At 45.6% G+C, this 124,658-nt stretch overlaps 5 protein-coding genes across 8 annotated transcripts in view; 3 read left to right on the top strand and 2 right to left on the bottom strand.

The window, feature by feature from the left end:
* Window positions 1–4,255: 4,255 nt before the first annotated feature.
* On the top strand, window positions 4,256–31,615 carry CD244 (CD244 molecule). Its single transcript, XM_045784617.2, has 9 exons — window positions 4,256–4,565; window positions 20,128–20,457; window positions 20,546–20,815; window positions 22,368–22,475; window positions 22,910–22,977; window positions 25,394–25,453; window positions 27,595–27,657; window positions 28,904–28,960; window positions 30,311–31,615. Exons 1-9 carry the CDS (start codon window positions 4,448–4,450, stop codon window positions 30,389–30,391), a joined length of 1,155 nt encoding a protein of 384 aa, XP_045640573.1. The 5' UTR covers window positions 4,256–4,447; the 3' UTR covers window positions 30,392–31,615.
* A 1,562-nt stretch (window positions 31,616–33,177) lies between these two features.
* LOC123783680 (T-lymphocyte surface antigen Ly-9-like) lies at window positions 33,178–60,703 on the bottom strand. 2 transcript variants are annotated; one of them, XM_045784589.2, is made up of 10 exons: window positions 60,175–60,702; window positions 56,151–56,480; window positions 45,797–46,072; window positions 44,965–45,294; window positions 43,464–43,733; window positions 41,957–42,058; window positions 40,960–41,013; window positions 37,413–37,693; window positions 36,990–37,061; window positions 33,179–33,919 (listed from the first exon to the last, which is right to left on the bottom strand). In XM_045784589.2, exons 1-10 carry the CDS (start codon window positions 60,293–60,295, stop codon window positions 33,851–33,853), a joined length of 1,905 nt encoding a protein of 634 aa, XP_045640545.2. In that variant the 5' UTR covers window positions 60,296–60,702; the 3' UTR covers window positions 33,179–33,850. The 2 variants fall into 2 exon arrangements, with proteins under 2 accessions (XP_045640546.2, XP_045640545.2); XM_045784590.2 differs by lacking the exon at window positions 45,797–46,072 and having other exon boundaries at window positions 33,178–33,919; window positions 60,175–60,703.
* A 6,081-nt stretch (window positions 60,704–66,784) lies between these two features.
* Window positions 66,785–78,605, top strand: LOC123783719 (SLAM family member 9-like). Of its 2 annotated transcripts, XM_045784647.2 has the most exons (6): window positions 66,785–66,873; window positions 70,657–71,010; window positions 73,489–73,761; window positions 74,039–74,380; window positions 74,486–74,752; window positions 77,029–78,605. In XM_045784647.2, exons 1-6 carry the CDS (start codon window positions 66,825–66,827, stop codon window positions 77,100–77,102), a joined length of 1,359 nt encoding a protein of 452 aa, XP_045640603.1. In that variant the 5' UTR covers window positions 66,785–66,824; the 3' UTR covers window positions 77,103–78,605. The 2 variants fall into 2 exon arrangements, with proteins under 2 accessions (XP_045640603.1, XP_087711815.1); XM_087855689.1 differs by lacking the exon at window positions 77,029–78,605 and having other exon boundaries at window positions 74,491–74,678.
* On the bottom strand, window positions 74,746–100,201 carry SLAMF7 (SLAM family member 7). 2 transcript variants are annotated; one of them, XM_087855695.1, is made up of 7 exons: window positions 100,126–100,201; window positions 90,411–90,743; window positions 88,861–89,133; window positions 88,533–88,649; window positions 87,512–87,612; window positions 86,034–86,096; window positions 74,746–75,585 (listed from the first exon to the last, which is right to left on the bottom strand). In XM_087855695.1, exons 1-7 carry the CDS (start codon window positions 100,178–100,180, stop codon window positions 75,475–75,477), a joined length of 1,053 nt encoding a protein of 350 aa, XP_087711821.1. In that variant the 5' UTR covers window positions 100,181–100,201; the 3' UTR covers window positions 74,746–75,474. The 2 variants fall into 2 exon arrangements, with proteins under 2 accessions (XP_087711821.1, XP_045640590.2); XM_045784634.2 differs by lacking the exon at window positions 74,746–75,585 and adding an exon at window positions 84,264–85,246.
* A 21,040-nt stretch (window positions 100,202–121,241) lies between these two features.
* Window positions 121,242–124,658, top strand: part of CD48 (CD48 molecule) — a 16,767-nt gene continuing 13,350 nt past the window's right edge. The window contains exon 1 of the mRNA XM_045784482.2: window positions 121,242–121,426. Within this exon, the coding sequence (XP_045640438.1) occupies window positions 121,351–121,426 (76 nt within the window). The 5' untranslated portion in view covers window positions 121,242–121,350. The remainder of the gene's footprint in view (window positions 121,427–124,658) is intronic.

The following is a 124,658-nucleotide window of genomic DNA, read 5'->3' as shown; positions in this document are numbered from 1 at the left end:
TTCCTCAGCGACGCTCTCCCTCTGCCTGCTGCTCCCCCTGCTTGTGCTCTCATTCCTTCTCTGTCAAATAAATAAATAAAATCTTAAAAAAAAAAAGTCAGATGCTTAACTGACTGAGCCACCCAGACACCACGAGAGTTTAACATTTATATTGGTAGACTGAGTAGAGCAGATTGCCCTCCCCAATGTAGGTGGGCCCTATCTAATCAGCTGAAGACTTGCATAGAACAAAAGTCATACCCTCCCTTGGGTAAGAGAGAATTCTCCTGCCTAATGGCCTTTGAACTGGGACACTGGCCCTGCAGATTTTGGACTTCCCAGCTTCCATAACTGCATGAACCAATTCTGTATAATAAATCTCTACCTTCGTCTTTATCTCTATCTCTCCATCTATGTCTACATGTCTCCTAGTGGCTCTGTGTTGCTGGAAAACCCTAACGCACTGATCTTATGTTACGTAGTTGAAAACCTGGGAACTTGGAGAACTGATATTTTCAATCATCATACACATAATATAGCCATTGTAAAATATCTAAGAATAAAAAGTCAGTCACCCTCTCACTCAACCCTCCTTAAAATTCTGCTCTTTAGCTAAAGGATACCGTCATAATTATTTTCCCTCAGGCACATTTCTCTGCATTTACAACCATTCAGAGAACATAAAGGCACACCCTTAGTTCTGTCCACCTCAACGGAATTATATTATGCACATTGTTTTGAGAATGTCTTCGAGCTCTTTTAATGTGAATATATATACATTTGTCTTATTCTTTTTATTTTATTTTTTTAAAAAGAGAAATCTTTATTTATTTATTTGAGAGAGAGCAGTGCAAGCGGGGGTGGGGTGAGGGAGAGAATCTCTAGCAGACTCCCTGCTGAGCATGGAACCCAACGTGGGGCTCGATCTCACGACCCTGAGATCAAGACCTGAACCTATATCAAGAGCTGGATGCTTAACTGACTGAGCCATCCAGGCACACCCCGTCTTACTTTTTTTTTAAAGTACACCGTTTTTTCCCCAACTATTCCCCACTGATTAACATTTTGGCTATTTCCAGTTTTTTACTTAACAGTGCTGTAAGGAAGAATCTTACCTATCTGAGCATTTGTGAAAGTATTTTTGGTGCACTAGAGTATTTCTGTTGGATAATTCAAAGAGGGGGTATTGCTAGGTCAAAGGGCATGAGTATTTCACATGTTCATAATTGTTGGGCTGCCTGGGTGGCTCAGCCGGCTAAGCGTCTGCCTTTGGCTCGGGTCATGATCCTGGGGTCCTGTCATGGGGTCCTGCACTGGGCTCCCCGCTCAGCAGGGAGCCTGCTTCTCCCTCTGCCTATCCGGCTCCGCTCCTCGTGCTCTCTCCCCCTCTCTCTCTTTCTTATATAAATAAATAAAATCTCAAAAAAAAAAAAAAAGAATCATTTAAAAAAATTGTTGTGAAAGCGCTTTCTAGTGAATTATCAGAAATGAAGGTGGTCATAGGGACTCTAAACTTATAACTGGTCTTACAAGGGGGTGGTCTTGGGGACTCGTGAACTTTGCGGTTGGGCATACTAGAATAACCTTGACTCAGTGAAAGATGATGCAAGTATGATTCGAGAAAAGGAAGGATGAGAGGGTGGGGGTTGATGTACCTTCAATTCCTGGATGGTCACTGACTTTTCGATGTCCCAGACCTGTAGAGACCTGGAGACTCTGCATGGGAAATGGAGCTAGGGGAGCCTCTGAGTTCATGTGGATTTTGTAGGGTCTTGGGTGTTCTTGCTCAAGTGGCTGAATTGCACAGAACGGCCCTCTGTACAAGGACCCTGCAGGGCAAGATATCCACCCCGTGAAGGCAGGACCACCACGGCTTAGCTCACCAGCACATCTCAGGAGGAAGAGAAATGCTTTCTTTAGGGAAGTCATTCATTCTTCTAGCACTCGACACTCTGTAACCAACTCTTAAGCACCAGATACCAGGCCAGGCTCTGGAAACACTAAGTAGGGAGAGCATGGACTTCATGATAAAGCCCTCAGGGTCAGGCAGGGCAGTGTGCAGACAAATCGTTCTCATGTGGGAGAGCATGTTAAAGACTGTAACTGAACTCAAGAGGTCCACTGCTTGGGGTGCATGAAATTGAATACACCCCAAGGAAGTGTTGAAAGTAAAGAACTTTTCATTACTTATTTTGAGTAAGGAGACAGGGAGATAGCTCTCAAAGGGCTGTCTCCCATGGGTCGGTACAGGAAGCTTTCATCCAGCGGATTAGGAGACAGGAGTGGGGACCTTACAAAAGCACTCTGTTCAATTGCACAAGCCTTGATGTCAACATTCTAGTGCGTACGCCATATGTTCAAAAAGTGGCAGAAAACTGCCTGTAGGAGGGGTCTTAGTATTATAATGAGCTACAGGTAACTTCAGGACAACTCAGGGGGCTTCTGCAAAGGTCCTCAGCTGCAATCCAAGTCACACCGGCTCACATAAGGGGCTGTCAGGCGAGACACACCTAGCAAGGGGCTAGCAGATGAAATGCCTAGTCAGGCATCTTTTTGGCTAAAACTGTTGGTTCTGCAAAATAACACACATTCCTTCCCTGCTTTTGTCCCTTCCCCTCCTGCCTTTTGCTGATAACTTTCAGCTCTCTTATTTGAGTAACTTCCCGTTGTATTCTAGCTAACAAGACCACAAGGCATAATGATACGTCTGCTCCCAGTTCAGTTTCCAGGGAATGGTAGGTATCCATGTGACTGGTGGAGAAGGGGTGCAGCTGGGGTTGGGGTCAGGATCAGTGAAGCAGGTCAGCAAATGCTGTGCATTGGTTGCTTTGAACAGTCGGACTTCGTCCTCCATCTCTCGTGGCAGGAAATGTGCTCTTACTTGTTGCATCATGTCTCAGCACTACTTCTCGAAGTCAAGGGCATGGCCAGATTGGCTCTGAGGAAGCGCCGTAGGGGTGAGGGGCTGCCCCTTGGCAGAGCTGATAACCACTGAACCAGCGGAACAAGTCATGCAAAGCTACATTAAGAAAAATAAAATGAAAAAAAGAAAAAGAAAAAGAGGGGCGCCTGGGTGGCTCCGTTGGTCAAGCATCAGACTCTTGATTTTGGCTCAGGTCATGTTTTCGGGGTCCTGAGAGCTGGGTTCCCTGCTCAGCAGGGAGTCTGTTGGAGATTCTCCTTCTCCCTCTGCCCCACCCCCCCACTTGCTGTCTCTCTCAACAAATAAATATATAAATCTTAAAAAAAAAAAAAGGACTCATCTCTGTGTAGAGTTCTTTTTCATGCATAGTCTCAGCGACAGCTATTGATTTGATCCTAAAAACCACCTTGTGAAGAACAGGAGCCAAGGACCAACCCCACAGGCTCGGAAGGTAACCGGGCCAGGATCACGCCGGTTGTGAAGTTACTGAACTGTCCCTCAAGTCTCCAAATCTGTGTTCGGTCCAGAACGCCCTGCTTCCTGCACTGGTAGCTGAGGCTCTCATCTGCCTCCCCCAAGCCCAGCTTTGGACCGGGTGATTGGAAATGGATCAAGGGATGGGAAAACAGAGGGGCTGACCGGAAGGGAACTGAAAGTATTTGCTGCTAAAGGGAAAGCAGAAGGAAAAAGAAAGTCATGGAGCCTCGGGGTCTGGCCTCAAAGCAAATGCTTTCTGGGGAAGGAGGGGCGCCACCACGTCTCCCCCTCTCTGGGGGCCTCAGAAGGATCAAAGCTGCCTGGGCTTAGTGGAGGGTGGAATTGAAGTGTGGGCAGGGGAGGACAGCAAAAATGAGTTTGGTTGCTGTCTGGGTGAGAGAAAGCAAGAGAAGGAAGAGAGAACTTCCATGGGAAAGTAGGAAAAGAGGAAAGGAGAGGGTATTAGAAGCACAGATGGGAAATGAGCAAAAGCAAATTTATGTAAAGACATTGCAGTTTGCATGTGCTTAAATCTGGCTGTCTGCCTGCAGAGCAACCCCGGGGTCTTAGATCTTCCTGGCGTCCCTGCTCCTTTCCTTCAGCATTTCATCAGAGTATCTGGGGCTCCGCTTCTCAGCCCGCACGCCCCCAACCCCCTTCTCCCACGCTCGCTGTGCCTGTGGAAGGGGGCCGTCTGTGATAATGGCTGTTTGGTCCCCCTGCCTACTGGTGGCTTTCTCCATATTGCCAGTAGGATGGAGAGAACTGGAACATTTCTTGGTCTCTGCCCCTTGAAGGAGGCAGCCTAACTGGGGCAGAGCGATGGACAGGATTTGGAAGCTGGTTTTGTGAGTCACTGCGAATTTAGCACCCGCCCACTTGAGGCCAAATTTGAAAGTTCAGCTTGTGTGAGCTGCAGGACCACGTCCAGGTACCGGGGCTTTCTCGGTGGCCTTGTTAGCTCTCAGCCGCTGAGCACAGCCTTGAGTTGAGGAAATTGTGGCCGGACAAACAGCGAGGCAGTTCTGCTCCCCGTCGCCCTCCAGCTGGCTGCCTGCGGCGGAGCCCATGCGCGAGCAGAGCGTCTGGTGGCCGAGGAGCCGGCGACCCCTCTGTCGTCTAGGGATGTTGGGGCAAGCTCTCGTCCTAACGCTTCTCCTGCTCCTCAGGGGGCATCAGGGCCAAGGTAAGGAGGCCCAGCCTGGCATGGGGTGGGGGATGGCACGGACGTGGGGCCTTGGCCCCCGGGGAGATCAGAACCCAGAGCCCCTGGATTATGCTGTTTACAAGGTTGCCTGGAACTGTGACACTGAGCAGCTCCTGAGAGCTCTGGACAGGCTAGGTGAGACAGAACAGGCGGCCAGCGGGCTGGGAGGTCTTTGAGAAGCGCGTCTGGCCCTGCCGTCAGCAATCCAGCAAACTCCTTGGCCTGGGACAAGGAGACTCCTTTCCGCTGGCTTCAATTTACCCTTCTGTGTAGTGGGGAGAAAGCGTCCTGTCTGCGGGCTGTGAGAAGGACAAAAGAAATATTCTCTAATGTGGTGTGATTACCAGCAGAGAGAAGTGGCCCCCGGGCTTGGGTTTCTCTAAGGAAGTTGGGTGGTTCTGGAAATCAGAGACTGATAGATTGCTCCCCGAGGCAGGGAAGCTGAGCAAGGAGGTGGGAAGCCTGTGGCCAACAGCCACTCAGCCTGAATGGGCGGGGCCCCTCATCCCTCAGCAGCCTCCCCCAGCCCAGAGGCTACAGGAGCCAGAAAATTCTTAGGGAAATGCTGGCTTGGAGCAGGAGGTGGGGAAGGGGAAGGAGACAATGTCAGGAAGCTTCAGAGCACATGGAAAACTCAGCTGGGGGAGATCCCAGATGCGGGCTGCTCCCCCTTCCCCTAACCCTGGAGCCCGGGGTGCTGTGATGGGAGTCTGTGTTCTAGGACATCGCTCTTCCAGCGGCATCAAGGGTGAGGGAGTGAGCGGAGGACACACTCTGGTGCAGGGGGAAGGAAGTGGGGTACAGGGTCATGTTTGTCCAAGGCCTGTTAAAGAGACCCGTCGTGGGCACTCTTGTGTCCTCCAAGACACAAGCTAGGCTCCAGAGGACTGGGGGAGACCGGTGGTTGTGACACATGCATTTGTATTTACAAATCTACGGGGAGGGACGGGCAGAGAGCGCTGAGGACAGGGAGCAGTCAGGAAGGTCTGGATGCCGGAGTTGAGGCGGTCTGAGGTGATGAGCCTGCGGGACAGGAAAACGGGGCTGCCCCTTGTCTGCGGGGGGGGGGGCACAGCTGAGCGCACCCACTGCAGGGGGAACTGGGGGGAGCGGCCCCGCCCAGGCGTGGGCACAGCCTGATGGCCTTTGGCCTCAGGGAACTTCTCTCTCTTCTTGCTGGGCTCTGTGTTTGTGGGGCTGGCCTGCTGTAAGCCGAGGGACCTGCTGCTCCGTTCGTTTCAATTTTTAAGTTTTTATTTTATTTTCTTAATTTTTAAACTTTTAAAATAAAAAGTTTAAAATAATAATTTCAGAGTTCCAGAGAAGTTGCAAATACAGTACAAAGAATTCTTGTATTTCCTTTACCCAGACTCACCGGTTACTAACACTTTATCGCACCTGCTTTCTTTCTTTTTGTCCCTGTACAGGTATGTGCGTATAAATGTGTAATAAGCATGTTAACTAACAAAATTTAAATTAAAAAAGTATAGAAAAAGAATAATAAAATAATTTTTGCTGAACCATTTGAGAGCGAGTTGCAGACATCATGTCCCTTTACTCTTAAATTTTGTAGCATGAATCTTCTAAGAACATGGGCATTCCCGTATCCTATTATATCATGTCAGCACAATTATCAAATTTAGTAAATTTAACATTGAGACAATCAAATACACAGTCCATATTTAAATATTACCAGTTGTTCCAGTAACGTGCTTTATGGCATTCTCCCTCCTCAGTGCAGAATCCAGTCAGGATCATGTATCACATGCAGTTGTTATGTCCTTTTTTGGTATGTCTTTTATTTTTTTATTAAAAAAAATTTTTTTTAAAGTTGGCTTCCGCACCCAACGTGGGGCTCGAACTCACAACCCCAAGATCAAGAATTCCGTCTCTACTGACTGAACCAGCCAGGCACCCTGGTGTTTTGTTTTGTTTTGTTTGTTATGTCTTTTGATCTGCAACTATCCCCAGCCTTTCTTCGTCTTTCATGACTGACATTTTTGGAGAACAAGCCGGTTGTTTGTGGAAGGCTCCCGAGTCCCGAGTCCCGTTTGTGTGAGGTGTTCTCATGTGAGCTGGGCTCCGCGTTTTGGGTAGGGATACGACGACACAAGTGACGCGGGTCTCTTTCAGAGATCCCATCAGGACCCATGACGGCAGTGAAGCCTTGTTTTTTTTTAAACTTGGCTTACTGAAGAATGTAATATGCATAATATATATGTAAGAAGCTCCTATCACTCTCAAGGTTTGCAGAGCGTTTTCAGAAGGCCTCTGAAAAGTAGGCCTTCTGAGAGTAAAAGCCACACATTTCACAGTGGCCGACGTGATCTGGCCTTCCTGGCCTCCCTGGCCCCCTGACCCCCTTTCCCCTTCCTCTCTCCTTTCTTGCACGCCCTGCGTTCAGTGTCCCTGCCCCGTTGCTCCTGGAGCACACTGCACTCCAGGGCCTTGCACTCATTCCACCTGGAATGCCGCTTTCCCGCTGGCCACCTGGCCTGCTCTCTCAGCCCCTCAGGATTCTGCTCAAATACCACCTTCTCAGTGATGGCTTCCACTAAAAATGTCAACCCCGCCATCCTGTAACGCCTTAAGTCCTTGTCCGCTTACACTTCTCTGTGGTCCTCATCTCCATCGGACATGCTCTACCGTTTACCCCTTTGTTTTCTTTTCTGTCTCCCGGGCTTCTCTGTACCTCACCAGAATGTAAGTCCTTGAGGCCAGGGCTTTTGCCTGTTTTGTTCACTGCTGTATCTTCAGCCTCTAGAACAGTATCTGGCACCATTAGAGTCTCAATAAAGACTTACTGAACGAATGGATGCATGAATATTTTAAATAATCCATAGAATAAAATGAGAGTTTATCCGTCTATTGGCGAGTTTCGGGAGAAGTCGTTCTAGATTTTAAACCACTTACTCCCTCTGTGGCATTGAAGAACTAACCTCTGGTTTCTCAGTGTTCCGTTCATAAGGTGAGGTCAACAGTGGCGTCTGCTCCATAGGGATGCGTGAGCGTTAGGGGAGGTGTGGTACTATGACATGCTTAGAAGGTTCTTATACCAACTCCCCCCAAATAATCACTCATATTACTCGATTCTTTGGAGGTAGGCTCTATGTTTCACTTAGTTTTGTGATCAGAGTCAAGAAGAGAGACTAATTTGTTGGCTAGTACTTTGAGTCATAAATGAGTTAGAAAATCCTGGGTGAGGGACACCTGGATGGCTCAGTAGGTTAAGCGTCTGTCTTCGGCTCAGGTCATGATCTCTGGGTCCTGGCATTGAGCCCCGCATCAGGCTCCCTGCTCATTGGGGAGTCTGCTTCTCCCTCTGCCTCCCCCACCGCCACCTCCCCACATCTGGCTTGTGCTCTTTCTCTTGCTCATTCTTTCTCTTAATAAATAAATAAATAAATAAATAAATAAATAAATAAATAAAATCATTTAAAAAAAGAAAATCCTGGATGAGATGATACGTTTTATTTATTTTTAAAGATTTTATTTATTTATGACAGAGAGAGAGATAGTGAGAGAGAGTATGAGCATGGGGTGGGGAGAGAGAGACGTAGGCTCCCTGCGGTCCCAGGACCCCAGGATCATGACCTGAGCCAAAAGCAGACGCTTAACCAACTGAGCCACCCTGGTGCCTGAGATGATAAGTTTTAATGGGTGACTCTTTTCTGAGGGTTTTCTCATGGTCATAACTGGGATCTTTGGGAGAATGCAACATTTTTAACTTAAAAGAACAGATATTTAATACACTTAATCCTATTATTACATTGTACAATATGAAATATTCTAATTGTTTTCACAAGGACATCTCCCTCTCGACTCCCACTCCTTCCCTGATGTGTTTGAACACCTTTGGGCCAGGCCCTGGGCTAGGTATTGAGCATTCGATGGTGAATCAGTACGTGTGCCCCTCGGTCACAGAACTCAATGTATGATTACAGCTGTGATCAGTGCAGTACAAAGTGCTCACACAACAGGTACTCAGAATGTTAACTGAGTGAATAAATAAATTATTTTTAAGCATTTTAGAAGCACATTGGGATGATTTTGGGGTCGCATGTGTTGGGGAGCAGGGATCTTCAAATCGCTACCCACAGGAGTGGGTCTGGGCCCCAAATTCAGGTTTGGCTGTGCATTCTGTGGGAACCCACACAGGAGACTGTGAACACTCAGGGGCTGTGGACAAAACAAAAGGGCAGGGCAGCCTTTCATGGATTAGCTCTAAGCCATGCTTGCCAGCTGTTCTTACAGACCGTGTTGAAATTTTCACTTCTCAGGAAGGAGTCCCTGACTCTGACTACCCTGGCAGGGATCCAGGCAAGTTCTAAGAAGACTGTAGCTGTTTTTGTTTATCTCTTCCTCATTGCACCTCTCCCGATACGAAGTGAATGGTGAAGTCGTTGGTCACTGGGGACAGACTGGGACTCTGAGAACTCAGGGCTGCAGCACCATCCTAGAGGGATCTGGTTCCATAGAAATCACTCCAGGGATTGCTGGGCCATTGTCTTCATAAATAGACATTTAAAAATTTGATTTAATTTAATTTTTGTTATTTTAAGAGAGAGAGAGCACGAGCAGGGAGAGGCAGAGGGAGACAGAGAGAGAATCTTAAGCAGGCTGCACACTCAGCACATAGCCCATCGTGGGGCTCCATCTTACCACCCTGAGATCATGACCTGAGCCAAAATCAAGAGTTGGACACTTCACCCACTGAGCCACCTAGGTGCCCCAACAGACATTTCTATTAAAGTGTGACACATGTACAGAAAAGTATACACAATTAGAAGTATACACCTCTACGTGTTACTGTTAAATGAACATGCTTGTGTATCTACCACACATTCTCTCCATTCATTAGCGCTTCCCTCTTTCACGAAGACAATCACTATTCTGACTTTTGACACCACAGGTTAGTTTGGCCTGTATGTAAGGGTATGCATATGGTCTGTACCCTATGTTTGACTTCTTTTGCTGAACATCTGATGAAATCTATCTATGTTATTACTTGCACCGGGACATTTCATGGCTTTTCAGTGTATGACTGTATGGAAGTTTATTCTTCCATTCTGCTATTGATGATTCTTGGGTTGTTTCCCCCCCCATCATAATAATGGTGCTAGTAGCCTATTGTACATACTTTCCATTTATGCATGTCTGTTGGTATATCTCTAGGTGTAGAGTCATGGGGTATATGTACAGTCTTGCAGCAGATGCCGGCCAACTGTTTGCCAGAGCGGTTGAACCAAGCAGTATAGGGGAGTCCCATGATGCTTCAGGGCTGCTGGGTTTTTTTGAGGCCCTGCAAATGGGAAGTGCAGGTGTGTGGAGCCTGGAAGGCAAATGCTAAAACCAAGGGAGTCACATCTCCGTGGCCTCCGGTATTCTGCACAGCATTCCTACGGCATAATTGTTTCTGGGAGTTAGCTGAGACACATTCTTGACTTTAATTAATTAACTAATTAAATAACTTCATTATGTCTTTACTATGTTCCAAGAACTATGCAAGATTCTGTCGACAAAACAAAGATGAAACATGCCGATTGTATCCTTAAGAATCTTTCAGACGGCGGCGCCTGGGTGACTCAGTTGGTTAAGCGTCTGCCTTTGGCTCAGGTCATGATCCCAGGGTCCTGGGATCGAGTCCCGCATCGGGCTCTCTGCTCAGTGGGGAGTCTTCTTCTTCCTCTGCCACTCCCCCTGCTTATCCTCTTTCTCAAAGAAATAGAATCTTTAAAAAAAAAAGAGGGGGCGCCTGGGTGGCACAGCGGTTGGGCGTCTGCCTTCGGCTCAGGGCGTGATCCCGGCGATCTGGGATCGAGCCCCACGTCAGGCTCTTCTGCTGTGAGCCTGCTTCTTCCTCTCCCGCTCCCCCTGCTTGTGTTCCCTCTCTTGCTGGCTGTCTCTATCTCTGTCGAATAAATAAATAAAATCTTTAAAAAAAAAAAATAAAAAAAATAAAAAAAAATAAAAAAAAAAAGAGAATCTTTCAGGCAGAGGAAAACGAGCGTGTGCAGCAACAATTTTAAGGGAAGAGTCGCTGACAGGCAAGATCCATTTAGAGCACAAAGGGAGCTGAGAAAATGGAGATTCCTTCTTGGGGGGGGGGTTGGTGGTGTGGAAGGTAGCCTCGAAGGATACAGAATTGCTCAGGGGAGAGGGATAAGGTAGAAAGATAATGTGAGTAGAGGGAACAGCTGAATAGAAGTAGGGAAAACACAGGGTTTGGACAGGAAATGAAAAGCAAATGCACCTGTTAGCTTGGAGCAAGATAGCATAAATGAGCTGATTCAGTTAACTGATGCAAGGATTTGGGGGGCATGGGCTGAGTAAGGTCGAAAGAGGTCAGGGGGTTGCATTGTCTGAGGAGAGGAGTCAATATGGCCAATGAAGCCCCCAAGTGGGGAGTTAAGTTGAGAAAGAGGAGAGAGAGAGTGGGATGGGGGCCCTGGAGGGTGCTTTATCTACTTTATGATTTTGCCTTGACTGGGGCTGGCCCTGCCCCAGCACTTTGGGGATCTCACTGGGCTCTATTCACTCGGTCCCCAGTGGGTGGCTCCGCTTTTGCCTTCACCCCGAGCCTAGTGGCACAACCCCAAGCTGAGAAAACCTCAACATCCTTTTGTTGGCTGGTGGGAGTGTACGGCTCTGAGACGGTCCCCCCAGGCGCAGCGCCCCCGCAGGCGCAGCGGTGCTCAGGCCCCACCCCCGCCACCAGCAGTCCGGGGCAGGGTTAGCTGAGCTGACTGTGGACACCACGTAGTCTGGACGCCGCAGCTTCTGCACCCGAGCTCCGAGCTCCGGGCTGAGCGGGACTCCCTGCTGGCTGGACCGTCTCCTGGACCGTCTCCGTGCTGGCTGCCCATTTCTTCCCGAGGAGGCAGTGGAATCGATCACCTACCCTCTGCTCTCCGTCTGCAGAGTCACTGTTCTATTTCATTTGTTGTAACCACCGGAAGAGGGGCCCCAAAGCTGCTGAGCGGTAGCAGTAGCAGTGGTGGCAGCCCCAGGGCCTCCCCTGACCACCGGAATCTGCTGTGGCCTCTCTCCGCCCAACAAGCCAGTATCTTTGTCAGAGCCTCCTCCATCTCTCACTCAGCCTGGGCTAACTTGTGTGAAGTTATGTTTTCTTTTTTTTAATTATTTGTTTCAGGGGTACAGGTCTGTGATTCATTGGTCTTATACCCCGTGCTCATTACAACCCATACCCCCCCAGCGTCAATCACCCAGTTACCCCATCCTCCCACCCTCCTCCCCTACGGCAACCCTCCGTTTGTTTCCTATGATTAAGAGTCTCTTATGGTTTGTCTCCCTCTCTGGTTTCCTCTTGTTTCATTCTTTCCCCCTCTTCCTCTGTGATCCTCTGCCTTGTTTCTTAAATTCCACGTATCAGTGAGATCATGTGATAATCGTCTTTCTCCGACTGACTTACTTCACTCGGCATAATACCCTCTTGTTCCATCTACATCATTGCAACTGGCAAGATGTCTTTTTTTTTTTTTTTTTTTGATGTCTGAGTAGTATTCCACTGTGTATGTACAGACCACATCTTTATCCAGTCATCTGTCGATGGACATCTGGGCTCTTTCCATAGTTTGGCTATTGTGGACATTGCTGCTATAAACATTGGGGTGCAGGTGCCCCTTCGGATCACTACATTTGTATCTTTGGGGTAAACACCCAGTAGTGCAATTGCTGGGTCATAGGGTAGCTCTATTTTCAACTTTTTGAGGAACCTCCTTACTGTTTCCCAGAGTGGCTGTACCAGCTTGCATTCCCACCGACAGTGCACGAGGGTTCCCATTTTTCCGCAACCTCACCAACATCCGTTGTTTCCTGACTTGTTAATTTTAGCCATTCTGACTGGTGTGAGGTGGTATCTCATTGCGGTTTTGATTGTATTTCCCTGATGCCGAGTGATGTTGAGCACTTTTTCATGTGTCTGCCGGCCATTTGTATGTCTTCTTTGCAGAAATATCTGTTCATGTCTTCTGTCCATTTCTTGATTGGATTATTTGTTCTTTAGGTGTTAAGTTTGATAAGTTCTTTATAGATTTTGGATACTAGCCCTTTAGCTGATATATCATCTGCAAATATTTTCTCCCATTCTGTTGGTTGTCTTTTGGTTTTGTTGACTGTTTCCTTGCTGTGCAAAAGCTTTTTATCTTGATGAAGTCCCAATAGTTCATTTTTGCCTTTGTTTCCCCTGCCTTTGGAGATATGTCTAGCAAGAAGTTGCTATGGCCAAGGTCGAAGAGGTTGCTGCCTGTGTTCTCCTCTAGGATTTGGATGGGTTCTTGTCTCACATGTAGGTCTTTCATCCATATTGAGTCTATTTTTGTGTGTGGTGTACGGAAATGGCCCAGTTTCATTCTTCTGCATGTGGCTGTCCAATTTTCCCAACACCATTTGTTGAAGAGACTGTCTTTTTTCCATCAGATATTCTTTCCTGTTTTGTCAAAGATTAGTTGACCATAGAGTTGAGGGTCCATTTCTGGGTTCTCTCTCCTGTTCCATTGATCTATGTGTCTGTTTTTGTGCCAGTACCATACTGTCTTGATGATTACAGCTTTGTAACACAGCTTGAACTCAGGCATTGTGATGCCCCCAGCTTTGGTTTTCTTTTTCAACATTCCTGTGGCTATTCAGGGTCTTTTCTGGTTCCATACGAATTTTAGGATTATTTGTTCCAGCTCTGTGAAAAAAGTTGATGGTAGTTTGATAGGGATTGCATTGAATGTGTAGATTGCTCTAAGTAGCATTGACATTTTAGCAATACTTGTTCTTCCAATCCATGAGCATGGAACGTTTTTCCATTTCTTTGTGTCTTCCTCAATTTCTTTCATGAGTATTCTATAGTTTTCTGAATATGGATCCTTTGCCTCTTTGGTTAGGTTTATTCCTAGGTGTCTTATGGTTTTGGGTGCAATTGTAAATGGGATCAACTCCTTAATTTCTTTTTTTTTTTTTTTTTTGGTTGGTGTATAGAAATGCAACCGATTTCATATCCTGCCACTTTACTGAATTCCTGTATGAGTTCTAGCAATTTTGAGGTAGTTTTTTGGGTTTTCCACATAGAGTATTAGAAGTTATATTTTCATACTGGTGTTTCTTGTCTCTCCATTTGGTGTATAAGCCCTCTAGGACAAGGAATGAGTCATAGCCCCCAGTATATAGTACCTTGCCCATTCGCTTCTCCATCGTTCCTTCCCCACAACATCCTGCCCCACCCCCTACCAGCCCTGCCCCACTCTGACCTTTTGCCTCCTCCCCACACCAAGCTGGTGAGGGCTGAAGAAGAAAATCCAACACCAAAGAGCAACTACTGATTCAGAGCCCCCAATCTCAGCCAGACCCTGGGTGTCCTGGGAACCCTGTTTCTGTCCCTCAGTCCCTCCCATTCCCCAGATAGATAATTCTGCCTTACCATCTTGTTGAGGGCCGGTTCCATGGTCACAGGGTCCATCAACCTACACCCTCCTTCTGCAAGAAAGCAAATGCCAGTGAGGGATTCCAGCAAACCGCCAACCATTCCTCAATGTCAGAGACACCAGCGAGGGATTCCCCGATGTCAACCACCTCGTTTACTCCCATAAGCAGCCCCATTCACCTCTGCTTGGCTCGTCCTTTCCCAAGTGCTCTGGACATCACCACTTCATCCACGAGGCCGGCCAGGACCTCCTTGTCCCTGATGACATCTCTGACTTTTCTTCAACCTGCTCCTTTTCTGCTGGCTTTCCACTCCTAGTTCATTTCCTTTGCGTTTTAAAAACCGTATTGCGATGCCACCCAGTTTTTCCTCTTGTCTTCCTGTCCTGTGTGGCTCCGTTACTACTCACACTTCACTACTTCACTTCTGACGCTTCTGGCCACCAACTCTTTGGGGGTTTTCACAAGCAGTTGTCTGTGACACTAGCTGAGTGCCCTATAATTCGACTCAATTCTGACACTGTCTGAATCTGATAGCATCAGATCCCACAAGTTCAGGGCTCAGTCCCACAAGACTGTATGCCTCCTCACTTTGGATGCCAGTCTGGTTGTCAAGCCCTGGTTGTCAGCTGTGCTTCTGACCAACTGGTTGTAGATCGAATGGTTTGATTAATTTGCTGGAGCAGCTCACAGAACTCAGGGAAACACCTATGTTTACCAGCTTATTAAGGAATATGATAAAGGATACAGATGAAGAGATACATAAGGCAAGGCCTGGGGGCAGGGGTCCCAAGTGCTGGAGCTTCTGTCCCCATGGAGTTGGAGTGTGTCATCCTCCCAGTGGGATGTGTTCATCTACCTGGAAATTCTCAAAACCTGTGCTATTGAGATATTATGGAGGCTTCCTCACATAGGCATGATTGCTTATTAACTCTGTCACCAGCCCCCGTCTCCTCTCTGGAGGATAGGGAGTGGGGCTAGTTTGAATTACTATCAACTCTTCCCCATATTATGTTGTCACAAATGACATCTTTATGCATTGTGTGCCTATTAACATAGATTTATAATTGTGGTTTTAAGCACTTGTTTTTTTCACATCATAAAAACCAGTTACAAATAAAAAATGCAATAATACTGGCTGTGATAGTTACCTATGTAACCCCCTTTAACCCCATTCTTTATTTCTTCACATGGCTTTGAATTACAGCCCAGTGTTTTCATCTCTTTAGGCATGCCTAAAGATCTGTTAGCAACAACACCCAGCTTTTGTTTGTCTGGGAATGTTTTCATTGGTCCTTCTTTTTGCAAGATAATGTTGTTGGCTATAGAATTCTTAGTTGATAGTCTTAACAAGCTTTCAATACTTTACATGTATCATCTCACCACTCTTTAGCCTCATGGTTTCCTAAGAGAAATTGGTTGTTACTCTTACTGGGGATCCCTTGTGCTTGACAAATTGCTTCTCTCTTGTGCTTTCAAGATTCTCTGTCTTTGGCTTTTGACATTTTAGGATATATCTTGGTATGAATCTCTTGTGTTTAACTTACTTGGACTTCATTGGGTTTCTTGTGTATATTCATGCCTTTTATTGAATTTGGGAAGTTTGGGGCCATTATTTCTACAGATATTCTTTCTGCCCCTTAGTCTCTTCCCTCTCTTTTTGGGACTCCCATTATGCACATGTTGGTATATTTGCTGGCATCCCACAGGTCTCTTAGGCTCTGTTCATTTTCTTCATTCTTTTCTCTTTCTGTTCCCCAACCTGAAGAATTTCAGTTGACCTAGTTATGTTGTTGAAGCTCTCCAGTGAATCTTTCATTTCAGTTATTATACTTTTCAGCTCCAGAATTTCTGCTTGATTCCCTCTTATATTTTCTGTTTATTAATATTTTCTTTGTTGAAACATCATTCATCTGGCTTCCTTCAGTTCTTTGTCTTTAGTTTCCTTTGGTTCTTTGAGCATATTTCAGACAGTTGATATAAAGTTTTTGACTAGGGGTGCCAGGGTAGCTCAGTCAGTTAAGGGTCTGTCTCTTGCTATGAGCTCAGGTCTTGATCTCAGGGTGGTGAGTTCAAGCCTAGTGTTGGACACCACGCTGGGCATGGAGCCTACTTTAAGAAAAAATAGTTTTTGTCTATTAAGTTCAATGTCTATGATTCTTCATGGTTACTTTCTTTTTCCCCTTTGTAAATAGGCTGCACTTTCTTGTTTTTGTTTTTGTGTGTTTTTTTTAATGTATTTTACTCTATTTTCTTTGCTAGTCTTTTGCTTAGGATTTTTGCACCCATGTTTCTGAGTGAAAGAGCCTTTAATTTTTTTCTCTTGTGATGTCTTTGCAGATTTTGGTGTCAACATAACAAATGGTTAACCTAATAAGACAAGTTTGGAAGTATTGTCTACTCTTATCTCTGAAAGCATTTGGATAAGATTGGAATTAATTCTTTTAAAATATTTTGTAGAGTTAACCAGTGATGCTAACTAGGTCTGGAGTTTACTTTGTGAGAAGGTTTTTCAGTATAGCTTCAATTTACTTAATAGAAAATTTCTATTTAATCTCCATTTTAAAATTTATTGATGGAAAGCAGTTTATAACTCTTAAGATCTTAATATTTGTAGGATCTGTGGTGATATCTTTAAAAAATTCTGATATTGCTTATTTGGACCTTTTCACATTTCTTTATCTATCTATGCATTAACCGTACTTCGATTTTTTTATAAAATAAAAAATTTCTTGTTGATCCCCTGTTGTATAATTATTTTCTTTCTCTTTCTTTCTTTCTTTCTTTCTTTCTTTCTTTCTTTCTTTCTTTCCTCCTTCTTTATTTTTAAAATATTTTATTTATTTATTTATTTATTTGACAAAGACAGAGAGCACAAGCAGGGGAAACAGCAGGCCTAGGGAGAGGGAGAAGCAGGCTCCCTGCTCAGCAGAAAGCCTGATGTGGGGCTCGACCCCAGGACAGTGGGATCATGACCTGAGTCAAAGGCAGCCGCTTAACCAACTGAGCCACCCAAGTGCCCCGTATAATTATTTTCCATCTCCTCTTTCTCTGTGTCCTTTCTTTTTCTCTTTTTAAAAAAAGATTTTATTTATTTATTTGAGAGAGAGAGACAGACAGACAGACAGAGAGAGTACAAGCAGGGGGAGGGGTAGTGGGAGAGGGCACAGCAGACTCTTAGCTGAGCATGGAGCCTGAAATGGGGCTCAGTCCCAGGACCCTGAGCCAAAGTCAGATGTTTGACTGAGCCAGCCGGTTGCCTCTAGCATAATGTCATTTTTGCTGCATTTTGCTGCATTCTGAATAGAAGGCCAGCCCAGTTACAGGAGATGGGGAAGTGAGCCCCATCTGTCGACGATGGGTGGAGCTGCAAAGTCACATTGCAAGGGGCATGGCCATTTTTGCATCTATCACACTGATTTTCTGCTGAAATTCTCATACTTTAAATTTTAATTCCTTGAAACATTAAACATAATTACAGAGTTCTCAAGATGCCCCCGAGCCTATTTCTATTGATTATTTTGTCTTTTGGGTTTTGGACATGTTTCTGCTCCTTATGCTTGCTTATTTTTATTTCATTTTGGACGTTATGTATGAAAATTTTAGAAGTAATTTAATGCTCATGTTGATGTTATTTTCCTCCAGGAATAATTTATATTTGCCTCTAGTAGGCAGCCAGGTTAGAAATACTAGAAATTCTAGATTACTTTAATCCAATTCAGAGTTGAGATGATTCTAAAGTAAGGTTTAGTTCCTGTGAGAGCTGGTCTTTTTCTTGTTCACTCTTAATCTCAGTGGGCTACCTTTATGGTACCAAGCCCCCAAATCTGATGAATTTTAGGTGTACCCACTTCTTTCCTTTCTTTCTTTCTTTCTTTCTTTCTTTCTTTCTTTCTTTCTTTCTTTCAGATTTTATTTATTGATTAGAGAGAGAGAGGGAGACGAGGAGAGGGGAAGGGGTAGAGAGAGAGGGAGAATCCCCAAGCAGACTTTGCGCTGAGCACAGAGCCTGACGTGGGGTTCCATCGACAACCCTGAGATCGTGACCTGAGCCGAAATCAAGAGTTAGATGCTTAATCAGCTGAGCCACCCAAGCATCCCAGTATACCCACTTCTTAACATGAGATCCTTGAACTCTGTGTTCTTTTAGTTCCTTGAGTTTATTGCAAGCCTCCAGTAAATAGGAGTCAAAACTGCTGGTCTCACCTCTCTGAGTTTCCTTCTTCCAGATCTTGGCCCCATAATATTTCACTGCTTTATTAGTTCTTTGCTGCCTTTTGTAATATGTTTTTATATTTTGCCCATTTTTTTTTCTAGTTATTCTCAATGGGAGGGTTGGTTAGCATGTCTTAACGTGGTCTTCATGATCAGAATTACAATTCTTTAGATGATTATTTATTTCAACTGTTAAGTGTATGCTGTGGAATGAAAGAATGTTCTGCTTTCAGATCACAAATTCTCTGGAGTCAGGAACCATGTCTTATACACAAAGAGGCCCCAGCTCTCAGGGCCCTGGTTACAGTGGGGATTGTAACCAGTGGGGATTGTTCTCAGGATTTTTGTGCAATGTTTGATTGTACCTCTTGGCCTATTCTTATATACAGGATCGTGGGAGACAAAGACACAATCTCTGTTTCTGGTTTGGCAATGGGCACAGCCGGTTCAATCATGGGCATATGAATAGGAACCCTATGTGTTTTTTGTTTGTTTTGTTTTTTTAAAGGCTTTTTCCCCCAAGATATCTCTACACCCAACATGGGGCTTGAACTTACAACCCTGAGATCAAGAGTCTGGTGCTCAATGACTGAGCCAGCCAAGTGCCCCAGAACCCTATGTGTTTTATTCTTTGGACTGTCAAGATCAAAGAAACACAATCTGTCAACCAAATCGTTTCTTTAATTATTTACTCTGGCTCCTGAGGAAATGTCAGGGTGAAGGTGTGGTTGGGAGTGAGCGTGTTTGTAATGCATATGGATATCTAAAACTCCCCCTCTCCATTGCTCTCCTCTAATGTCCTCCATTTTAACAGATCTGTTCATACAACAATCCCCATCTCCTATTCTCTCTTCCAAATTCTTTCTGACCTTCCTTGGCAGACCTTTTTATTTCCTGCATCCACTATGTGCCCACTATGTCCCTGCCAAAAATGGCGACCGGGACTTCCATTTTTCTTTAACGACTGCACTGGGCTTTCCTAGAGTGGGCAAAAACTAGCAGCTCTATGTCACACCCTCATTTTAATTGGTACACATCTTGATTTCTAGAGAGGACAGATGCTGGGGTACATCAAGGCCGTGTCGTTTTATTTTTCTCTAATTATTGTTAAGGGTGCAATTGCTGTGGAGACTTCGTAGCGACCAAAAAATTGGCAAGCATTAATGAGACATGACCACAGTTTGGTGTTAAGTGTTACAAGAGAGGATTATGAATCTAGCTGTATGGGAGGACAGGGGAGGGAGCTGTGAATTCAGCTTGGAGAGTTCACCTTACTGGGTCTGGCCATACAGAATTTCCAGCACTCACCGCTGGCCGATAGTGGTTGCCTCAGCCCTGCGGGGAGGGAGGCATGTCAGACACGGTGTTTATAACATTGTGGTTAAGAACTCATCCTCTACAGCCAAATTGACTGGATTTCAAGCTCATCTTTCTCGCTTTTTAACCTGGGCTAGTTACTTTTCAGTTCTTTCTACTCAGTGTTTTCACCTGTAAAATAGGGATAAAACTCTTATTATAAAGTCACTGTTAAAACATATAGTTAAACATGGTTAAAATGTTTTTATATAACTTTATATAAAAGTGTTTTATAAACTTTATATAAAGCGCTTTCTAAGCTTTACATAAAGTGTTTAAAACACGCTGCCCCACAGAAAGAAGTGAGGAGATTTTCGCTATTATTACCGGTTGGTGGGCTCCTTCAGAGGAGGGACACGGAGCTTGGGCGGGGGGAGGCAGGAAAGGGAAGTGCACTTTCAGGTTCTCTTAGGCTCTGGTCTCCTCACACATGCCCCCTTCCTCTTGGCTCAAGAGAGGTCACATCCAACTTCCGGCAATGCTCAGGGCTGGCACCCTTCCTGCCACCTCCAGCCTGGGTTCTCTTTTCTGGAATCCCTAGATCCTGCTGAACGTGTGGTTGGACTCTCAGGACACCAACTCTTGTTACGGCCCCCCAGGCCAGAGACAGCGCACATAAACTCTGTTAAATGGAAGATGAAGCATGACTCAACTTCAGAAGCTTCCGTGATACTGACTTGGAAGAATGGGTCTGGTCTGAATTACGTACAACGGGCTTTGAATGATTTCAACAATACGCTCAATTTTATAATAGAGGACTTAGCTCTTCTCATCAAGGCATCTCAGCACAACTACAGCGGCCTCTACACCCTGGAGGTGACTGATGACACTGGGAAAGTTAAGCATCACCATTTCCAGGTTTCTGTATTTGGTGAGTCCCTAGGACAGCTCAGCCTGCCCTTCTGACTCCTGCGGGGCTTTTATTTCCAGTGCCTTTCTGATCAGATCTCTGCTTCCAGATCACGTAGGGACACTTGAAGTAGCGGAGGAGAGGAAGGTCCTGGATGGAGGGAAATGCCAAGTGTCTCTGTCCTGCTCGGTCTCCAGAGGTGGTAACGTGAGCTATGTGTGGTATAGAGGGAACGAGCTGATCCAGACACCAGACAATCTCGGCAAACTGGAGCAAGAGATCGAGGTCGGTAACTTGAGCGTAGTCACCTGCAATGTCAGCAACCCGGCCAGCTGGGTAAACCACACCTTCACCCACAGCTGCCAGAGCGTCGACAAGTGTAAGTGGCGCACTTGGGACTAATCGGGGCCGAATATGAAGGGTTGGACCCCATAATGAGTCTCATGCCAGAGATCCTTGGCTATGAAAGATCCCTTGGCTGCCTCTTCAAGTGCCCTGCCGCCCCTCCAAGGGGTGGCCCTGGTCTCTGGACGCACAGTTCCCACAAGCCAGGACTATCCTAGTCTGGGAAGAATTTTATCCCCATCAGGAATCTGCTAGGAGACGCGAGCTTTTCCTTCACGTAGGGAGTGCTTAGTTGTTTGGTGGGTCACAGCCCTGCCATGGCTGCCATCGTCATTTCCTTCCTCTGAGAGACTGATGGAGACCTGCTTCCTCCTCCCAAGGACGGATAGCTCCCCCAAGCCATGTAGTTCCCCAAGAGGTAACTATGGTGTACAGCAGTGCCCCGGGTCACAGGGGTTCCTGGAAGAGTTCTTGGTTTATCGCTTACGCTCATCCTAAGTGTTATCTTGAGTTAGGTTTGCACCATTTTTAAAAAATGATGTTATTTATTTGTCAGAGAGAGAGGGAGAGAGAGAGCACAAGCAGGGGGAGCGGCAGGCTCCCTGCTGAGCAAGGAGCCCGATGCGGGCCTTGATCCCAGGACCCCGGGATCATGACCTGAACCGACTGAGCCACCCAGCGTCCCAGTTTGCACTAATTTTTATCAGATAAATAAAGACTTAATGCATCATCAGCGTAGGCATTACAGGGAAAAACCTACTTGCTGTCCCTGTCTTTAAGGACTTACAGCCAAAGAGGAGCAACTAAGTAGGCATTCCTGGGCAAAAAAGAATCGAGCAAGCTGAAGCGATTTGGAGTGACAAGGACACTGGCTTTTGGGTCCCGTCAACCATGGTTTCATTATTCCCTAGCTCTGTGACCTCAGGCAGATTCCTTACCCTCTCGGAGCCTCAGTTTTTGTCTTGGGTAAAATGGAGATGATGACAGGTTCCTCCCAGGACGGCTGGAAGGATTAGACGAGGTTGTGTTTGTGAAGGGCCTCAGCAGCTGGCACCTGGAACACGTAATTCCTTTCCCCCGTCCCATTGTCGGTGGGCTCGCACATCGGGCTACGTGTGTGATGCAGACGTTACATGTAGAAGTTCAGATGAGGAAGAGCAGTGGCGGCACGAGGGGCAGGAAGGGGAAGGGGAGGGCTGCCAGGCACAGAGTGGGGTGCAATGTGTTTTGTTGAGTTAACAAAAGAATGGACAGATGTCACATTGGCTCTGCCAGGTGGTTTACATATATTAGATCATACAATCCACCCCCTTATGAAGGGAACATCTCCTTTTATAAGTGAGAAAATGGAGGCTCAGAGGGGCGAAGGAAGTTGCCCAAGGGCGCAGAGCCAGGCTTGTCAGATATGGGTATCCACGCTCTTAGCATCAGTCAGGGGAGGTCACCGAACTGCAAAGGGACAGCCTTGAAGGTGCGATCAGTGGCTGTGAGTGAAGAGTGCGGGTTTGAAACGTGTCCTGCAGCGGACAGGTGGGAGGGGACAAGAGAGGCTGAAAGCTCAAGCCTCGTGCTTTCCATGTCCCTAGACTACAGCTCTGTGAACTTTCTGATGATCATCGTGATTTTGCTGGTCATCCTGCTCCTGGTGGCCCTCACCGGCTTCTGCGTGTGGAGGAGGAAGAGGAAGCAGTCGGGTAAGTGCGGGTCCCCAGGGGGCGCTGTTGCCGACCTGACACCCCAGCGGGAGGCGCCTGGGAGCTCAGCACCTGCGCTTCCTCCGGAGCGTGGGGACGTGTGTGCATGTCTGGGGCAGGGGAAGCTGCCGCGCCCTTTCTCCCAGGTCGTACCTTCTGGGGGTCCTGGGAATGTTTACAGCCCAACGCGCAGATGTACGTGCAGGTGGCGGGCTCGTCGGGGGACTGCCGGCCCGTGCAGGAGCTGTGTCGGGTGGTTGCTGCTCCTGCGCTCTGTGGGCATCCTGGGGAGGGCGTGCATCTGCCTCCTTTCTCGACCCTTCCTCAAGGTCTTGGCCGTCTGGGGTGGAGGTGGGACTGTGAGAAGCAGAAGCCTGGACAGGATACTCTCTGGAGGCCTCTGCAGCTCTGTCTTTGCTGCTTTTCTCCCACAGAGATGAGCCCCGCGGAACCTCTGACAGTTTATGAAGACGTCAAGAACACGCAGAACAGGAGAAATCAAGTACGGCGCACGAGGGGCCGGGGTGTCTGGACTAGCCTGGAAGATGCTACTGGGGAGGATGGCCATTTGGGGCAGGGAGACAAAGGGAACCACACAAGCGTCTTCTCAAAGATCCTCAGCCCTCCCGTCTGTCTTCCCCATCAGCCTCCCAGCTCCAGCTGTGGAGGAAAAGCGGGAAACAAGGGAGAACGTGCTGAGAAGGATGGAGCCCGGCAGCTGCACAGGGGCGGGCAGAAGGCCGCTCTTGCCTCCCCAGATGGCACCCTGGCGTCCTTGTTTCTTCCTTTCTTTCTTCCTTCCTTCCTTCCTTCCTTCCTTCCTTCCTTCCTTCCTTCCTTCCTTCCTTCCTTTCTTTCTTTCTTTCTTTCTTTCTTTCTTTCTTTCTTTCTTTCTTTCTTTCCTCTTTCAAGATTTTATTTATTTATTTGACAGAGAGAGACAGCCAGCGAGAGAGGGAACACAAGCAGGGGGAGTGGGAGAGGAAGAAGCAGGCTCATAGCAGAGAAGCCTGATGTGGGCTCCATCCCAGGATGCTGGGATCAGGCCCTGAGCCGAAGGCAGACGCTTAACGACTGCGCCATGCAGGGGCCCCTGGCGTCCTTGTTTCTGCCCCGTCTCCCCAGCTGCTCTAAGCCCCTAGAAGAATCCAGCTTGCTTGTGTTTTGTGTCTGGACACACATTCTCGTGCCCCCGCACACCCAAGTTCACTTTTGTGGGTCCCTTGATTGTCGCCCTGGCTGCGGAGGACGCCAGCCGCCCGCCAGAGCATACTGGTGCCGTAGCTACCTCGGCGGTCTGCGCTCACAGCAGTCCGGGGAGAGGCCCGAGCCTGGCCGAGGGGCTAGGGAGAGAAACCAGGTTAGCACAAAGCCAAGGAGCCAGCGCGGGCTCCTCCGAGAATCCCCGAGAACCTCTCCAGCTAGCCTCTGCAGGGAGTGGCCAGCTCTGCCTGGCATGCAGGGGTGTAGCAAGGCGGGCATCCGCAGAGTGGCTGCAGGGCGCCTCCCACTGGCCTGCCCCTGAGCAGGGCAGGAAGTGGCGACAGGCCTAGGGGAAAGGCAGTGCCTAACTGCTCCGTGGGGAGGGTGGGAGGGGTGGAAGGGCCTGAGGAGGTGAGGCAGGAAGTTGGAGTGGCGGGGCCTCCTGCTTTATCACACGTATGAGGCCTTGGAGAACAGATGAGCCGCTTCCCTCAGGTCTGGGCTCAGTGGCAACCAGCCGTCGGGGCAGCTTCCCCGGCCTGTTTCCTTGCCCCAGTAGTGGAATACTGGGGTGTGAAACACAAAGAAGACTTTGTTTCTCCCATCACTCCCAGCCGCTGGGACAAATTTCTGAGAGCAAGTCCATCTACCTACAGCCAGAAGCCCAAATGCTTGCGACAAGTGGCCTTAACTCCCTGGAAATGAAGGTTACGTCGTTAGGTTAGGTAAATGCAGGAGAATAGTGGAGAATAACTAGTCAGAGTATAAGAAATCTCTTGGGGATTCAGGCCTGTTTCTCTGCCTCCCGACGCAGGAGCTCCTCCCTCCGTGGCCTCATCCCTTGCTGGCTTCTCCCTCCTTGCTCCAGGGGTCGGGCTGAAGGCCTAAATCTCAAGTTCATGTGTTCTTACTCTGGGGCCCAGTTCGGACCTTTCTGGAAGCGCTTCATTCAGCTCTGGGCGGAAAAGAAAAGCCGGAAACTCCTGTTTCTTGCCCGATGCCTGTGACTCTCCGGCCCCCAAAGACAGTGGGCGTTTTTCTGCTCCTCTGAGCTCCTTCCTTGTCTAATGAACCCTGCTGGCCTCCTCTTGCTCCCCATCAGAGCCCAACCTGGCAACATGCGCTGGGGGTAAAACACCTCCAGCCCAGTCTCCAGTGGGCAGGAGGGAAACAGGAAGGGCATGGTCTCCCTGCCTCCGGCCTCGGGTCCAAGGCTTCACCCAGCTCTGTAGCTGCCCGGGGGGGGGGGGGGGGGGGCTGGCTTGAGGCCAAGGGCAAACTGGCCACCTAGGCTGCATCTAGAGAAAGGGCTTTAAAACACTGAAAGCCTCTGAATTTCCAGGCCTGAGGTAAGGCTCAGATCACAGCCCCACTCAGGGCTCAGCCCATTAGCCTTGGTTATGTGGCAAATTTGGCTGAGAAGTTAGCAAAGGCAAGTTTCTAAGTTACCAAAGTAAAGCCAGTGATCGGAGCCCCCTTGGACAGGGTCACTCGGTGCAACCCCTTCCCACCTGAGTGGTTCCTTGCATGTGACCCTAACGACTCCGGTGTGAGTTGCTCTTTCTACTGTCGCTCCCCATCCTGGGGTGACTAATGACCACGTCCTCCACCAGCTTCCAGGGGCCCCTCTTGTTTGCTCTGTGTCTCTCCACCCAATCCCAGTCTGGACAGACACAGCTATCTGACCACGTGCCCCTTTACTCTTTCTCGTGCAGGAGCAGAGGCAGAACCCCTCTGGAGAAGGAAGCACCATCTACTCCATGATCCAGTCCCAGGTACCACTCTGGTTTCTCGAATCCATTCCATACCTGTCTATGGGGCTTCCCAATGCCTTCTAGAAGCTCACGGTCCTGAACGGCAGAGTAAGAGCCTGGTGCTCCTGGGGTCTAAGAGACGGCGTGGCCTCAGCTGCATTAAATTGCTTGAAAAGGTCTGTGTGGTTCCGGAGTGCCTTGGCAGAGCTGAGCAGAGTGGGAAGTCTGATGTAGGTCTTCTTTCTCCCTCCATGCCTGGTAGCAGGTGTGGCCGAGATGGTCGGTAGGAGGAGGAAATTCGTCAGGGGACTCACTTCTGTTTTCTCTCCCTGCTACTTCCAATACTTGGGGCCCTTATAGTTTGTTTTGTTTTAATTTCTGCTCCTTATTATACCTGTTTTCAGGAAAGAATGTAGCTGGGTTGTTCTCTTTTATCTTACTATGACTTAACAATAACAATTTTTAAAAATTTAGTTATTTGATCGAGAGACAGAGAGAGAGAGAGAGAAAGAGCACAAGCAGGGGAGAGGGGCAGAGGGAGAGGGAGAAGCAGACTCCTCGCTGAGCAGGGGGCCCGATGTGGGGCTCCATCCTAGGACCCCAGGATCATGACCTGAGCCCAAGGCAGAAACTTCACCGACTGAGCCACCCAGGCACCCCACAATAACATTTATTAAGTACTTACTATGTCTATTTCCTTAATGAATCTCACAAAAGAGCCTCATGAAGTGGGTCTAATACAACCTCCATTTCGCAGATGAGGAGACAGACACAGGCTAACTATTGTGCTCCAGGCCACAGAGCTGAGCTAAAGGGCTTCTGAGCCTCCACTCCACCTGCCCTCTCCCTGTCTTTAACATTCTGGGATTATAGAAATTCTCCATCAACTGGAGAAGCGCCCTCTGATTTGACCGCTAAAATGACATTATTGATAACCCAGGCTGGGGCCCCTCTCTCAAAGGAAATACTGCCTCTTGGTGGCCAGTGATGAAAAATTTCCGATAAATATGACAAACTTATTTTTTATTTTTTAAAGAACTAAGTCCAGGGGCGTCTGGGTGGCTCATTCGTTAAGCGTCTGCCTTCAGCTCAGGGTGTGATCCCAGCGTTCTGGGATCAAGCCCCACATCAGGCTCCTCCACTGGCAGCCTGCCTCTTCCTCTCCCACTCCCCCTGCTTCTGTTCCCTCTCTCGCTGGCTGTCTCTCTCTCGCTGTCAAATAAATAAATAAAATCTTAAAAAAAAAAAAAATAAAAGAACTAAGTCCTGAAGCAGTAACCTCTTCCATTTGGCGGCCAAGCTGCCCGGCAGAGAAAATTCTTGGGGAATGGTGATAGGCTTCAGAGAAAGATCAAGAGAAGGAGGAAGAGGAGAAAGTGAAGGGAGAGAAGAGAGGGGAAGGGAGGACAATGAAGGAAGAGAGGAGCTGAGGAAGAAGGGGGGTGCGGAGGGAGGTGCTCAACCCTCACAGCCACTCTGGAATTCCCAGGTTGGGGGGAGCCTCCTTCTGCTGCCCATAAGATAATGTGACTCACTAACAGTGGGTCAAAGTCTGAGAGCATTAACGAGAGATGCAAGAGTGACCGGTACCTGCTAGGCTTCTGGCTTTAGCCACGTTGGGTTCCCACAAGAGGAGGCTGAATAAGGACGAGGAAGAGCTCATCTCAGACTGAGATGCTGAGAGAAGGAGGCCCCCCCCCCCCCCCCGCTCCTTAGAAGGAGGACGGCTACCTGCCTTCGAGGACACCTGGTTCAGGTGCAGAGAAGGAAAGCATGTTGGCAACGGGAGGCATTGAGGTGTTGAGCAAGGATTTCTGGCGAGTCTGGGGTTTCGAGTCTGCTTCTGCTGCGAATAGACGGTCCGACTTGGGCTATTTACCCTTTTGGAGGCTCATCTGTAGGATGGCAGATGGCGGTCGTTTGTCTCGTGTAGGTGTGTTATAAGGGTTAGGGGAGAATATGCGTGCAGAAAAAGTGCTATCTTTACGGACAGGGGGACGAGCAGTCGGGTTGTCTGACCTCCCGAGTCCAGGGTTCCTTTCACTAATACTTAGAGCTTCTGTCTGGGCAGGGTTGGGGGGAGGGGTGGAAGAGATGACCTCCCTCCCTAGGATTCTCCTGGATCTAGGCTTCTGAAACACTTTTATTTCTCTTCTCTTTAGTCTTCTGCTCCCACATCACGAGAAGCAAATACGTTGTACGCATTGGTACAGCCTTCCCGGAAGGTGAGTCTCTTCCTCCAGGGGGCGCTGTGGATGCGATGTGGGTTTTGCACGTACACGGGAGTGTGCAGAGTGTGTGTGCACTTCCCCGTGAGCTGCCTTGCTCTGTGTGTGTCTGAGCAGCTTGGGTTAAATGGCTGTGTTGTAATGTCAATGGGCCAACTAGAAATGCCTTTTTGATTCTGTCTGGAGAAAAAGAACAGGTCTGAGACTAAGAGAACAGTAGATTAAAGGAGTCTCTAGGAGTTTCTATGGGACAAGGACAAACAGAGACAGAAAGGTGGTGCTTTGTACAGAGAGACCCCACCATCCTTAGGCCAGCTGGGGCTGTGGCGAGAGATACTAGAGGGGTTTCCAAGGTGGGGGAATATAGCCCGGACCCAGAAAGACACAATGTTGACTTTCAGGAAACCAGATAAAGGTTCTGGCCAGTCTTCTGCTGGTGGGGGCCTCTGGGCTGGGGCAACCCATCACAGTCCCCTCAAATCCTGCTCCGAGCTGAGCTCACAGGTCTTTTGTGGACCTGGTGCCCATGATCATCTTTTCACCTTGGGTGGGAGGGGGGTTGGAAGAATGGTATTTCCAAGGCTGGAGTCACAGTACGAACACGTAAACTTAACGTAGTAGTGTGGGAAGTCGGGGAGATGCCAAACTGTGGAAGTGTTGGGTACATGCAGGTCAGGGTCAAATGGGGGAGGGGTAAAAACAGATTTTCAGACTTTTTATTCACCCTCCTTCCAACAAGCCATTCAATCTCTCAAGATTCCACCTTGAGAGATATTTATATTTATATTATATGCCGCAGTGCATGGCCACATGGATGGTCACGGGCACCACGGTCACATGCTTGGGAAACTCCCTACTACTGACAGTGCCTCTGAATTCCAGTGTTTCTGGGGTCTCACCATGGTCAGGGGACGTGTGTGTCAGAAGGGCTACACTAGGGGTGTGTGTGTGTGTGTGTGTGCTGGGAATGTGTGTGTGTGTGGATCTGGGAGGTAGGTGGGTGTGGGATACCAGCCTCTGACTTGGGTTCAGAAATGTCATGTCGTACACAGGTGCGTATCATGCCTTCTCTGGAAACCATAAACCCCATTACTTACTCTTGGGGTAGGAGATTCTATTCACCCCTGGCTGCGGGTTCAGGGATTTTTTTGGGCCCTGAGTCTCTTTGGGGGCCTCTCACATCAGTGAGGAGTGGGACATTTTCTAACTTGAAGTTAAGCACTTTTTACACCTGAATTTCCAGTCTGAATCCAAGAAGAAGAACCAGAGCTCTTCCGTCAATTATACTGTCTACGAAGAGGTAAGATTCTGGAGCTCCTTCTGAGTGGGTTCAGTGCCCATAGAAAAGCCTTGAAATTGAACACTCATGAAAAAGCCATGCATAGAGTCTCAGAGTTGTAGAGATTTTAGGGATCTTTCTTTTCTTTCTTTCTTTCTTTCTTTCTTTCTTTCTTTCTTTCTTTCCTTTCTTCTTTCTTTCTTTCTTTCTTTCTTCTCTCTCTCTTTCTTTCTTTCTCTCTCTCTCTTTCTTTCTTTCTCTCTTTTTAAAGATTTTATTTATTTGAGAGAGAGAGAGGGTGCACAATCAGGGGGAGGGGTAGAGGGAGAAGCAGGCTCCCCACTGAGCAAGAAGCCCAATGTAGGGCTTGATCCCAGGACCCTGAGATCATGACCTGAGCCCAAGGCAGACGCTTAACTGACTGAGGCTCCCAGGTGCCCCTGAGGGATCTTCTTACCCACAGTTTCATTTTAGAGATGAAGAAACTGAGGTCCAAGGAAAGCAAGGGTCTAATTCAAGGTCATAGCATGTGTTAGGGTTGGACTCTTCTTGGGGAGCTTGAGTTTTAAATTGGGGCTGTCTTCCAGCTGGTTCCCCAGCTGTGGGCTCTACACTGGACATCTCTCCTTTCCAAGGGTGTGTGGAGCGAGGGTGCAGAGAAGGGAGGATAAGTAAATCTAAATGATTTTCTAAAGTTAGCAGGTAATTGGGAACATTCTGGGGCATAGGTAATCTTAAGCTGCTGTTAGAATGGACACTGTAAAGTGACCATCGAGCCTGGTGGCTGAATTGAGTCCCGTCAGGCCATGTAGGGAATGAAAAAGAGGGACTTAACAGTTACTGGGGGTGTATCATGTATTTGGTAGCCTGCTGGTGGCTTCGTGTGAATTATCACATTTAATCCTCATAGAATGCCATGGGGCAGGTGTAATTATACTTCCCGGAGAGATTAAGACATGGAGGGCGCTCCCACCACTAGCCTCATGGTACACCGGAGCTTCCGCCTGTGGTCCAACAAAGATGCTGTCTGTGATCACAAGGGAGAAGGTGGATGGGTGCCTGTTGGGGTTCCCGGCACTTCAGCTGTAGCCCTGCATCAAAGCCAACCGGACAGCCCAGGGCTGTAGAGGACACCGTGTGGGCCCACGCAGTCTAGGGTGTGGTCATGCTAACAGAACTAGCTAGAATCCGAGCATGAACAACTGGTCTCCAGCTCCTCCTTTACTTCATGCTGGTTGTTGACCCTGAGTTATTTGACAACTCCAAGCTTCTTTTTCTTCATTAGTAAAATGAGGGTAATAATTCATACCTCACAAGGTTGCTATGAGAATCTCCTAGTGGGAGAGGGTCTGAAGTTCTTGTCTTCCGCAGGTTGGAAGGAGACCACTCAAAGCCCAGAACCCTGCTCGACTGAGCCGCAGGGAGCTGGAGAACTTCCGCGTGTATTCCTAGTCCCTGCAGCTGTTGTCTCTTACGTCCCAGCATTGCTTTGGGCGTCAGCGCCGTGGATGATACCCCATGAGTCTACGGAATGGGGCACAGTCTAGAGAGGACATGGGAGTGTGTGTATACTCTATGTCTTGTCTCGAAAATGGTTGCTAATAAGAGCAAGACTGTTAAATACGATCTCTGCACTTCTAGACTGGTCGAGGATGGGCAGACAGGCTGCTAGTTCATAAAAGACCGCAAAGCAAGTTTATCAAATGTTATGCAAATACAGGGTGGGCTATTATTAGCATCAAGAGCCCTTCCCCTGGTTTCCTAACGTGTTACTCATCTTTCCTCCTCTCTAATCTGGAATGGCCACATTTCTAGACCCTCCCCTTGCCCAGGCCCATCTTCCAAAGAGGCAGGAAAGATCGTGGTGACTCAGAGGAAGAGAAACGCCCCCCCCCCCCCACCGTGAGAAAGCCTAACTAGCTGTGAGCTGCCAGCCGGGACACAGGCCAAGGGGCCAGGCCGAGGCTTTACTCAAATACAGACGAAAAACTCCCCCAGCACGCAGTAAACGTTAACCTCTGGCCCCTTGGTCGCGAGGGAGCGCGGGCAGGAGTGAGAGGACATGGTGCAAAGCAAGCTGGTCTTTGAGGGGGAAGGTCACCCTGAGCCCGCGCCGTCCTGCGAACTGCGCGGTGAGACCAGCTTTGCCCATGGTATGATGTATGATTTACACACACACGTGATTTGAATCTACTTAAGCTTCTTCACACATTCCTCACAGTTCGAAACCATAGGCTAAGTTCTGAGTCCTGGTGAGTGCTCCCCACGGCACGCGCTGGAGGAAGGGCTCAGCCGGCTGAGCAGCTGGGAACTAGACGCTGTTCTGGGCTCCGCTCCGTCCTCAGGCCAGACTCTTCCACGAGGCTGTGGGGACCAGAGTGGAGACTCCGGCTGAGCCCGGGAAGGGGCTGAGTGTGAACTGGAAGAGGTCCTACTCAGAGACCCCAGCAGGGGCTATTGCCTGGTTCTTCAATTGCCCGGCTCTGTATTTAACGTACGAATTTAATATAAAGCTATGCTGTTATTCAGAGGCGTTCTAAATGTCTTTTCTGAGTTAGATTTCTGCGTCCCGTCCGTATTCTGTACTTTTCCTCTCTATAGCGGCCAAAGGGCACCTGTGTCCATCAATAAACACATGTCTGTTTAATTCTTACTGGAGAGGGGGTCCGGATTCCTTGCCAGCTCTCGGTGTCTCCCAGCCTTGCTGACACCGGAGCAGAGGATCCCAGGATGCCCGGATCCCTGGCCGTTCCGTCTCATGGGGGATAGCCACAGCCTGCTCTTGCTCACGCCCTGCCTGATTCCTCTCCGCTGGGGGCCGTTTGGCTGGCTGGCTGACTTCCTCCTGGAGACAAGTGTGGACAAACCACATTTTGGAGCAGGTGTCAAGGGTAAAAATCAGGAAAACATAAGCAAAAGGAGTCTGGGGACTCCAAGGCACGTCCTGGCAGCTCAGTGCCAGAGTCCGCGGTTTGGTGAGCAGAGGGATCAGGAAATGATGGGGGTTGGAACAGTTCAGATGAACACCAGAGACACTGACCATCGACCCGGCCTTTCATGCCTCCTGAGTTGTGTAGATCTTGAACTGGTCAGTTTATTAAAGGAGCAGAAGAGACCCTATGGGTCCAGGGCTTTTGGGGATGCTGTATTCTAGAGTGTAATCATGAACAACCTTATCATATTATATGTCTTCACTGAGCTTCTGTAATAATGCCTTATGAGGATAATTATCCACGCAGTGACCAGCCAGTGAAGAAGCAGTAATTAAGCTCGGCTGTGTATGAAGCAGTGGGAATGCTCCTTGCAGGACACAGAAGACATACGGACTCCGTGGGACATGTGCGGGAGAGGATGACAGCAGAAACACGACATTAAAGGACATCATGGGCTGCCAGGTGCACTTGACACAAACATATACACAGTAGCATGAATATAAGTCAAAGGTAGTTCTGCCTGCAGGTAAGGGGGCAGGGCTGAGCCACACCTGGGGGGAGACGAGAGATACCACGGCTGTTCCACATCCAGACCTGACATCGAGGAGGGAAGTTCTTTGGGGTAAATGTGGGAAGCTTATATAGAAGAGGCATTTTAAGCATTTAAAAATATATCAAAAGAGTGGTAGATGTACACGGTTAAAACCAGAAATACACAGTACAAAAAGGTATGCAGTCAAAACAACAACCCAATTCCCTCCCTGGAGGCAGCCACTGATAAGTCTTTCGTATTTCCTTTTGGAGCTTTTGTGTAACTATATAAGCAGATAGATATACATTTCCTCTTTATCTGCCTGGTAGTATGTGGTACACACTGCCCTGGACTTCGTTCTTCCCGTTCTTAGAGCTCCTTCCATGTTAGCACATACTAGTCTGTCTTTTTCTTCCTTCCTTTCTTTCTTTCTTTCTTTCTTTCTTTCTTTCTTTCTTTCTTTCTTTCTTTCTTTCCCTTCCCCTTCTTCTTCTTCTTCTTCTTCTTCTTCTTCTTCTTCTTCTTCTTCTTCTTCTTCTTCTTCTTCTTCCTTTCTTTCTTTTTTTTAAGATTTTATTTATTTACTTGACGGAGAGATAACCAGGGAGAGAGGGAACACAGGCAGGGGGAGTGGGAGAGGAAGAAGCAGGATTCCAGCAGAGGAGCCTGATGTGGGGCTCAATCCCAGGACTCTGGGATCATGCCCTGAGCCGAAGGCAGATGCTTAACGACTGAGCCACCCAGGCGCCCCTCTTTTTTTTTTTTTTTTAAGATTTTATTTGTTTATTTGACACAGGGGGAGAGAGAGAGAGAGAGAGCACAAATAGGGGGAATGGCAGAGGGAGAGGGAGAAGCAGGCTCCTAGCATCACCACTCGAGCAGAAGGCAGACACTTCACCACTGAGCCACCCAGGCACCCCTAGTCTTTCCTTTCTTTACCAAAGTGGCAGGGCTTGCTGTCACATGGGTACATTATCACGCATTTAACCACATTGCTACTAAATGGACATTTAGGTTATTTCTGTCCTTTTATTTAAAAAGATATTATAGTGGACATGATTTTACATAGATCTTTGTGTCCGCAAGTGAGGATATCCATTGGATTCATTTTAGCAGCTGTTTAGAAGATGTCGTGACGGTCCAGGGTCCTTTCGGCAATACTGGGCCAGTCTTGGCAGAGCTCTGAGGTGGTGCATCTGAGCTGCGAGGGGAAACTATATGAGCACACAAGGAGACGGACGGAGCAGGGACTTCTTGAAGGCCGCGACTCCAAGAAGGAGCCTGTGTCTGATCTATTAATGGGCTTGGGAAGTCACAGGGGTGGAAGGCAAGGGGTGGGTCAAATCCAGGCATCTTGGAGACCCTGAAGACAATTTTGAAGTTCTTCTGTCTGGAAGAGCTCCTGGCCCTCCAGCCGCGGGGAAAGAAGCAGCAGCTGTTCTCTTTTCAGGTGAAATTTTCATAGGTAGGGATATCGGGAGACTCAGGATCATTCTGTTGTGGTGGCAGCACCACCTGTGAGCCAAAAGACACACAAGAATATGGTTAAGAAAGCCTGGGAGGCCCTGGTTTCTTCGGCCCTGTGCTGGTGAGAGAGGAAGGTCAGGCCAGGCTAAGACTGGTCCATGCTGTAGGAGTCAGGTCATATGGGCTGGCCTAGCGATGGAACAATCCATCAGGCTGATCAGAACCTCCTAATGGGAAGCTGGCTAGGCTCTCTGTAAGGGAGATAGAGGGCAGTTCGGGGCAGCAGGTTGAGGGGATACAAAAATGGCAATAGAAGGCCTTGCTCTCAAGAAGCTACTGTCTAATGAGCTCAGTCTCTGCCCTGGCTGGAGAAGCGAGACAAGCATCTATAGAGAGATATTCCAGGTGGTGGAGGTTATGCATCGAAGTAATGGTCCAGACTCTTTGGCCTTCACGTTTCCAGAGTTCTGAGGACTCCTTGTTTAGGGAAGGCCCTGAGGGGCAGGTGAGATGCGAGCTGATGTAGAGAGGAGGGGAGGCAGCGTGTCAGTAATGGCTCAGGAATAGCATAAGCCTTTGAGATATCATGCAGAGACATGTGCAGAAAATAATGGCTAACGTAAGCTTGAGAATTTCCTGACCAAGTGGGCAATGACAGCCTTAGGGGAACCAGAATCAGGACTCATGGTCCTGAAAATTCTGAAGACAAGGGATAAATCCCGTCAAGACCTCGGCTGAGGAAATGCATTCATTTCCACTTAGACTGTGAGTGAGGGTGTTTGCAGGGATCTGGAGTCCCTGGGGTGGTGTGGGAGCCATGCAGGACTGACCAGACAGGTCGTGACTCAAGGCCGTTCTGAAACTCAGAGTAGGGACTAATGTCCAAGACTTTAAGATTGACCAGTATTGGCCTAAACACAAAGGGCCAGGTCAGAGTAGAAAGCAGCTTTGGGAAAATAGTGAAAAGTGCAGAGGAGGTCTCAAGGCCTCAGGTGAAGCACCTTACTGGCTCAGCCTAGGCATCGTTCCACAAGAAAGGACACGAGGTAGATGATGGTTGAACGGAGCTGAATAGCTGCACCAACGTTTAACTGAGCAGATTCTATCCATCTTTTAAAGTCCAATCCAAATTATCTTTTTCATGAAGTCTTTCCTGTCTACCTCAGTGCAGTGATATCTCCCACTTTCAATGTCTGGAAAACTCTTAGGAACTGCACACCTAACGGGTAGTATGTAGAATGTTTTCATTTCCCTTCTAGGTGATTCAATCGGCTCCATGCCTCCTCCACAGAAAGCCAGTAAGATAACAGGTCTTCAAGGTTAAGGATAGTGCCTTAAACGTATCTCAATCCCCATAGCATTCAGCCTAGTTCTGGGCAAACAAAAGAGGTTCAATAAATATCTATTGATTGATTCGTCAATCACAGAGAAGCAGCATAACTGAAAAACTTTGAGAGTTTTTCTTTTTTAAAATCTTGTTTGGGGGCGCCTGGGTGGCTCAGTCGGTTAAGCATCTGACTCTTGATTTTGGCTCAGGTCATGATCTCAGGGTGGTGAGATGGAGCCCTGTGTCTGGCCCCGTGCTCAGCGGGGAGTCTGCTTGAGATTCTCTCTCTCCCTCTGCCATCCCTCTCCCCTAAAATAAGCAAATAAATCTTTAAAAGAGTTTTTTTGAGCATGTTAAAACAAGGAGTAAAAACAGGGAGGGAATTCAGGGGGAGATTTGAAAACAAAAGTGTATATGAACCCGATGTTTCAGGGAAGTGAAAGCAGAGCAGGCAGCTAGATTCAGGTCAAGGTTAATTGGTTAAGATTATTCAGGATTATTTTAAAACTCTTTGTAGTTTTTATTTTATATGCATATATATATTATATATATATATTTAAAGATTTTATTTATTTGAGAGAGAGAGCACGAGCTGGGTCAGGAGGGGCAGAGGGAGAGGGGGAGGGAGAAGCAGAATCCCCACTGAGGAGGGATCCCGACTTGGGGCTCAATCCCAGGACCCTGAGATCATGACCTGAGCAGAAGGCAGACGCTTAACCAACTGAGCCACCCAGGTGCCTTGTATTTTTATATTTTTTAAAGATTTTATTTATTTGACAGAGAGAGAGAGCACAAGCAGGAGGAGAGGCAGGGGGAGAGGGAGAAGCAGGCTCCCTGCTGAGCAGGCATGATGCCGGGCTTGACCCCAGGACCCTGGGATCATGACCTGAGCTGAAGGCTGAAGTTTAACCAACTGAGCCACCCACACACCCCTCTTTCTGGTTTTTAGTACTGAAAGTCCAACTACTGTCGGTGTGACCTTAGGCAAAATTAGCTTCTGCGAATCTCAGCTTCTTTTGTTAGAAAATGTGGATGACAACATATTTGTAGAAGTGTCTTAAGGATCACATGAGAATATGTTTGTCAATGTTTTATAAATTTGATGTGAAAGTTACTTATTATTATTATTTAATGGTAAATTCTACCATTAAGGGATCTTTTAACATCACAATAAAACCAATGTGTTGTAGTTAATAACACGTTTTCCAAAAAATCTTGACATTGGACTATTGGTTAATTTCCAATTGTTTTGGGAAATTGCCATGTTGATGGATTAAGATTAGGGTTAAGACTTAGAAATATACATAGATCATACAGTATTTGTGTTTACAGTTTCTCATTTTGGTCAGTGTTAAGAATCATCGGTATAAAACATTATTAAATCAGGGGCACCTGGGTGGCTCAGTCGTTAGGCGTCTGCCTTCGGCTCAGGGCGTGATCCTGGCGTTCTGGGATCGAGCCCCATATTAGGCTCCTGGGAGCCTGCTTCTTCCTCTCCCACTCCCCCTGCTTGTGTTCCCTCTCTCACTGGCTGTCTCTCTGTCGAATGAATAAATAAAATCTTAAAAAAAATTATTAAATCAATTAGAAATATTTAGCCTTTGGCCAAACAGATGTGAATCAGAAATACTTGTTTAAGCATCTCTGTTGACCATGGAGTGTGTCAGGTGGATGTACAGTGGAGAGAACCGAAGCTCCTTCACCATGGGGATCTAGGACTTGCAGTTAAAACGGTCTGCACAATAGGTCCTTGCTGTAGGAGCCTCGAGAAACAGAGAAGACTGTTTTCACCTTCTGAGGTGTCTGTAGTCTGCTGTAGATTGTGGCTGAACTCTCCTTCTGCTCAGGAACTGGGGTCTTTCCCTGTAACAGACCAACATCAGACTATCCATAATCACCAGATGAGAGCTTCATGTTTAGCCCTGAAGGAGAGGGGACACCCCACCAGGTTTAGGCTTCACACACAAGGTGATGGCTGCCTTAGGGTGCTTCTGGTTGCTCACACCTCCCTTATCAATGGCCCAAGATCGGGAGCTGAGGATGAGCTCCTTCACTCCAAGGAACCCCGGGGTTCGGTAAACATGGATAGAACCACAATTATCTGTCCATGTGCTGCTGGTCCTGGCGCCTGGTTTGGAAGGACCAGTTATCCAGGATATTGGATGGTTCTAGAAGTGGTGGAGGAAGGAAGGTGTACTGATCAAAAGAGCTCACCTGCAAGTTGAAGAATACTTGCGTATACACTGTGTGGTCTGCAGATGCAGCCACCATGCTTTCTGGGGTGATGAGTTCATACTCTGCTTGCCCCTCAGATGCTGAGTCAGATCCAGTGCCCTCCTGAGAGAGCAAGTCATTCTCCTGGTATCTTCCAGCCTTGGGTATGTCAGTCCTCTCCTGGTCCTTCTCCGTTGTTTCACTGCTGTCAGAGGTGCTGTTGGAGGTGGGCCTATGCTGTTGCTTGGCAGTCTTAGGGAAAGTGTCCAGCTTCTGACACCCTTGGGAGAACATATTGTACAGTGTGTGTCCAGCAGTGAGTTTTGAACACATTGTGCAGGTGGTAAAATGTGTGCCAGCCCCCACCTCTTTCTTGTTTTGTGCAAGGATCCAACCTGCTCTGATTTCTACTCCAGGTGAGGCCTAAAGAACTGGAGGAGAGGTTGTTCTCCTGTCTCCCCACAGGGGACTGTATTCCACTCTCCTTTCTCCCTTCCTTTCAAACATTCACTCATTTCCACTCGGTAAACATTCATGGAGTGTGACACGGGATGGACTTAGCAACACTCGGTGAGCTGACCTGGCTCTGTTGGCTAAGCCACCCTAACTGCCATGATGTGTACTCTGGGAAAACACAAAGGTCATTAGATCTGCTCTTGAAGGAAGACATTGTCTAGCGGGGGGGTCAGATCCATACAGAAATCAACGAATGCAAGCCCAGCTCTGGCAAGGGTGACATGAAAAATGGAAGGAAAATGTGAGGACATAGTCTCTGGTTAGGAAGCAGAGAAGAACTCATGGAGGTGGTAGGATCGAGGTGGGCCTCGACAGAGGAGCAGGGTTTTGACGAGTGACAGTCTATTCTTCGTTAAAGAAGCAGCATGATTAAGGGCAGGTGTGAAATATTCTTTTTTAGAAAAAGATGGTATTCAAAATATTTAACAGGTGCAATGGACTGGGTGTAGCTTCATCAGAATGGGTGCCTGTATTGAACAATTGGTTGGCGAACCAGGTGCATGTCTAGCTGCCTTTGGGGGCACATCAAGCAGCCCATTTGGTCTGAGTGCAGAATAATAATGGCTCACCCTTAGGGGCACTTGGGTGGCTCAGCCGTTAAGCATCTACCTTCGACTCAGGGCGTGATCCTGGCGTTCCGGGATCGAGCCCCACATCGGGCTCCTCCACTGGGAGCCTGCTTCTCCCTCTCCCACTCCCCCTGCTTGTGTTCCCTCTCTCGCCGTCTCTCTCTGTCAAATAAATAAATAAAATCTTAAAAAAAAATGGCTCACATTTACCAAGTGCCTAGTATGTATCAGACACCATTCTAAACACTTTTCATTAATAAACTTATGCAATCTGCATGAAACCCCATAAAACAAAACTATATTTATTTTTTGCAGATGAGGAAACTGTAGCACATAAGGGTTAAATATTTGCCTGAGTAAGTGGTAGGGTCAGGATTTGAAAGCTGGAAACCTTGTCTCTGATGTTCTCCCCGCCCCCCACCCTGATGTTCTTAACTAATACTCAAAACTACTCCCTATGGGCTTTGCTTAGGAAAAAAGTAGGTAAAGGTGGTCTGGCTAAATATGGAATGAGAATGTAACAGTAATTACCACCTACTGAGTGCACACTGTTGGCACTGACCCACTCAGTACTCACAGCAACTCTAAGAAGTGGGCGCATTTATTTTGCAAGGTAAGGAAACTGATGCATAGAGATTGAATTGCCCAAGATTCGCTAATGAGCATAATCAAGATTTGAACACAGGACTCTCTGGTCTCAGAACATATACTTGGCCCCTAGGTTTTATTGCTTTTTGAGTAACAGACAAAGGCCATGAGGAGCCATTGATGGTTTTAGAGCAGTCAGAGTTGAGCTTTGCAAAATGATGAGCAGAAGGGATAGAAAAGAGGAACTCTGGAGAAGGAGTGTCCAGTTAGGAAATTATTATACTATTTAGGGAAGAATTAACAAGGCATGGGATTGTCTATTAATGAGGACTGGTTAAATAAATTAAGGCACATCTCTAGGATGGAACGAATGGGAGTCAGTCTTACATATGCTAATATTACTAGAATATTCTCTTAAATTAAAAAAGCAAGGTTCAGGAAAATGCTATAGATTGTTCCCATATGTGTAATTAAAAGAAAGACACCTACACACATACACACACACACACACACAAACACACACATGCACAAATATATTTAATGACCATAAATGCATTAAAGACCCCGAAAGGATTTAGAAATGCATCTTAACGATGAAGGCCTCTGGGGGGAGGGACCAGGAGATTGGGATTTGGAAGAAGATTTAATTGTATACCATGTGGATCTATGACTTTTCAGTTAAAAAAATCCTATTCAATAAACAAAAAATTTGTGACACAGCGAACCTCGGTAGTGACAGATCTAGAGAAGAGGAGACTTTGGAGAGATGTGGGGAGGTTAAAGAAGCAGACCTTGGGAGCTGAGGAAAGGTGCTGGGGAGGGAGGAAGACCAGAGGTGACAGTGGTGTCCCCAACACTTCCTTACTCCTCCTCCTGTGCCCGGAGCACCAAGGAACAAGGGCACAGGCTGGGCGAGACCAGGGTCTGCCCCAGGCTGTGAGGACGGAGCTAGTAGGAAGCTTCACACTTAGCCTCATTCCCACTTCTCGTTCCCTTTCTCTTGGTTACACTTTCCCATCAGAAAAGCCTGCACTGTTGGGTGACTCGAGCCACCAGCGTCCCACCCAACACCTCCAGTTCCATCTCTTTGGGGGATCTCCTCCATGAGAGGTTACGTGGGATTTTTTAAAGCAGGGTTTGTCTCAGCAGGTGGAGTTTGGGGATTCTTTAGAACCCCAGAGCTTCGAGTTCAGGGTGGTAATTGAGGATACTGAGCAATGGGAAGGGGGTGGTAAGATGCAGGCATCTCAGCTCACCACTCCAACACCCATCAGGACAGTTCCACTTTTGCACACTTTGTGCAATTGGGGTGTTGCACGGTATTTTGTTTGAAGGAGGCATTCCTTAGCTTTTTCAAAAATCGGAAAACCACTGACACAGTGATGACCTTGGGTAACAGTTGTCCCAGACAGTCTCATGGGTTTGCATTTTAATTAGGTTTTCGTTTTGCTCCTACCACAGATTTTTACCATTCTATCTGGCCTTTGTTCCTCCATTCTCGGAATGAGGAAAATAACGTCATCCTCATTGGACACCACATTTAAGTGATGATAATGCCGGAGGAACCTTGGAGACCCCAGAGAATAGGTTGCCTTTTCTAGCTCTGGTACCATCTTTCCAGAGTCCATCCTGGTTGTGGTTTCTGTTCCCAAACCACCTTCCTTCTCCAAACCACATTACTTCTCAAACTTTAACAGACTTATGATTCACCTTAAGACGCAGGCTAGAGTTCGGTATCTGGGGTGGTGCCCCAATTCGCATTTCTGGCAAGCTCCCGGGGGATGCTCATGTTGCGGATCGGCAGACCACACTGAATACATAGGAGTTTCCATCCGGCCCGGGGACCCCACAGCCCGTGTCACTGATGATCTTACCTGGTGCATCTGTCGGCATGTCAGCGTGGCTGGAGCTGGAGGCTGGGACTGAACCTGACAAACCGAGGTAGAGAAGGGTTATCAACAGGTCTGCGAGGAGGGAGGTGTCTGATTCTGAGTGTCAAAGGAGTTGGGGATAGATTTCCAGGGACAAAGACAAGACAAAGGCACTAGGGAGGAGGTGAACCCTGATGTGAGTAGGAGCCCATGGGAGAGGGTGACCAGCGTCCTAAGGTCATCTTCAACTAAGGAGAGTGCCCTGGATCCTCCTGCCATCCCTCTGCCCCCTCTGTGGTAGCCACTCGTCAGATTGGTTTGCCATCTTGCAGGAATTGTTCCAGGGATCCTATGTGTTCTAACCCAATATGCTCTTTCTGGGAACTAGTCCATTTCCCCTGCAATATGAAATTCCAAGGGAGCTGCCAATCATAATAGTTAATCCCGTTGGCCACAATGATTGATTGTTCCTAGCAATGGTCACATGACCCAAGGCTGTGCCAATCAGAGATCTTTTGAGTTGGAGTTGGAGGGAAACTTCTTTTTTCTCCTCCTGGTGGCATACCTCTTAATAGGTGTAAGTTTGGAGCTACCAATTGCTGTGTTGTGGCACACCCCACCCCCACCCCTGTCCCTCAGCTCAAAGCGAAAAGTAAGGGTGAGAGATGGAAGGCTCTGGTGATTTTTGAGTCTCTGGTGACATTTGTCCGTAAGGCCAGTGCCTTCCCTGTCTTCCCCACAGATTATGTGAGTCCCAGAATAATAAATCATACCTCCTGCACCGTCCCCCCCCCCTTTTAAAGGTAGTTTGAGCCAGGTTTCAATGATCTGTAACTAAATTTAGAGTCCCAACTAATAGCCCTCCCCACCGTCACTCTGAGAAGAAATGAAGTTTTGGGAGAGAAGGAGTAGGAGGGGATCATGAGAGGGTAGACGAGCCTCCAAAGGTCGCAGGGATATGGTCTAGTGTTGGCAGGTGCCAATAATCTCAGAAACCCACACAGTCTTTTTCGCTTCCAAATGCACCAGATGAAGACCGCAATGCAGGGGATGAAAACCGTCACGAGGAGCACAGTGTAAAGCTCTGTGTTTCTCTCAGGCCCTTTGAAGAGGAATGAACGATATTAATATAAATAATGACAAGGAGATTGGAACAAACAATGGACAAAGCATAATGGCCATCCTACCTGCCTCTTAAAATTTCATGCTATTGCAGAAAATATTCCTTTTCATTCATTCATTCATGCTACACCTATTTCTTGAGCAGGCATTGCTCTGGGCTGAAGCTATAGCAGTACCTAAGGCGGACACCGTCCCTATGTAGAGAGATGTATGCCTTGCCCAGTGCCACAGAGCTTTAAATACCTAAACAGGATTTGAATGTAGGCTGCCTGATCCTAAGACACCCTTATCCATCACACTACACTGCTCCTTTCTGTAAATGGTGTAAGGGCAGTTCTAGGCTCAAGACAGAGTTAAGATTTCCACTTAATAGGGCTCTGTATCCATCTGTCAGCCTGACCTGGCATCGTCACATCCTAGGTAAACCTTCCTTTTTTCTACTTCCTTCTAGAGCAGAACAGAGCACAGAACTCAAGGTCCCAATCATGCTTTTGCTCTGTGACCTTGGACAAGTGCCTTATCTTTTCTGAGTCTCAGTGTCTTTATGTTTTGGAGAGTAGTAAGAGTGTTTGCTGCGTAGGATTATTGTGAAGTTGATTGTGTTAAAATGCACAAGGACCTAGAATAGTGCCTGGCATCTAGTAAGAACCACTAGGCTCCGGTAAGACCACTTTCTAGCTTCCACTCACAGTCTGTGTTCCTTTGTGGTCTACATTCCTTCACCCATCAATTTCTATCAACTCATCTCCACTAACTTCTGACACTGTGCTGCCCAAGTATGGTAGCCAAAAGCCATGGTATGAGCCCTTGGAATGTGGCCAGTATGACAGAAGAATTAAACTGCTTATTTAATTTAATTAAAAAAAATTGAAATAGAAATATGGTGATTCAGTTTCTTATTGGAAAATTGATAAGTAGGTTTGGAACAACTTGGATATGTAAATCTATTTTTTTTAACTGTAACTTTTATGAACTCTGAATACAGATCAAGTACTTCCATTGGAAATTTGGCATCTGAATTGAGATGTGCTGTTAGTGTAAAATACATACTGGGTTTCCAACAACTTAGTACAACATGAAGTGTAAATTATCTCAAGGATAGTTGTATTGAATACAATCCAAAATGGTGATATTTTGGATTTAGTGGGTTAAATAAAACATATTATTAAAGTTAGTTTTGCTTGTTTCTTTTTGCTTTACCTAATGTGGCTATTAGAAAGTGTAACTCACATGTGTGGTTCCCATTATATTTCTATTGGAATGTGCTGCTCTGAAGTACTCTTGCCCACACTCCCTCACTGCACTGCTTAAAGAACCATTCAAAATGCAAACACTTGAATCCAGGCATCCAAGGCCCTGAGGTCTGAGCAGACATAAAGGATAACCTGGACAGATGTTGCCAGAAAGAAAGTGCTGGGAGCTGTTGCTGACAGGGTTGCTGGCGATGCATGTGAAATTGGGATGATTTTCACCACTTGTCCAAGAAACATTGAGGTGAGGTCCCCCTTGGGACTCCACGGTTCCTTTCGGTAGGGGGGTCCATCTATACGTCACGTTGTGTCCACTGTCCTCCACTGAGCATGTCAGGCTGAACCTGCAGATGCCGTCCTCAGCAAGCCCAGGATGCCAGGTAATTTTTGGCTTCTTCAATCTCCCTGTGTGAGGAGAAAGACAGTCCTAATGCAGAGTCAGGCCTGCCTGCTGGGCAGTCACCATGTCTTCGCTCATTCAGAATACACTCATGAAGTTGGGGGTTGGAACTGCATTAGGGCTGAGAAATGCCTCCAGAAGTCACAGGCATTTTGGAGTATACCTGGCCTTTCTCTTGGTAGCCATGAAATCTCAGACATGTCACTTCACCTCTTTGGCTCTTTGATGCTCAGACGTTAAATAAAGGAGCTAATGAAAACTGGAAAAAGAAAGATATCACATCATTCTATACGGTACCGTGGGAAGAACCAGCAAACCCATCAGCACAGGTAAGTACAATGTTCCATGTGCTTTGAAGACTCTTGAAGTCTTACAGGGTGAGGTTCCATCATCTCAGTTTTTAACTCAGGAGATAAAGTGTAAAGGGGTGAGTGCAGCGCCGACATGGAGTTAGTGCTCAATAAATGTTAGCGACTTCAAAAGAAATATCACATTGGTGCCAGTTATTCCCAATTTATTATTATGTTTACTTAATCTTCTTGCCTCTTTCTAATAGCTGAGTCACGGTATGCTACAGATGTGGACTAGCTGACTTCCAGCATATTTTAGCAGGACCATGCCTGGTGATTCTTCACAGATACTTAGACACCACGAAACCCAGGCAGGGGATGTGATGACTATGTCTGGATGGCACAAGCGAAGCAGCTGGCAAACATAAACCCAACTGTCAAGCCAAGCTCCGGTGAGGCCCAAGCCTGAGGAGAAAGACTGCAAGTTCTGTCCCTCACACTCGGGAAAGCCAAGCAGCCGTCCCTCGTGGGGATCATAGGCTCTTTAGACACTAAAGCCTTTCTCCTCAGTCTTCTCTGAGTCCACTCCAGCCAGCTGTGCCCTTATTCAAAATGAAAATGTTCTACAAAAATGCAGGTTGAAGAGTTCTGAGACCCCCTGACAAGCAATGCAGAGGACAGGGGCAAGTACTGAAGGTTGGGTGGCGGAGACCCTAACTCGAAGCCCAGCAGAAGGGGGACCTTGGCAGGTGGAGTTTGCCTAGCTGCTGGTTGGAAATTTTTCCTCCTGTGAGTTGACTGGTCTGAACTCAATAGCTGTCCTAGTGATCCGAGGCATTGTGGTAGGTGGAGAGGCTCAAGAGAGGAGGGAGGCAAGGAAAGCAGCAAAGAGGAGAAACATCTCAGGGAAGGAATCTAATCATGAGCTCTCTGCTCAGAAACTCACCGTAGACAAGCAGGGTGACAAGTTTTGTGCTGATGACTCTGGAGGCCTTTGAGCACACATAGGCATAGTAGTGGCCAGCATTCTCCATCTTTAGCTGGGCAATGATCAGGGAGTAGTCTCGGCTCGAGTTCTTGTTGGGATCCTTGAACTTAATGAATGGATCAGCTGTTGCTGCTTCTTTTTGCTCTTTGCTGATAATAGATGTGTTAAACATCCAGACGACGTTCTCTCCGGAGTGACTGGCCGAGAGTGTTAGAGGCAGGGTGACCGACTCCCCCAAGATCCCCACCACTATCTCCCCCATTGACTCTCCTCTGGAGGCTCCTGGAGCTGCAGTCAGAGATAAGACATTGTGGCTTTAGTCATTGGTTTTCTTCCCTTAACTCTCAGCCTGCCTGAAGGAGATTGAAGCCCCATAGGCTCTCCTGCCCGCACCCCTTTTCCCTTGCTCTGATTGGGCAACCCTGTTGAGCACTTGTTGTGGTCAGATATACACCTGGCTCTGCCTTTTTCATACTCAGGCCTCTCTTGCCCTCCCTGCCCTTCTGAGGAGACCTCAGGGGATACCTCCACCCAAACAAAGAACAAACTAGATCTCTTCATCCATACCCTCTTCCCTTCCCTCACTCTACCCTAGAGTTTCACAGTTCCCTGGGAGTTCCCAAGTGCCCTGCCAGTCTCTCTCAGGCCCCAGAGGGTAGACAACAAGAGTTCTTCAAGCCTGTGTTCTTCCCCACTCTATCTGTGTCCTGCCAGAACCCTGGCAGTTTAGACTCCACGGCTGCTCAGACTGTTTCTGGGATCCCCTGGAGGGCCTAAGGGGAGCCTGCACCTGTACAGAATTGCCGGGCATAGACGGGGCTGGAGGTGTTCTGGCTGATGGGGTTCCTGGCTGTGCAGGTGTATGGCAGGTCTGGGTCACACAGCCTCCAGTGGATGATGAAAGTGGAGCCCTCATGGGATTCAGAAGCATGGGCGTCCTTTGGGGTCCAGCTGTACAGAGCACTTGTCCCTGCCCTCTCCACAAAGCAAATCAAGGTAATGTTACAGGAGCCATTATCAGACATGTTCACAGACTTCATGATGACTTGAGGCTTTGGCACCTGCTCTGTAGGGACAACAGCAATGAGGAGATTACTCAGATCCCTTCTGCAGCAGGAAAGGGCTGAGAGAAGAAGGTGGTGATGATAGAAGACCTAGGGACAGAAGAAAAAAGCCAGAATACCCGTTCCAGGGGAAGTCTTCTCTTAGTTTCCCACCACAGCCCAGACTGAGTGCCTCTCTTCCACACTTCCATAAATCCTGTATAGGTGTTATCTCCATGACTCAACATGACACTAGTCTGATTACTCCTCTCTCTCCCCATCAGTAAATGAACTACTTGAGGACAAGGCCAATGCCTGTGCCTGAATATCTAACACCTGACTGGCCCACAAAAGTCTCTCTTGAATGTCTGGTGAATAAATGGATAAATTAGTCAGTCCCAAACACTGTGGAGCAGGGAGCTCTGCCTCTAGAATTTGAGTTGCTTTTGCCTTTTGTTCTGAATGTATGACCATTGTGCTTCCAGACCTTCTTCCTGGTCCTTTCTTTCCCTTTTGTTCTATTTCCTCTATCCACAGTGTGTGTGTGTGTGTGTGTGTGTGTGTGTGTGTGTATGCATGTTTAAGTTTGCTTTTTTGGGGGAATTGGTAATACCTAAAATTGAAAAGATACAAAAAAGTGTAAATAATTTAAAAAGCAAGCTTTCTTGTCCCCAGCTACTTATTTGCTCTCCCCAGGAATTACTGTTATGAATTTCTTGTTATCTTTCTAGAAATATTCTAGGTATCGATACATATATGATAGTATACTATATATGTATATACTGTCCAGAACCCTTTAAAAATTTAATAATATATTGAATTTCTGGGGAAGATGGCAGAGTAGAAAGACCCTGAGCTCACTTGTCCTATGGATACAACGAGGTAACACCCACATCAATGTAAATAACCCAGAAAATGACCTGAAGGCTGGCAGACCAAATGCGCCACAGCTAAATATATAGAAGAGGTCGCATCAAGAGGGTAGGAAAGGCAGAGATGCAGTTGGGAACTAAATGGACCCACAGGACTGTCCATGGGAGGGAGGGATGGTGTGGATGCAGAGGAAGGACAGAAACAGACTCACCCCTGCTCCTGCAGATTTGCCCCCTCCAACTCAACTTGCCTGGGTCCCATTTACTACAGGTCCCCTCCTTCAGCCCACTGGGGCAAACCTTGATAACACTGCCCAGCTGCCCCTGAGTTCTCCTGTGGTCTTGCCCCCTCCAATGTGCTCCCAGCCAGAGCCCATCCAAAGTGGTGCCACAAACCTGGCAGTGTGCAAGCAGTGCCAGCAGGGGCCAGCACCACTCAAAAGTGACTCTTGTCCCAAGGAGAAGGGAAGATTAGCCCCCCCCCCCCAAAAAAAAGTCCAACTGTGGCCCTAGCAATGGGCTAGAGGCAGACATCTGGTCTGAGTGCAGGCCCTGCTCACCAAGGAAAGCCTCTCAGGGAACAAAACAAGGAAAGCACCCTGTGTTTCAGTGCTACTGCATCTCTGACAAATGCCTGGTCTGACTCAGCTCAAGCCGAGGCAGCCCTAGACTGGCCCACTAACAACACAAGGACCAAATCCTGCCCACAACAAGCAAGGACGGTCATTGTAGATGACTGGAATGAGGGCAAAAGTGGCTCAGCCACACCAGCAGGGCACACACAACATACATAGGAAACACCCCTAAAGCTCCAAGTTCTGGTGAACAGGAGACGTTTCACTTCAGGGCATTCCAGGACCTCTTCTTCCTAAGGCCACTACTTTCAAGAGCAGGAGACACAACTGACTTTCCCACTACATATAAGCAGACACAAAGAATTAGACAAAATGAAGAGATAGGGGAATATGTCCCCGATGAAAGAACAGGACAGACTCATGGCAACAGAGATAAAAGAAACTGAGATAAGTCATATGCCTGATGGAGAATTTAAAGTAATGGTCAATGGACTTGAGAAGAGTGGAGGACCTCAGTGAAACTTTAAAAAAGAGATAGAAAACATCAAAAAGAACCAAGCAGAGAAGAAGAACTCAAAAACTGAACTTAAAAAGACTCAGATAGAGGGGCATCTGGGTGGCACAGTTGGTTAAGCATCTGACTCTTGGTTTCAGCTCAGGTTGTAACCTTAGGGTCGTGAGATCGAGCCTCACTTTGGGCTCCAGGCTCAGCATGGAGTCTGCTTGAGATTCTCTTTTCTACTCCCTCTGCCCCTCCCACTCATGATCTCTCTCTCTCAAATAAATAAATAAATCTTTAAAAAAAATACACAGATGAAATAAAAAGTAGACTAGAGGAAGCAGGAGAATGAATCAACGACCTGGAGGACAAAGTAATGGAAAGCAATCAAGCTGAATGGGCGAGAGGAAAAAAATAATAAAAATTGAAAATAGACTTAGGGAATTCAGCGACACCATCAAGTGTAATAACATTCATATTATAGGAATCCCAGAAGGAGAAGAGAGAGAAAAGGGAGAAGAAAATTCATTTGAAGGGGGCGCCTGGGTGGCACAGCGGTTAAGTGACTGCCTTCGGCTCAGGGCGTGATCTCGGCGTTATGGGATCGAGCCCCACATCAGGCTCCTCTGCTATGAGCCTGCTTCTTCCTCTCCCACTCCCCCTGCTTGTGTTCCCTCTCTCGCTGGCTGTCTCTATCTCTGTCGAATAAATAAATAAAATCTTTAAAAAAAAAAAAAGAAAAGAAAATTCATTTGAAGAATAATAGTTGAAAACTTACTTACTGAATCTGAGGAAGGAGACAGAAATCCAGATCCAGGAGGCACAGAGAGCCCGCAGAAGTCAACCCAAGGAGGTTCACACCAAAAAACATAGTAATTAAAATGGCAAAAAGTAGTGATGAAGAGAGAATTTTAAAAGCAGCAAGAGAAAACAGTTACATAGAAGGGAGATCCCATGATGCTATGAGCTAATTTTTCAGCAGAAACTTTGCAGGCCAGAAGGGAGTATCATGATATATTCAAAGTGCTGAAAAGAAAAAACCTGCAAGCAAGAGTATTCTATCCAGCAAGGCTATCATTTAGAATAGATGGAGAGACAAAGAGTTTCCCAGACAAAAGTGAAAGGAATTCATGACTACTAAACCAGCCCTAAAAGAAATGTTAAAGGGGACTCTTTAAGTGGAAAGGAAAGATCGTAAGTAGGAGTTAGAAAAGTAGGAAGCACAAAAGCAGTAAAAATAAGTTTATCTATAGAAATCAGTCGAAAGATTCACAAAATAAAAGGATATAAGGTATGACACCATATACCTAAACTATGGGAGGGAGAGGAGTAAAAAAATGGGTTCAAATTTAAGTGACCATCAACTTAATATAGACTGCTGCTGCTCTGTGGAGAAGATGTTATATACAAACCTAATAATAGTAAGCACAAATCAAAAACACATAATAGACATGCAAAAAATAATGGAAAATAATCTAAGTTTACCACTAAAGAAAGCCAGCAAACCATGATAGAAGAGAGCAAGAAAAGAAAGAAACAGAGAAGGGGGCACCTGGGTGGCACAGCGGTTAAGCGTCTGCCTTCGGCTCAGGGCGTGATCCCGGCGTTATGGGATCGAGCCCCACGTCAGGCTCCTCTGCTATGAGCCTGCTTCTTCCTCTCCCACTCCCCCTGCTTGTGTTCCCTCTCTTGCTGGCTGTCTCTATCTCTGTCTAATAAATAAATAAAATCTTTAAAAAAAAAAAAAAGAAAAAAGAAAGAAACAGAGAAGAACTGCAAAAGTAACCATAAACAAGTAACAAAATGGCAATAAGTACATACTTATCAACAATTATTTTGAATGTAAATGGACCGAAAGCTCCAGTCAAAAGACATAGGGTAACAGAATGGATAAAAAAGCAAGACCTGTCTATATGCTGCCTACAAGAGCCTCATTTCAGACCTAAAGATACATGCAGATTGAAAGTGAAGGGATGGAAAAGCATTTATTATGCTAGTGGAAATGAAAAGAAAACTGGGGACGCGATACTTGTATTGGACAAAATAGACTCTAAAACAAAGACTGTAACAAGAGACAAAGAAGGACACTATATAATCATAAAGGGTACAATCCAACGAGAAGTTATAACGATTGTAAATATTTATGCACCCAACAGGGGAGTACCCAAATACATAAAACAGATGATAACAAAAGTAAAAGAAGTAATTGAGAGTAATACAATAGCAGGGGACTTAACACCCCACTTACATCAATAGATAGATCATCCAAGCAGAAAAGCGACAAGAAAACAAATGGCTTTGAATGACACATTGGACCAGATGAATCGAACAGATACATTCAGAACATTCTATCCCAAAAGAGCAGAATGCATATTCTTTTCAAGTGCACGTGGAACATTCTTCAGAGTAGGTCACATACTAGGCCACTAAACAAGTCTCAACAAGTTCAAAAAGATCAAAGTCATATCATGCATCTTTTCTGACAGCAACACTATGAAACTAGAAATCAATCACAAGCAAATCAATCACACAAATACGTGGAGGTTAAATAACATGCTACTAAACAATGAATGGGTCAACCAAGAAGTCAAAGAGGAAACAAAAAAATACATGGAGACAGATGAAAATAAAAACACAACAGTCCAAAATCTTTGGGATGCAGCAAAAGCTGTTCTAAGGAAGAAATTTATAGCAATAGAGGCTTACTTCAAGAAGCAAGAAAAATCTCAAATGAACAACCTAACTTTACACCTAAAGGAGCTAGAAAAAGACAAACAGAACCCCAAACCAGTAGAAGGAAGGAAATAATCAATATTAGAGCAGAAATAAATGAAACAGAAGCTAAAAAAAAAAAATAGAACAGAACAATGAAACCAGGGACTGGTTCTTTGAAAAGATCAACAGGGTTCTTTGAAAAGATCAACAATCAACTGCGGGCTTAGTCAGTTAAGTGTCTGCCTTGGGCCCTGGTCATGATCCCGGGGTCCTGGGATTGAGCCCCGTGTCAGGCTCCCTGCTCAGCAGAGGGCTTGCTTCTCCCTCTTCCTCTGTTGCTCCCCCTGCTTGTGCTCTCTCTCTCTCAAATAAATAAATAAATAAATAAATAAATAAATAAATACTTTTTTTAAAAAAGAAAAGATCAACGACATTGATAAATCTTTAGCCCATCTGGAGAGGGGGGGAGGTGGAAGGGGATAGAAAGAGAGAGAGAGAGAACACTCAAACAAAATCAGAAATGAAAGAGGAGAAATAACAACTCACACCACAGAAATACAAAGGATTATAAGAGAATATTATGAAAAATTATATGCCAACAAATTGGACAATCTAGAAGAAATGGATAAATTCCTAGAAACATATAACCTCTCAAACTAAATCATGAAGAAATAGAAAATTTGAACAGACTGACTACCAGCAATGAAATAGAATCAATAATCAAAAAACTCCTCAAAAATAAAAGTCCGGGGGGCGCCTGGGTGGCACAGCGGTTAAGCGTCTGCCTTGGGCTCAGGGCGTGGTCCCGGGGTCCTGGGATCGAGCCCCACATCAGGCTCCTCTGCTGGGAGCCTGCTTCTTCCTCTCCCACTCCCCCTGCCTGTGTTCCCTCTCTCGCTGGCTGTCTCTCTCTCTGTCAAATAAATAAATAAAATCTTTAAAAAATAAAAATAAAAAAAAATAAAAGTCTGGGACCAGACAGCTTCACGGATGATTTCTACCGAACATTTAAAGAAGAGTTAATGCCCATTATTCTCAAACTATTCCAAAAAATAGAAGATGAAAGAAAGCTTGCAAATTCATTCTATGAGGCCAGCATTACTCTGATTCTAAAACCAGATAAAGACACGACAAAAAAAGAAAACTATAGGCTAATATTTCTGATGAACATAGATGCAAAAATCCTCAACAAAATATTAGCAAACTGAGCCCAAAAGTACATTTAAAAAATCATTCACCATGATCAGTTGGGATTTATTCCTGGGATGCAAGGGTGATACAATATTCATAAATCAATCAACATGGTACATTACATCACCAAGAGAAAGGATAAAAACCATTTGATCATTTCAATAGATACAGAAAAAGCGTTTGACAAACTACAGCATCCATTCATTATAAAAATCCTCAACAAAGTAGGTTTAGAGGGACCATAACTCAACATAGTAAAGGCCATATATAAAAAACCCACACTTAACATTTTACCTAGTGCTGAAAAACTGAGAGCTTCCCACCTACGGTCAGGAACAAGACAAGGATGTCCACTCTCACCACTTTTATTCAACATAGTCCTGGGTGTCCTAGCCATAGCAATCAGGCAACAAAAAGAGATAAAAGGCATCCAAATTGGTAGCAAAGAAGTAAAACTTTCACTGTTTGCAGATGGCATGATACTATGTATAGAAAACTGATACTATGTATAGAAAACCCTAAAGATTCTACCAAAAAACTCGTATAACTGATACATGAATTCAGTAAATTTGCAGGATTCAAAATCAATATATAGAAATCCATTGCATTTCTTTCTTTTTTTTAAAGATTTTATTTATTTATTTGACAGAGATAGAGACAGCCAGCGAGAGAGGGAACACAAGCAGGGGGAGTGGGAGAGGAAGAAGCAGGCTCCCAGCAGAGGAGCCTGATGTGGGCTCGATCCCATAACGCCGGGATCACGCCCTGAGCCGAAGGCAGACGCCTAACCGCTGTGCCACCCAGGCGCCCCTCCCTTGCATTTCTATACACTAATAATGAAGAAGCAGAAAGAGAAATTAAGAAAAACAATCTCATTTACAATTGCACCAAAAATTACACAAACAACGAATCATGGAACACTACATCAAAAACTAATGATGTACTGTATGGTGACTAACAGAACATAGTAAAAAAAAACAAAAACAAAAACAAAGCCAATTGCACTAAAAATAATAAAATAGTCAGCAATAAACTTAACCAAGGAGGTGAAAGACCTGTACTCTGAAAACTGTAAAACACTGATGAAAGAAATCGAAGATGACCTAAATCAATGGAAAGATAGTCCATGCTCATGGATTGGAAGAACAAACATTATTAAAATGTCCATGTAACCCAAAGCAGTCTGCAGATTTAATGCAATCCCTATCAAAATACCAACAGCATTTTTCACAGAACTAGAACAAACAATCCTAAAATTTGTAGGGAACCACACAAAACCTGAATAGCCAAAGCGATCTTGAAAAAGAAGAAAAAAACTGGAGTTATCCTGATACCAGATTTCAAGATATACTACAAAGCTGAAGTAATCAAAGCAGTGTAGTTTGGCACAAAACTGGACACGTAGATAAATGGAACAGAATAGAGAGCCCAAAAATAAACCCATGGTTATATGGTCGATTAATCTTTGACGAAGGAGGTATGGATATGCAATGGGAAAAAGACAATCAACAAATGGTGGTAAGAAAACTGGAAAGCTACATGCAAAAGAAAGAAACTGAACCACTTTCTTGCACCATATACAAAGATAAACTCAAAATGGACTGAGGATCTAAATGTGAGACTTGAAACCATAAAAATCCTAGAAGACAGCACAGGCAGTAATTTCTCTAACCTGGCCATAGCAACATTTTTATAGATATGTCTCCCGAGGCAAGGGCGATAAAAGCAAAAATAAACTATTGGGACTACATCAGAATAAAAAGCTTCTGCACATCAGAAGAAACAATCAACACAACTAAAAGACAACCTACTGAATGGGAGAAGGTATTTGTAAATGACATATTTGATAAAGAGTTAGTATCCAAAATATATAAAGAACTTATACAACTCAACACCCCAAAAATAAATAATCCAATTAAAAATGGGCAGAAGACACGAACAGCATTCTAAAGAAGACATGCAGATGGCCAACAGACACATGAAAAGATGCTCAACATCACTGATCATCAGGAAAATGCAAATCAAAACCACAACAAGATATCATCTCATACCTGCCAGAACGGCTAAAATAAAAAACACAAGAAACAACAAGTGTTAGCAAGGATGCGGAGACAAAGGAACCCTCGTGCACGGTTGATGGGAATGCAAACTGGTGCAGCCACTGCAGAAAACAGTATGGAGGTTCCTCAAAAAGTTAAATATAGAACTAACATATGACCCAGTAATTCCACTACTGGGTATTTACTCAAAAAATATGAAAACACTGATTTGAAAAGATACACGCACCCTTGTGTTTATAACAGCATTTTTACAACAGCCAAATTACAGAAGCAGCCTGTGTCTATTGATAGATGAACGGATAAAGAAGATATGGTGTGTGTGTGTATATATATATATACATATATATATGAATATACATACATGTATATTGAATGTATACATATATGAATATACATATATGTGTATGTGTGTATATATATATATATATGAATATTAGTCAGCCATAAGAACGAATGAAATCTTGTCATTTGTAACAACATGGTTGGTTCTAGAGAGTATTTTGCCAAGTGAAATTAAGTCAGTCAGAGAAAGACAAAAACCATATGATTTCACTCATATGTGGAGTTTAAGAAACAAAATGAACAAAGAAAAAAAAAGAGAAACCAAAAAACAGATTCTTTTTTTTTTTTTTTTTGATTTTATTTTATTTATTTGACAGAGAGAGACAGCCAGTGAGAGAGGGAACACAAGCAGGGGGAGTGGGAGAGAAAGAAGCAGGCTCCCAGTGGAGGACCCTGAGGTGGGGCTCGATCCCAGGGACCCGGGATCACACCCTGAGCCGAAGGCAGATGCTTAACGACTGAGCCACCCAGGCGCCCTCAAAAAACAGATTCTTAACTACAGAGAACACACTGATTGTTGCCAGAGGGGGGGTGGGGGATGGGTGAACTAAGAGAAGGGAATTAAAAGTACACTTATCATGACGGACACCAGGTGATGTATGGAAGTGTTGAATCACCATATTGTACACCTGAAACTAATACAATACTGTATGTTAACTATGCTGGAATTTAAAAAAAGTTGACAATGTATCTTGGAAATTGTTGTATGTCGGTACATACTGAGTTCATTCGTTCTATTTCTATTTGCTGCGCAGAATTCCATTTCTTTAACATATGCAGAGCAGTCAACGAGGTCAAACTACCTGGCAGGAAGATGGTGCCGTAGGCTGAATTGTTTCTTCCCAAAGTTCGTATTTTGAAGCCGTAATTCCCAGTACCTCAGAACATGATTTTATTTGGATATAGGACTGTATTTGGAGATAGAGGTCATTAAATTAAAATGAGGTCATTAGAATGGTCCCTAATCCAAAATGACTGGTGTCCTTATAAGAAGAAGAGATTTAAGACCCAGATGACACAAACAGAGGGACGACCATATGAGGATATATCAAAAAGGTGGCTATCTGCAAGCCTAATAGCAAGGTCTTGGAAGAAACCCAACCTGCTGACACCTTGATCATGGACTTCCACCCTCCAGAGCTGTGAAAATAAGTTTCCGTGGTTTAAACCACCCAGTCTGTGGTATTTTGCTGTGCGAGCTAGTACAGGTGGGTGAAGGATATTAACAGAGTTGCAGAAAAGAGAATACAAGTGGCTCTTAAACGTATTTTGGCTGTGTTTTCACTCTGACATCTGTATTTATGGAACTGGGTGAAAAGGACCAACATGGTAGTCCTATTTGTCCTAGACAGAGGAACACCTAGGGAGAAAAAAATCGGTTTTTAAAAATAAAAGCTCAGGGGTACCTAGGTGGCTCAGTCAGTTAAGCCTCTGCCTTTGCCTCAGGTCATGATCTCAGATTCCTGGGATTGAGCCCCATGTCCAGCTCCGTGATCAGCAAGGAGTCTGCTTATCCCTCTCCCTCTGTCCCTCTCCCTTGCTTGTGCTCTCTCTCTCTCTTTCTCAAATCAATCAATCAATCAATCAATCTTAAAAAAAATAAAAGATCGGGGTGCCTGACTTAGTCAGTTGAGCATCCGGCTTTTGATTTCGGCTCAGGTCATGGTCTCAGGGTCGTAAGATTGAGCCCCACGTGGAGTCTGCTTCAGATTCTCTCTCTCTCTTTGCCCGCCCCCCCCAAATAAATACATAAAATCTTAACAAACAAATGAATAAATAAATAAATAAATAAACAAACAAACAAATAAATACATGATAAAAATCCACAGAAGCTCTCTGGAACTCACCATAGACATGCAACGTAAATTCCTTGTCAGTGGTGAATTTAGAAGTCTTCCAGTTTATCTGGGCTTTGTAGGATCCTGCATCTTCCAAAGTCAGGTTGCTGAGAGACAAGGAGTAACTGTTTAAGCTGATGGTTAGTCGGTCCTGGTAGCTTTTGGCCGTAACGAAAATCTTTCTTTCTGCAGTTGCTAAAGCAAGAGCACCTTGGGGACCATTCCAGGCGACGTGCTCAAACTCTGTGTCTACTGAAATGTTCAGGGGGAAAGTCACCGAGCCCCCTAGAATCCCGGGCACCACTGTTGGGGTTGAGTCCTTTCCAAAGGCTCCTGGCCCTGCAGGGACAAAGGAAGGACTTGGAGGAACAGCTGGACTCCTCAAGTCAGCCTTCATTCATTCAATAAAAACATACTTGGAAAAAAATGTCAGATGTTGAGAAATGAAATGAAATTCCTGCCCTCCTTCCTCTAGGCTTGTTGCCCAGCAGAATCATTCATTCATTTCCTCACTTACAAAACACGCTATCGCACAATCACATCTACAATAATCAGTAAAACAGACTTTCTAGGTTTCTGTCCCAATGAGGAAATTAGCCTGGTGACTTGGGGTGAATTTTTGAATTTCTCTGAGGATCAGTTTACTCATCTATAAGACAGAAATGTTCACACCTATGCTATCCTCCTTTAGGGATATGATAGACATGGAATAAGAAGAGGTTGCTATAAATCATAAAGAACAAAAGAAGTAAAAAAGGAGCATCTTTTAAGAAATGAGTTGAGTTGATGGATGGCTACCAGGGTGGATTGATGGACAGGTGTGTGAGAAGGCTAGTGAAGTGAAAGTAGTGGTAGAACCAGGGTGGGAAGCACATGAGTGTTAGTGCAAAATTCTTTCAAGTTTTCTCTGTGTTCAAGAATTTTCATAATAAAATGTCGGCAACAAAAGGAGCATTTCTCATCTCTATCTCACTCTTCCTTTCCCTCATTGTCCAGGGGATCTCAGACTGGCTTTGCCTTGGCCAGGGAAATCTGGTCTGTCCTTAGGAACAAGGTTTGGGGTTGGAATATAGTAGCATGGATACTGCTCCCGATTTCTTCATCTCGGGAAAGACCAAGATCTCTGATAAACATTGTTACCATGGCTTCCACAGGCCCAGCATCTGTCCAAGGCTGTTCATTTCCTTGCAGGGGCCCTGTGAGTGTCTGCTGGGTGACCCCAGCCTGGATTCCTAGGGCTTCTGAGGCTCTGGAGAGTCCTCTGAAAATTCCAGGTCAAATCAGATGGGTTCAGGACCCAGATTACTCCAGGAATCTGGGTGGAAAACTAAGTAAAAAATGTTAAAGAGAGAGGAAAAACCAAAGTACAGCCTGGAGGGCTGGAAAGAGGCTGAAGTGCTCTCTGAAGGCTCAGAGGGTACAGAGTTATGCAGACACATAGAAGAGACACCTAGATTGCTGCAGACTGGTGTAGGGCCAGGGACCAGGGGGTGATTCTCTATCCATATCAGCCAAGCACTTGGACCTTGTAGAGCGGCAGCTAGGAGGACGCAGGGCTAGAGACCATGGATAAGCTAGGCTAGGTCAGTTCAGGTGGATTCTGGGGGCAGTCAGAAAGCAGAAACTGGGTTGGTGCAATGTTGGTTTGAAGTTACCTGAAGGAGAGCTCTTCCCATCTAGAAGATATTGTTTATGATTACAATGACATATTAGCACTTTGTAGAAATTACCTCATTCAATCCTCAAAATTATCTGAAAATTAGCCCCTGTTTACAGATGAGGAGCTAAAATTTCTAGAGTTTTAGCTGCTTGTTGAGATGATGGGGTGGTCAGCTGCAGAGCCCAGATTCCATGTACGTGGTGCCCCAGAATGTGGAGGCCGAGAGCGCTGACCACCCTCCATCCTAGGAGCCCAGAAGGTCCTGAGTCTTGGCTGGGCACATATGACTGCACCCATCTCTCCTAACATCAAAGATGAGCAAAGGCGCACAGACTGTCAGCAAGGGGAGCGGGGTGTGGTTCCTATGGGTCAAATCCTGTTACTGTTGCAGCAAACAACGCTACGTGACTCCCGGGATAGTGACAGGAGTCCCAGGTATCAGCCCTCTTATTTTGAACTCTGCCATTTGGCAAATAATAAAAGGGTGTTCAACGATTGTGATAACTGAATTTGCCTTCCCCACCTTTAATAGTTTCCAAATAATGCACTTAGTGATTATTATAACAATCAGCTTCCACCAACTATGTGCCAAGAGCTTGCTTACAGATATCATTTTTAATCTATAAGAGAACCTTGCAAGATACATCTTACTAATCACATTCTACATTTAAGAAACAGAGGCTCACACAGCTAGGAAATAATGGAGCAAAGAATTAATTTCAAGTGTTTCTGATACTTGCAGGGGCAGAGGACAGACTGCTCCAAGGTGGGCCACTTTGACATGAAGATTATTCTGAGCTGCAGGCAATCGAGACCCTGTGGGCTCAAGAGAAACATTTGCCCCTCCCTTAACCACACAGAAGAATCTGAATCGGGGGTCTTTCCCAGAATAAGGGTTACTAGCAGAGATGAATTTTATCTGAGTGTCACATTACATGGCAGGGCAAACATCTAATTACGAAACATCTGCTCTTCTCCGTATTGCCCTGTGAACTACACTCCTTCCCTCTGAAGTCCCAGACCCCTGCCCCCTTCTCCTTAGTTTGGGATGACACAGATACCTCATTTTGCCTGATGGTCTTTGGAATTTCCGTGTCTGTGTGGATTCCCCAGATATATGCTATTAAATTTGATTTTTTCTTGTTAATATGTCTCATGTCAATTTGATTCTTAGTCCATCTAGAAGGACCTTGAAGGCGTCAGGAATTCTTGCTCCCCAAAAAGAGATGGGACATTCTTGCTCCTTGACATACTGAAGTGGAAGGACTTTTCATCCTACTGCCTCCTAAGTTCCTGAAACCACTACTTGGAGACACAAAAGCATCAAAGAAACTCTCTGTTAGACCCAAACAGTGAAGTTTGAGGTCATCCCCAATCAGTGGAGCTAGACAGAGGGAGATGCTTCTTTGCCTTGAGGTTACTTGTTGGTCATCTGAGGCTTGGGTGACATTCGACAGGCAAACTTCAGGTTTATCTAACACAGCCAGGAAGCACCCCAAGAATTGAGTTGGGTGTGGATATAAAGAGCCATGATGCTTGTAATGTTTTCATGGTGAGCAAAGATGAGATGGAAAATGAAGAGATCAGACTGGAACCCAGCCCTGGAGTCTAGGCCCCACCCCATACATGCATCTCAGAGTTCTTCTAGAACTCCCCTCACTGCCCACCCCTCCCACTCCCACTGCTCTCAGGTCCCTAAGCTACAGTGCTATCCTCCAAGGTCTTGGAGAAAACAGGATTCCCAGAGGGACAGTAGATGTCACTATCCCTGCTGCCTGAAACCCTCCCTGGGGTACTGAGTCAGCTCTGCCCACTGGCCATGCTGCTGAGAGACGTTTCCCAGAAACTAGCAGGACTTGGGCCTTGATGGGGAGGTAGGATGTGGGGAAAAAAGGACATTCAGAGAGAAGCCACCTAGCCCAGGGCCAGACCATCTCCAGATCCCCAGGGAAACCTGCAGTTCGGGATATATGATAAATGTGGCAGGGTGTAGAAAGAAGCTCCAGCAGTTCTGTGTCCCTAAGAAAGGGGGTGGCTTGTCATCAGAATTTTCCCCTACCTGTGGATTTTATCCACATTATACAGGGAACAAATGCATCCCTCGGCATTTCTTAGCAGGAGAACATCAGAGTGAGAGGAACGTCGTCTGAGCCCAGAGCTCCTTGAGACGGGGGCTAGAATGACACCTGCTCACGGAGAGTGACTGCGAACACGCTCACACACAGACACGTACAGGAATTAGGTGGAAGCCGCAGCAGAATTACCACAAGGAGAGGAGTCTCCTGATTTTACCAATAAGAACCCCAGCAAACAATGTCACCGGCCCCGGAGGGAGACCACTAGCAAGTGGTGGTGGCCATAACGGGGACTTACCTGTGAGCAGGAGGAGACAGGTCCAGAGAAAGGAAGAGAATATGCGTGGCTGGGTCTTCTGTGGTTTATTGGAGAAGGGCTGGGGAGCCCAGTCATCCGGGTGTTGCCTCGGGCCTGCCATGTTGGTCTGCTTTTGGATTTCCGGCTGAAAGAGGAAGCACTTACCACAGACTCCTGCGTGTGCGGCTGTGTGTCTCGGGAAGGGTGGTGTGTATCTGGCACCACAGACTCCTCCCCCTCGCTCAGGCTGGGGTGGGGGTCCCAAGATAGAGAGTTGCCTGCTCTACTGACTGAGCCATCCAGGTGCCTCTCTCATGGCCTCTTCTCGAGTGTGGGGTGGGTGTCATGGCTTGCTGCTGCCCGGTAGAATGTGGCAGCAGTGACAAGCTGTCGCTTCTGAGATTAGGTGACAAAAGGTTGTGTCTTCCATCTCGGTGTGTCTCTCTCTCTCCCACCCCCAGCTCTATTTGCCAGGAACCAGGTATTGTGTTGCGAGCTAAAGGCTTCAAGACAAGGAGCCAGGGAGACTGGCCGCCAACACTCCGAGAGGTACTGATGTCTCTGCCAACAGTTGATGAGGACTCGAGGGTGTCGAGAGCCACGGGGTGAGGCCGGCAGTGCCCGCCCTGAGAGGTCGGCAACCCCGCCCCCCCTTGGCCGGGCACTTTGTGAGAGACCCGGACCCAGAGCCACCAGTAGGCTGGGCCTGCATTGCGGCTCCGCAGAGACGGTGGGATAATAAATGCTTATTTTAAGCTGCTAAGTTCTGTGATTTGTTGCATAGCCATGGGTAACAAATAGCACGGTCCAGTGAAGTCACTGTTTTGCTTAAGTCAGTTTGCATTGGCTTCATGTCGCCTACAACTGAGACGCTTTTCACTGATGGGAAGGAAGCACCGTCAAAGCTGCCTTGACGATGGGTGTTGCCAGGAGTAGCTGTGTGGTTGGCAGATTGGGGGACAGCGTCATTCCCTTTATCTTGCTGTGGGAAACTGACTTTTTAAAAAAAAATAGGCTCCACACCCAATGTGGAGCCCAATGTGGGGCTTGAACTCACAACCCTGAGGACAAGACCTGAGCTGAAATCGAGTGTCGCACGCTTAACCAGCTGAGCCACCCGGGTGCCCCGGGAAGCTGACTATGAACAGCTGATGTATAGCGGCTGCTTAAACTGTAATCTGCTGATGTCCTGAGTTTGGATTTTGTGTGTTTAGGCTGTAGCAGGAGAGGACCTGGAAAGAAAACTTCAGGAAAGCGGAGTGGGTGGTTTCAGGGGACATTCAGTGAGTGCGTGTCAGGTGCTAGACACCCCCCCCAACCCGTGACACGCACGGACTCATGTAGTCCACACAACAGCTTTATGAGATAGGTATTTTTATCACCCCCATTTTATAGATGAGGAAGCCAAGGTACAAAGAGGCTAAGTGGCTTATTCTGAGTTTTGTAAATAAGAATTTGAGCCCAGGAAGTCTGGGAGCAGGGAAGGAGGGAACGAGGGGACAGTGAGGATGGCAGGCATCTGCCATCAGAGGGCGTCTTCAGAGTCTGGTCACGGCGTGGCACTGTGCAAGCCTGAGAGTGAGGGCCGCCTTAAATTCGGTGCGGCAGGTGCCTCTCTTGCCTCCCTCTAGTCCTGGCCCTGTGGCTAGAGCATGGCTGTCTAGAGAGAATTGCAGGACCCGTGGCCAGGAGCAGTTTCCACAGCCCAGGTGAAAGGTCTTATAACCCAGGTGCCATGGACTCAAAGTTTGTGTCCCCCCCCCCCCCCGCCCAGTTCCTGTGTTGAAGTCTTACCTCCAAGGGGATAGTATAGGAGACGGGGCCTTTGGGAGGTGATTAGGTCGTGAGCGTAGAGCCCTCAGGGACAGAATTAGTGTCTTTATGGAAGCGACCCCAGAGTGCTCCCTTGCCCTTCCTGCCACGTGAGGTGAGAGTGAGAAGACACCGGCTATGAAGCAGGAGATGGGGCCTCACCAGACAGTGAATGTGCTAGTGCCTCAATCCCTCGACTCCCAGCCTCTGCCAGAACTGTCGGAAGTCAAGTCCTGCTGTTTATAAGCCGCCCAGTCCCTGGCATTGCTGTTAGGGCAGCGCGAGCTCACCAAGACATCAGACTGGAGGCAAAGAGCATCTAGCAGGGGTTTGGGTTTTTTGTTTTGTTTTTTTAATTTGAATTCAGTTAGCCAACATATAGGATATCAATAGTTTCAGATGTAGTGTTCGGTAATTTGTCAGTTGCGTATAACGTCCTGTGCTCATCACATCACGTGCCCTCCCTAATGCCCATCTCCCATCTAGCGAGAGAGGGAACACAAGCAGGGGGAGTGGGAGAGGGAGAAGCAGGCTTCCCGGTGAGCAGGGAGCCTGATGTGGGGCTCGATGTGGGGCTCGATCCCAGGACCTTGGGATCGTGACCTGAGCAGAAGGCAGACGCTTAATGACTGAGCCACCCAGGCCCCCCTAGCAGGTATTTTTAAGCAGGGGTGCAATGTTATTCAAGGACCCGTTTGGAAGCTTACTCCAGCAGCAGAGGGGAGGGGATGGAAGGGAAGGGACTGCGATAAGAGGACAGGTAGAGGGCTTTTAAGGAGCCCAGGTAAGAGCATGAGAGCGGTCACACTGCATGGGAGGAGAGGACAAAGTGGGAGACGGTTTGAAGACACGCACGATAATAAAAATCATTGCTAACGTTTATTGAGTAATGAGTGACGCTTTGCACTTTACATATGTTTTTTTTTTTAATCCTCAAGCCAACCTTATTGGGTTGGTACTCTTATTATCCTCATTTTATTTTTTTTAATTTTTTAAATTTTTTTATTTTTATTTTTTTTTTAAGGTTTTATTTATTTAACAGAAAGAGAGACAGCCAGCGAGAGAGGGAACACAAGCAGGGGGAGTGGGAGAGGAAGAAGCAGGCTCATAGCGGAGGAGCCTGATGTGGGGCTCGACCCCATAACGCTGGGATCATGCCCTGAGCCAAAGGCAGACGCTTAACGACTGAGCCACCCAGGCGCCCCTATCCTCATTTTAGAGATGAAGAAACTGAAGGTAAACGTCACTGGAATAGCCTTCTTGGCGGTGGCAACACGGGGGGACAGTCTTGTGACACATAGAATCAAACTAATTATTAGGATTTAAGTACAGTAAAAACCTAAAAGAACATGAATTTTGATGTAATGCAGTTGGCAAATGGGTCCTGGACTCACCCGGTCCCTGTCTTCACACAGTGAAGGCTGATGGTCTCCTTGAGCCGTGGATGCAAAGGCATCTGGTGCTGGGAACCAAGGAGGAGGCAGGCGGAGTCTAGCATTTCCAGTTTCTCCGTGTCCTTGGTCCAGGCCAGCAAATGTGGGCAAATGATGGGAAAATTTCTGGAATTCCTTCTGCTGTCCCGGAAGTCCAGCCAGGCACCGGTATAAGCCCCAGAATCAGTCATCTACTGGGTATTGCCCCCAGGGAGCATCAAAGCCCAGCCTGGCCTGCAGTCCGGATCCTGCAGGCACCGTCCCAAGTTCCGCTGCATAGACTCACCACCAGCCCACTTTGCAATTACGATGACCTTGCATTTTCCACAATTGTATTTTTTGACTTCATTTTTCATATTATGTGGGGGGTTTAATGTGTTTATACTCCTGCAGATCAGAAGAATATAGAAAGAATACAGAATTTTGATAAGTTTAAAGCTTTTTACACCTAAATGGAAAGATTGTTAAATATCTCAAGAGCTAAAAGAAATGCAATATCAAATCAAGTGCTATAGCGACCGTAAAGCAAGAAAGAATTAGGTGGTATCACGGCGTGGCAAGTTGAACTGAGGACACAGGCTATGAGACCAGCCTTTTCTTTCCTTTCTTTAGATTTATTTATGTATTTGAGAGAGGGAGAGCATGCACGCACACGAGCGAGTGGGGGGGGAGCGGCAGAGGGAGAAAATCTTCAAGCAGACTCCCCGCTGAGCGAGGAGCCTGATGCAGGGCTCCATCCCACAACCATGAGATCGTGCCCTGAGCCGAAACCAAGAGTTGGACGCTTCACGGACTGAGCTACCAAGGCGCCTGAGACCAGCCTTTTAGAGGACGTCAACAAAGCAGATAAAGGGACCTGGGTGGGTACCAACAGTTGATGTCTCAGTGGTGTTTCTGGTAGTTAAGCAACCTTAGTTGAGGGGGCAGGTGCCCCAGAAAATAGCTGGGGTCGAGATGACATAACTGTGTCCTTTATGAATCTTTCAGTTTCAGAAAGATAAGGAATTCAGAGTAGGTACGTTCAAGGTGTCAGTTAGTCCTTTTTGTTTACATGTATGTATTATTTGAGACATCTAGCTTATTAAAGCAATAGTTCGTGGTTCTGATTTGAACTATGTATTTGAATAATTGATTTGCGTTTGTAATTTTATTTTATTTTTTTAATTAATAAATTTTTATCGAAGTACAGTTGGCACACAATGTTCCATGAACGTCGGGCGTACAACATCACAATTGGACAAGTCTATACGTTACGCTCACTGCACATGCAGTGGACATTTGTCACCACACAGGGCTATTACAGTTGAATCTAAGTCTATATGAAGTATTGAATATTGGAAGACAACTTAAGAATTACCCTACTTATAAGCTTAGTGTACTAGATGTACAAGCCTTCTTTAAGTATTTGGGGGTCTTATTTATTGATTCCAATACTTTATCCAAGGTGGGTGGGGGATGGGGGAAACAGGTGATGGGGATGAAGGTGTGCACCTGCTGTGATGCATGGAAGTACTGAGCGACCGTACTGTGCACCTGAAACTAACATAACCCTGTATGTTATCTCTCCTGGAACAAAAATAATGGTACTAAAAATATATTTCTATCTTAAAAAAAAGAAAAATAAGCAGAAGAGCTTTATCATAAAATCTGTTTTCAACTCTGAAAAAAAAGTAAGTACTTTAAAAGTACTTTCAAAGCTAAATATACTACATTCAACAGTGAGATTTAAAGTCCTTAAAGGAATTGATTCACAAATTTGTAATATGAGTCAAATACTATTGATAGCCACCCAAAAGGAGGTTAAGGGCTGCCATATTGGTAAATGGAATGCTTTACAAGCTGAACTGCCCTTAAGGCTGGCAAAGGTTTTTAATTCGTTTGTTTGTGTGTTTGTTTTTGGTAAACTGAATATGAATTACTAAAAGCAATATAGCTTATGGATAATTTTTTTACGCACAAAAACCACCTTCAAGGAAATAAATAATAATGGGGAAGTCTTATTTCCTGGGAAGTAGTTTGCTAAGATCGTAAGTAAGCAGGATTCAAATCAGAAAGCTTCATATCCACCCCACCGTACCCAACCCTGAGGCGAAACCACCCCGCATTACTTTGTTTTTCCATCGACATGATTTTCTTTCCTCCCAGCCTGTGAGCAGCATGGTTGCCGAGACTTCCATTCGTCTCTGCGTGCCCAGGCCCCGGGCTCGTGTGTTATGGTGAATAAATGAGTGAGGAGAACTCAGTGAGAGTAGTATCCGGAAGTCCAGGAGAAGAGAGAATTTCGAACAGGGAGGGTCCCTGGGTCAAATTTAACTGACGGCCCTTTAAGATAAAGGCCAAAGGGTCTATAGGCTGTGACCAAAGGGAGGTGATTGGCAACCTTCTTAAAAGCAAGTGTATTCTCTTCAATCTTGTTGGGGCAGCTGACCTCCACACTCTGAATGCCAGGGAGATACTTGTCAAAGTCTGAGAAGTGAGGGGCCTGACAGGAGGCACCAGTCACAACGACCTCCTCATGGAGATGTCAACAGTCTGCATGGCCCAACAAAGCCATGAGGACCATTTGGTGTAGTCACCCCTGTGCCTCCCCTTTCTCTCCCTCTACTCTTGGATTAGGACTTTCACACAACCCCTTCAATCATACCACCAAAAGTGCAAAATAACAAAATATCTGACCTAGTCTTTCATCGTTGGAGGTAGAGGTGCTTCCAAAGGTCTTGTCCTCTGGATTCTTCCAGCCTTGTGTCTGTGCTGAAAAGGCTACAGCCAGCAGCCTGTGTCTCCTGCCTTTCTGTCCTTGAGCCATTCTGGGCTTGCTCTTCTCTGCCTGCTGACTCAGTGTCAGACCTCAGTAAGCACGTAGGCGCGAAGCCCCTACTATGTGCTGACACTGAGCTCTGCACTGGGAATTGAAGGATGAGAAAGGAGGGCTAGAGTGACGTAGGTGAGGCAGGTGGCGGGGACCAGGGCAATCCAGGAAGCAGATTTGCAGGAGCCAATTTACAGGCCTGAGAAATCCTAAGGGGTTTTGGGGGAGATTCTAGAAACTGTCTGCGGTGACTGGAGTCCAGGATGGGAGACTTGGTGACACGGCATGAAGCCAAGGTTGGCAAGAAGCAAGAGAACAGGAAAGGCCTTGTCCCCCAGAGCTGCAAGCCTGACTTTACCTTGTGGGGGTGGGGACTTCCGAAGGGCTTAAAGCACGGCTGTGACGTCGTCAGCTCTGACTTTTATATAGTTCCCCTGGCCTTTCTCATGTGTCCCCTGGTTTCTACATCTTGTGACTCCAAAGCTACATGTGATTATTGTGGTGAACTCTAAAAACAGGAAATATTTGTGGGCTGACATTTACACATTCACAGCTGGCCAGCTGTCCTGAGGGAGGCCGGTCTGCTGGTGACTGTTATGGGTCCTTCTCTACCGGGGTCCTTGCTCCTGCTTGGTCTTTTCACGGGTAAGTCTATCTCTGCCACTACCTCCCAGGCACCTCGACCTGCCTGCACATTTCTCTAGCCAAGGGTGATTTTCACTGAAGATGCTGCCTCCCTGGGGGCCAGGCTCTGTGTGTGTGTGTGTGTGTGTGTGTGTGTGTGTGTGTGTGTGTGGTACACGAGCTATCATCTCAGACCGTGCAGGCCCACACTGTGTTCTTGTCACTCTCACATTTCTTCTGCTAGTGAGTCATAGGGAGCCCTGTGCGTTCCTACACAGGCTGGCGGTGGGGGCATGAGATCGAGGACCTGCCCCATCTTCACCCTGCCATTTCAATCATCACCCTCTTACGTCCCTTTGCCTCTCTTCCCTCTCCCAACAGCCCCTGGGAGTGACCCTTCATCATGAATTGGGCTTTCTGAGTCCCATAAATGACTTCAGTAGGGGATCTCAACCCGGCACTTAGCAGCTGTTTCTGTCCCCCTAGATTCTTACTGCTTGCTCCTGTCCCCGAGGACCTGAGTCGTGGCAAGAGACAGGCTTGGGAACCAGAGTCAGGGGAACGAAGCGTTTGAGAAATCTGCGTGAGGGGCCAGGCTCTGATCTTGCTCTCCAGAGTTTCAAACTTTTGCTTTCATTCTTCAGGGGAAAACCAGCATGTGTGATTATGAAGGTCTCCTGCCTCGGGATTGTCCCCACCCCAGGCTTTAGGGGGTCCCCTAAGCCTGCTGATGAATGCCTTGATGCATTTAATACTTGGCAGTGAAAGGAAGGAGAAACTCTTCTCTACCCTCAAGATCTACCTGAACTAAGCAGTAAATTTATGTGAGATAGATTAACAGGAGAAAGAACCTCAAAGTTTCATGACGTGTGCATGGAAGCCCAATAATGAAACTGAGACCTAAAGAAATGACCGAGGAGTCAGTTTTTATACTTTTTAGACCAAGAGACGATAAATCTGTGAGGAATTGACAAGACGAAGAAAACTTCTCTTTGGGAGCTTCAGTTAGTAAGGAATTCTAAACGGTCTTTACGCTGCAGGAATAAGTAAGAGGGTAACAGGATTGCTTGTAAGCGTTCTTGGCTCTAAATTTCCCCCATCTGGTGATGCGGATACTCTTTACCTCCTGGGCCAGGCAGGCAGCCTTTCACGTGGGAAATTTGTTTCCTGCTTTCAGGGGAGTGTCCTTGTGCTGACTGGCTTTTAAGTAACTTATTTAAATAATCAATGTGCCCAGGTGGCCCGTCTTGGGGTGGCCTGCGCTTGGCCCCATCACCGTTTATAAAGAAACTTTACTTAAATTAAAAAAACAACAACTCTGATCCCCACGATAGACTTGTGATATAGATAAGGCAGACGGGATTACACGTGTTTTACGGCTGATGGACTGAGGCTCAGGGAGATGAGGGCATGCAGCAGCACCGTGGAAAGGCGGAGAACGTTGTCCTCGGCCAAGGCGGCAGAGCTGGCGTGGAGATTCCTGCAAGGCTCCCCTCACCCCCACTTTCCTATCCCTGCACGGAGCAAGCTCATCTGGGAGCTTGTCTCTCTCCATGGCGTCCAGGCCAGGCCCTTGGTGGTCCCTGCCCGCAGGGGCATCTCCTGGGCGTATGGCCAAATAACGTGTAAGACAGGTGCTACCTGAAAAGATGTTCACAGTTCTTCAGTTCAGCTCTGGAAACATCTATTGGGGCTCTTGTGTGCTGGGTGTGTGGTGGGAATGGGGGTCAGCAGGACCCAGGGAGGAAGGAAGTACGATGAAAGCCTGTTGCTGACAACACAACAGGCAGAGCACAAGCTCTGGGGGGATGGGGGGTCAGGTGAACTTGGATCTTCCTGTGGACTCTGTGGCTTCCAAGCTGGTGACCGTGGGCAAGTTTCTTAGGCTCTTTGTGTCTCGTGATCTTTATCTTTTAAGTGGGAAGAAAAGCACCCCCCTTTCAGGTTGTTGGGAGGTTGGGGAAGATAACGTGTTGACCCTCCTCGGGGGCGCGGTGTCTGGCATTTGGGGTTCACGTCCTGATCTGATCCCTTTGTGTCTCTCCGCACTTGAATCCAGACACAGGATTCAGACCTAGAAGTTCCAGACACACCCACAGCCGCTAAGCCTGAGGCTAAACCACCGACCTGCCCTCCTCTCTCAGAGGTCAATTCCCTTCCATCTTCTGTCCTTGGGGAGCTCGTGAACTCTGCGGAAAGACACGCACACAGCTATCTGTATGAATCGGGGTGAAGTAAATGCTTAAAACCAAATAAGCCAACAAAAGCAGGGGCTGAAGGAGATGGGGGTGGGCGTGGCTGGACCAGAAGCGCAGAGCCCAGCCCGGGGGGCGGGGGGGGGGGCGGGGAGTGCTTGAATGAGGCCTGAGGAGTCACGGCCTCTGGCATCTGAGGGTGCAAGGAGGAGCCAAGCTGTTCAGTCGGGGTGCGGGCCCTCCAGCCGGACTGCAGGCCCTGGGCCCAGTGTGGGGCGAGGACGGTGCCGCTGATGCCAACGCCTGCCGGCCCGCCATGCTTCCTGTTGGCACGCATGATGCTCCGGGAGGAGCCAAGGGAGTTCCACGGAAGAAGTGGACACCAGGCTGTTGCGTGGATTCCGTGGGTGCACAGGACGCCGACCTGCCCCCAGCTTGGGGTGCCTACTCCCACAGGACAGCAACCCCTCTCCCACCCCTTGTCCCCACAGCCACTGTCTCAGGACGTCTCGGGTCATCTTTTGACAAAGAGACTCACCACCTGGCCTGGGAACAGTGATACGGCTGGCGCTTCTGGATCCCATTCTGAATCAGGACCCAGATGGTTCCCTGAGCCATGCAGCCTTTTCTTTCTAAACCGCTGTGCAGCACACCTGGGTCAGTCTCAGACTTTCTGTTTCCTGGGACAGCGTGTCAGTGCTGCAAAAATACTCCAGCGGTCACTCTACTGAGCACCGGTTTTTGCGTTTCTCGACAAGGGTGCTGGCCAGTTCTGGAGAGGGCGCAAACGGGGAGCGGTCGCCAGCTTACTCCAGCGACATCAAGAATCTCGATTAACACCAACAGTGAGGCATTTACTTGCATTATCTCATTGAACCCCCACAAAATCCTGGAAGATGGCCCTGCCTGTTTCACAGGGGAGACAGCCAGGACTCAGAGAGCAGATGTCACCCCTCGAGATCGCACAGCTGGCACCTAGCAAGGCTTTGAACTCGGGCAGTCTGGCTAGTGCCCTGGTGCTGCTGCTCTTCTCCCAAGTACCCTGGTCCTGAATGACTGTCCCCCGACTACACTTCCACTTGCTTGGCCAGCCCAGCCCTAGCCTTCCTTCTAGAAAGACGTTCCCAGAACCCAGGCTTCGGTTCAGCAGTGTTTGCACAAGCAATTACGGGGGATGCTACAAGGCGGTTTCTGCTGCGGTGGGGCTAGGCTAAGTGAGTTCTGATCCTATTGCCTGGATCAGCGGAGGGTGGCTCAGAGTAACAGCAGAGATCGTCCCCCCAGGCACCTCCAGAGAATTTCCCTTTCTCTCCATTCCACTCAGCATCTGCAACCCTAGCACAGCATCTATGGATTATTTTATTATATGTGAATTAGTCAACGTAAATGCTGAAAAAGACCGCTTTGGCATGACGGGAAGGGTGCTGGCTTGTGTTCCTGTCCGACCACCAACTAGCTATGTTGTCTGGAGCAAGCCACCTAATTTCTTTGGGTCTCTGCTTTCTCATTTATAAAATGGGAATAATAATCCCTTATCTGACCCTCTCTGGCCTGTTGTGAGCCTCTGGCTGAGTCGGGCTGCCCGTGAAGCTTCTGATCTGTGTCTCAGCAGGGACAGGGGTTTCCGGAGAGGATCCAGGCCCTGTGATGGTAACTGGGACCCTAGGGGGGTCTGTCACTCTGCCCCTGCAGCTACAGCCTGGACAGCCGGTGGAGAGCATCTCTTGGTTGTCCCGCTCCGTCTCCACGGCCATAGCCACGGTAACCTTGGCAGAAGCGGGAGGACCGGATACCTTGTACCAGGCAGAGACCCGGTACCGGGGTCGTGTGAGTGTGGTGGGCCCAGGCCGCTCGCTGCACATCAGCAACCTGAGCTGGACTGATGCGGGGCCCTACCGAGCCCACATCAACCTGCGGGGCTCCCGCCTCACCCGCACCCGGGAGTACCGACTGCAAGTCTACGGTGAGTGACCCGCGGTGGCAGCAGGTGTGGGGGCAGGGCCCATCTTTCAGGCTTTCTCACAGCCTTTCCCACATCTCTTGTAGTAACATTTACGCTTTTTCTGATTATAAAGCTAATATGCGCTCACTGTAACAAAACAAAACAGACCATGTAAAGTAGAGTTGCCTGGGAGAATGTCCTGAACAACGTCAAGGCCTTGGACCTGCCCCAGGCCGATGGCAGCAGAAACCCCCAGGGCTGTAGTCGGTGGAGAAGGGGACTTCCGCCCCAAGATCGGTCGTGCCACCCCCCTACTCGACTGGTCTTGAGGGTCCTCGATCCTAAAACAGGAACACTCCCATCTGGTGAGAATAAACTCCCGAGAAAGAGCTTTGGGACACTCTGGACAGATGTAGTGGAAAGCTGGGATCATGGTGCTGAAAGATATTCAAAAATGGTTTCAGGAGGGAAAACTGCAGCGGAGACGCCAGAGGTGGGTGCCCCCCCGCCCCTCCCCCCCGAACGAGGAGGGCGGGCTTGTTCAGCCAGGAAAGATACAGCAAGCCAGTTTTAGATTCAGACAGCTTATTACTCACATCGATAGTGAAAGAATAACCCAGGCCCCTCACAGCAGCAAGAATGGCAGAGGGGGCCAGTCGACCACGAGGCAGGTGTCAAAACACCCTGTTGCCCAAGAGCTGATTCTAGGCCGCAGTGGTGAGGTGGTGACGGTGACCGAGGGGGGCCGAGTCCGCAGCTCTGGTCGAGCTGGTGGGGCAGGAAGCTCCTTCCTCGTGAGAAAGTGACTCATGAGTGCCTCCCAGGGGAGACTGAGGTCGGCCCCGATGGTGTCAGGGTCTCCCGGACCACCATCCTCTCGTGTTCGGGGAGGATCTCAGGGCATTCTGCCAAGACTCAGATCAGCTGGGGTTCAGTCTTTGCCTAAGCGACATGGCCAAGGCCTTGGGGGGCCCTGGCAGAGCCGCTCCCCCACGCTGGGAAGCAAAAAGGTACAGTGACCCGTGAGGAGGAACACGGGGAAGCTCACGGATGGAGGGAAAGCAGAGAGGCTTTTCAGGGCTGAGTCGTGTGCTAGGAAATACTCCTGTTGGAGGAGGCAGGTTTTCCGTGTGGGAAGACAGACTTGCTTCCAGGTCAGGCTCCCCGGGCTGGGGACAGCGTTTCTGCCCTAAGGAGGCCTGGCCTGGCCATGGGCTGCGCTCCACAGCTCGAGGGCCCCCCACGGCCTCTGGGACCTGGAGGGGACTGTTCACTAGGATGGTCCCAGGCTGGTGGGAGAGCCCCTCTGGCTCTGGTCCAGTGGAGTGGCAACAGCGAAGGTAACAGGCCCCCTTTCGTCCTTCTCAGGGAGTTCCCCAAGTCACGGGAGCCTCTCCACAGCCCCGCAGCTGGCAGGAGAGGGGTTTATTTCTGGGCTGCCGAAACCAGTCTCAGAGAGAAAAAGTGACACAGAGGTAGAAAGTGGCCGAGCAGGCCTAGAACTCTGGCTCCCTCAGGCCACATCCTGTGCTTCTGGTGTCACTGCGTTGACGGGCTTGAGCTCGAGAGGGTGCTGAGGGGCAGAGGGCCTGCGGAAGGAGTCACGGGGGAGGGGTTTCAGTTCTGAGGAACACATGGGGGGCGGGGGGGGGGGGGAAGGCAGCAGAAACTTACCCAGCCTGCCTTCTCCCCAGGGGACATTCTGGGCTGCGGGGTCCTATTTTTGCCCAGTTGAGCTGCCCCTGGGGCTGCCGTCGGGTGGGCCCCAGGGCTGAGGCCAAATAACAGAGCAGCCTTCTCCCACACCCTGTGGCTTTGTGGAGCCTGTCCTGACTGTGTACTCTCTTAGCTACTCTTCCTGCCGCTCCCCACCCCCTGGCTCTGGCCTGGGGACACACGTGGACAGATAATGGCAACCTTAAGGAAGCATCTGAGCTCCTGGTCCTGGGGGAAGTGGGGGTGGGGTGCAGGCTGAAGGGAGCGAATGGGGGTGGGAGAACCCTCCGGGGCCAAGGGCCGAATCTTCTAGGAGCCTTGGGACCCGGAAGCTGGATGTGTACTGCAGAGACCCCTCCTGGGCAGAGATGTAATTACACCTGCTGGGAGTGGGTGCGCGCACGGGGCCTTCATGGAGCGGGTGTTGGGGTGGGAACCAGGCTGTGGGGTCCGAGACACTGGATTTGGGTCTTGGAATCATCATTTAATAGCCGAGACTCTGGGCAAGTTACCTGAAGCTCTCTGAGCCTGTTAAACGGAGTAGGTACAGAACCTCTCCTACCCACTTCATGGGGTGGTTCTGGGAATCGAATGGTGCTACGTGGCAGGGCCTCGCAGAGCCCGAAGCTCTGGAATAGATGGGGGCAGATTCTGCCCCTGTTTCTCCCGTGCGTACTCAGGATGACGCAGGGTCTTGGCATCAGTGCCTTGTGCCTTCTGCCCTGTGAAGGGAGGGCCCAGGGCACCTCTGCAGTCCTCGGTTGGCTCATTTCGTGCCCACAGAGCCGCTGGCCCAGCCGCGTGTCACGCTGAGCTCCAGGATCGGGGAGAATGGACACTGCATCTTCATCCTGACGTGTGTGGTCGAAAGCAGAGGGGGCTCTGTGACCTACAGCTGGCTGCCTCTGGGACCCCGGGCTATCGTGTCCCATGGAGGGTCTGTCCTCAGTGTCTCCTCGAGGCCTGGGGACAGGGCTCTGACCTTCACCTGCGTGATCAAGAACCCAGTCAGCAACAGCAGCTCCCTCCCTGTCTCAGTGCCGTCCTCGTGTCCAGGTACCCCGAACTGGAGCAAGCACGGTGCACTGCAGCTCTGAAGCGGACAGAGGTGGAGGGCAGAGCCCCCGTCCGGCCCCAGGGAGAGGGGCTAACACCCTTGAGAGGGGGGAGGGGGCGGGCTGGGGCAGGGCCGTCAGGGGGGGCAAGGGGGGGCCCACCAGAGCTAGTGTGGAGGCTGGAGGTTTGGGCAGGAGGAGCTCGAGGGGGCCTGGGGGGCCCTGAGTGCGCAGGGGAGACCCTGGCGCTGAAGCTAGGGTCTTCTGTCTGTCTGCAGGGCCAGGAATCCTGGGAGGGGACACCGTGGGGGAGACGGTGACCGGTCTCCTCGGGGACTTGGCCATTCTGCCCCTGGAGGTCCCGGTCGGGCAGGAAGTGGAAAAGGTCACCTGGAGCTCCGGAGGGCGTGTTGCCGTTATGCATCCAGGGCCAGGAGGCCAGCCGGTGCTGGCCGCCGGGACTCAGGGAGCCTACAGCAGACGCTGGAGCACAGTCCACCGCGGCTACTCTCTTCAGATCAGGCCCCTGAGGCTGCAGGACTCCGGCCTGTACAGAGCCTGGCTCGCCCTGCAGAGTCCCCGGATCAACATCACCAGGGACTTCACCCTGCGTGTCTATGGTGAGGGGGGGTGGAAGGCTCACCTCTGAACTTTGACCTTTCCTCTCTCCCCTGCGTGGCCAGACCAGAGTCTTCTCAGAGCTTGAACTTTCCTTTCTTGCACAGAGAAGCTGGGGGAGCCCAACATCACTGTCAGCTCCCAGATCACGAAGGATGGGGCCTGTCACATCACCCTGATCTGCTCCCTGCAACAGTCTGGAGAGGACATTCAGTACAGATGGGCACCCCTCGGCCAGGGGGCAGTTATGTCCCATGGGGGAACCACTCTTCGTGTCTCCTGGACACCCGGGGTCAGTGACAGCTATCGCTGCACCGTTAGCAACCCAGTGAGCCAGAGCTCCAGCTCTGTCCTCCCCGGGCCCCTCTGCTCAGGTAAGCCCTTCCTCATGTGTGCCCCCCTCCCTGGCAGCCTCGGTCCCGGGGCTCAGCACCCCCGCCTGCCATCCTCCGGGTCTGGGGGTGGTGGAAGAAAACGAGGGCAGGCTCATCTGCAGCAGGGAGTGTCTCCGGGGTGGCAGGAAATGGGGACCCTGGAGCTCTCCTCCCAGGGCCGCGCTGTCCAGCTTTGGTCTGTCAGCCCCAGACTCCGTGCCTGGGCGCTCGGCTCACTCCGGGGACTCCCCGAGGGCAAGTGCTTCTCCCAGTCCACTCAGTCCTGCAGAGCCCACAGAAGGGGCATCCCAGACGGCCTTGGCCATGTCCTCAGGGAAGCCCGGAGCTGCTGTGACACGGAAATCCAAGGCTGTGCCCCTCTGGCATCAAGGGCGGCCTCTCGCAGTTTCCATAGGCCGTGGCAGGACACTGCCTCATTCCAAATCACTGTGTCCGTTTCCTCTTCTCGGCCGACTTCTGACCATCTCTTGGCTCCTTGTCTCTGGTTCCTTACCAACCACTTTCTCTTGGACCCTTTGTGGCTGCTCTACCCCCAGAGGCGTCCTCATTGCTAAGTTCAGGGGCCACTTCTCACTCGTGTTGTCCTCAGCCCGCTCTCCTCGGGGCCCTGGGCTGCTGGCCCCCGGGGGGTCTTCTCTTCCATCACAGTCCTTAGGGGTCCTGCCCAGGCCTCTCTGTTGCCTGGGGTAGAAAGCTGGGTGTCATTCAGAACCCTTGTTTTCCACTGCTACCAGCTGGTGCTCACACCTCCCGGTTATCCCGCTCTCTCCCCTCTGGATCATTCTGCCCACGACGCTGCTAGTGGATGAGTTCTGCAAGAAAGAAATACTTGGGTTACTTTTCTGCTTAAAACCTTGTGGAGTCTGCCCACTATCAAGGGTATAAATATATTATCCCCTCTTCATTCATTTAAGCAACTCATGTTTACAGAGCATTTATTATTATTATTGTTATTGTAATCGAAATATAGTTAACATATAATATTAGTTCTAGGTGTATAACATAGTGATTCAACATTTATATACATCACGAAATGCTCACTGTGATACTTGCAGTCACCGTGTGTCCCATGCAAAGTTATTACAGTATCACTGATGTATTTCTTATGCTGTACTTTTCATCCCCACCACTTATTTATTTCATCCCTTGAAAGAGCATTTCATAACCTTACAGAGCTTTTTTTTTTTTTTTTTTTTTTTTTTTTTGAGAGAGAGAGCGCATGTGCCTGTGTGCAAGTGGGGGGTGGGGGGAGCAGAGAGAGAAAGAAAATCTTAAGCAGGCTCCACGATCAGTTTGGAGCCCAATGCTGGGCTCGATCCTCTGACCCTGAGACCATGACCTGAGCCAAAATCAAAAGTCAGATGTTTAACTGATGGAAGCACCCAGGCACCCCTTACGGAGCATTTTTTAAAGATTTTATTTATTTGTCAGAGAGAAAGAGAGAGAGAGAGAGAGAGCACAGGTGGGAGAGAGGGGGAGAGGGAGAAGCAAACTCCCTGCTGAGCAGGGAGCCTGATGCAGGGCTTGATCCCAGGACCCTGAGATCATGACCCGATCCACAGGCAGACGCTTAACAGACTGAGTCACCCAGGCATCCCCAGAGCATTTTTAGAAAAGATTTTATTTGTAAGTCGTCTCTGTGCCCAACGTGGCGCTTGAAGCCACAACCCCGAGATCAAGAGCTGCGTGTTCCCCCAACTGAGCCAGCCAGGCACCCCCAGAGCATTTTTAAGGTGTCTTGAGTTGTTCTAGGCATTGAGGCTAGAGTGAAGAAGAGGTCTGGATAAATTGCCACCTCTCAGGGAACTCGGTCACGGTTGTCACAGTCGGCAGCTAACCTGCTAAATGATTTGAGGGGTACTGAGCGTGTTGTATTAGGGCCTTCATCCTGTCTGTCTTCTCCACGGAACGAGACCAAGGCCCATTTTCTTCTCGGCATCTCCAGTACACAGCATGGAATAGGCACGAAAAATGTGACTCTGACAGTTCTTCAGGGAGCAGCCTGTGCTGGGTGTAACGGGGCACAGGAAACATGGTAATTGACTGCGGACGCAAATGTTCTCCCTGCCCCTCCATGGGGCCCAGAGGGCAGCTCACCTCCAGCCCCCAGATTCAGCTTCCTTAAGGGGTCTCCAGCCCACTCACGCTTCTGAATTCTCTTCTTGGAAATCCCTTCCCCTGCCTGCCTGTCTTCCGTTTCTTCTCTTCCCTTCCTTTTACCCCAGTTCCTAACCTGTGGTCATTGTTTCTTTCAGCCTCCTTCCTACCCTGCTCCTTGAAGAAAGAATTTCTTCTCTTTTTGATCCTGGGAGCTTTGCAGATTGAATAGATTGACTTTGACAAGTGGAGAAGCCAAGAGGACCGTGAGAAGGGGTCACCGGGGGAGACCAGAGATAAAGAATTCTGTACCTGGGCCCCACCTGTCAGCATCTCCTGCTGAGAGGGGCATCAATCCCTATGAAGACGTAAAACCTATTTCATTTGCAAACAGTTCAAAATCTCCAAGAAACTGCTACATCTCTTCTGTTGAAAATAACCTGTTTATTTTTATTTAATCATGTTTTAAAGTGTTCCGAAAGAAAAGAAAGCTTATTCATTTATTCATTTAAGGAAAGTTGCACGTTTGTGGGATGTCTGGGTGGCTCAGTCGGTGAAGCGGCTGCCTTTAGCTCACGTCATGATTCCGGGGTCCTGGGATCGAGCCCCACATCCGGCTCCCTGCTCAGCGGGGAGCCTGCTTCTCCCTCTCCCTCTGCCTGCCGCTCCCCCTGCTTGTGCTCTCTATCTGTTTAAATAAATAAAATCTTCGAAAAAAAAGAAAAGTCGTACGGTTGAAACATAGGAAGGTTTGCGAGGCGATTGAGTGTTGTGATCCTATGTAATTGTCTTCTGTTAACACTGACGCAAATGGGCTAAGAGGGCCCAGACTGAACTTAAATTTCATCTCCTTGGAGAAGCCTTTTGACCACCTTATTTATGCAAATCTTTCCTCTTATTCATAATCGTTGTACCCAGCTCAATTTTGTCAAATTATCACAATTTGTAAATATGTATTTATTTGTTGAATTTTTTTTCTTACCTTCTGTCTCCCCCGCAAGATGTTTAGCTCCACGAGGACAAGAGCTGTATCTGTTTAGTTCACAACTAAGTCCAGATGGCAATAGAGTGTTTAGCTTATGGTCGATATTTCAATATTTTTTGAATGAATGAATAACTAATGGATGAGAGTTGAGAACATTTTTTCTTAAGATCCAAGGACTATCAGATTTTATAATAATTTGGGATCTATACCATTTTGTGTGTGTGTGTGTGTGTGTGTGTGTGTATGTATGTTTTCTTTCTGCGTTTGATAAAGGAGGAAGGAAATGGAATCCTCATCCTGAAATTTCCATTGTCAGGCCATCCTCAGGCAGCCACTTTGGCCTTCAGATTATGCTGGCCTGAAAACAGCCCAGGCCCAAAAGACTCAGGGAAGAAGCTTTGACAACCCCCAGCCCCAAGAATTTAGACAGAGGACCAGCTCCAGGAAGACAAGCATCGCTCTAGATAACTACGGTAAAATATGAACTAGAGGTGGCCGACAGGGAGGAATTTGGCAAATTCTGTTAAAATTCCTCTCTATGTCCTGTTATTTCTGTATGGCCCAGCAGAGATTAGTTTTTACCATGTACTCTTTTTCATCTTCCTGTACACTGACTTCCTTCCCTTTGAAGTCCCACACCCCTATCCCCTTCTCCTTATTTCAAGATGACACATATACCCCATTTTGCCTGTCTTTGGGATTTCCATGTACATGTGGATTTAATTTGTACAAAATTAAATCTGATTTTCTCCTGTTAATCTGTCTTGTATCAATGTGATTCTTAGTCCAGCTAGAAGGATATTGAAAAGCAGAGGAAATTCTTCCTTCCCAACAGCTTCTAAGTAGTTTGCTCTACCCTCTGTAATAGGTTTCTCCCACTGCAGTCACTGAAGTTTTCAAGCACAACTCCTCGGGTCCAGAGACACTGACTTTCTTGCTTTCAGGTCTCATCGTGTCCAGAGTCTTAGCACAGGCTCTGCCCTCTGATCAAGCTCTCCTTTCCTGTAAGGAGCTCCTACTCACCTGTAGATCTCAGCTCAATCATCACTGTGTGGGAGAGGCCTTCCTTGATTCTGGCAATAGCCCCCATTACAGGTTACCCTTACATCATGCTTTTATTTATTTATTTATTTTTTTAAATACAAGTCACCGCTGCTGCAGTGGTATTTGGAGATAATTTAATTGTTGGTCTCTAAAAAGGAAACTTTTCTCTCTCTACTGCACCAACTAAAGGAAAACTTCTCTGTTCTTTTCTACTCAAAGTGAACACATCTGACACTAAATGTGTGGCTCCCCCCCCCTCCCCGCACCAACCAATGCTCCAACACCAGCTAGCTGTCCTACAATTCAATGAAAATTTGACACTATTTACCCAACGCTAGTGTCAGATCCCACAAGTGAAGGGCTCAGTCCCAAAAGATTGCTCCCACTTCAGAGGTCAATTGCAAGTCTGGGCCTGCCATACTTCTGACCAAGCCAGTATAGTCTAAGGGCTCTCACAACTCCCTCCTGGGGGTCAATAATTTGCTAGAATGGCTCACAGAACTAAGGAAAAACATTACTGGTTTATTCTAAAAGGAAGCATCTCAGGAATAGTCAAACGGAAGAAATGGACAGGGCAAAGTATGTAGGAAGGGGTGTGGATCTTCTAAGCCCTTTCTAGGTGTACCACCCTCCAAGCACCTTCATGTGTTCACCAATCTGGAAACTCTCTGAACCCCTCTGGTTGGAGTCTTTTTATGGAGGCATCATTATGTGGGCATGATGGATTAATCATTGGACATTGGCAACAGAATTTTATCTCCAGCTTCTCTCCCATGCCTGGATGTTGGGGGTAGGAGGTAGGGAATTTGGGGAAAATAGGGCTGAAGTTCCAGCTCTCTAATCATTTTGTTGGTTCTCCTGGCAACCAGCCTGTATCCTGAGGCTATCCGGGAGTCTCCAGCCACTAGTCACATTAGCATACAAAAAGACACTTCTCTCTTTGAAAATTCCAGGGATTTTAGGAGCTGTTTGGAAGGAAACTGGGAGGAAGACCCAATCTATATTTATTATTATCTCTCAATATCACAGACTCTCTCGTTAGAATTAAGCACCCCAAGGACAGAGAGCTCTGTTTGGTCACTGCTCTAGTTTCTGTGTTCAGCACAGTGACTGGTACTTCACGGTGCTAAGTCTTGCTGAATGAGTAAGTAATGAATGCGTGCATGGTTGGCCGAGTGCCTGCCTTACATGGTACAGACACCTTCTTTTCTCCCCCACCGGAGTTTCTGTATTTATGAGCTGTATTAGCAGCTCACAAACCCCAAACCACACAGCTTGTGGTGCTGCATTTGATGGATCTTGACGTGAAAGGTGGCTTCCTGCACTAACGAGCTGGCGGTTTCATTTACCTGCTGGGTGAGCTCAGGAGGTGAAGGCTTTCTCTGCACGTGTATTTCAGAAAGTTCTTACTAGGTCCAGACTCCAGATCTATTGGGGTATTTCTGGGCTTGATTTTGTCTCTCGTTTAAAAAGAGAGAGGGGGAGCTAATTCTAATGATTTCACCGTTAGGACTGGCTTAAGGAGAGGGTGTGGGGCACAGATGCATCTAAACCCTGGCGGTGGTTAGTCTCCCCTCCCAATCTTTGTCCGCTCTGAAGCTCCCCCAACTTCAAACCACCCACTCTGGGCAGAGTAATCTTTTCCTCTGATCGTCACATTCTAGGGGCTTCTCTCTCTTCTTTCCACCTCATTCTCACCCGGAGGAGGCACTTTCCTTCCTCCCCCACTGCGCACCTTCCACCCCCAAGATGGGGGTCTCAGAATTTCCCCTCAACTCCTCTCAGTGGGTCACACCTCTTTGTACTCACTGTACACTTATTTCAAATTTCTTCCACTCCATTATGTAATACATCCTTTCTCATTAAAGAACTTTTGGAAAATCAAGACAAGCAGAAGAAAACCAAACCACTTAAGATATCGCCTGACCCCACAAAACCCAGCATTAATATTTTGCTGTTTTTTCTTCTAAGTTTTTCCTTGCATTGGTGTTTTTAAAACGTAGTTGTAATCATACAACACATTAAATTTCACTTTCCACTTTTCTTCACTTGTGATATTGTAGGGGAGGGAAAATAATCTTCCCTATCCCTTTCTAGATTCTGTGGCCGAGACCTTCCACCTCCAGTAACAAAAGACTAACAAGAGAAAAAAAGATAGAAGTTTAAGAACATGTGTATCTATTGTATACATGGGAGATACCCAGGAAACTGAGTAAAACTCCCCAAATGGCCAAAGCCACCGTCTTAAATACCACCTTCAGCTCAAGGGAAAAGAAACATGTTTTGAGGGGGAAGCTTTTTATGGGAAGTTATCAGGAAAAGTACAGTAAAGGTGTTGTCATAGATTTAAGTTGATGCCTCCTACACTGGTAGGATTCTTTTGTCAATCCCAGTCATCCTTCTCTGTCTGGTATGAGAGGCAGACACTTGCGCATATGGAGATTTCCTTTGTAAACGTAATTGTCCCTTACAAAAGGGACAAAAGATCTTCTCCTGCATCTGTTGTTTCTTTGAAATAATCAACTGAACATGATCCTTATGCTCAAGAGGCATTTTTGGGGTGGCACACTCAACTGCCCTTCAAAGTCATTACATTTTCTAGGGGCGCCTGGGTGGCACAGCGGTTAAAGCGTCTGCCTTCGGCTCAGGGCGTGATCCCGGCGTTATGGGATCGAGCCCCACATCAGGCTCCTGCGCTATGAGCCTGCTTCTTCCTCTCCCACTCCCCCTGCTTGTGTTCCCTCTCTTGCTGGCTGTCTCTATCTCTGTCAAATAAATAAATAAAATCTTAAAAAAAAAAAAAGAAACTGTCAAAGTCATTACATTTTCTAGCTTTATAACCCGTAATTCCTAATGTCTGTGTTCACTTCACCTTTCCCTGTGGTTAGAGTCTTAGGTAGTTTCCAGAATATCACTATAACAAATGGCAAAGTAATGCATATTTTTGTATGTAAATCTCACAGTGTCTTTTTGAGACAATATGATTCTCAACGCCATTCTTGCCCAGAAAGCATTGTTTTTAAGTTTTTTCAACATGGAGGAAAATAAATTCCCCTTCCCCCCTCTCTTCCTGTCCCCTTTGCTATAAGCCAGTGTTGAGATAAATTTCTAGGTCCAAGATGGACCACTTCTGTCCAAGGTGCCATGTAAGCAAACTGAAACTTGGCTAACTTCTGTGTCCCTGCAAATGCTCTGATCAGAAACCCAGTGGTATTTCCGGTCACCTCATCTCCAAATGCCAAGTCAACTTGGGATCTTTTCACTCCAAATGAGTCTGATTTTGTGGCTCTAGTCATTCAGATATTTTCTATTTTTCTCTTCCTCATTCTTTATTCTTTATCTTATAAAGTCTTCCAGCCCTCTGGCCCAATTTGCACAACTCCAAATGGAGACTGCCCACTTCATGAAGTGTTTAATAAAGTTTGTTTGTATTACCAACTTTTGGTTAATCATTTTTTAACACCATTGAAGGGGAGCAGAATATACCACCCCAAAATATATCACCCACACTTTGGCATGTGGATTATTTTGAACTGAAGTCAATCAAGACCCAGCAGACTCGGGAAAACCTTTTTGCCTCTCCATTATTACCTAATAAAATTAAAAAGGGGCCTGAACCAGAAAGAGAGCCATTACCAGAGGTAATGTTTTCCTCTGAGAGATTATCTGCATGGCAGGGCAAACACTGTATACAAAACATTTGCTCTTCTCATCCTCCTGTGAATTGCCTTCCTCCCCTTTGAAACCTCAGACCCCTACCCCTTTCCTTAGCTCAGGGCGGTATAAAAGCCTCAATTGCCTGACTAGTTTTGAGTCTCATATTTTTTATGGGGCTCCCATACATATGAAATCAAATTTTTTGACCTATTAATCTGTCTTTTGTCAATCTAATTATTATATCAGCCAAAGAACCTAGAAAGGAAGAAGGAAAAATTTCTTCTCCCCTATACCAGACACCTCTCTTTTAAGGGCTGATTCTTCATTTTTAATGCTTCTGTATCTTATGCTAAGTTGACTTGTGGGAAGTTAACCATTTTTTTTTCTGTATTATTCCCTTCCTTAAGCCTCATCAGCCATATATGAATCTTCTCTTACATACCATGTACTTACACTTATTTCACATGATTTCACATTACAAGCCCTATAGGGGTTTTAGAAATAAGAAAATAAGGGTGCCTGGGTGGCTCAGTTGTCAAGCGTCTGCCTTCGGCTCAGGGCGTGATCCCAGAGTCCTGGGATCGAGCCCCACATTGGGCTCCTCCGCTGGGAGCCTGCTTCTCCCTCTCCCACTCCCCCGCTTGTGTTCCCTCTCTCGCTGGCTGTCTCTCTCTCTCTCTCTGTCAAATAAATAAAATCTTCAAAAAAAAAAAAGAAATAAGAAAATAGAGGCTCACAGAACCCAAGTCTTTGGCAAAGGTCAAAGGTCAATGTGGTAGTAAGGGCTTTTGACCCCGGGCCTGCTTGTCTCCAAAACTATGTCCTTTCCTCCATGCTACACCTGGGAAGAGGGGGATCCACCCCTCTCAAGCTTTGAGCTCCCATCTTCCTCATCCTTTGTGGTGGGTGATGGGTGGTAGAGCGGGCGCTGCTTTTTTTTTTTTTTCTAGCTTTTGTCATATACTGAAGTTTCTCTTTGCCTCAATTTCAACATTTGTAAGAATGGACATAAGTACCCCAAGCAGCTTGCCTTATAGGAGTCCTGTGAGGACCTACAGAGCAATACTTTACGTGAGAGCAACCCAGCCCCTTGCAAGAGGTTGTGAGATGTGGGTGAGCGTGGGAGAAAGTGTCTTAGGAAACTTTCCTGTTGTTGGGAGGTTCACCTTACTCAGGAGATCCCCACCCTCCTAGCCAGTTGTGCCCTGTTTCCGTGTTGCCTCTTCTAATGCTTTATAAAACTTGATCTTGCCCAAAATCCCTTGAGAAGAGTACTCCACTGCTCCTGAGTCACTGTGCTCCCCCAATCCTTTTGAATAAAGGACTTCAAACAAAACTGCTTTAGCTTTGTCATTTGACAGTTTACACCCCCTGGGGCTGGGGCATCACGTCTCCTCCCGATATTTTCATTCAGGATGTGTCCAGAAGCATATCAAAAGCAACCGTCCTGGGGCGCCTGGGTGGCACAGCGGTTAAGCGTCTGCCTTCAGCTCAGGGTGTGATCCCGGCGTTATGGGATCGAGCCCCACATCAGGCTCCTCTGCTATGAGCCTGCTTCTTCCTCTCCCACTCCCCCTGCTTGTGTTCCCTCTCTCGCTGGCTGTCTCTCTCTCTGTCGAATAAATAAATAAAATCTTAAAAAAAAAAAAAAAAAGCAACCGTCCTCCTCCCCATGTATTTCATTTCATTGAAAAGGTAAACTCTAAAAAGGGAGGCAGGAGTTACGTCTGTTTTATTTGCCAGACTGACCCGTCAGAGATCCTCAATAAATATTAGTCGAATGAACCATGTGACTTTAAATATTACGCACGATCACCCCTAACTCCAAGTCTTACAACACATTCCAAGCGCATCGTCAGGTTCAGTTTCTCCATTGACATGAGCTTCTGAACAGGCCCTCTGGCCCTGGCTTTTCACTTGCAGCACAGAGTGGAAATGAAGCTGAGGCCGTGGTCCTTGTCTTCAGGTCAAGCCACTTTGGAGTGTCCATCCAGCCAAACCCAGTCTTCTGCCTGGGTTCTCTGTCCTTATGCACTTTGGCTCCCAAGTCCTATGGATCCACCCCTGATTCTCTGGTTATTGGGAATTTGTGGTCAGATCTGCTGCTAATGTCCACGGAAGTCATTCATGAGAAACCAATTTCATGAGAGCGGAGAGCACACCTGAGCAAAATCAGCCTAAGCTCAGCACAGTGCCAAGCACATAGTAAGGAGTTGGTTAATGAATCCATTTCGGGCTGCTACATCTGCTTTCTCTGGAAATATCTGCCATTCTATGTTCTCACTCTTTTGGTCACCAGACTTTTGGTCTAGTCCTCATCTCCAAGCCCTGGAATGGGAGATGTCATTCATATGATGGACAATGCATTTACATTTCAATAGAGATACTTCTAAGCCTCTTGCTTGGGGTTGGCTGATAAATTCACAACAACATTTCCAGGAAGGGATAGTTACACATTTGAGGTTTGAGGAGATTTCTCAGGAGTGGATGGAATTAGGATAGTTATTCTGGAAGGAAGTCAGTGTTTTTCATTCTTCCTCAGTATTTCTGGTCAATTCAGTGATTCTTTTTTTTTTTTAAATTTTCTTTGAGGCGACCCAGAAGGGATGCACTGCTGTTTCGATGACATTCTCATAGGCAAATAACCTTGGCATGTTCGGTGATGTGGGTGGAGAGTGGGGTTTCTCCATCTGTTAGGCAGATATAAAGATGCAGATTGCTGGAGGTGGGAGGGCGCTGGATCCCACCAGGAGACCCCACCATCCCAGACACCCTTCTTTGCCAAGGTCACCCAACCCAAACCTCCTGCTGTAGAGAAACTATTACTTAAGGCTGAACCACTTTTACTTTGTTGAGTGCTTAATGAACTGAACTTTACTTCCCACAATCCTATTACTTTCCTACTACTGTGCAAACTGCTTTTCTCATCCTCATCTTCTCTGACCTGGTTGGGAGGGGAGACAGGAAGGTATCATTGTTTCTGCCAGGTGTGATCTGTGAAGGAATAAAGCTTTAAGGCTTAGCACATTACTAGTTTGACTGGGGAGAGGGTGCAAACCAGATGTAACATACTAGACCAAAGAAAAGTAGCAAAAATCTCTCCTGCCTCCAGCTTACTGGTGGCTCAGAAGCAAGCTGGAGTTGTCTCCCCAGCAATCCCTCCCCTCTGAGGCACAGCCCAAGCCATGGACTTTTTTCCATCCAAATTCTTAGGATGCTACTGATTTTCTTGATCATCCCTACCTAGAACCTCTCTTCCTTTTTGTTCTATATTACTCCATTCAACTCCTAAAACACAATTCTCATTTATTCTGTATATTCTTGTGTAACCCTAAGCAAAGGGAATGGGGATATCCTGGGGAAACTTTTAATACCAGAGAATACGAGATCGCTGGGGCCCAACACATTTTCAGCTAAGCTTGAGCCAGGAAAAAGGATGAGACAAGTAAGGTGAATCGCTGCTCTAAAGCTTCTTACCTTTTGGGGTATTTGCACGGAGGAATAAAGTGTATTTACTGGATTTTCCTCTGGAATAGTGTTCTATTAAAAGAAGAAAAAAGAAATCATAGGGTTACTTAGAGAAGCCCAAAGAGACACCCAGAGTCCGGAAGGGAAAGCACAGGTGGGAGGAAGGGCAAGAAGAAAGAGAGGCTCCAGGCCAGGAATGGGGAGAGGGAGGAGTTCTTGTTGGTGAGTGCTATTATAATTATTAATAACTTTTTTTCAAGAAGCAATTGCCTGATTTTTAAACTGTGTTGTGTTTAAATAAATTTAAAAATGTATAAGATATGGAAGTCCCATGAGCTATGAGCAGCCTAAGGTGATTGAAGGGTAATTTGAAGTAATATTGTTAATGTTGCAAGTAAACTTTTCTATTAGCCTAAAGGGCCTTTGGAGCAAATACGTGAGGATGACTGATGGGTCCAAACAATAAAACTACAATGACAGCAATAGCAAAAGCAACTTCCAGGCTGGAGAAAAGTATCCTGGGTCAGTGAAGTTTCTTCCTGAACACCCAGGACAGTCCTGTGGTCTCCTGGAAGTGTGTCTTGAGCAGGAAAGAAGGAGGATGGTGATAAAGCAATCGGTTTTGACATAAGCCAGGCTGTGTGGAGCCCAGAGTGGTCTCCCCTGTGAGGCAGAAAGGAGCTCTCAGGACACTAACAGCTTCAAAAGAAAGTGTAATGTGTCCTCTCGGAAAAGCTGTAGGTAAAAACAGGAAGATGCAACATGAGACGCCAAGGGCTGCACTGACGCTGGGATTCTAAGGCCCCAAAATGCTTGTATTTCTTCACTATTTGGGCCAATGTGGAGAAGTGGTCCTTGGCCTCTAAGAAGCTAGCCCAGCTGGGGCCTCAGTGATTCCTGGGGGCTGTCAAAGTTGTCCGTCTAGGTCATGGCTCCAAATTGTTTTATTATTTGAGTTTCTTTAAACTTTATTCTTATGATCTTCTTTTCAACGGGTTTCCTTTGAATTGACAATGTGTTTGTTAACCTCAGCTTGGTGACCCACACTGAGAAGGCCTTGAGCGTGGGCCTAAAGCAACTGTGGGCTCTTGAGCTTTCTCCTGATGGAAAAGATATCTCTATAGTCAATGTTCTGACACCATAACTCAAAGATCAGGCCAAACTCACACTTTTCTACCTGCTGTCCTTTGCAAAAGGAATTTGGCCTGTTGAGTGGCCCTTGTGAACTGTGGAGGGAAGAGAGGATTCCATAGGTCACAGGGTGAGCATTACTGGCTGGGTCAGAACCAGGGGCTCAGAACCAGAGGTCAGTGACTCCTGCATGAGAAAGTATTCATAAGGACTTAGGGAGACACAGGTGTGTTGGGTTTCAAGGGCTATACATCCTCATATTCCATGTTGCCCAAGTCCACAGAGAAATCTCAACTAAAGTAAGGAGGGCATTAGAAGGGAAGATCAGGTCCCAGAAAAGATGGGAAAGGACTCACATTAACACAGGTGATTGTGTCATACACTGGGGTATCTCCAGAAGGAGAGTTGTTAAGAATTTCCTGATGAGTATCCATTCCCTTCTTCTCTTCAATGGACTCTGAAAACAACATGGGAGAGAATCAGAGCTTACCCTCCTTTGATTCAGCACCCCCACCAGCCTACCCCTTGGAAGACCCACTTAGGGTGACCACCATGCTGGTTTCCGGGGCATGGGACTTTCTGTGTTACAACCAGGGAAATCCCATAATGAACTGTTTACCCTGGTTACTTCACTTCCCAATTTGTGGACCAAGGCAGCCAAAGGGGAAGCAGAGAAAGTCAGAAACACTTTCAGAGTGCTTTCAAGAGGGAGGAAAGATCTTAACACCTACAATTTATACACAACTGAGGCTTAGGTCCCTCCCCAACACTCCACATGGACAGTATGGGGGAAGCTGAGAAGAAAAAATCAGCAGCAGGGTTAAGGGATGCAGAGCATGGGGTTTGGCATGGAGAGAGAGAGAGCCTTCTCCAGGAGGAATGTGTCAAGACTGAGGTGGGGAGTAAAGAGAGGTCTCTGGAGTTGATCCAATGAGGAGGACTGGGCATGGTTTGGGGGCTCTGACAGGGATGGGGATTGGAAGGGCTGACTGGAGTGTGTTGGTGTATGGGCCTCGGAGTTGGAGGCCATTGCCTACCAGGTCTGGGGAGCAGAGTCAGCGGTGTAGGCCTTGTGTCAATAGGTGGGCCATACCAGTAAGTCCCTCTGGGGGAGGGAGGGGTGGGTGAGCACCAGAGAGGGAACTGGGAGGACTTTGGACTTAGGCGATAAGTTTTGGACTCAAGCACTCTCGTACTCCAGAATTAAGGAGTGCAAGATGATTGTGCTCTCCTTGAGGACACAGAATATGACCTTTTCATTTCTGTATCCTTAGCGCCTAATACCAAGTCCGACATACAGTTCAACACATGTTTGTTGAAGAAATGAGGGAACAAATGCATGAATGAGGCTGAAGGCAAAAATAGTGCATGCTTTACCTTCCTTTCTTTCTCTCCTCGTAATTAGAATAACTGGCACCAGGGCAAAGGCACTGAGCAGGAAGATCACTCCCAGAATGTACAGGACCATGGAGGATTCTGAGTCATCAGCAGCACCTTTAAAGAGAGAATGGATGGAGGCACAGGGAAGAGAGAAGAGTCAGCTAGGGAAAAGGACCCAACTTTCGGAGCAGCTGCCACCTTTCTCCCAGTCTGGTGACTTCCCAGGGGCCTCCAGCTTTCATGGACTGTTCCCATGGGGACCAGGAGCTGAAGAAGGTCTAGGTCCTGAGACAGAGGCTTCTGGAGAAAGAGGAGAGACAGTCACCTTCACAGAGCTTCCAGGCAAAGACGGGGTTTGAAGAATTGCTACTGATGGGGTTCCTGGCCACACAGATGAAGGTCATGCCCTTTTTTCCCAGGCTCCAGGATATGGGGAGGATGGAGCCATTGTGGGACTCATTGGCTGCCTGCCCCAGGGACTCCCAGCTGTAGGTCACATCCTCTCCTCCCTGGTCCATGAAGCATGTCAAATTAGTCACACAGGTGCCGTTCTTATTGTTCTGTAGACCCATGGTAACTTTGGGCTTTGACAGGTGCTCTGCAAAAGAGAAATGGACAGCCAAGGGTGAAAACTGTGCCTTTTCTGAATTATTCTTGTAAACCTTGGACCTGAATCTCTGGCGGTGTTGCAGAGTGGAGAGGAAGAAGCAATTCAGAGCAGAATTCTCATTCTTATCTGGGAAAGAGAACTATTTAGGTCTGCTTTCCCACAGTTATATAAAAACAATAGTAGCCATAGAGATAATAATAATGCAACAAGAACACAACTGCCATTTTCAAAGCAAAGCTATATGACCAGCCTTGTGCTAGATGCATTTTAGATGTGAGCTAATTTTATCTTTTTTAGAGGCTCCCTATTCCTCTGTCTTCAGGCTTCCTTGAAGAGACTACTCTCTAAGAGAGAATAGTATAAGAATAATATTTCTGGCCCTCTTCTCTTTCTTGTGCTCACTGTTCTCCTTGAGAGGATGAGCAATTGGTTCATTGATGAAATGGTGAGAGTCTGACATCCAACATCATTTCTTTACTACGTTTCTCTACTTTGAGCTGTTAAGATTGCTGTTTAAATGTGGTTTGCCCTTTTTTCCCTCCACCAGCTAGTTTGACTGCATAATGCATGCCCTCTATTTCTTTCAACTACATCTATATGGAGGACACACCTGGATCAAGGTACATGGCCTACCTCTTAAGGGCAAACCTGGAGGCCCATCTCTGGGTGTCTCTGATCCTACAGCTCAGTGAGTAAGGCAGCTATTCTTGTAACTGGTTGAGTAATTGTTTTGTAAGTTCGTCTTCCCTGAATGGGCTTCAAGGTCTAGACTTGGGGGAAAATATTTCTCCTATCTAGCTTCACCAGAAAAAATAAAGCTGATATTTTTATCTTCCTTTTGATTCTTGTGTGGATTTCTCAATTGGTTGGAACCTGTAGGGAAAGAGGTGTAATTGATGTTTATACACAATCATCTTTCTAAAATAGGTATCACCTTTCTCCCCATTACAGAAATGGAAATGACGTTTCACAGAGCTGAAGTAACCTGGCTAAGGCCACTCAGTTAGTAGGTAGAGAAGCCAGCACTTGACTTGTGTGATCGTTGCTTCCCCTATCACCCATCCTCTACACTACACTGTCTCTTGCAGAATCTCTGAGTAGGAAGGGGCCTTAGGGGTCAGCTACATTTACTTCATCCATGCAGGAGTTCCCTCTTCCACATTCTTGCCAAATGTTTATCCAACCTTTGCTTGAATATCTCCAATAGCAGAGAGTTTACCACTTGATGATGGCAGTCATCCACCTTTGGAACTGATTCTGCTCACCATAGACACGCAGCTCATACTGCTGGATGAAGGGGTCTTTGAGGGAAGAGCTGTATATCACCACGCGGTAATCACCCGAGTCACTCTTATCCAGTTTGCTGAGCTTCAGGGAATAGTTTCCAAGTAGGAAGTCCACCCTTTCCTTGTTATGACTCTGGGTCACTATGACGTTGGGTTGTTTGTCTGGTGTTTTTGGCTGTATGGTGATGAGAGGTGTTGTGTTGAAGATCCAGACAAGACTGTCAATCTGAATTCTTGGGAGTTTCAAAGGGAAGGTCACAGACCCACCAAGGTCACCAACAAGCTCCTTCAGAGCTCCAGAGGTTGCTGGCCCTGTAGACACAGAAAATCATACAATAAACCTAAGTCCCTGCCTTAACCACCAATTACTCACCTACTTTTGGTTCTGGGAAGGTTCTAAGAAACCCTCAGGGGGTCAACACAACCAGCCCCTGGGAAGCCCTTTGAAACCTCTCTCACACACAGGCATTGAGGTCAGAATGCTTTGCCTGAAAGGAGGGACTGCAGGTGAACCCACCCCTTCCCTAAGACCTCAGGCTGGAAAGACCACACTCTGAGGTAGGTCATGAGGCCCAGCTCCATCTTGGACAAGTTCCTGTTAGGGGACAAGTGGGAGGTTACCGTTCAAACTTCCCTTTGGACTCCCAGATTGCTCCTGGGAGAGCTGACTTTGATGCAGGTGCAGAAGCAGCAGCTTGCCTGATGTGGGGGCAGTGGTTCTCAAGCAGAGATCGGGACACTGGGAAGGGAGCTCTAAGTTCTTAACGGTAACAATAACTGGGAAGCTTGCAGGGGTTTCAACTTCTGTTTTATGATAGATTAGGGGGCATTTGAGATCATCCCTGAGTGAGGTTCTCATTCACTTGAATTGCAGTGTTCTTCCTTGAGTGGAAAGGCAAAGGATGAGTTACTGGATGCTCTGCGGAGTGACCAGATTGACTCGTGATGCTCGCCCCCAACTATTAGGAGTCAGAGTGGGGTTTCACTTTCCCAAGAAAACAATCTTAGTTCACCCCCCAAAATATGACTTATAAACAACTACCACTGGTTATGTGGTTCCAGGTGGAAAACAGTTAAGAATGGCTGTGGAAAAAGCTTCCAGAAGTGGCCCACAAAGCATTTGCAGTGAACAAGTGTGGGGAATGAGTCTTCTGCCTGTTAAGATTTGAGGGACAGACTCGGAATAGCACAGAGCAGAAAGGAAATTTAGAAGTACACAGTCGGTAAGAGGCAGAGCCCCCATCAGTACACACAGGATCAAGGCTCCATGGGTCATCACTTACCAATGAGAAAACCAAACAGCAGAGATTGAGAAAAAGTATTCAAGAATCACAAATAGTGGCAAAACTAAAACCAAAACCCAAGTCTTCTTAAAAGTGTTCTGTATACAAGTGCAAAGCCCAGTTATTTTCTCTTTTACCTCTTAACATAATGCATCATGCTGAAATGTCTAAGAGAAATTTTATTAATTCCATCACGGAAAGCACAAAAAAGAGGAAACAAGGAAAATCTTTTTAAGCCATTTCCACACCCAGTGTGGGGCTCAAACTCACTTGATCTTCACCAAGATCAAGTCACACGCTCCACCGACAGAGCCATCCAGGTGCCCCAGGAAAATCTTTCTAAAATCTAACAAAGCAACCAAGCTATAGGCTCCCGACAGTTGTATTATAATGAGGAAGCTGCTGGGCTGCACTATGACTTTTGTAGGCTGTATTCACTTCTACTTTAGTTAGCCCTTCATCCACAAAAAATAGTAAAAATTATATTTTATGACCGCATTGGTATAAAAATGAATGTAATGCCAGCTGGATTCATTATTACATATTAATTATTATTATTTTATTTATTTTTCTTCTGATTCTGAAAGAAATTCAAACTGTTGTGGGCCCCAGACACTGTACCTAATTGGCTCTGTGTGATTGACCAAGTACCCAGGTTCTACTTCATGTCACAGCTTGATCTGCTACCATATTTTTTCTTAATTGAAGTATAGTTGATGTACAATAATTATATTAAGTGTACAACATAGTAATTCAACAATTCTATACATCATGCAGGGTTCACCATGATAATGTGGTCCCCATCCTAAGTTACTACAACATTATTGACTCTATTCCCTGTGCTGTAATTTTCATCTCTGTGACTTATTTATCTTATAGCTGGAGGTTTGTGCCTCTTCATCCTCTTCACCTATTTCATTCATCTCCTCACTCACTCCCTCTTCCCTCTGGCAACCACCAGTTTGTTTTCTGTATTTAGAGTCTGCTTCTGTTTTTTTGTTTGTTTGTTTCTTTGTTTTTGATTCCACATATGAGTAAAGTCATATGGTATTTGTCTTTTCCTGCCTGGCTTATTTCACTTAGCATAATACCCTCTGGGTCCATCCATGTTGTCGGAAATGGCAAGATTTCATTCCTCGTTATGGCTGAGTAATATTCCATTGTGTATATATACCACACCTTCTTTATCCACTCATCTGTTGATAGACACTTGGGCTGCTTCCATATCTTGGCTATTATATGTAATGAGGCAATAAGCACAGAGATGCATATATCTTTTTGAATTAGTGTATTTGTTTTCTTTGGGTAAATACCCAGTGGTGGAATTACTGGATCATATGATGTTTCTATTTTTAACTTTTTGAGGACACTGCATACTGTTTTCCACAGTGGCTACAGCAATTTACATTCCCACCAACAGTGTGCTCGGATTGCCTTTTCTCAGTACGCTTCCCAACACTTGTCATAGTCTTTTTGGTACTAACCATTCTGACTGGTATGAGCTGATATCTCATCGTGGTTGATTTGCATTTCCCTGAAAATTAGTGATGTTGAGCACCTTTTCATGTGTCTGTTGGTCATCTGCATGTCATCTTTGGAAAAGTATCTATTCTCGTTCTCTGCCCATTTTTAATAGGACTAGTTGAGTTTTTTGGTGTTGGGTCTTGCCATCATATTTTCTACCACCCTGGCCCTGATGCAACTCATTCCCCTTCTAGCAAGAGACAAACTCCTGTACTGGCCTATCCAGATATCTAAAATTGTTTCACTAGAGATTTATTTCTATAGGCCCTGTTAAAACTCAATTACTCTGGCAAGAGTTCCCAATATAGCTACTATGTATTAGGGTTGATTCTGTGCCAAACATTTATTGTAAAGATTACGCCTAATACCTAAAGCAATCCTGAAAACTAGGAATTTTGATCCTTTTACACAGGGATCAGCAACCTACATACCCCATGGGCCAAATGTGGCCTGCTGCCTGTTTTGGTAAATCGAATTTTATTTGGACACAGCCATGTTCTTTTTTTAAATTTTATTTATTTATTTATTTCAGAAAGAGAGAGAGCTGGGATGCGGAGGAGCAGACGGGGAGGGAGAGGGACAAGCAGATTCCATGCTGAGTGCAGAGCCTGTTGTGGGGCTCTATTCCACAACCCTGAGATCGTGGCCCCGAGCTGAAACCAAGAATAGGATGCCCAACCAACTGAGCCAGCCAGGTGCCCCAGGACGCAGCCATGTTCTTTCATTGACATACTGCCTATTGCTACTTTTCCACTACAAAGGCTGAGTTGAGTAGTTGTCACAGAGATTGTATTGCCTGCAAAGACTAAAATATTTACTATCTGACCCTTTACACCAAAAGTTCGTTAACTCCTGATTTGATGAGAAAAGTGAGATTTAAGAAAACCTGAATGACTTGTCCAAAGGCACAAAGCTAGTAGGTGATGATTTGAGGATTTAAGTTAGTGTCGCTCTGGCTCTGGAGATTGGGGTCTTTCCATTATGGCTCAGTTTGAGGACCTTGGAACATTGTACCAGCTCCAGCCCTCTCCCTCACTCCCTTTCAGCAGTGAGGGCTCAGGTGTCAATTCTGAAGCCCTTGTGCCTCACAGAATCTGATTTCCCCTTCATGTCTTTGGTGACCTTCCTTTAGGCACAAGCTGCTCTACCAGTGCCCCAGAGAAAGGGATTCCTGGTGCAACCAAATGTTGACCTAGTCCCTTGATTACAGTTTTGGGATTTTTTTTTTAATTTAAAGATTTTATCTATGTATTTGAGAGGGAGAGAGAGAGAGCGCATAAGCATGAGCAGGGGTAGGGGCAGAGGGAGAAGCAGACTCCCAGCTGAGCAGGGAGCCAGATGCAGGGCTCAATCCCAGGACTCCGCAATCAAGACCCAAGCCAAAGGCAACTGCTTAACTGACTGAGCCACCGGGGCGCCCCTACAGTTTTGGGATCTTAACCATTTTTTTTTTTTTTTTTTGCTAAATTTGTCTCCAAAAGTACTGGCTTCTCCCCCCGGGGTAAATGCCTTTTTGGGGGCTGATTCCCGTTTTCAAACATTTCTGCCCCCTCGCCCCCATCAGTCAGTGCATATATACTTTGGATTCCTCAAGCCTTTATTAAATCATTCTGTTAAGTAATCTGATTGTTCAAAAAGCAGCTCCCCTGCATCCCTAATACTTAAGCAGGATCATTTCCAGTTGCTCTGTCTTTAATCATCTCAACAGTGTCAAAATAGTCCCAGTACATGCCACAAAGTCAGTGTCAGTTCGAATTTTTGACTGATCAACTAATGTTTGCATCCTTTCACTTCAACAGTAAAGTGAATATTTTGCAGTCAAATAAGGATTTGTTATCACTTGGCCCCAAATAGTCTCAACCCTGGACGTTCACACAAGGTTTGGGGGAGATGTTTCAATCAGGGAGGTGGCAAACTGCAAGGATGTGACTTCAGTACCATAGCATACATTAAGGCATGCTCAATTGTTCTTTTCACTTCTTCACACGTGTGGTGCTGGATTCGCTGGCTGAACGCCAAGACAGGTGAATTTTGTGTGAGGATATAAAAAAATGTCTCCAAATTCATTGCTCCTTGTTAAGATGAAACCGGAAGATGGCACAGTGCAAATTGTCAACACAAACCTAGAGGGAGTATATTGTTTCTATCTTAATTAAATCTTTAGGATGAATAGAGGGGTCATGAAAGAAGAAAGTAGCTCCATGCCATTCCCCAAGTGTGAGTTCAGATGATAAGGGACAGGGTTAGTGAGTCCTAGCCAGTTTTATTTCCTCTTCGGTGGAAAGAGTTTTCCAGAGTTGACTGTGAAAAGGGATCCAGAACTCAGAGACTTCTCCTCTCAGCTGTCCAAGGCTGACCTGAAGTTCCCCATTCTGTGATGGCTTTTGCACCTGCAGCAATCCTATTGACTTTTACCTTGCCTGTGTAGGTCATGCTTTCTTCATTCAGTCATTCTTTCCTCTAGCAAGAATTTATTTTGTTCGTATTTGTGCCAGGCATTGTCTAGGAGCTGAGGATATAACTAGGGAGGGATACAATCCTGATCCTTGGGCTCATGGAAGTAGGAGATAGCCATTAAATAAGGGGACGTAGTAGGCACTTGGGGAACCTACTATACAGAGATGGAACGTGATCTGTAAGATTATAAGACTCTAGAGAATGAGTGGCTACTAACACCCACCTACAAGGTCTGGGAGGATTGGACCCCACGAAACTCATCTGCCCTCCCACCGAGATCAGTGTAGTGAATGTCCTAACTTGTCTTTTCTGCACCCACTTCACCCTTTCCTCATTTTATAGCAGCCAAGTGGGTTGAGTAAGACTAACAGGTACCCAGCTCAAGTGGTAGCCCTCCTCTGGCATGGTAATTAGTTCAGCAGTATCACATGACCTAGGCTGACTTATCTGAGAAACCCTGGGCTTTTGCTCCAAGGGCAAGATGACCATATGATGTGGTGGGAAGATATGAATCCGGGGACCAGCATCCACTTGCTATCACCAGACAAGCAGCCAGGTCTCCTCCCTCACCTGACACCTAGTTTCCTTTGTACCTCACATTTTTGTTTGTGCTTTATCCTTCTGTCTGCCCATCCAAATCATATTCAAGACCCATAAAACCTAGTTCAAAGCTCTTCCCTGAGAAGTCTCCACCTCTTTCTCACACCCATCCCCTGAAATTCCACCACAAATGTCACTTCATTTTCCACTTTAAATTCCCCAGAAGAAGTTATTCTCCTGGGTGGTGATTGGCATATCACTAATAGACCAATAACTGGTCTACAGTCAGTAGGTTCCAGATTACCTGGTGGTAGGCTCTGGGATTGCACCCAGGGAGGGGTGGGGATGGCCTCTCCTGCCAGGCAGCATGGAACAGTGTAAAGAGGTAGTACTCTGGCCTAAATGGGAGTCAGAAAACCTGAGTTCATTCTGGTTTCTCTGTAATAAGCAACAAACTCTTGGTATCACTCCTTAGCTCATGAACTGGTTTTAATGGGCATCATGTTTTTATCCTCAAAGTAACTCCATGAGATAGAGGTTAATTAAGCTCCATTTTATGGATGAGGACACTGGGGCTCCAAGATGTTGAGTGATTTCCCCAAGGTCCCAAACTGGGAAGTGGTAGATGTGGGCTGAGAAGCTGGTTGGTTCTTTTGTGTTAGAGGCTTGCATTCTTTCCACTACCGCCTTGCTATTTACCACTTTGAGTTACAGTGTTCTCAATTCTCAAAGAGAAAAATAACCTTTATTTGCCAAGACCTGGGGTGGATGAAGGGTGAATACGGATTTGAAAGCATTTTGAGAAGTGCAGAGCCTTCTGCCACACAGTAGGAGGGTGGGAGGCAAGGGCGAGAAACAGCGTTATGAGACAGGCCTTGAGAAGACTTCTTAATTTTAATTCTTGTTTCCCCAAGGATGGCTAGAAGTGAGAAAAACATTTCCCCAAACTTCTTTGTTTTTTTTTTTTTTTAAAGATTATTTATTTATTTATTTATTCGACAGAGACAGAGACAGCCAGCGAGAGAGGGAATACAAGCAGGGGGAGTGGGAGAGGAAGAAGCAGGCTCATAGCAGAGGAGCCTGATGTGGGGCTCGATCCCATAATGCCGGGATCACGCCCTGAGCCGAAGGCAGACGCTTAACCGCTGTGCCACCCAGGCGCCCCTCCCCAAACTTCTTTGGATGGCTTCTCAGCAGGATGAGGTTTTCAGAGGGTGGTCTGGAATCTAATGCCTATAGACCATTCACTGGCTAATTCACAGCAAAACACTATGTCCAATCACCATGCATGGTGAGATCTGCAGTAAGCATTCCCTGCCAACTGGCCTTTGGAGGTGGAGGAAGCTGGAGCAGGAGACCTTCTGTCTTCTGCTCTGGCCAAGACTCAGATATTTTGGCATCAAAAGAGTCAACCCTAAAATGCCCTTTATAACAGGCAAACAGCTCCTCCCCTTTGTCACCTCCTTTTCCTCTGGGTTATCACCTCCTCCCCTTCACCTGTTTCCCCCACAAGACTCAAGAGTTGAGTGGAGGGAAGGAGCCAGATTAACAGGAAGGGACATCATCAGTACAGTCAGAATTAAGGGATGGTACCAAGGAGGAAGACTTCAGGGTAGGGGAGGGTGTAAAGCTCACCTGATCCTGCTTGCCTGCCTGGTCCCCAAGCACCTCTCCCAGGATGCAGTGCCTCCATTAGAATGTACCAGCATATCATGGCATCCTCTTCATGGAAACCAGAGCATCTCAGACCTGGGAGATGTCTTAGGGACTACTTAGTCCTATCCCACTTCGCAGATGAGGAGACTGATGATCCAAGGGTCATGGTGACATGCTTTGTCAGTGGAGCCAGGACTCCTAAGGCAGGGCTTCCCATGCTATGCCCCCAACACCCCTGAGATCTGTAGCACTGCCTCAGTGTGTTTCTGAAGAGCTTAAGAGGAAGTAGGGGGAGATGGGTGAGGGGCAGAGCAGTAGGGAGCTTGAATATGAATGTGGCAGCTTAGGGCTGGAATGTTGGCAAAGGCACGTGGCATATTGGGAGGTTTGCAAACCTCTGTTCGTATGTATCAGACTTGGCACTGATTTAAAATTCTCTTTCTGGTACATTAGTTAAGGGGAAGTTGGGTAAGGAGCAGTAGTTTCCAAAATTGGTTTTTTCTTTCTTGAGTAGGAGTTTGCTTTTATGAAACAAAATCTTATGCAGAATCAAACATGTAAATTACTGTATAGAGTCAAAGCCTCCCTGATGGAAGAGGAGGTCCCTAGCCTCCACCCCATCACCCCTCCCCATCTCTCACCCTCTATACTTTTTTTTTTAAGCTCTTCAGAAACACAATAGAGACACAAGAAAGGTAGAAAAGATAAAGGACAATCTGGGACTCCTTTCAGCCATGGGAGGTGTACCACCCAGGCTCTCCACAGCCTCCTGGAGCGGGGCACACACATGTGCCCTGCTGCCCACAGTTCAGGTTTCAGGGGGACACCTGGGATTTTGAAAAGCCCTGCTGTGTCCTCCCCCACGTCACCTTCAAGTTCCATTTGTGATCACTATTTCTATTCAGGGAGTGGTTTTTAAAGTGAAAACCTATTCTAGGACCACCTGCTTAGAACCAGGTGCTTCCTAAATACGCAAAATTCTAATGAACTCGAGAGGGCAACAGTCTGCTGAACACTTAGTGAGGCCAGGTGGTGGGGAGGAAAGGATTGGGAGCACTGACTGACTATGTGGTCTTGGGCAGGTCACTTCAGGCAGGCTGGGGCACACATAAACATACCAGCCAAGTCCTTGGAGACCTCATGGTGGTACCCCCTGAGTTTGATGACCAGAGAGATCCTCCTAACTTCTTGGGCTCCAGGTCCTTTCTGAGAGCTCTGAGGATAGAAAATCTTCAAAGCTAGAACCCTTCTGACAGGAACAGAAAAGTCCTCCGTCCTTCATGGTATTAGATATAAAGTATCTATGGTATGAGCTGGTTTTCTAAGTAGAGACTGATTGACTTGTTCAGGTTAAGAGAGAAAATTCAAACATTTCCTTCCACTAATATCGTTGTTATGCATAATCACTTAAAAATATTTTTCACATATTATGAAAATATATTTATAATTAACTTCTGAATAAAGGTAAACTGAAATAATATTTTTAACAGAAAACAGTTTTTATTTTTAGTGTTTTTCTCTTTTGACCATCATTATGGACTCATAGTTTTTGTTGACATTGTTGTAACTAAATCATTTTCAAACTTAAGTTGTTTTGATTAGCTATATTTTTTTATTGTTTTGACTCAAATTGTCACAATTTGGCACATAGAAGCCCTTTTATGCATGTTATGGGTGGAAGAAATGCAAGGTGCACCTAAATAACTTGTTGCCTGAAAACAGTGATGCATTTTTCAAAGTCCTGAAGTGATTAATAAAAGAGCAAATGGGCCAGCATAAATATTTTTTCTAATATATTTCTAAATACGTACTTACAAATATGTGTAAGTAGGAATAAATAAATATGATAAATATACACCTGTATCATCTCATTTTGATTTTAAAGTTGCCTTCAAAGAGAAGGAGGGCTGAGGTCCAGGGAAGATAACATTCATTATTTAATTCATGATAGAATCTGGATTAGAACACAGGTCATTCTGCCACCCAACACCCCTTCTTTCAGCCCTTCCTTCCCTGGAACAGTCAGAAGGGGAGCCTGTCCCCAGATTCATTCTTGCACCTCTCCTTCTAGTTTCTTCCTGTCCTCTGATTTAGAAACGACAGCTTACAAAAAGATATTAAATGAAGTAGCAGAGCTTCCTGAGTTGGTCCAGAGTCCCAGAGTGGACCTAGAGCCTAGAGGTGTACCTCGGGATGGGGAAGGCAGTCAGGAGAATAAGAGAATCTGGACTTACCCGTGAGCTGGCAGAGGAGAAGGACGAGGAGGAAGCATGCTGGGGGACCAAGCATATTGTTTGTTGTCTGGATGTCAGCCACTAAAATGAACTACTTCCCCCTTGCAGTTCTCACATTTCTTCCCCAGCTAGCGTTCGTAAATGTAGGAGGGGTCATAAAATCACAAGTGAAAATGAACCGTCTATAATTTTTTCCAGTGTTTACCTTACTTGTTAATTGTAGGTGGTCAATAAAGGATGGAAAAAATGAATTGAATCCCAAAGGTGATGAAGCCCCCCATTTTACAATAAGGAAACATTGGCTCAGAGAGGCTAAGAATTGATCAAGGCCATATGGTCAGTCTTTTCTGCTACATTATATGACCTCTCAGACACTCAGAACATGGGAAATGGAAGGAAATAGAAGATTAGAAGGAGGAAAAAAGGGTGGCACTAGGGATAATAATAATATTTACTGAGTTTTGCTAAGTGGCAGGAGTACATGCATTCTTTTATTTATTCCTCTTAACAACCCTGTGAGATACTACCACAATTCTTATTTTCCAGGTGAGAAAATGAAGGCTTGAGTATATTACAGCAAAATTAAAAAGTTATTTTAATAAAAAAACAGTTATTATGAGAAGCAAACAATCAAGCCAATTAGTGGGAAATGATATTTATAATACATTTATTCCACACGTCTTATATCCATAATACACAAAGAAATCTTACATATCAATAAGAATTAAGCAGACAACACAATGGAGAAGAGACTGAAATATGTACTTCATAAAAAAAGATATCAAATGGTAAATAAAGATAAATCACTAAGAAAATGATGTCAATAGGAATAGCTAAAAGGTCAACAGAGGCACTGAAATGAATTCTAAAAAAAAATTCTAAAAATAATTTTTAAGAAAAGAGAGGAGAAATGCTGATGCCAAAAAAAAAAAAAGCAAGTAGAAAACATAATAAAATGGTATATCTAAATTCAACTATATCAGTAACTACACTAAGTATAAATAGACAAAACATTCCAATTAAAAAGCAAGATTTTTTAAATGAATGAGAAAACGAAACCAAATTATATGCTGTCTGGAAGAGGTGAGCTTACAAATAAAGACACAGTTGGGCTGAAAGTGAATGGATGGATACAGACATATCATTCAGCCACTAGGCATAAGAAGGCTGGACTAGCTCTACTGATATCAGATAAAGTAGACTTTAGGACAAAGTGATAAGGATGGGCATTTCATAATGACAAAGGATCAATTTATTAGGTAGGCATAACAATCATAAATGTGTATCACCAGTAATCACAGATCTCCAAAACACAAAAACCAAAAAATTTCTCTGAGATAAATGCCTAGGAATATGATTGCTGGATCATATGGTAGATGTATGTTTAATTTCTTAAGAAACCACCAAACTATTTTCTAGAGTTGTAACATTTTACATTCCCCCTAGTACTTTGTGACAGATTCAATTCTTCTATATCCTCATCAGCATTTGGTTTTGTTACTATATTTTATTTTAGTAGTTTTAATAGATGTGTAGTAATATCTTACTGTGGTTTTAATTTGCATTTCCTAAAAGCTAATGATGATGAATATTTTGTCACGTGCTTATTTGCATCCATATATCCTAATGAAGCATCTATTCATGTCTTTTGTCTGTTACATAGTCAGATTCTTTGTTTTCTTATTGTTGAGTTTTGAGAGTTCTTTATATATTCTAGACACAGTCCTTTGTTAGATAAGTTTTTTGTTTGTTTGTTTTTAAGATTTTATTTATTTATTTGACAGAGAGACAGCCAGTGAGAGAGGGAACACAAACAGGGGGAGTGGGAGAGGAAGAAGCAGGCTCCCAGCCGAGCAAGGAGCCCGATGCAGGGCTCGATCCCAGGACTCCAGGATCACGCCCTGAGCCGAAGGCAGACACTTAACGACTGACTCACCCAGGCGCCCCCTGTTAGATAAGTTGTTTGCAAATATTTTCTCCTTGTCTGTATCTTCTTTTTTCATCTTCTAATAGGGTCTTTTGCAGAGCATAATTTTAAATTTTGGTTAAGTCCTATTTATCATTCTCTTTTTCTTTTATGGATTGTGCTTTCGGTGTCATGTCTACACACATTGCACTTAGTTTTAGATTTCACAGGTTTTCTCCTACTTTTTTTTTTCTAAAAATTTTTATGGTTTTACATTTTATGTTCAAATCCCTGATCCAGTTTGAGTTAATTTTTTGTGTGATGTGTGAAGTTTAGGTTGAGGTTCATTTTTTGCCTGCAGATGTCTAATTGTTCCAGCACTATCTGTTGGAAAGATTAGCCTTCCTATATTTACCTGATTTTGCAATTTACTCAAAAATCATTTGGCCATACTTGCATGGGTATACTCCAGGGTTATCTGTTCATTTACATAATGTAATTATTGATATATTAGGGCTTAAGTCGACCATTTTATTATGTCTTTGTTACTTCTTCTTTGTTACTGTTGTTGTTCTTCTGTTTTACTTTCCTGGTCATTCTGTGGGTTACTTGAATATTTTTTTATAATTCTATCTTGATTTATCTGTAGTGTATCTTCAGTGTATCTGTTTGAACAGATTTATTTATTTATTATTTTTTTTAGAGAAAGAGAGTGAGAGCAAGTGGGGGAGGGGCAGAAGGAGAGGGAGAGAGAAACCCAAGCAGGCTCCACTCTCAGTGTGGAGCCCAACATGGGGACTGGTCCCACACACTTAGATCATGATCTGAGCTGAAATCAAGAGTCGGATGCTTAACCAACTGAGCTACCTGGGTGCCCCTCTTTGAACAGATTTTTAAATGGCTGCTCTATGCATTATATTATACATACATAAATTATGGTCTACTGGTGTTGGCATTTTACAGTTCAACTGAAGTATAAAACCTTCCCTGTACTAGATTCCTTTACTATCGCTTAATAACTCATCTTAAATATATCTTCTATATACATTGAGAGTCGTGTAAGTTAATGTTATAGTTTTTTGCTTCAACTGTCAAATATAATTTAGAAAACTCAAGAGGAGAAGGATAGTCCATTTATTTATCCATATTTTTACTCTTTACATTGCTTTCTTCATTCCTAATGTTCCATTTCCTTCTTTTATCATCTCTTTTTTATTACAAGATATTTCTTTGACCGTTCTTTTAGGATAGCTCTGGTAGTGACAAATTCTGTTAATTCTCCTTCACCTGAGAATGTCTTGATTTCACCTTCCTTTCCTGGTTGAATTCTAGGTTGGCAGTTCTTTAACATTTGAAAAATGTTATACCTCTCTTCCTGACCTCAATGGTTTCTGATGAGAAATCTGCAGTAATTCAGATTGTTTCCCCTGTAGTTAACATATTGTTTTTCTCTAGCTGTTTTCAAGACTTTTTTCTTTGTTAGTTTTCAGCTGATTGATTACAATGTGTCTTGGTATGTATTTCTTTGAATTTCTCTTGTTTGGAGTCCATTCAGTTTCTTCAATGTGTCTGTTTATGCCATTTGCCAAGTTTGGGGAAATTTCAATATTTCTCTAAATACTCTTTTTTAGGCTCACATTCTTATTTTTTCTCCTCTCCTTCTGAGACTCTGATGACGTAAGTGTTGGATTTTTTGTTATTGCCCCATAGAACTCTGAATCTTTGTTAATTTTTTTCAGTTTGTTTTCTCTCTGTTTCAGATTGGGCATTTTCTATTTTCTATCTTCAAGTACACTGATTCTTTCTTTTATCATCTCTGTTTTTCTATTAAGCCCAACAAGTGAGTTTTACATTTCAGTTATTGCATTATTCATTTTTCCAAAATTTCCCTTCAGCTCTTTTACATCTTTTATTCTTTTGCTAAGGCTTTCTAGTGCTTTCATTTTTTTGTGTTTCCAGTGTGTTCATAGTTATTTGTTGAAGCATTTTCATGATGGTTGCTTTAAAAATTTTGTCAGATAATTCTGACATCTGTCATATTGATTTTGGTGCCTTTGATTGCTTTTTTTTTTTTTTTCATTCATGCTGGTATTTTTTCTGGCTCTTGGTATGATGAGTGATTTTTGACATTGTGGTGGTGGGGAGGGTAAACTTGTTGCCACTGAGTGCTTGTTGAAATCCACTAGACCTTCCTCAACACCACCCCAAGGAAGGAGGGGGAGTAGTACCTCGTCATTTCAGGGTGGAGGTGGAAATTCAGTCTTCCCACTCAGCCTCTTCCAATGTCACTCCAGTGGGGAGGGTGTGGGATTCTTCCTTACCGACAAGGGAGACTGGAAGTCTAGATTTTCCACTTGGCCTTTGCTGATAGAAAGGGGTCCTACATTTTTCCAATGTTATTTGGCTGGAAGAGTGTGGTTATTGTCTAAATGCTTCTGTCTTGCTAGGCTGCCTATTTTCAAGTTCTTTGCCGAGAACAGATTTTTCTTGGGATTGGCTTTTCTAGGTTCTGTCTTGTGCAACACATGGCCCAGGATATAGAGGTGACAAAAAGGAAATCCAAGGAAATAACTGCTATGTCATTCCTTGAATCTAGACGTCCCCAGCTGGCTTTTTTTCTCTTCAGCTTTTAGAATTATCTTGTGGTTGTGTTTTATATATAATGTCCAGTATTTTTAACTATACTTAATGGGAAATATAAAGAGAAATGTGTCTACTTCATCTTTTCTGGAATGAGGAGTGTGATGATGTGTTTTTATATCTTTTCTCTTCTGACTCCATTGAAATAATGGTGAAATCCTTAAAAAGGATTTTTTGTTAATTGGTGAAATGAATCTAACATAGATCATATTTCTTATCTAACTTGAAAAACACAGTAACAATAGATGAAACGTTGTCAAATGTATTAAAGTCCAAAGTCTTGCTGAAAATTAAGATAACAATTTCTGTGATGGAGAAACAGTGCAGAAACCCACCATACATGAGGAGAAGGGAGTGTGTATGCATCCAAAAGGAACCTTGATACCAAAATCATACAAAAACAAGAAAAGAAAATTATAGACCAGCATCACTTATGAACATAGTTGCAAAGATCCTAAATGAAATATTAACAAATCAAATCCAGTGGCGTGTTAAAAATACATCATGATCAAATATCACTTATCCCAGGAATGTGAGAATGGACCAATATTATAAACACTTGTCAGTAATCCATCACATTGACTAAAGACAACATAATACAATCATTTCAGACAATATAATACAAGATTTGGTAAAATTTAATATTTATTCATAATTTAAAATTTTGTTTAAAAAAACCATAGCAAACATCTTATGTAAGTGCTGAGCCTTGAGAAGCAATACTATCAAAGTCAGGAATAAGATAAGAATTGCTCCAGTTACTGCTACTATTCATTAATTAACTAGTGTCTTGGCCAAAGCAGTGAGACAAGAAAAATAAATAAGATGTATGTGAATTACAAAAGGAAAGACAAATTATCATTATTTTCTGATCATATCAATGCTGACACAGGAAATCCAAAAGAATCTGCAGATGAATTATGAGAATTAATGAGTAAACAAGGGCTCCAGCAGACAACCATATTTTTCTAACTTGGCTTACAGGTTGACACTTGTTTACTAATCTTGACCTAGTTTGATTAAGAGATAGAGAGGTATTTTCCCCAATGTTTTATTAGCAGAGTCAGGATAGAACAGAAATATTGTGACTTCAAGCCAGGGATTTTTCCATTATGAGGTATCACGCATTTGTAAACCATGCTGCTACAAATGTGGCAATGGTGGAAACAGTAGCTTTGAAATGTTGTGATTTTGATTGCTGACATTCTTGGCCAACAGAATGAGGTTGGAGAGGAGGTGTTTGTTGAAACCTACCCAGCCATGGTTTTGGAGAAGATGCTTCATTCTCATTTAATTTCACTTTAGTGATTCCTGTCATGACTTTCCTTGTCTTGGAGATGACCAAGCCAAAGTTTCTGGGAAGATGGGGGGGAAATAAACTACTTTGATATGGGGAAGGGGCTAAATTGGGCAGAATGACATCAGTGAAAAATCCTGGGACACCCCATCAAGACACATGTGGAGAAAGAAACTGAAAAAGAAAGCATATGCTAAAACAGAAAGTAATTACCTTTATAACATAAAATGTATCAGCAGCATTTGTTAATCACTTTCTCTTTTTAAGGACATTTTGACCCATAAGGCTCCAATCTCTCCTGGTTCTTTCTTTCCTTTTTAAAAAAAATTTTATTTAAATTCAATTAACATATAATGTATTATTGGTTTCAGAGGTAGAGGTCAGTGATTCATCGGTCTCTTGGTTCTTTCTTACCCAAGGCTTCTCATTTTCCTTTGCTCAATGATGCAAATTTCTTCCATCTATAAATATTGAAAAGTCTCTGGGTTTAGTCCTTACACTTACTCATTTCTTTATTTATCCCATTTCCTTAGTCAGTCTTGGCCAGTCTCTTGGTTTGAAATACCCAGTTTTGTTTCCATCTTTGACTTCTTTCCTGAATTCCAGTTTTGTATATCCAGTCACCTACACAACATCTCCATTTGAATGTATAACAAACATCCAAAACTCCACATGTGCCAAATCAAACCCTTGCTTCCCCCCCTTTTACCTCCTCCTCCACGTGTCTTCATTTCAGTAAATTGTAGCTCTAGTCATTAAATTTTTCATGCCAGAAATTATAATTATCCTTGATTTACTTTCTCAGGTCTCAGATCCCATGTATCAACAAATTCTATTGTTTCTACCTTGGAATATGCCCAGAACCTGACCCCTTCTTATCATCCTTGTCAGCCTTCACCATTACCATCTCTTGCTGGCACAATTGCCATGGCTATTTAACTAATAACCTTACTTCTACCTCAGTCCCCTATAACCTAGTCTTCACAGGCCACTAGAGAGATACTTTTTTTTTTTTTAAGATTCTATTTATTTATTTGACAGAGAGAGAGAAAGAGCACAAGCAGGGGGAGTGGCAGACAGAAGGAAAGGGAGAAGAGGCTCCCCACTGAGCAAGAAGCCCGATTTGGGGCTTGGTCCCAGGACCCTGGGATCATGTCCTGAGTTGAAGGCAGACGCCTAACAACTGAGCCACCCAGGCGCCCCACTAGAGAGATACTTTTAGCACATAAACCAAATCAGGTTATTTCTCAACTTGCCAGTTGTTTCCCAAATCACTTAGGATAATGCAAAGTATTTTCCAGGGCCTCCAACCCTACATGATGGCTCTTAGCTACCTTTCTGGTGTCATCTAGCTCTTTCCCCCTATCCTGTCCCACACCTGTTACACTAACCCCTCACTGCTCCTGAATACCCCAAGCACACCTCAAGGCCTTTGTACTACAGGAAAGTTCTTCCCTCAAATATCCACATGGCTATCTCTTCCTTAAGATTTACTCAGTGTTACTTATTAAAGGTGGCTTTCTTGTCCCCTTGTTAAAATATCACTCCCTGATCTTTTACTTTCTATTCCCTTATCTATTATTATTGTTGTTGTTATTATTATTATTTTCCATAATATCTACCACACTGAAATCCAAGAACCGTAAAAAGAAAGACTTTATTTTGTTCACTACTCAATTCTCAGCAACTAAAATAGTGCCTGGCACATAGCAGATCCTCAGCACATGTGTTAAATGAATGAGTGATTGTCTTGAGTAATAAAAGTTGAGTAATTATAAATGATACCCATCATTCCTTTTTTGCTATTTGGAGAGGAAAGTTGGAAATAGAAAAGGGATGGGATTTCTCAGGGACTCAGGACTCCATTTTCTCTGAGACTGGTATGGTGGCAGAGCAGAATAGGGGGGAAGATTCAAAAACTCTAGGGGATGAAAGAAAATTTGTAAAGAAAATAATGCTGTGTATTTCCAGGGGGAAATCTGTGTCATCTCAAAGTGAGAAACGGTTGTCGGTCTAAACCATGACAGTTACAACTCAACTAATTTAAAAATATCTCTTTCAATAGTTATTTCTTTGTCAAAACACCTATAATTAGAGTATATTATGCAAAATGGCCATATAGCAAGCATAGCAGTCACTTTTCTTATGATGTGATTTTGCACTCAATTATCACTTACATTTTTTTCTTTGTAAAATAACTAAGCATGACATTAAAATGTGAAATAGAGAACTTCAAATTTCAAGCTAAAAAATATATAGGAACTTTTTGATATCTTCCTCACGAATATACTTTCATCACAATTTGACCAAATTTTTGCACATCTTCAATAGAATGCTTTTTCCAACTCACTCTGAAATATTTAAATCAGTGTTAAAACATCCCCGGGAATGCACATTACTAGTAATTTAATACTTTGAGACTTTATAGAAACCAGGTGCAGTCCAATGAGAATATTCCTTTCTCATTGGCTGGTGGCTTCCCTTCAATACAGTCGTAAGAGTCTACACTCCCGTTGGCAGACCTACACACTGAAATTCTCAAGCTCAGTGTGGGAAGCTGGGAGCATGTGCCTTTGCTCGATGGGCCCTGGTTCACCTACTGCTGTTCACAAGGTGGGACTCTGCTGATTGTTAGATCAGTGAGCTTTGAATCTGTGGCTATGCTTTCCTGTAACTTCTCCCAGTTTCTAAGAGTCACTTAAGTGGGCAGAGGTGAAAGAATTATTATCACGTCTCACGTGTCTATTGTACATTCCAGTTTCTACACCTCTTCACCTACCTTCTGTCTCTGGGTTTCATCAATCATGTGGCATGTCCTTTGGAGAAGGAGGCTCTGGAAAGGAAGGCTAGCCCTTTCTTGTGCCCCGCACAGTGCTTGGTGTGATGAGACTCCCACACACTGACCCCAAACACCCAATGATCTACCTCAAGTACTATGTATGGCGGAGAGCCCTGGACTACATCCCTGGTTGGGATTCCTCACTTGTCGTTGACACAACTTGTATCACCCACTGTACTGTGTGTTGAAAATACAGTTAAAAGAAATTTGTCTGCCTTCAAATAAGCCATGCTTTGTTGGGGGAAATACATACATAAGACAATAATTATGATGCAGAAGCCAAGGACTGTGATGGGTAAAGTCTAAGCACAGAGTCGTTTTTAATGTAGGGTCTGCCACTACACATCATCTCACTCTTATGATTCATCGTTTCTTCACCTGTTAAGTTAAAATACAACTGCCTTCTCTTACCTCATGGGCTGTTGTGGGGGAAAACTGTGGAGTGGATGTGAAAGCGTCTAAACGGCAACACTACGGTGACTACAAGGCATGTGGGGTGGCAGTGGGTGGGAATGGTCTCATGATAGCTGTCCTGTACAGGGCTCCTGGAGGTTTCACTGGGTGTGGGAATTTATTCAGACGTCTAGAGCTCAGAGCCAGTCCTTGCTCAGTTCACAACTTCTGAAATGTGAAAAGTAGAACAGAGGAAAGGAGACCAGAGGAAACTTGGCCACTCCGGTGTTGTGCCTGCACCAGGGGAAACTCCCTCCATCCCGAAGGACCAGAAAGTAGTCTCTTCAGGCAGGGCCAGTCCCAGCCCCTCTCTGCTGGTATTCCACTCCAGTATCTCAGAACATGGTTCCTCTCTGGGTCTAACCTCCATTTCTCCTGCTTTAACATATGATCATTTCTATTTGTTTGGAGGAGAAAACAACTACAAGCTTTCTCTGGCATCTCTTCATTCAACCCTTTTGAGAAGATGGGACATGGAGGAGAAGGTGATGTGAAAAATGTCCAATATGCTCACAGTCTGTCCATTTACCCATAAACTGTCCATATTCCCTGTCATTCACAGCAGAACTGCCCTGCTCACCTTTGTTAGCATGACTCATGCTTCTCCCGCTCTCATTCCGGGCAGTGTCGCCCCGTGAGTGGGTAAGCACACAGATGCTCCAGCCACATGGCCCACACTTGAATCCCAGGTCGTCCCTTCTTCCCTGTTTGGTCTTGAGCAAGGTGACTGGTGCTTTATGCCTCAGTTTCCTCACCTAGGAAATGGAGATAACCATAGTTCTTAGTCCACAAGACTGTAAGTATTAAATGAGATAATCCACATTAAAATGGCATAAGAACTACCCTTAGTAAGTCCTCAATAAGCAAATAAATTGTCTTTTCAATTGGTTTCTTCTGTTATGTAGACCCTTTTTGTTTGATGTAGCCCCACTTGTTTATTTTTTCTTTTGTTACTTGTACTTTTGGTTTTATCCAAGAAAATTATTACCAAGACCTGTGTCAAAGAGCTTTTTCCTTATGTTTTCTTCAAGAAGGTTTATAGCTTCAGGCTTTATATTTAAGTCTTCAATCCATTTTGAGTTCATTTTTGTAAGTGGTGTAAGATAAGAGTCCAATTTTATCTTTTGCATGTAAATAACCAGTTTTCCCAGCACCATTTATTGAAGACTATTTTTTCTCTATTGAGTACTCTTGGCTCCCTTGTCAAATATTAGTTGATCATATGTTTGTGGGTTTATTTCTGGGCTCTCGATTCTGTTCTGTTGGTCTGTTTTTGTTTTGTTTTGTTTTTAAGATTTATTTACTTGTTTTGGGGGGGGCAGATGGAGACAGAAAGGGAAAGAGAATCTCTAACAGACTCCCACTGAGCACAGAGCCTGATGCAGGGCTCAATCTCATGACCCTGAGACCATGACCTGAGCTGAAACCAAGAGTCAGATGCCTAACCGACTGAGCCACTCAGACACCCCTTCTATGTGTCTGTTTTAATGTCAGTACCATACTATTTTGATTACTATAGCTTTGTAGTACAGTTTAAAATCAGGATGTGTGATGCCTCCATCTTTGTTCTTCTTTCTCAAGATTGCTTTGGCTCTTTGTGGGCTGATACGAATTTTTCTTTCTGTAAAAGATGCCACTAAAATCTGGATAGGGGTTGCATTGAGTCTATAGATGGCTTTGGGTTGGATGGACATCTTATCAATAGGAATTTTTGCAAGCCATGAATACAGGATCTCTTTCCATTTATGCGTGTCTTCTTCAATTTCCTTCATCAATGTTTTGTAATTTTCAGTATACAGATCATTCCCCTCCTTGGTTAAACTTATTCCTAAGTACTTTGTTCTTTTTGATGTTATTGTAAATGAGATTGCTTGCTTTATTTTTTTTCACGTAGTTCATTGTCAGTGCATAGACATGCAATTGATTTTATATCTTGCAACCTTGACGAATGCCTTTATTAGTTCTAAGAGATTTTTGCTTGAGTCTTTGGAATGATTTAGCAATTTTACTTCTTCCTTTCAAATTGGATGACTTTATTTCTTCTTCTTGCCTAATGGTTCTGGCTTGGATTTCCAGCACTATATTGGATACTAGTGGTGAGAGTGGGTACCCTTGTCTTGTTCCTGATTTTAGGGGGAAGCTTTCAATCTTTCACCATTGAATATAGTGATTTTGCCCTATATGGCCTTTACTGTGTTGAGGTACATTCCTTCTATACCTCATTTGTTGAGAGTTTTTATCATGAGAAGATGTTGAATTTTTAAAAAAGGTTTTATTTATTTATTTGACAGAGAGAGAGAGAGGGAGAGAGCACAAGCAGGGGGAGTGGCAGGCTGAGGGAGAGGGAGAAGCAGGCTCTTAGCTGAGCAGGGAGCCTGATGTGGGGCTTGATCCCAGGACCGTGGGATCATGACCTGAGCTGAAGGCAGGCACTTAACTGACTGAGCCACCCAGGCTGAATTTTGAAAAGATGTTGAATTTTGTCAAAAGTTTTCTGCATCTACTGAGATAATTATATAAGATATTTTTCTCTTTCATTCTATTAATGTGATTTATCACATTTATTTGCATATGCAAAATATTCCCAGGGATAAATTCTGCTTGATCATGGTGTATAGTTCTTTTAATGTGTTGTTGAATTTGGTGTGCTAATATTTTGTTGAAAATTTTTGCATCTATATTCATCAGGGATATTGGCCTGTAGTTTTCTTTTCTTGTAGTGTCCTTATCTGACTTTGGTATTAGGGTAATGTTAGCCTCATAAAACAAGCTTAGGAATGTTCCTTTCTCTTCAATGTTTTGGAAGAGTTTGATAAGGCTTGGTATTAATTCTTTAAATATTTGGTAGAATTCACCAGTGAAACTATCTCTTCCTGGTCTTTTCTTTTTTGTAAGTGTTTTGATTACTGATTTAATCTCCTTTCTCATTATGGGTCTGTTCAAATTTCCTATCTCTTCATGGTTCAGTCTTCATAGGCTGCATGTTTCTAGGAATTTATCCATATCTCCTAAGCTATCCAGTTTGTTGGCATATAATTATTCATAGTAGTATTTTATGATGCTTTGTATTTCTGTGGTGTCAGTTGTAACGTCTCCTCTTTCATTTCTGTTTTTATTTATCTGAGACTTCTTTCCTTTTATGTTGGTCTAGGTGGTTTGCCAATTTTGTTTATGTTAAAAGAAGATGACACGTTTACTGGAACATGAGAGAAGTTTACTTCCTGAGAATAGAACATCATGGTCAGAGTTATAAACACTTCTACTCAAATAATGGATACAGTGGAGGGTAAGTAGGAGAATAATGTGATAACTGTGAATGCAAATAATTCCTTCTAGTACATTCACAGAAAAGTAGAGAGCCACTGTTTTAACCCCTTTGTTATAAGTCCCCTCCTCTGATGATTGATCATGCCTGTAATTCTGGAAGGTCCCAGAGGGGAGAAGGTATTGGTACCTCTATCTACCCTCCCTCAACCTCCAGAAAGGAACCGTGAATGTTGACCAACTGTAAAATTAGGGCCAGTCCCTAGGAACTCCCTCATTTCTGACAAGTTTCTAATTGCAAGTTCAGGGGCTTCCCAAAACCACATTCAATTTTGGAAATTCACTAGAAGGAGTCACAGAATATACTAAAAGCTATTACACTCATGGTTATGCTATATAATAGGGAAAAGATACAGATTAAAAGCAGTCAAAGGAAGAGATGCATAGGGCAGAGTTCAGAAGGGTTTCAAATACAGAACTTTAGTTGTCCTCTGCCCATTGAGTCATAGACAACATTAATTCATCCTGGCAACAATGTGTGACAATACACATGGAGAATTGTCAGTCTGGGAAGCTTACCCAAGTCTTGGTGTCCAGAGTCAGTATTGGGGCTTTGTCATTTAGGCATCCATATAGCTGATCTCAATTTTCAGCCCTTCAGGAAATCGAGCTTATACCTATGACCCAAAGCCCCCACTCTGAATTACACTGTCCCTATCTGATTGGTGCAAGGCACCCTGGCAAACAAAGACACTTCTATTGGGCTTGATCTTCCAAGGGTTTAGAGATTACCTCCCTGACTTGGAAGGAAACCATCCTTGGATTGGCTTTCTTCTTAGAGACATAAAGCCGTGTAGATCACTCCGGAGCGAGGGTGGAGTGAGGACTGTCTTGAGACTCATTCTCTTGTGAGGGAGCAATATGTCCCTCAGGTCAAGGGTGGTGACTCCCACAGTTCGACAGCTGAAAGACAAGGACGACAATGCCGATCTCCTACGGTCCCTTCAAGGAATAAATGAGATAATATGTGTCAAGCCCCTTGTCTGAAGTCTGACTCAGGAGCTAGTTAAATGGTAGTTCTTTCCCCCCAACATTGTCATATTCTGTAATTTCCCCACAGTCTTCCTTAGCTCCTACCTTTTTGGAATAACTAATGATATTCTTTGCAGTTCGATTGTTTGGCATTTAGAACACATCGTCTTGTAGAATGTTGTAACCAGGTCGGGCTGGATCATCTATTTTCCTGTTCTCACAAGGACGTTACGTGTGCCAAAAGAGCGTGCATGTACTCGACACTCACATACTGTCCCATTTGAAACTTGGGGACATGCAATGGGCAGGAACTTGTGAACAAGTTAATTCTGAACGGTTTTTAGTTTGGTCAAGTTTGAGGAAATGTACTCAAAGAGTGCTCTCATAGAGCCAGGTAGTCACAGTCTACCATCCAGGCCATCCGTCACATCTGGCCACATCCACAGGCTGATTATTTTCCAAATACTATCTGAGCTTTTGCTATGTTCCAAGGGTATACATTAGGCACGATGAGACATACAACTATATTTGTTCTTTCGATTACAATAAAAAGTGACCAGAATAAATATAAGTTGAATAAATTACCACCGATGTATGTAAATACACAAGCGGTGATCGGACTGTCAGAAAAGATTGGATGCCTTATCCAGTCAAGACATAAAGAAGGTGTAGAGAGAGCCAAGAAGAGAAAGATGGCCAAGATATTTTGGGGGAGGGCATCTTCTAAGCAAGAGCATTAAGGTCTAAATTGCACCCACACCACATAGAAGGAAAAGATAAGTCGGCTGTGAGTGGGAAGAACCCACTCTTCCTCCCATGTCTTCCCTTTACATTCACAGTGTTACCACACTCAACTCTTCTGATAACAGGTATGTGGGCATTTCCCCCACACCAACCAATTCTCTGGGGTACCAGCCGGGTGTCCTACAATTAAATTCCAATCTGACACTAATTGGAATTAGTGTTGGCCCCACAGTTTAAAAGGCTCAGCTTCATGAGGATGTTCCCTACTTCAGACACCAACTCTAAGTAGCAGGTCCTTAGGTTACCCACTTCTGTCCAGCTTGTCTACAAATTGGAGGTTCCGATGACATTTCCCCATGGATTTGGTTATTTGCTAGAACAACTCCCAGAATTCAGGGAAACACTTACGTATGTTTACCAGTGTATTGTATAAGAAAGGGTATCATAGAGGATACAGATGAGTAGCCAGGTGAAGAAATATATTGGGCAAGGTCTGGGAAGGTCTTAACTCCTTGGAGTTGGGGGTGTGTCACCAACCTGGAAGCTCCTGGAACCCCATAATATTGAGATTTTTATGGAGACTTTATCATGCAGACATAGTCAATTATTAACTCTGTTTCCAGCCCCTCTTCCCTCTCTGGAGAATGGAGGAAGGGGGCTGAAAATTCCAAGCATCTAATTTTGGCTCAGTCTAAAACAAAAGGTTCAGAGTTCTCAGTTTCCACAGTCTAAAAAGGGAATCACAGCTTGAGTGATGTCCTTTTGATATTGTCACTGGAAGGGCTAGATTCCCTCATTCGGGTGTCTAATACTTTGGATTTGGGAGGGATTTTTGGGTTGAAGGGAGAAGAGAACATTACAAAAATTAGTTTCCCTACATGACAATATGTTTGTGCCATATGGCTGATGTCTGTTAATATTAGGGAATCTCTCTTCTTGGGAACCAAAGAGCTCTTCCAATTAGGGAACTAGAAGGGAAAGCTGTTTCCCCCATTCCAATCTGCTTCTTTGACCCAAAAATAATGAAGCATGTTGACAACACAGCTTTAAAAGAACTTAAAACAGGGATGCCTGGGTGGCACAGCGGTCAAGTGTCTGCCTTCAGCTCAGGGTGTGATCCTGGCGTTATGGGATCGAGCCCCACATCAGGCTCCTCCGCTATGAGCCTGCTTCTTCCTCTCCCACTCCCCCTGCTTGTGTTCCCTCTCTCACTGGCTGTCTCTCTCTCTCTGTCGAATAAATAAATAAAATCTTTTTAAAAAAATAAATAAAAGAACTTAAAACTGTCTTTTTGTGAAACTTAATGAAAAACAGAATTTCGAACAGTACAGTCACAGAAGTCTCCACATATCAAAACCACACGTACCTCATGTAAGGTCTTCAGCCCTCAGCCTCCTGTGCCTGGTCTCTTTGCCATCTCCTCGGCAGGTATTTCCACGATTTCAGCATCAGCTTTGGGGATCTTCTCTCCTCTCTTTAGAGATCTCCTCTCAAATCTTTCTGGCTTGGTTTCTGGCTTTGCCGATGGGGTTTAGCAGACACACTGTGGTCCTTCTCTGTAGGTCTATCTTGGTTTTCTCACCATGAACCTTGCCCTTGGGTGTGGTGGGGCAGTGACTGTAGGACACCAACGTAGGGTGGCGATGGAGGGAGGTAGGCAGGTGATGGGGATTAAGGAGAGCACTTGTTAGGATGAGCACTGGGTGTTGTAAGTAAGTGATGAATCACTAAATTCTACTCCCAAAACCAATATTTCACTATATGTTTTTTTTTTTTAAAGATTTTATTTATTTATTCGACAGAGATAGAGACAGCCAGCGAGAGAGGGAACACAAGCAGGGGGAGTGGGAGAGGAGAGCAGGCTCATAGCAGAAGAGCCTGATGTGGGGCTCGATCCCAGATCGCCGGGATCACGCCCTGAGCCGAAGGCAGACGCTTAACCGCTGTGCCACCCAGGCACCCCTATTTCACTATATGTTAACTAACTAGACTTTAGATAAAAATTTGAAAAAAAAACACAACACTTAAAATTTAGAAGAAAATTTTAAAAAAATTTAAAAAATTAAAAAAAATGTTGTTTAGATTTCATGTACCCACTTCTTCACTTCTCATTTATTTCTCTACTCAATGCAAACAGATTTTCTCCCATGATTCATTTGAAACTGATGATTTATTAAATCCAATGGAGACTTTATTCCTTTTGAATATATAGTAACAAATGGGAATAAGAACACAGAATAAGAATATTTATTGTAAAAAATCAAATAATAAAGGGTAAAAGCTTTACTAAATTTCCCACCCCATCCCTGAGTTAGACACTAGTTTCCAGTTTTATGTAAATTATTTAAAATTTTTTTTTGTATTTGTATAAACTATATAACACACAACTCTGTCCACATGCACAGATTTTAACAAAAACAGGAGTCTATCATATACATTTATCTACAATTTTTTTTCCTCAACAATATATCATAGACATTCCTTTTAGATTGATACATTCTGGGGGCGCCTGGGTGGCGCAGTCGTTAAGCGTCTGCCTTCGGCTCAGGGCGTAATCCTGGTGCTCTGGGATCAAGCCCCACATTGGGCTCCTCCGCTGGGAGCCTGCTTCTTCCTCTTCCACTCCCCCTGCTGTGTTCCCTCTCTCGCTGGCTGTCTCTCTCTCTGTCAAATAAATAAATAAAATCTTAAAAAAAAAGATTGATACATTCTGTTCCGTCTCATTCTGTATTATGGTTCCATATTTTCCCAGGAACGTGTTTATACCATAATTTTTCATCCATCTTCCTATTGGTTGGTATTTGTAAGTTATTTCCAACTTCTTTCATTATAAATGATGTATAAATAACCCATAAATTATGTTGTAATGAACATCATTTTACGTTTCATTTATCCTTGTGCCGTTGTGCCAGTATGTTTGTATATAGATTATTACAAGTAGAACAAAGTACCAAGGGTATTAGTTAAAATTTTGACAGGAAACACCAAATTTCCCTCCAAAAAGACTGCACAATTTATGTTCCCATAAACATTATGTCTGGTTTCCCCTAATTTTTTCATCACTGGAATCTAACAAGTTATTTTTTTCCAATTTAATAGGAAATATTATCATTATTTGTTTAATTCCCATTTCCCCGATTCCTAGAATGAATGTGCATTTTTCTTGTGTATTGGGCATTTTCTTATTCTCATTCTATAATTTACCCGTTTGTGTACTTTGCAATAGACAAATCTCTGTAACCGTCATTCCGTTTCATTTCTGTAGCATTTGATGTTGTGAACACCTCAGTTCTTTGAATTTTCTCATTTGCTATTAACTTCCTTTAAAATGCTCTAATTTTCTTCCCAGTTTTCTAGCAGATCTTTGTAAATGCCTCTTCCTTTACCATTCCTTAAATGTTGGTATTACCAGGGTGCTATTGAGTGAAGGTTTGTGCCTGGGGTCGTCCCTGCTACTCGCGCCCTGCCCCGCCAATTCACATGTTGAAACCTAATCCCTAATGTGATGGTATTGGGAGGTGGCTTTTAGGAGATGGTTGGGTCATGAGGGTGGGGTCCTCATGAATAGGATTAGTGTCCTTTAAAAGAGGGCCCAGAGAGCTCTCTCCTTCTTTCCACCACACAAAGACATAGTGAGAAGAGGGCCATCTATGAACTAGTGAGTGGGCCCTCCCCAGATGCTCAATCCGCTGGTGCCTTGACCTTGGACTTCCCAGCCTTCAGAATGTGAGAAGTAAATGTTTGTTGTTCAAGCTTCCCAGTCTTTGGTATTTTTGTGAGAGTAGTCTGATGAGCTAAGACATGGGGACTTCCTGCTCAATCCCTATTTCACTTTACATATTCTTCCCAAGAGAGATCCTTCCTGTACGTGGTATGACTTCAACCAATTTGTGGGCTGACTATTCATGTATCTGGTACGCAGCGCAGGTCTTTTCTTGAGACCCAGATCCACATACTCAAGTCTGTTTTAGACATCTTAATCTTAACACATCCCAAACTGAGATTATCCCTCATGTTCCCCCCCCCCCCCCCACCGATTTGGTCACCCAAGGCAGCAAGCAGGCTTTTTCTTTTCCCATTTCCACCTCTCCCACACAAAACCAAGTATCGGGGTCTGCTGGTTTTGACTCATTCCGTCATTCCCCGCTGCTGTTGCTGAACCCTCATTATTGCGTAGCTGGGTTCTTGTAACATCTTGCTTCTAGTCTCCTCCTCCTCATGAGCTTTCTCTCTGGCCTGGGGAATGAAGCGGATCAGCCATCTGCTCCCAATCCTTTACGTGTCTCCCCTTGAAAAGGGTCAGGCTGAAATCCAAACTCTTAACTGCACACACCAAAGCCTCATGGCTGGACCCGGTTTCCTTTCCTTTCCTTTTATTCCTGACACACAAAGTATCCTCAGTTTCCTGAACTAGCCAAGTTCTCCGGCTTCTGCGATGTGATCCCGTTCATCTTGCTTATGTAACACACTTCCCTTACTCCTCAAAGGAGTCACACCTCTTCACTGTCTCCCAGCAGCCTCCCATGACCACACAGTTGTGTTGGGTGGTCCTTCCATGCGGCCCCGTAATTCCCCATTTCACAACCACGTTTTAACACAAGATTGTGAGCTGCGTACGAGCAGGCAAGAGCGTAGCTTTCATTTCCACATCTTCAGAAATGACGGAGAGCTTGAGAAATATCTAATAGCTATAGGGAAGGAGAAGAAAGGAAAAGAGGAGAGGAGACTCTGACCTCTGCTTCCACCAAAATGGCTCTTACCAAGATTAAGGTCACTAGTGACCACACAATTACTAAATGCAACAGATAGCTTTTCCCCTAAGCGGCTTGAGGTGATCTCTGAGAATGTCTGAAATTCCCTTGACCCAGAAAACCCTACAAAATCATGCAAATCAAGAGGTTCAAATCTTCGTGTTCACTTTAAGAACACACATGAAACTGCCCAGGCCATCAGGGGTACGCATCTCCGAAAAGCCACCAAGTATCTAAAGGATGTTGCTTTGCAGAAGCAATGTGTGCCATTCCGGTCCTACAATAGCGGCATTGGGAGGTGTGCCCGGCCAAACGGTGGGGCTGGACACAGGGTCGGTGGCCCAGGAAGAGCACTGAATTTTTACTGCACAGGCTGAAAAACGCAGAGACTAATGCTGAACTTCAAGGGTTTAGATGTCGATTCTCTGGTCATTGAGCACATCCAGGCGAACAGAGCCCCCAAGGCACAGAACTTACAGGGCTCATGGTCGGACTCACCCACACATGAGCGCTCCCTGCCACATCGAGATGATCCTTAACTGAAAAAGAGCAGATTACTCCTTAACAAGAAAAGGCGGTTGCACAGAACGAAAAGCTGTCCCAGAAGAAACTGAAGGAAAAAAAACTTATGGCCCGGGAATCAATTCTGCATAAAGTAAATGCAAATAAAAATAAAAACAGAAAAAAAGAAGAAAAAAATGCAATGGATACATACACTTTCTGCGAATCTGGGTACAGTTTTTTGAAACATCACTTCCTCCTAGACTACCTGATGGATCCTTCTCATTTTCCTCTTTAGGGTCCTTTTGTTCTGCTCACCTCTTAAATGTTAGGGCTGCCCCCAGGGTATTGTTCCCAGAGCCCGGCGCTTTCAGTCGGCCTGGGGCTAGAACAGGCTGGAGCCTTCTCCCACACCCGCAGTGTTGTGCTGCCCCCTACTGGAGCCAGCGAGAGGCCAGCCTGCAAGAGTAGCGGCCCCCTCTCTGGTCGGAGTGTTGTTACTCAAATGCTTCCCTGGGCAGCAACCCTTTTGAAGCCCTTTTGAAAACTCCCTGGAGGAGTCAGGGTCTGAATAAAGCTCACCCACAGTTTACTTCACTTCCTTCCTTTTCTCTTTCTCTGCCCTTGTGACTCTGCCTCTTCCTCCTCCTCCTCCTGCTTTCGGTTTATAATTTTCTTTAAAATCTTCCCTAGCTAACTCCATTGCAACTTAGCTCCTTCTACTCCTGTCTTCTCTTCTAGTCCAAAGATTTTCGGTAGCCCTCGTTGGGGGCAGCGCTGAAGACTGGGGTGGATTGAGCTGAACCTTGGTCTGACTCTGAGATTCAGTTCTAAAGCGCAGGCAATAATGCCTGCCCTTCTCTCCTCACTGGGCTCCGACGTGTTCCAGTGAATGCGAGGTCCTGTGCAGTTTACGGCACTGAGCTGACTCAGTTTCCCCATGCCCATTTTTGGGGAAGGGTAAGTACTTCTATCACAGGAGTTCACAAATTGAGGAGAGCAATGTTTGTATTGGGCTTCTCTATGTTGAATCAGAAATGTCTCCAATTAAAAAACAGCTACAAATACGCTGTATTAGGGACCATGGCTTGCCTTATGGGTTCCCAAAGTGACTTAGGTGGGCAAATAATTCATTTAGATTCAAGAGGGATGGGCCTGAAATTTCTTAGACCACAAGCCAGGGAAATCCATTCTTTTGGGCCAAGTAATCTTGCTTTTTCTGCTAATGTTCAGTGGGTAGGCCGTGACTTTATCATAAAGGAGGAGGAGACCGAGGGTGGGACTAGGGCATGGGAGATGTGATTGCCTAGATTTTCTGCTAAATGACACTTACATATGACCCTCTCATGACTTCGGGTTGGCTCAGGCCAGAATTCCCCTGCAGGTTTTATGGGGTACCTACTAATTTTAACTTCTGAATTAATCAGGGTGACTCCTGCCTGGGAAACCAAAACCAGATATTCTCTCACAGGGGATTTGAATCTTTTCTTTTCTCTTCTTTTGGTCTTTAATTTTTCCTGAGCACTGAGCCCTCTGAGAATCCGCTAGAAGCTATGCATCCTCTCTCCAGAAAACAGAACCAACTTCACATTCAAACAAAATAGCTAATTTCATTTTGCTTCCGTGGTGCCCTCAGATAGGGGGGCTTCCTGTTTCTGAGCTCCACCCATGAACTGCTGAGTGTCGAAAAGGTCAACAACTCTTTCTCTAACTTTGGGCCGTGATTTCAAGGGCTCTGGAGCCCTCGCTCTCTCTCTAGCCTGGTTCTGGCCTGTCTCCAGCGCTCCTGGGAAGTAACATGTGCTTCCAAAGGTGGTGTCTGGCTCTGGAACTTCTATTCCTGCTTCATTTGCTCCTGGCAACCAGCACTCAAGGTACTTTACACAAGTTGTGTGCCTGTGACTGTGTATTGAAGGCACGGGTGAGACGGGGAAGGGGGAATAGGGTGAGGCTGAGTCCTGAACGTGGAGCGTGCTCTCCAGACAGCAGACACTTCTATGCTGCTAGGAGGGCTGTGGCGCGTTGGGGAATCTTCCTGAGCCTTGGAGAATCAACCTCTCTCTTTTCCCAAGGGCTCATGACAAAAACAGGACCTGAGGGAGATGGGAAAGTAGGCCCCTCAGATTGTGTTCCATGTTTTGTGGTCTGGAAGATGTGTTGTTTTGTTTCGCATTTTAAATGAGAGGAAGCTCCCCTTGACAGCTGCCCCATTTTCTGCTCGGTACACTGTGCTCCCAGAGGCCTTCTTGACACCTCTGTCTATGCAAGGGGTTGTGTCCTGAACAAAGGTAAATGATGTTGTCGTTGTCCCAAAGAGAGATCTAAATTGTGGGAAAGAATGCTGGGAGAGGATTGCTTTCTCTAGGGTCTCTGAATGAGGGTCTGAGCAGAGACCCGAGGCGCCTCAATGTCAAAGGAGCCCCCAGCATCTAGTTGTTAAGCGTTAAGGGTCATTCCCCTGCCCTGGGCTGTTCTGGTCCCCCTCATGTACCCAGGGACCGAGTTAACTTTCCTTTCTGTTACCGCTGTTCACCTTCCAGTACCTTTCTTTCCAGGTCAGCGGAGAAGGGGGAGTTCAGCTACTGCCTTTCTCACTATTTCCCCTAAGAGATACTCAGGTCTTTTTCATGTCAAAGGCTTTAGTGCTCACCACTATGGGGGGGAAAAAAAGAGTAAAAATGAACAAGCACCGGGAACCAACACATGCTTAGCCACACCCTGTTGTCACTCCCGCAAGACTTCTCAGGGTGGCAGGACTTGGGATCTGGCTGATGGCTGTGTAGTCTAGAGACACCATGTCTTCAGGGCTTTCGTAGCTGTATGGGCTCCGTGGGGCTGACTCAACTCAGAACACTGATGCGGCCCTGGGAGTGGGGGCTGATGGGACATATTAATCCAGCTTTTGGGAAAGATAGTGCTGCTAAGAGAACTGGAATATTTCAGGACTTTCTTAGCCACAAGGGCAATGTGTTTGAATCTCTTTGGCATAGATTATGTCCACAAATGATCATCTTATCCCCAGTTTGTAACTTCCCCTATTAATCATATCATTTACATTTAACTTTGCTGTTTGCCTTGAAGCAGGTGCTTTCTCTGTTACAGCTAAGTTTCTCCTTCTGCCCAAGATTCACGCACCGTCCTCTCCCTCTGCCTCTTCTGTAGGCTTCCATTTTTATGTGACTTCCTTCTGTAAGCTTCCAGCTTGTGATTGGTGAGTTGCTTGTTTGATTATTTGTCTCCTTGAGAGGACATGAGGACAGAGACCATGTACAGTGCTGAAGTTAGCAGAGTGCCTGGAACATAGCCTGGGTGCAATAAATAATTGTTAAATATATGAATGAATGACTTCAAAGAACTTTCTTTTGGGCTGTATGTCTAGGTCTTCCCGGGAACAAAGTAGTTCTCTCCTCCCTGGTAAGGGATAGTTTTGTGGAAAAATTTGAGAAACATTTTTAAGTCTCCTCTGTCATCCCTCCTCAGGCTCGAGGAGGAAATTAGCTCTCTGATATCAAGTACCCTCCAGTGCTGGGCATCTTCCCCGTCTGCCCATAGCACTTAGCAGAGTGCAGCGGAAGCAGCATGCACTGGAATCAGAAGACCTTTGTTTTATCTGAGTTCCAAGCTATGGGATTTTCTACAAATCATAAAAGCTTTTTGGGCCTCTGCTTTCTCAGCTCTATAATGGGTATAATAATATGCTTCCCATTTTTTCAAGGGATTATTATGAGGATCAAATCAAATAAAGAATGTGGAATTGCTTTGCAAATGTAATGCACACAGTCTGAGACCGATAAGAGCCCAAAGTAAACTTCAGAGCCCAGAGCTCTCTCTTTACCCCCAGATTTGAATTTTTAACTGCCTTTTACACATCTCCAGATTATCCAAACATAGGACCAAAATCTAATTCATCGTCTTTGTTCTGGCTATCTATTGCTGTGTAATAAGCCACCACAACTCTGCAGCTTAAAATAATAATCACTTATTTTGTGCACAAATGAGGGGGTGGGCTGTGCTCAGCACCTTGGGACGCCTCATGTAATATCATGGGGTACATCATGGTGGGGCTTAGGGTCGTCTCTGAGGTTTCTTCACTCGTGTGACTGGTGCCTAGGCTGAGTAATACTACAATAGCTGTATGTCTGATCTTCTAACATGGCCGCCAAACCTCCCGGGGTGAGTATCTTGAGAGAAGTAGGCAAACGCAACATGGTCTTTTCTAACCTCACTTTATGAGTCATACTTCTGCTGTCTTCTACTTACTGAGGCCATGACCACGGGGAGGGTGTTCCTCTGCTGTTTGGTTTCTCAATAAATGACATCTCTATGTCCAATTTCCTTTTCAGTAAACGACATCTCTCTGTCCAATTACTGAAGCCAGAATTCTGGAAGCCATTCTCACCTCCTTTCTTTTCCTCACCTGTCATGTCCAATGAGTAAGTCCTATTACTTACACCTTCGAAAAGTCTCTCAAATATATCTAATTCCATTCACCTCTGCTGGCAGATCAAACTACCTATTCTCAATCAAGACATCATTTTCTCTCATCCAAAGACTACGATAGTTTCTTATCCTGCTTAAAAGCTCTTTTTTTTTTTTTAAACTCAGTTCTTCTCTCTGCCTAGTATTTACCATACTACCATTGGCATGAATTTTCTAAAGTGGTTATCTGTTTATTTTACTCTTCTTTTAAATACTCATCAGTGGTCACCATAGTGGATGAGAGTGACAGCAGACACTGAGCATAAGCTTGCACTAGGTCATGTGGCCACTTCCTCCCTTCCCCCAGTTGATGTTCTAATCAACTGCACTACTTCCACTTCCTTGAATGGATCTTGCTTTTGTGGTCTCTGAGCGCTTGATACTTTTCTTCTCCTCTAGTCTGAACATTGATTACTCCCAGTCCTCATCTTTTCCTGGCTAATTTCTACTTATACTAATTCCTATTTACACTTTCTATGGAAGCCACTCCTGATCCCTAAATTCAAGTGGTGTGTTCCCTTAGTATTCCATATTTTCCTTATCCTAACACTTATCACCAATAGTGGAATAATCTGATTAATTGTCTGTATCCACTAGAATGGAAGCTCCCTAAGGTAAGGAGCTGTG

This window comes from Ursus americanus, chromosome 2, assembly GCF_024610735.1.
Source record: "Ursus americanus isolate L20-20 chromosome 2, mUrsAme1.1.p, whole genome shotgun sequence".
Classification (NCBI taxonomy): domain Eukaryota; kingdom Metazoa; phylum Chordata; class Mammalia; order Carnivora; family Ursidae; genus Ursus; species Ursus americanus.
This window is presented reverse-complemented; position numbering and strand designations above follow the sequence as displayed.

Excerpts from the sequence above, each read along its gene's own strand:
- LOC123783719 (XM_045784647.2), top strand. The coding sequence starts at position 66,825 with ATGGGTCCTTCTCTACCGGGGTCCTTGCTCCTGCTTGGTCTTTTCACG. Across the intron at positions 71,011-73,488 it reads GTACCGACTGCAAGTCTACG|AGCCGCTGGCCCAGCCGCGT; the intron begins GTGAGTGACCCG and ends TCGTGCCCACAG. Across the intron at positions 74,381-74,485 it reads CTTCACCCTGCGTGTCTATG|AGAAGCTGGGGGAGCCCAAC; the intron begins GTGAGGGGGGGT and ends TTTCTTGCACAG.
- SLAMF7 (XM_045784634.2), bottom strand. The coding sequence starts at position 100,180 with ATGCTTGGTCCCCCAGCATGCTTCCTCCTCGTCCTTCTCCTCTGCCAG. Across the intron at positions 87,613-88,532 it reads GAGGAGAGAAAGAAAGGAAG|AGTCCATTGAAGAGAAGAAG; the intron begins GTAAAGCATGCA and ends TGTTGTTTTCAG. Across the intron at positions 86,097-87,511 it reads ACACAATCACCTGTGTTAAT|AACACTATTCCAGAGGAAAA; the intron begins GTGAGTCCTTTC and ends TTCTTTTAATAG.
- CD244 (XM_045784617.2), top strand. The coding sequence starts at position 4,448 with ATGCGCGAGCAGAGCGTCTGGTGGCCGAGGAGCCGGCGACCCCTCTGT. Across the intron at positions 20,816-22,367 it reads CTGCCAGAGCGTCGACAAGT|ACTACAGCTCTGTGAACTTT; the intron begins GTAAGTGGCGCA and ends CCATGTCCCTAG. Across the intron at positions 22,978-25,393 it reads CGCAGAACAGGAGAAATCAA|GAGCAGAGGCAGAACCCCTC; the intron begins GTACGGCGCACG and ends TTTCTCGTGCAG.
- LOC123783680 (XM_045784589.2), bottom strand. The coding sequence starts at position 60,295 with ATGGCAGGCCCGAGGCAACACCCGGATGACTGGGCTCCCCAGCCCTTC. Across the intron at positions 45,295-45,796 it reads TGCCCGGCAATTCTGTACAG|CTCCAGGAGCCTCCAGAGGA; the intron begins GTGCAGGCTCCC and ends CTCTGACTGCAG. Across the intron at positions 41,014-41,956 it reads TTGGAAGCGAAAAAGACTGT|GTTCAGTCCCAGCCTCCAGC; the intron begins GTGGGTTTCTGA and ends TCGGTTTGTCAG.